The sequence below is a fragment of the Mercenaria mercenaria genome, chromosome 12 (assembly GCF_021730395.1).
Source record: "Mercenaria mercenaria strain notata chromosome 12, MADL_Memer_1, whole genome shotgun sequence".
NCBI lineage: Eukaryota > Metazoa > Mollusca > Bivalvia > Venerida > Veneridae > Mercenaria > Mercenaria mercenaria.
The window spans coordinates 52,683,111-52,827,289 of NC_069372.1; the positions used below are offsets into that span (position 1 = coordinate 52,683,111).

The window sequence follows — 144,179 nt, forward strand, 5'->3', positions numbered from 1 at the left end:
GCAAATACCTGTAATGGTTACAAAGTAATGCTCCGTACACAAATTATGATGGACAGATACACATGCCATCACAAAATACGTCCCGTTTTTCCAAGCGCTTGATGGATCTTCACCAAATTTGGTCCATCTCATGATTGCGAGATCATCTCTAAATTTTTTTAAATAGAGGCATGCCAAAATATTTTACTTTCAATGTTAACCTTCAGCGAACATGGAACATGGATTCTGTAAGTCATCTGACAAGATAAAAGTGCAATAAATACCCGGTATCCTTCATATAAGCAGAAGATGAGTGGACATAAATGGGATGGACAGACTAACAAAATGCGAGCTGTATCTTTTAACATGTTTAAGGGGTAAAATAACTTGTTTCAAATTAACCCACAAAAGCAAGGAGCAGTACCCTTAACCACTCAGTGGTGTAGGTCCCTTACAGGATTTGTAATGTTTACACTAGTGCATGAAAACAAAACAAAACAAATTCTAACATGAAAAAAGCTTTATTTGTAATTGCACTTAATAAATATTTAATTTACAAATAATCACATACAAATCAAGAAAATAATCTATATGCTGCACTGCAGAATTTTCATGAAACCGTTAAGTTTATCAATGACAAGTAAAGGCAGTATTACAAGGCATTACAATTTAAGTCCCCCTACTGGATATAAAAAATGTAAATGAAAAAGAAAATTATCATCTTTCCAACAGATGTGAAAATTCATGATGTTTATAAATAGTAACAAAGGTTTCATTCTCTATTTTTTGCTAGGTTAATTGAATATCAATCTATAAGTATACAAAAATAAGATGGGTAAAGAAATCACTACATATCGACCTTGATCACTGAACTAGGGGTCTGCAAGAGAAACATTTCCTTGTTACAGTAAATGTCCATCTATGTATTATAAAGTTAGTGACATAAAACTAAAAATCACTTAAATCAACTTTGACCTCAAAGTGTGACCTTGAATTATAGACTGGACAATAAAGATGATATAAAGTCTTTGATCACTCGGTGTGAACTTAATCTTTAAAGTAGAGTCATGTAATATATGTCGTAAATGTCAACTTGTTTTAGTGAATGCTGGTACCAAGTCACATGAAAATACATCTATGCATGACAAGATATTTTCCAACTACCTGTAGTTGGGGGTAAAAATGTCCTCCTCTAAATAATTCTTTTTAATAACTGACCTCCTGGATCAAATCAAACAAACAATATAAAAATATACATTCATAGCATTGAAAGAATACTTGTGAGTTATGGTATAAATATATTCGAACATAATACCTAATCTATTTCAATGTCACCTTTTAACCAACCCAAACCAATAGTGTAATATATCACTTATAGTAACATAAGGTTCAGGATATGAAAATGCTTACAGTTGGATATACTGTTAAATGTCTCCTTTTATAGAAGGCACTATTTGATCAGGCAGATGAAATTTGTATATCAAAATTTACAACATTATTTTACATTGTAAAATAGCAACAATATATGAAAATTGAAATAGATTTACAACAAAATAACAAATAATAGAATATCATTAATTTAACAGCTATAATATAATTATTATACTTACTGATAAAGGGCAAGTTGAATTAGGTAATATGGAACTTTGCCACAAAAGCTGTTGGTAATATACAAAGAAATAAAAAAAACAGAACTGTAAAATGATGTATGGATCATCTTGATCAGTATGTCAAACACAAAGAGGCTATTGATAGAGATCTCACAAGATTTGGTCCGATTGTTCCATGTTATGGGAGTTTCAATTCTTTTTTATTTCACAGGCCTTCATTATTATGTATCTTGGCTGCAAGAGCGTATTAATTACATATAGGTGCTATTCGAAGCGTCTCAATTCAGTTTTAGTTTTTGGAAGTTGTAAAGGTCCATGATGTAGCAGTTAATCACTACACTTTATTGGATACAGTTTTAAACTTGATACATGTCATTTACAATGTGTTATTTAATAAATGTTTATGTCTCAATTCTGATAAAAATTGCAATACCTTAGACACAGTGACATACTGAAGTGTATAAAATCCTACTCCATACACACACATACAGGCATGAAATCTCACTTCTAGCAAAAAGTTGAGTGTAATGGTCCACTTAATTTGTAACGAAAAAAAAGGTGAAATATAAAATTTGTAGAATTTTGTTCACTTTGTGTTTCAGCATCAAAGTTTTATACAGATAAACAAATAATTAATACGGGTATTTAAATACAGCACGACGTTGGTCCACAGTGAGTGTTACCTCCTTAAACAATAACAAGAGCTGTCTCCATAGGATGACACATGCCCCCGATGGCACTTTGAATGAATAGTTATGGCCGATGTTAGAGTTTAGGACCTTTGACCTACGGAGCTGGGTCTTGCGCGCGACACGTCGTCTTACTGTGTCACACATTCATGCGTAGTTATTTTAAAATCCATGCATGAATGACAAAGATATGGACCGGACACGCCCATCAATGCACTATCATGAAAAATGACCTTTAACATCTAAGTGTGACCTTGACCTTTGAGCTACGGACCTGGGTCTTGCGCATGACACGTCGTCTTACTGTGGTACACATTCATGCCAAGTTATTTGAAAATCCACCCATGGATGACAAAGATATGGACCGGACACGCCCATCAATGCACTATCCTTTAACGTCTAAGTGTGACCTTGACCTTTGAGCTACGGACCTGGGTCTTGCGCGCGACACGTCGTCTTACTGTGGTACACATTCATGCCAAGTTATTTGAAAATCCATCCATCGATGACAAAGATATGGACCGGACACGCCCATCAATGCACTATCCTTTAATGTCTAAGTGTGACCTTGACCTTTGAGCTACGGACCTGGGTCTTGCGCGCGACACGTCGTATTACTGTGGTACACATTCATGCCAAGTTATTTGAGAATCCATCCATCGATGACAAAGATATGGACCGGACACGAAAATTGCGGACAGACTGACAGACCGACGGACCGACAGACGGTTCAAAAACTATATGCCTCCCTTCGGGGGCATAAAAATGGATATAAATTGTTTACAACAAAGAATTAAGAAAATGTATATAATCATGAGAAAAAAATATTCAAGTCAAGATAATCCCACAGCTATATTTTCCCCATTAAAACATAATTAAATCAAAACTGCAAAACGTCTTATAGTACACAGTTCCACAGGTGTAAATTGGTCTACCATAGCCAACTACAAACTGACAACTTGAATGGAAAAAATGTTGAAGAGCATCCAACAGCCTAATTGTCATAAATCAAAGTTCAAGGTGATTTCAGTAATGCTTAAGTTTATAATATAGCATGATACCTATGGTTGAATAGTACAAAACAAAACAAGTTAAGTAATCCTGAAATTTACGCTTCCAATGTTACTTACATACTTTTGTTTAATAAATGTTAAACAAATATCAAAATGGTACGTAAACGTTACTGTATATGTATATGTCAAAATGATCTTATAACTAACATGGAACACAACTGTATCACCACAGATTTTATGGTCCCACATCTTACCCACAGGTCATCATAGTTACCATTTAATGTTTTTAAACCACACATGCATTTCCCTGTAAAAAAATTCCTCTATACTGCAGCGGTTGAAAAGTTTTAGTGTTACCCATATGACATCATAATGGCACATCACTAAAAAGAGCACAATCTAAATGTAAATATTAGGTTTTCCCAATACACTATGTTACCAACGTAACATGATGATGGCACACCATTAAAAATAGCACAACAGTGTAAACACATATAATTTCACAGTGACACATGATTTTGGGCCTGTTACAAGATATTAAGAACCTTTTGAAAACTACTATCAACAGAGGCAACAGAACAATTCCTGGGGTCACAATATCTGCCAACATACTCAAACCATATTTATATGAAGACATCAATTTTAAATTAAATATTTTAAATAGGTCAGACTAGCATTACATTTTGACTACGTATTTAAAAATATAACAAGTGGAGATTGAATGAACACATTTTGCCACAAACTACCTTTTATAAATGATAGTGTAGATGGACTGATATTTGCAACACATACATTTCAATAATATTCACCTACAGTAGGACACATCAAATCAGAATAGTCTAGAGAATCTTCTCTGGACATATGACCAGCCCAGCTTCCCCACCCCCATACCCCCTGCCGAGATGAATTCTTAATGAAAATGACAAAAAATACTAGATCTACAGTATGGCATGGTACACTCAGATAGAGCGACTCAGGAAACCACAAATCACTTCCTACATTACAATCATTTCCTGTGAAAAATTTAACTTGGTTCACCATTATCCTTCACCATCATTTGTTTTTCCCCATTGTTCTATGTGGGAAAGTTACCAATTACTTCAAGGGCACTGGATCGGAAATGTTAAGAACACTTGTTAGGTAAGTGACCACATAAACTACAGGTGAACCTGCCTTAGCTAACACCTGTAATAAACAACCACTTTCCTTAAACAGCCAGCCTGCTATTCCCTTTTGTTTTCACTTAAACTTGTCTGAGCCACCTACCTAAAGCAGCCAGACTGTGTAGCTTCCTTTGCCAACTGCTTAATACAGGTTTGACTGTATGTTGAACAAGATATATGTCCATAGGACGTTAGTACCCCGACTCTCTGTCACTGTACAGTCATATGATACTTGCTGACATTGCAAGACTAAGTCAACTTTATCTTCATTGTTTAGAAATCAAAACTAGAAAAAAATTGTCTTCGGGAAAAAATTACCAGAGAAAAAAAGAGTGCAAGTAACTGAAAGTAAAAATACCAAGAATAACATAACCATAAATTCCATGATTCCAGGTCAAATATTTTGACTAAGTCAGGGGTCATAACTCTAGTCTGGCTGTGTAAAATCTCAGACAAACCCAAGGTGTACAACTTCACATGCTGGATAACATTCCTATAATGTCTGATGACTCTAGGCCAAACAATTCTTCAGGTATGTGTGTCAAATTTCCAGACAAAGGTAAACATAAATGTCCTCCCCATTACACAGCCTTCAAATAAATGGTTATCTAAAAATGTCTTACCACTATGACATACATGTACAAGGCACAGAATTTGATACTACAGATGTTAATCTGTTATGGTAGAATTTATCCCACATAGTCTGATTACGGACATTACTTTTGCTTGACTGAGGTAGGAAGTTAATAAATTATCCACACTCTTTTTTTTTTTTTTTGTAAAACAGCGATGTGGCTGGCATCTTTTTACACATACAATTTGTACAATGTCACCAGTAGAATGTTAATCAATGCTGCAATAATACATGATTTTTTTTCAAATTACAGGCATCAAGTTTATACTCAATTCAAATATGTACTTTTACAGAACAATGTTTTATATGAGAATATAAGCTGGTTCTTGCAGCACCGTGGTCTGACAACTTTATACAGGACTAGCTGGTTCTAACAGCACCAATGTGAAGGTCAGAGCAATCTAGGCGAGACCTGGAACCGTCTGAAATAAAGTTAAAATGTTGTTGACAAAAATGACAACTTCTGAAGTTCCAGCAAAAACATCTCTGTATTTGCTACAAGTAAACAGAGGCCAGAATTCTAACATAAAATTGCTTTTCTTGTCCCTTTTTGGGAGTGTTTTAACAGGAGAAAATGTGTGTTAACAAAGAGATTCTCATGCTCATGTGCTGTTCAAACACATTTTATATATGCCTGATCCTTGGCAAAGCATAAACGCATTACGGTCCTGAAACGTATAATTCAAAAACACAATGTTAATGTGAAAAAAACAATGCAGACATTGCCGTGCGTTTCATTGAAATTTAATGACGTTGAGGGATAATTTATTTGTTTTTTTAGTGTTTTTTTTTTTTACGGATCTATGTTAGAACACTGTTCATTTTGTGTTATAACATCTTGAGAATCCCTGGGGAAACATTGGTACCCTCGCCCTACCGGGCTTGGGCACCAACCAATCCCTCGGGATTCTGCAGATGTTTTAACACCAAAAACATGTGTTATCCCTACAATAACACTATCACATATATTATTAAGACTGTCCAATCTCTAGGTAAAAAAATTAAAATAAGATGGTTGGCAAAGATAGGAGCTACACCAGTAAGGAATGTTTAAAGCTTCATTTGCATAATCATTTCTGGTGTACACAGTGCTGCACATTTTACTTGGGGACAGTCCGACTCTTTAAAGGGATGAAAGCACTGTCATTGATAAAGTTAGTTACACTATTAAGGATGAAGTACAATTATATAAATGTAATGGTATTGTACAACATGTAGTGTCTACCTGAAGGGGTTAGTAAATTTTAGTATCAAAACAATAATTTGGATAAAAACTGTGCTTTTAACTTCCTGTACAGAAAAAAAAGATTAATGCATGTGCACAGGGACAAAGATATTGAAGATAATAGAACTTCTGGATCAAATTTGATACAGTTTAAGACATTTCAAAACCATTATGTAAATGATGGTTTTAAAGAAAAAGGGACATCGCTGTCATTTAACTGGTTTTATCAAATCAATTAGTTTGGTTTTATCAATTCAAAATAACCAGTTCCAATGAAAACAATGGATCATTTCACACTATATATATTCTCTGTATAGCATAAAGGAAGAACTTAATAGTGAAAGTTAGTTGTATTAAGATGTGGCAATACTTGCTTGTGCATGTTAGGTGCAAAGTGCATCCATGCCTAGAACTAGGTGCAAATTATACCTACGACTATAAGTTGTCCCCCTTTTCCTTTCTTCACAGTGTAATTATCTCCCTTTGTAAATTCTATGCTGCCCTGTTTACCGCTGGCAAGATCATGGTTAATACTGTAATAAACAATCACAATAATTTAGAAATAATGAATTTCAAATAGTGACTTTATCTTTGAATAAAATCAATGTTTGGCATTAAGATGCATAGGGGCACAGCCTGAGTAAAATAATTATATGCATCTAAATAACATTAATTTTAGTAATTTTATTCAACAATAAAATCACTTGATTCTAACACAACAACTAGAAGAATTTGACTGTTTTACATCATGTTCCTTTTCTGCATTCCACTATGATGTATTTACTATGATGTACAAACAATGATTTTATTGCACAATAATTATAGATTATTAGTTTTGTATCCAGGAATATGCACAAGTTCTGCAGTGAAAATATTGCACGAGCACAATATCATTCCACTAAAGAACGAGAACGCTGCTATGCCGTTTTAGGCTATCAAGTAATAATAGTAACATCAGAAAAATATATTGTTGCATAATAACACTCAATTTTGAGCTTTCTTTGATTAATAGGATAACGAATAGAGAAGTGTTCGGATTTCCTTGGGATTCTGCAGATGTTACTACACAAAAAACATGTATTATCCCTACAGTCTATATGTGAATCTGAAATAATGTTGATCTTAGCTTTAATATTCATACAGCTACGTGGTGGTGAAAATATGAGGTATGGAATCTGAACATCTGCAGGAAACCAAGTGTTCAAACCCTAATCAGTCACCTCTTATGATCATACAAGAGTATGTCAGTGATTCCAATTCTTTTCATAATTATTCAAAACATCTCAAAACCAAATAGGACCTAATTTTACCTTTAATACATTTTACTACAACTTCCTTGCCTGCTGTGCTTATATGATGAAATTTTTGATGTCATACTTACACATTGTTGGTTGCAAATTTCAGGACATTTTCCTTATCAGAAATCATCACCAGTTTGGTCAATGTCTCTATAATATGGTCACTCTGTAATATCAGGTCACCCTACAAAATTTAATAATGTATTTACACATTATAAAACTAGAGCTCTCATTATAAATTTATTCATTTCCCTAACAAAAGGAAGACTTCTATTAAAAGATTTTTTATTTTACCTGCCACAAGGTCCTATAACTTTTAGTGGTGAAAAGTTGCTCACATGGTGTATTTCCATGAAAGGTCAGTAGACTTTCATATGGGGTAAGGCTGAAAACAAGTGCTTGATAAAACAAATCAATTACTGGGTTTGCTATTGACCCTCCATGGAAATATATGTGTGGCGAGTATGATAAATATGGGGTACTGGCTAATGTTCCCCTATCCCCCCAATTTATCATTATAACTGCAAATACTTCTGTGGAGGGTGACTAACATACCCAAGAATTAGTATAGGTTCTTATAGTTTTACATACACAAGTAGTTCATTTTCAGCTCTTTACCAAGTTATAGAGATTACTTAACAGTGTCATATAGTAAAACTTCCTACATACAACTGTGCAAGTGGTACAATATATCTTTGGTTACAGAAAATGTTCAGCCCAAAAGGAAATGAACATGTAACTTGTGAGCTTGTAGTCTGTGTTTTTTACAAATTGACTGATTTTAGCAATACAAGCTGAACTTTCATTAATTCTTGCAATTCTTAACATGAAACCATATATTTCTAAACAATGTGTAATACATGCAACAATATTAAAGAAATTTTATGATGAAAACTTTGAAGTATAGTCTACATAATATGAGGTACACTACAAATGAAGGATTTTGAGAAATCATGCATTTAGAAGGAGAAAATAAGGCTCTTCAAACTTAGTAGCATAACAAACTGAAAAGATAAACGATTTACAACTAGACCCTGATTTCATATTTATGCTATAAAAGTCTGATATTTCAGAACAGTATTTAGACAAGAAAATATTTGGATATTTAGTATATTAAATTGATGACTAAACTTTATCTTGACTGAATCCAGGTTCTGAAATTATAGATCTGAGTTTAGAGACCTGTCTCAAAATGCAATATTGTCATTGGTCTGTTTCAAAATTGTGCTCAGAAATAACTGATATTTTGAGACATGTTCCCAAACTCAAATTTTACACTTTGTACCCAGTCATAAGGGAACTAGAAGTCAGAGCCTGTAGCTTCTGTATAAAGAATATAACAGAAAAGTGATTTAAATATCAAATTATGTCCTATGGTAGATGATATATGAAAATATAACAGAAAGTTGTTTTATATGTTCTAGTGTTTACCCTCTCAAGCTGTTTCAGTTCTTCCTGAATATATAGTTTGAAGAAACACTTTAACATTGAGAAACCCATAGTCAGTAAAAGTCCACACAAATGTCCCCTGCTGCAGACAATATCCCACTTTCATTTTTTCAAGAAGTATTAATTTTCACATAATGATGTTTAAAAACAGATAATAATCACCTTAAAAATTGTTAATTTTCAACTCATGCTGAAACCACCGCTATTTAAAATTTTTTATTCAGCAAAATGAAAGCAGGGATTTTATCTGTCTTCATCAAACTGAGCAGTGCCATTTCTGTGCAAGAGATTGAGTTGGGAATTTTGTCTTGCATTAAAACAGAACTATATAAAAATGCACAACAGATTTACTACAGTATGCACCAGGTAAGTATTATCATAATCTGTTCTCTATTACACACACTTCTGTAAATCACACAACACAATCAATGTATAAAACATACCTTTTTATACTGTAAAACAAAATACAAGTAACATGTTACTCTATATCACTTTTAGTATCTCTCATACCTCACAAAATATATGCATTATATTATATTTATGGTCCAACTACTCAAACAGCCTAAACTCTATTATCTTTTTATTTTTCTTAGAAAAGTCAAATTATAGAGAACAATAAATTCCAAACAAGAAATAATAGACACATTTTCTCAACAAATTATCATACCAAGAATTATCCTTTTCTGTTAAACATAGTTGTACCAAGGACTACTATGTGAAATAAAGGAAGCACCTTTCTGACAAAGAAAGCCCTGGCAAACTAAATGAACACAAGTTTTAAATGAACATAACTTTAAATGACTATCAGACGAATACCCCTGGGGGCCTCTTTAATTAAGCATTATTCAAGACATTGGAAGCCACCTGATAGAGCTAAAAACCATCAGTTAATTGCTGGATGGCTTGTTAGATACAACAACAGAGTTTAGCAATCAAGGCATGGGCCCTATTCACAGTGCTGAGGCGTAACATTTCAATTCGGTAACCTTTAATATTAACTGAGATGAAATAGTGAATACTGTACATGTTTTGAATCTTAAACAATTACCTTCGATCCATTCTCTTCCACATTGCCTATCACAATAACAAATATACCATCCATCAAGGAACTTGTCTGTATTCCTGAAAAGAAAAATTTTTATGTTTCACAACTGTTCATTTCAAATTATCTTCCAGAGAGTTGAATACTTACACATAATGTCACATACATTTACAGAAGTAGCTTTTAACATAAGCTGAAAGCCTATGATATGAGGGCAATTTAATTTAAAGAATTATCTTACAAAGTTAGCTGAAAGCCCTAAAGGGAAATCATTAATCATTAATTACCATGGGGGACTAATTTTCATAGATTTCATGGTCGAGTCAGTCCCAATGAACAAGTAAATTCCCCATTCTTTTTATGTTCTAATTCTGAAATCCACAAATTCAAATCTCCACAAAATAGCCATTTTGGCCAAAACCTAGAAATAAAATGATTTCATACCGTATTTTGGTGTGTATAGGTCGCGGTAATGTATAGTCTGCATCTAATTTTTGCTCTGGAAATGGTCGGAAAATTTAAGTTCTAGCGTATTAGTCGCATTTAAGTTTCGGACTTTTCCCCCAGCAATATTTAACATTTACCGACAAAAAAGTTATGGCGGCGGCCATATTGATGCCACGGACTGAATTATTATCAGAACCTGATTGGTGGAAATCGGAGGCGGACAGTGTTATTTTCGATCCCAACCGTTTCGTACCAACAGTAGTATCGGTAACAGACTACATCAAAGAAAAGCGGCTTTTTGACACTAAATGGCAGCAGACGGTTTGCGTTTGCATTCTGTAATTATGCAAGTTTAAATGTGAATTGTTTGCACAGCAATTATAACACCTTTCCGCGTCATGTAATTAACCGCATTCTTTTGATTCTGAGATTAACAAAATATCTCTTTTTGGATTTTTTTTTCTTTTATTTAAAAATTAAAAGTAAAAAAATTTTCTTTTAAGTTTTTTAATACGCTAAGAATTAGTATAAACAATGTTTGGAATGGATGACGGATCTGTCCGGATTTTATCCAACCCGGAGTACATGTCAATGGCGTCCAGTAAAACGAAAGTAGAAACAAACGAAACTGAAATTGCAAACACATCTTTGAATTAAAGTAATTCGTAATTTTAATAGTCTGTATGGGTTATTTACGATATATTTTATTGAAAGTAACCGCTATTAGTTGAAAGGCCGCCGATATTGATATTTTTTATCCATTTTGTTCGTTCGTAACAGATGCACGTAATTTTGCGAGAGCTACGGTCAGAAAATTGGCCCGAAAAAAAAACTCTGCTGGCAATGTTCTGTCGTATAGGTCGCAGGAACTTTTTCAGGCAGCAAAATGGGTAGAAAAAGTGCGACCTATACACACCAAAATACGGTAGCTGCATTTCAAACTTCAAAAGCAATATCATACCATTTATCAAGGAGAATGGAACTCTATCTTTTATTTTGAAGTCTTTCTCTTCTACAACAAACAATGTAGAATCAGTCAGGAACAACACACGCTTTCTGCTCTTGTAACCATGGCGATCATACTTCGTCACATATGTACAGTACTGTAAAAAAAAAAACAACAGTATTTCATAAAATATAGGCTTAGCAGGAGTATGTTTAGACTCATAAAACATACTGTGAGTAAAATCACCAAATGGAGCATAATTCTATATCTTTTTCGAGTTTTCCTATGATGTTCTTTGTTTAGTTACAGTTGTTTTAGCCAAAGTCATAAACACCTACAGTAAAACATGACTGGACTGGCAAAATTTGTTCAAGTTATCAGTAGTTTGAGCCATTGACCAATTTACATTATACAGAGATTTTGCCGGGACCTGATGACGAGTTTGTGCAAAGGGTGGTGTTCGAATTATCCAAATTTGGGGGAATAAAGTTTGACTGTACTTGAAATAGGTTTAGAGTTACATCATCAAATCAAATATACCCTCATTTTTACTTTAGTTGACAAAATATCTCATTCATTTTATGACCAGTGTAAGATATAACACACTACAGTTGGGGAAGTGTAGTTTCCTAAACAGTTGTTTGTTGTTTTAACACTATCTTTTAACAGGGTATCAGTTAAGTTACGGTAGGCAGTTAACCTAGCCAGTGATCCTGGATTCTGTACCTGAAATCATCACAGAGATCAAACCCAGTCCCTGGGCATCCAACTTCCAACTATATGATTTACAGTCTTTTGTTCTACCTATAATTTTCTAAGTGATTAAACTTTCTGTTCACTTTATTCTAAGTACTTAATATACTGGTAGTACTATATACAGATACCTTTATGTTTTCATGTGACTGTTTCAGTGTAGCCAGCAGGGAATTTTTGTGACTCTCATGATGAGCAGCTGAAACATAATTTAGAAATAAATGAGCCGTGCCATGGGAAAACCAACATAGTGGGTGTGCGACCAGCATGGATCCAGACCAGCCTGCGCATCCGCGCAGTCTGGTCAGGCTCCATGCTGTTCGCTTTTAAAGCCTATTGGAATAGGAGAAACTGTTAGCGAACAGCATGGATCCTGACCAGACTGCGCGGATGCGCAGGCTGGTCTGGATCCATGCTGGTCGCACACCCACTATGTTGGTTTTCCCATGGCACGGCTCAAATTATGATTTTGTAGTTTGCATCTGAATATGAAACCATGTTACTAATCCAGTGTTGCATACTTTGGAAGTTATAGATCTCTTAGACAACAAAAGTTTCAACTAAAAGTTGCTGCTGGAAAAACATGTTTTAACGTCATTTTAAACAACACACATGGTAGTTAAAATGAAGTATATAAATAACTGTAGCCATCCAACATTGCAGCCTCTGAAATGTTCTGTTTTTATGTGACATCACAGATATACAAGTTTTTTTAGATATTGTGAACATATGGATCATATACATGTGTCGTCGCAAACGCAGAATCAATGTAAATATTAATTTAATGTAAAATCATTTATTCTCATAGGCATAAATTTTCTTAGTTTCATCAAGAAAGCAAAATGTATGACTAAATATCCTGTAAATGGCTTCCAATTAGTACATCAACTACTACAATTTCTTCTAAGTGTCAGTGTCATTCCGTAGTTATGAATTTTAGTCAATGTTTTCAGACTTACCTAACCTACTGTCCACAAAATGATCTTTGATACTGTGCATATAGGAATCTTTCTTCCCTTTAAACAATCTCTCTGCAACCACCTTCTGTTCCATCTAGGATTATAAAATTCAAAGCTATCACTAAAGGTCTTATACCTCCTCTCAAATATTTAGTTAATACAAAAACTTTAAACTTGGCTGACTTGGTTAAACATCTTCTGTGGCAATATCTATCCTCTGGTTACAGAAAAAATGGTGTTATTTTTTTTGTATCTCACTTACCGTCCTAGTTTTCCAACAAAATAACTTTGTATATGCAATACTGGCAAGGGTCACCACAAAAAGTCTTCTTGTACAGAATTGACTATTTCAAAAAGTAATAGATATAACATTTTAGTGCACAGATGTGACAAAGTTATTTCAAAATTATCACTAAAACTCCATTCATTAAAGAGTTAAAGAATTAAACAATTCCATCAGTTATAGGGTGGCCTAACAACTCTTACAGCATGATGAACCATTTTACTGCAATTTATTGGGCCCTTCATCTCTTATAATGCCCCATAACTCCATCAATTATGTGTCCAGATCTCTACCCATTAATGTAGTGCCCAATAACAATTATCAGGCCCCACAACACTTATTATGGGGCGACACCACAACTATTGTCATTACAGAAAGGCTGTTGCAAAACCCTATGTGGGTTAATTAGAAAATGCTCACGCAGTTGAAAAATTAAGTCATTGCAAAAATAAAATGTTGAATAGAAAAAAAAAACACACCTGTATTTTCATGGATGGTGAGATCTTCTTTACATAACTCAAGACTAGATTTCTCATACACACTGTTTTCAACAATTCTGATGTCTGCAATGAAAAATAAAACAATATCAGAGCATTCAATTAGTTGATAATATATACTTCCATTTCCATAGTCTTCAGCTAACACTCTGCAATGAAACATAAATACATTACACGGACACTTTTTACACTAAAACATACTGCAAGGACAACAAGCATTGATGTAAAACAGCTGTTGTCTCTTCTAAGTTCTCTACAGGGTAACAACCTCTGTACAACATACCTTTTAGTTTCCCTAGTGTTGTTTGCTCTTGAAAGGTTGCACTGTAAGGTGCAAAGAAAAAGTGCAATAATGGCCAACAGCTGCGGTCTTCCTTAAGAGACATTTGTATATATGCTTGAATTTTGCTTGTGCAGCCTTGATTCTAGCAAGTATCAGCATTAGAACTCATTGTGCTAGTCAATGTAGATAATCTTAACAAAATCAAAACTCTAACATGGCTAGATTCTTTTTTCAGTTAAACAACAAAGAAAATCAAGCATTGTATATTCTGCAATAAACAACAGGTTTGATTCATGGACCAATGAAATATCATTTTCAAGTCAAATTTGGCCCAATGACATTAGGTACATTACAATACAATGAATGCAGAACAGCCAATTTTTATCATAATATTTCTTTGAGTATACAATAAGGACTTCCTGTGCTTAATCAACTGATATACCATGGTTCATTGCGCAGATGCTTGGATATTTGACCACATGGGTTAACATCCTCATGACTGAATTCCTATGCATCTTAACTTGTAATAAATGCCAACATACCTTTTGTAACAATTTTGGTGCCGGTAACCAGGACTTATCAAGTACTGATTTAGGTGCACACTGCGCTAGTCTTTTAAGATAATTCATCTTCGTAAACTTTACAAAGTCTCTGTTCTCATCACATTCCGGCTCGTTACGATACTGGAATCCCTTTACAAACCTGCAATGTACAAATGACACCATGCGTTCATTTCAAAACTCAGAATAAAAAAAATCAAAACCTACTTCATAGTCTTCTTCCAATCTTTATATTGGCGGACTTTGTTAAAGAAAGTCCAATTACAGACACGAGCTCAGTTTAACAAAAGCTTGTTCAACTGTGCATATTGCAACTACAACCTTAAAATAGGGAATAACTTTTTTTACAATTATGTATCTTGGCTAACCTAGAATCTAGTCCAGTAGTAGCCTTGAGAGCTGCTTGCATGAAAAATGTTTGACATGCAAATGTAGACACTGACAAAAATTTGACAGTAACTAGAGCTATCACTAAAGGTGATGAATGTACCCCCCGCATGCACTGACACAGTACATTGCAATTTGACGCACACAAGATTACATAATTACATGGACTGTATGTATATAGACTGTATGTATACAGTAAAGTAACAAAAAACAAAGTCCCATAACTATGCAGAATATTTATCTAAAAGAATGTAACATGCACCATGCACAACTAGGGTTGGTACTGATCACTTGTGTGAAGTTTCATTAAATTGTGTGTAAGGGTTTGGTAGATTAGGCATGCACAAGATTGCATATGCAGACTGTATGTACATAGTATGTTAACAAGAAACAAAGTCCCATAACTCTGCAATTTTTGTCGCTGAAAGAACCTAACATTCCCCATGCACAACTACTTTTGATACTGATCACTTGTGTGAAGTTTCATTAAATTGTGTCAAGGGGATGAGGAGAGATGGTGTGCACAAGATTGTGTCTATGTATATAGTACAGTAACAAAAAAACAAAGTCCCATAACTCTGCAAATGTTTTTTCTGAAAGAACCTAACATGCCCCATGCACAACTACTGTTGTTACTGATCACTTGTGTGAAGTTTCATTAAATTGTTTCAAGGGGATCAGGAGAGATGGTGCGCACAAGATTGTGTCTATGTATATAGTATAGTAACAAAAAAACAAAGTCCCATAACTCTGCAAATTTTTTTTCTAAAAAAACCTAACATGCCCCATGCACAACTACTGTTGGTACTGATCACTTGTGTGAAGTTTCATCAAATTGTGTCAAGGGGATGAGGAGAGATGGTGCGCACAAGATTGTGTCTATGTATATAGTATAGTAACAAAAAAACAAAGTCCCATAACTCTGCAAATTTTTTTTCTAAAAGAACCTAACATGCCCCATACACAACTACTGTTGGTACTGATCACTTGTGTGAAGTTTCATTAAATTCTGTCAAGGGGATAAGGAGAGATGGAGCGCACAAGATTGCGTCTACGGACAGACAGACAGACAGACAGATGGACAGACAACCTGAAACCAGTATACCCCCCCTTACAACTTTGTTGTCGGGGGGTACAACTAGTTAAGTTAAAAATGAGGAGAGGAAAGTAACTTTTATTTTTTACCACATACAAAAATCTTTGGCACTTTTCAGATAAACAAAATTTTCTACAACAGGTGGTTCATGAGAATGAATATGTTTGCAAAAGATCCCAATGTTTAATTACTACATTTTTCTTACTTGCGAACAACCTGAGCGGCCCATCGTCTCCGTTCCAACAATCGTTTGGCAAGAAATCTTCTCCAGTGGCACTGAACAATAACAGCTGAAAAAGAGAAACAAATTCTCTCTCATTATGTGTAATATTGTTTTCTAAAACATTAAGAGTAAAGTCATCTATTTATATTAAGAATTGAAATACAATTCCTGTAACCTTTAGCCTGCTGGTGGCAAGTGGTTTTGCCTTTGCGACCAGTGTAGACCAAGATCAACCTGCACATCCATGGTTTGCACCGTTCGCTATTCAGTCAGTAAATTTTCAGTGAACACCCCTTTGAAAAATAAGTGATACTGCCCAAATTGAATGATGGACCAGTCCATTTTAGAAATTTAGCAGGGTAAAGGTTAAAAGGAAATGCATTTAGACTATGAATACAGCTTTTTATGAGAAAAGCTTTCACTTCACATTTGTAAGAATAAATCCGAGCAGTACCTAAATGATCAAATACCACAAACCTGAAACCCTCATTCTTAGGTAGACTTTTCTCTGACGATAGCATTTGTACTTGGCCTGAACCTGGGTTGCTGCAAGGTAAAAAGTGAAATTTCATTCTTCTACTGAACCATAACTGCTGTTATTTCATAATTTACTGTGGAGGAATTAAGTTTCTTAAGCAAGAAGTGTGAAATTTCGCTGTTTAGGCTAAAATTGCTACTTCTTGTAGATAAAAATTTGTAGATTTTAAGTTCTGAATATGAAATGGGAATTTTACGTTTTTGTTGGACATTACTTTCACAGACTGGATCAAACATGAAACACATGAATCTAAAATTAGTTACTCATAAATATTGATGATTTTAAAGGATGCACATGAATATTACATTTCTGATCATTCATAAAGGCAGAGCTGCTGTCAATCTACTTTCCACGAAACACTTTGAAAAAATAATTTTACATTAAGTAAGATATAGGAATTTTGATGCATGAAACTGTTGTTTTTATGGTTGTTGAAGGATAGAAATCAACTCTGATAAATTTCAAAGAATGTGAAAGGAGGTAACTCTAGCATTAAAGCCTCAATTCCAGTACCTGCTGGAATTTATAAGAAACTAAAATTTTACCCAGCTCATGTTTTCTGTGTTGAAATGCATCTTCAGTTGCAAACAAGACTCTTGGAAATCGAATGAACAGTTTTGTTCTAAAACAGAAAGTTTCACAGTATTACGAATTACTTGCTTGCACTAATCTTTAATGGAAAGGACAAATTATTTGAATTAAGAGAAAGTATTTTGTAGGCAGACCTGTTTAAGTTTTTTACAGGACCTTTTCTTTTGTTCTTCTGTAGTACTCCATTTATAAGACAGGGATGAAAATTTCTTAAAGATCATGCAGTTTCCTGCTAAAAATTATTTCACATCAGGATTTTTAATTCCATTTGCCCAAATATCAATCTATTTCACCCCAAATAACAGGCACAGACCATGTCCTTCTTTGTTAAAATAACTGCTGGAGAAGGAAAATTCGTTCAAAATTCAGTTTACAATTATATAATCACTACTTCTAGAATTCATCTTTCACTAGAGTTGTTTTCTCTTGGAAATTCACTGTCAGAACTAACTCTTTACCCAACATTTCCTCTTAACTTAGCTAACCTGCTTTCGAAAGGTACCGCTATTAATATACTGTAGTTTAGTTTAATCATATTTTACTGTATGTAATTATTTACATATTCTATTCACACACATACAACAAGCATACATAAATACATCAATGAATGTAAATATACAAAAGGGTTGGACCAGAAGTTATAACAACATTACGGGGGGGGGGGCCCTCCCCTGAATTAATATGCTGTAAATGACCAGGTAAAATATTTTCAGTTTAGGAAGGAGTATAGTAGTTACATACTTGCCCATCCTGTAATCATTCTCCTCGTACTGTAGGTAGGAGACAAGGGTTTGAACACCGACCTTTGCCTCACCTGGATAGTTTGGCCATGTTGCTGGGCATAGACTTTTGTATCTGAAATTAACATGGTGCATTTAAAGTACTGTCTAGTAAGGAATGGTAAAATCTACAGCAGTGTGTAATTATTATTATTCTTTATTCTGAGGGCTTTATCTCACTCTGTCCTCTGGTTGAATTGCTCTGTATCTGCACTGGCAGGGGATGAATCATTGGAGCACCTGACTAACTGTCGCTGTGTGTGTATTATGCATACATGAATGTAAAGCAGCTTTGAACATGTTTATCATGAAAAGGGTGCTATATAAATACTGCACAATAAAATATAATAATTATGCATACTCCAATGTGTGTCATTATGTATTAATTTAGATCAATTATAAATAGTTGTGCAAAAAATCTGGCTTGCAACATATTGTAAAGTTTTTCAAGGTGATGGTCAAAAAAGGACAACATTCTGAAAAAACAATACTTCAAAGCCAATTTTCACAACAATAGTAATAAAAACACCTGCCTTTTTAAGAACACCTCATAAGGTCTTCTGTAAGCGAAACCAGCTCGCCGCACCCTCAAATTCTCCATCAGACCAAGATATTTGACCTGATGGTGAACAATTCTCTCGTCAAACTGGCCTGCTCGTTTGTAATCATTGGGCTTGATACATCGCACATAAGATGGTTCCTTTGACATGAGGATCTCCATCAGCTGACTCAGACTGTTCTTAAACTGTGTTGCTGCCTATAATCAAATTATAATGCTTTGTTTTGATCGGTTTTAAATCATATCCATACAGCTCAGATCAACAGGCACTCTGAGAATTATTTCAAGCACAATGGCCACCCAACTAGAATCAAACACCTTCCGCAGGCCTGCCAGACAGCTTTCTCACATAAAAACTGAAGCAGGGCTCAAACTCACAGGTGAGGGGCAAGTGATTATATGTCAGGGACCTTAACCATACAGCCATGAAGGCCTCTTAAAATCATATTATAATGCATCTATATACTTATATCAGAGCTCTTTGGATATACTTGTGAAATTCAGGACATCAAAAACTGAATTCATCTGTTTACATTTTCCGAACTGTCCTTGCCACATCAGTTAGCAGACGAAAAACCTTGAACCTTTAAAATAATAACAATGTCCATAAACAGACACACAGAACAGCATGTGTTGTCATTTCAACACTGGTGCTCAGATAAATTAGTTGTACTTAGTAAAGTTAGGTCTTAAATCATTTGCACTACATGAACTTACAGTATCTGGTCTTTTCTTGCTGTTAAGTTCATCCTTGGGAAAACATTCTCTGGTAATCAGGTTGGTAGTCTCACTCATTGCCTGGAATATGCAATTTTATTTAGTAAACAGCATTTTTCTTGTGTCAAAACACAGTTTTCCAAGCCTATTAGGTTTCTAAGATAATCAGGTTTATATTTGGCTTTTGAAATAATTGTGAATTCAAGATAAAAACAAAAGCAGTGTGAATTAATAATTATGCAATCTAAGAAATCTTAAAAATATTACACCACCAACAAAAATATTATTTCAAGCAAGACTGTAACATAGGAATTTTTACCTCTTTCAGATCTCTAAAGAGAAGATCATTGTTTTTGTCTAGAAAACCTTTTACATTGTATGTAACATCACCGGCATAATGCAGCAAGCGGAATTCCTAAAGAACAAAAACAATACTTGTATTTTTAACCAGAATATAAACAAATCTCTGCTACCTACAGATTTACCAGTTGACACATAAATGCAATTTGGAAATTTAGAAAATTTATCAGAAAATTTTTAGGGCTATTACCCTATAAGTGAACACACAATCTTACTGTTGAAAATAAGAGATCACTGATTAAGAAGGATTGCTGATGTATTGGCGTGCCCTTGTCTTCCTTACTTAGCCGAAGTATGACATAAAAAGGGCAACAATGGGACTTCACTTTACATTTAAGTCTAGTTAAAGGTGAAAACTGTTACATCAGGAAAGGAATGTTTAAAGGAATGTTTAACAGTATGCTTGCTATCAATAACTGATGAAAACTCACGTCTCTTTGTATAGTTTTCCTTGTGGAATTGTCTGCCACACTGTGACTAATGAAGTGTGGATGTTTCCCTATCATCTCAGACAACTTATCCAAGAATGTTTGGTCTGTGGTGTCGCCTGGTCTCAAACATTCCTCATCCATCACACAAATCACACCCAGGGGTTTGGATTCAATCAGATCACAGATGATCTTGTTGTTGAAGTATTGGACTGGCTCCCACTGTGGCAGAAATACAATTAATATACAATATCAATATTCAGTCAGTGTGTAAACAAAACTGTAATGACTGTCTCTATCACAGATGAACAAAAAGTTCTCAATTACCTATCACTTTCTTTGGGAACTATATCCCTCCGCCTTCAATAGGGGGAAAACAAGCGATACATGAGGAACTTTAAATAAAGAAGCTTCATCATTTTGCTTTAAACTGATCCTTGCATTAGATGTTTACTAATGAAAACCTTTGGGTTTGTAAATATTTGTTCATAGTTCTTAGTACAAATATATACCTGGATTCCCTCCCTTTGGTACTCTTCTTGTTCTGATTTCAAAGTGAGTTCAATAAACAGCTGCTGTAGCTTCTCATTGCAGTAATTAATACAAAACTGTTCAAAACTGTAAATTACAAAATGGTGAGTTTGATATATTACAATCTGTAAAATATCAATTTAAACTGAAACACCTGTCTATTAAGCTTAGTCATAATTCTTTAATATTCATTACATACATACATACATGCCTTTTCAGACTCCTTAAATTGATATTAAATGGTATTATTGCAAACCTGTGCTTTGAAAGGCTAGAATAATGCATGCCATGGTGCTTGCTTGATAAATTAAGTATGAAAACTGTACACATTTCATATCCTCTATTAAGGTAGTTTACAGCTGAACCTGCCTTAGTGACCACCTGTAATAAGCAGCTACTTGCCATTAACAGCCAGTCTGCTAAAAAATACTTCTAAAATTGAATATTTGTTTTGATTTAAACTTGTCTTAAGCAGCCGCCTGTCTTAACCCTTACCATGCTGGAAACGATTGATTCTGCCTTTGCGACCACTGTAGATCATGATCAGCCTGCACATCTGTGCTGTCTGATCAAGATCTGCACTGTTTGCCATTCCATCAGTATCTTTTTGGTTAACACCCCTTTTAACAGTTAATGGTACTGTCCAAACTGGAAAATGGACAAGTTCATTACAGAAATTTAGCAGGGTTAGGGTTAAGCAGCCAGACTGTGTCACTCCCTTGACAAGAAGCTTACTAACAGTTTGCCTGTATACCATTAATTCTTCGCAAGGGAATTTATCTGGTATTGTTTCCGGGGAGTTCATCGGGCTACTGTTTGTGCATGTCGGGATGTGTTGATACATATCATTCGGAATTAACCAAACTGTTTTTATACAGTTGGACATGGCTGGTTGTGTTTGCATTGTCATGTGGAATATTTGAATGGCACTTTTCTGCATGCCAGTTCATTCATTTCATTTTTACAACTTGATGTTGCACGACTCATAGGTACAGTGGTGAAGAGCACATACTTTATGTGTCAAGCCGCCCTATACATGAACGTAGTAAGAAAACAAAGCATTATCATGGTTTAAACTTATGACCTCAAGGTCAGAGAATCTCAAAACTCCACTGGATAAGTTGTCCAGCAGCATTTCTACCGATTTAAGTTACCCATTTTTTTGTAGAAATTATTTAAAAAAAATTCCAGTGGACAACAGATAAAAGAATTCAAACAACTCACTCCAGATTGCTGAGTGAATGTTTTGTAGTTCCCCTTGTCAGTTTATGCTATTGAATAAGACAAATTCATTTTGATTTACTTTGTTAGTAAATAAATTAGCTGAAGTTGGCTGCTCAACCCAGAGGTTGTGGGTCTGAGCCCAACTGGGGTCATGACCATGTCATATGACACCAATTCTGGTTTTTCCAGTAAGCAGACTCAAGAGTGGCTTAAATAAGCTTCAAGCTGTCAACACAATCAAGCTAAAATACAGTAGTTTAAACTAAAACTAAATGACCTAATTAATTAAGGTACTGCAGTTGCAAGTTATTGCAACATATCATAAAATATATTTAGATAAAGGACATGCAAGCATTTCTTCACTTACCAATTAACTTCAAAGATTTCAAAACCATAAATATCCAGCAGGCCCATCAGGGAACACTTCATTTTTGCCTAAAATAGAATATAATCATATAATTTTTTCCTAACAAAATATTACAAGAATAAAATAGAATACCAGACATTGGCAACAACTGCAAGAAGCTCCCTCTCCTAATCATGATTAGAGGTTTCTTTCGAAAGTCTTTTCAAAACTGTACATTACAGACTACTTTTAAATGAGCCGCACCATGAGAAAACCAACATAGTGCATTTGCGACCAGCATGGATCCAGACCAGCCTGCACATCCACGAAGTCTGGTCAGGATCCATGCTGTTCGCTTTCAAAACCTACTGCAATTAGAGAAACTGTTGGCGAACAGCATGGATCCTAATCAGACTGCATGGATGTGCAGGCTGGTCTGGATCCATGCTGGTCGCAAATGAGCTATGTTGGTTTTCTCATGGTGCGGCTCAAATATTCTTCTATCTAGTCTGGTTTTATTTCTATATTTCTAACATTATGGTTAACTTATCTCCTAAAAATTTAGATTTTAATTGTTTATACTCTGTTGCTGTAATTAACACTTTTAAATGTGTTATATAAATGAAGAATGCTAAATACATGTGGTATATTAAAAACATTAACAATTTTGGCAAAGGACACAACTTTTATAGTACTTTAATACCAATAACTAATTCATTTTACTTCAATGTATTTTAATTCAATTTGGAATCAACATCAAAACAAATGTAAGTGCACATACTCTATTTGATAGTGAAGCATTAACTTTATGTACTATCCATGTGAACAGTCTGTCATAAATGCCTTTAGCCAGTGCATCCCGTGCATAGAGGGCTTGGTCCACTGTTAGTGGTGACTTCATCTGTGAAAAACAGTGAATTAAATACCTTCACTAAATGTAATATTAAAATTGAACAAGAAGCTGCGTTCAATAAACGCTTGATGCCCCCGGTGGCATCCTTGTCGATACAAAGCAACCCAAGTCCAAAACGAGGTCAAGTTCAAGGTCAAGGTCAAACTGAGGTCAGGTTACATCTGCATTAGTATCAATTCATTCTAGTAAGGTGTACTGATGCTAGACGAAACGGTCCCATTTGGTTAACCAAGAGATGGCCCATTTAAAGCAACCTAAGTTCAAAATGAGGTCAAGGTCAAACTGAGGTCAGGTGATGTCTGAAGATGAGGAATAGTCACAGGTTACATCTGCATTAGTATCAAGTCATTCTAGTAAGGGGTATTGATGCTAGATGAAACGGTCCCATTTGGTTAACCTCGTACGGACGGACGAATGGACGAACAGGATAATCACTATATGCCTCCCGCATCAGTAGATGCCGGGGGCATAAAAACATGATTTTTTGAAATATATCTGTAAGAATATGAGGAGCACTAAATTTAATTTCATATCATTGTGCCAGTGTTCAGAGATCTAGCATTACCTAGGGCCCATATTCCTTAATGTTTTAGCAATGGCTACAGTATTAGGGTTTGTATTCATCGACACTTAGAATTCGCTACAGTATCAGGGCATGTATTCATTAATATTCTAGCATTAGCTACAGTATCTGGGCCTGTATTCATTAATATTCTAGCATTAGCTACAGTATCTGGGCCTGTATTCATTAATATTCTAGCATAAGCTACAGTATCAGGGCCTGTATTCATTAATATTCTAGCATTAGCTACAGTATCTGGGCCTGTATTCATTAATATTCTAGCATTAGCTACAGTATCAGGGCATGTATTCATTAATATTCTAGCATTAGCTACAGTATCTGGGCCTGTATTCATTAATATTCTAGCATTAGCTACAGTATCTGGGCCTGTATTCATTAATATTCTAGCATTAGCTACAGTATCTGGGCCTGTATTCATTAATATTCTAGCATTAGCTACAGTATCTGGGCCATGTATTCATTAATATTCTAGCATTAGCTACAGTATCAGGGCCTGTATTCATTAATATTCTAGCATTAGCTCAGTATCTGGGCCTGCATTCAAATATTCAGCATTAGCTACATATCAGCCTGTATGATTAATATTTCTAGATTAGCTACATATCGGGCTTATTAAATTTAATATTCAGATTACTCTATCTGGGCCGTATTCATTAATATTCTAGCATTAGCTACAGTATCGGCCTGTATTCATTAATATTCTAGCATTAGCTACAGTATCTGGGCCTGTATTCATTAATATTCTAGCATTAGCTACAGTATCTGGCCTGTATTCATTAATATTCTAGCATTAGCTACAGTATCTGGGCCTGTATTCATTAATATTCTAGCATAAGCTACAGTATCAGGGCCTGTATTCATTAATATTCTAGCATTAGCTACAGTATCTGGGCCTGTATTCATTAATATTCTAGCATTAGCTACAGTATCTGGGCCTGTATTCATTAATATTCTAGCATTAGCTACAGTATCTGGGCCTGTATTCATTAATATTCTAGCATTAGCTACAGTATCTGGGCCTGTATTCATTAATATTCTAGCATTAGCTACAGTATCTGGGCCTGTATTCATTAATATTCTAGCATTAGCTACAGTATCTGGGCCTGTATTCATTAATATTCTAGCATTAGCTACAGTATCTGGGCCTGTATTCATTAATATTCTAGCATTAGCTACAGTATCAGGGCCTGTATTCATTAATATTTTAGCATTAGCTGTAGTATCTGGGCCTGCATTCACCAACATGCAGTATCAGTGCCTGTATTTATCAATATTTTAAGTCAGAAAATCTGACTTGGATTATAAAATGTTTTCTATTTTCTATCACTTTGAATTCGCTGAGACTTTACTGAAACTTTGCAGGAATGTGCATTCTACAACTACACTTAGTCCAAATCAATTTAGAGTGAATAAATTTTCTGTAAATAAAGTTAATACAAACTGAATATCAGTAAGATTAAATTTCAGATTTTCAAGGCTGATGAATATGGCCCCTACATATAACTGTTTTGGATACTTTGGTGAAGAACACATAGGATTTTCATACACTTATAAAGTTGTGAAAATTGGTCATCGATCCAGGATTTAACAAATTGTCTCAAAAGTTTTACTGAAATAAAAGGTTTTGCAGCTGCTGTTACTGTGTACATTGTTTGATTTTTGATTTGGTTGGGTTTAATGTCGCATCGACACAATAGGTCAGCTTTCTAGCTTTAATGATGGAGGAAGACCCAAGGTGTCCATCCATGCTTTACTTCATCACGGGCAGGCACCTGGGTAGAACAGCCGACCTTCCTTAAGCCAGCTGGATGGCTTCCTCACATGAAGAATTCAACGCCCCGAGTGAGGCTCTAAACCAACATCAGTTTTAAACCATAAACCCTAGCTGCAGAGGCCCTTGTACATTGTTTGAACATCCATGTCTTTTATGCATACAATCATCCTATTAATATTATCAGAGTCATAAACTTTACCACAAAGGTCACTTCAAATTCTGCTACACTATTAAGATTTAAGGAATTATAAATGACAAAACTAAACACCTACCTTTTCACCCTTTGCCTCTATGGTTCTGTTCTGTAAGGCTGCTAGAAGGGCATCTTCCTGGCACCCTAACAACTGAAACATACAAATATACTGATGGAATATACGAACCAAACATCATTATTACTTTCAAATCATTAATATACTCTGTACTGGCAATGTTCACATCATCTTAGTCCACTGTTCCCTATAACCTACATGAAACACATTAACTTCAGAGACAACATTACAGTGTTCTATGTTGGTAACTTAGCATCATCTTTAGATTCTTCTGTTCCAAACTCTACATTGCCAAAGTGTAATACACTTACCTCAGAGATAACATCGCAATGTTCTATATTGGTAACTTTAGCATCATCTTTAGATTCTTCTGTTCCAAACTCTATATTTCCAAAGTGTAATACACTTACCTCAGAGATAACATCACAATGTTCTATATTGGTAACTTTAGCATCATCTTTAGATTCTTCTGTTCAAAACTCTACATTGCCAAAGTGTAATACACTTACCTCAGAGATAACATCACAATGTTCTATATTGGTAACTTTAGCATCATCTTTAGATTCCTCTGTTCCAAACTCTACATTGCCAAAGTGTAATACACTTACCTCAGATATAACATCACAATGTTCTATGTTGGTAACTTTAGCATCATCTTTAGATTCCTCTGTTCCAAACTCTATATTTCCTAGATGTAACACAGTAGCTACTATGGCAAACAAGGCCTGAAATAAAAAAAAATATTTTTGATTATACATGGTGTATAGAAGAAAAAGAAATCAACACAACTTTCTGGGTTAAAAATAGTAAGACATGATATAATTTCTTTCCACATTGAAAACCCTAAACTTCTCAGCATGAAGTCAGTATGTCAATGTTATTGCAGCTTCACATGAGCCAGAAATCATCAGATTATTATTGAACACCTTACATCAATAACTGGTGTTACGATACAGCTGCTCTCAAACATTTTACCTTCAATCCATCCAACATTGTAAGAAATTTCTTCTACTCTTTTGACCATTTAACTGGAAATGTTTCTAATTATACTCTCAGCTACAAGTAGACCTACCTTTTGTTCTTCCTGTGTGAAGTCAAGTACATCTAGACTATGTTGTACATGTCTCCAGTTTGCTTGATCATCCATTGTCTGTAACACACTGCTGTCTCCCTGTAATACAAAGCACCACGTTTCATTTTTTCGAGTTTCATTTACCTACCTGTTCTTGATTTGGTGTTCTTGCTTACCATGCCAGGAAAGACAATGTTATCCAGATAGGAGATTACCTTATCCTAGGAAAAGATAAGCTACACATGTGAATACTGACATCTTAATCTGAAGTCAAATTATGACGTCATAGTATACTCGACATCACTAATCTCGCGTCATCACTAATTTCGCGGTATTTGAGTCGCGCCACCTATGTGGTGGTTACATGTCAAGTTCGTGAGCTATTTTATGCATGCTAGCAAAAAAATGTTTTTACCTGCAGTTATCTTGCTAAATATTCTGTCCGTATTTCATTAAAATCGTATTTTTCACATATCTATTGCAAAAAACCCAAAATAATCCATTAATAGTCAAATATTTGCAATGTTTACAAGTTTGTCTACCAGCTGATCAGCATTTGTCCTCATTAATTATGCAAATTAAGTCCCGCCTATAGGTTAGAGGACACCAAATTTTACGTAACATCCCCCAACTACACAAAAATTAATGAAATATCAGTATTAGGCGAAACATCAAAACGTCTAAACTCGACAGATTTTAAGGGGGATGATGGGATGGGGGCCCCGCGCCCATCTCCTCAAAATACACCCATGATACTGAGCAGTGAATTTGAACATGTTAGATAAGTATCAGATAGAAAACAAGAGTGCAAGAATGTCACAATATATGCCCGTCACAGCAAATTTCTTTACTCTAGCACCTGTATTTGCAAATGGAATTTTAATTTTGTGGTAATTTTTGTAATAACTAAGTGTTTTGTTTTTCTTAGTCCACAAAAAAACTCCTTACCAGGTAGAGATACCTTAAAATACACCTAAAATTGGAAAGTAACATCTATGTTGTACCACAGAAAAGTGGTCTTGGTTTTTCCCTACGCTCAATTATAAAAAAGTTACAATATAAGTTATTTATAGTAACAACTAAGGGAAGTTAATCTTAAAAAAAAAAAAAAAAAAAAAAAAAAAAAAAAAAAATCAAAAAAAAAAAAAAAATGTAAGTCCTCACAAAAATCTTTACCAGGTAGAGACTGGTCAAAATACACCTCAAAATTGGATGTAGCATGCATGTTGTACTACAGAAAAGTGGTCTCGATTTTTCCCTACGACTAGTAATGAAAAACTTACAATATAAGCTATTTATAGTAACAACAAAGGGAAGTAATTCTAAAGAAGGGAACTGCACATGACACTTCGTCTCATGATGATGTATAATTGTGTCAAGTTACATCAAAATCCCTCCATGCATGAAGAAGAAATGCTTCGGACAAAGTCATTCTTGTATCTGACCTTTGGCCTCTAAGTGTGACCTTGACCTTAGACCTAGGGACCTGGTTCTTGCGCATGACACTACGTCTCGTGGTGGTGAACATTTGTGCCAAGTTATATCAAAATCCCTCTATGCATGAAGAAGAAATGCTCCGGACAAGGTTTTCATTCTTGTATCCTTGACCTCTAAGTGTGACCTTGACCTTAGACCTAGAGACCTGGTTCTTGCGCATGACACTCCGCCTCATGGTGGTGAACATTTTTGCCAAGTTATATCAAAATCCCTCTATGCATGAAGAAGAAATGCTCCGGACAAAGTTTTCATTCTTGTATCCTTTGACCTCTAAGTGTGACCTTCACCTTAGACCTAGGGACCTGGTTCTTGCGCATGACACTCCTTCTCATGATGATGAACAATTGTGCCAACTTTCATCAAAATCCCTCTATGCATGAAGAAGATATGCTCCGGACAAAGTCATTCTTGAATTTGACCTTTGACCTCTAAGTGTGACCTTGACCTTAGACCTAGGGACCTGGTTCTTGCGCATGACACTCCGTCTCATGATGGTGAACAACTGTGCCAAGTTTCATCAAAATCCCTTCATGCATGTAGAAGATATGCTCCGGACAAGGTCTGTGGACGCCGCCCGCCCGCCCGCCCGCCAACCCGCCCGCCCGCCCGCCAGGGGCGTTCCCATAATACGTCCCGTTTTTCAAACGGGCGTATAATATTCAGTAATAGTACAACTCTTAGGCTCCAATACATTATGACCACGTCCGCAACCTTGCGGTTTACTTGCAAAATATCTGGTGTGTCCACTGTCCAGAGGAGAATATTTTTGAGCCCAGAGGAGAATATTTTCGATAGTGCCAATGTAAACAGATAATATAAAATGTTTGAATTGGCGTTTAATGATTTTTGAGTGTTCCTGTTAGTTTGACTTAGATAGCTTTTCAATGTTTGAATAATATTTAGAGTTTTTTAACCTATGATAGTTTGATTGCCACAACTGTTAACCTATATCACGAAATTAATGATTTGACGTCACATGATGACAATGGCTGACTATTGTTGTTAGAAGTATACATGAATGTTTCTTGAATGATATCTGATTCATTTTCACACAGTTATTGATACATATAGCATGAAATATTGTGGTAAAGACAAGAAATACTCTGTTGTGTTGTTTCTTGTTCAATGTCGTTACGTCGAATGTCAAGTGCCGCGACAATACAGATGGACGGTATATAGGAGTGATTTTTAATTTACAATATCTTTGAAAAGGATGCAATAATATTAACAGTAGGCAAAAAAACATATCTGCCTGAGTAATGATTTGGATAAACAAGAGCACCGCCTTGCGGGTGCTGACGCTCATCTGATTTTTTTTGTATAATAGAAATATTGTCCTACCCATGATTTTCTAAGTCTAAAAAGGGCCATCACTCTTGCAAAAAGCAGGATAGAGTTATGTTTCTTGATGTACAGTGTCCACTTATGATGGTGAAAAACTGTTGCAAGTTTTAAAGCAATAGCTTTGATAGTTTATGAGAAAAGTTGACTTAAACATAATATTCAACCAAGAAAATGATTTTTCTAAGTCCAAAAGGGGCAATAATTATTGCAAAAAGCAGGATGGAGTTATGTTGCTTGCTGTACAGGGTCAGCTTATGATGGTGAACAAGAGTTGCAAGTTTTAAAGCAATAGCTTTGATAGTTTAAGAGAAAAAGTTGACCTAAACATAAAACTTAACCAAGAAATCTGATATTTTCTAAGTCCAAAAGGGGCCATAAATCTTGCAAAAAGCAGGATGGAGTTATGTTTCTTGCTGTACAGGGTCAGCTTATGATGGTGAACAAGTGTTGCAAGTTTTAAAGGAATAGCTTTGATAGTTTAGGATAAAAGCTGACCTAAACATAAAACTTAACCAAGAAAACTGATTTTCTAAGTCCAAAAGGGGCAATAATTCTTGCAAAAAGCAAGATGGAGTTATGTTTCTTGATGTACAGGGTCTGCTTATGATGGTGAACAAGTATTCCAAGTTTCAAAGCAAAAGCTTTGATAGTTTAGGAGAAAAGTTGACCTAAACATAAAACTTAACCAAGAAATCTGATATTTTCTAAGTACAAAAGGGGCCATAAATCTTGCAAAAAGCAAGATGGAGTTATGTTTCTTGCTATACAGGGTCAGCTTATGATGGTGAACAAGTATTCCAAGTTTCAAAGCAATAGCTTTGATAGTTTAGGAGAAAAGCTGACCTAAACATAAAACTTAACCAGGCAACGCCGACGCAGACGCCGACGCCGACAACCGCTCAAGTGATGACAATAACTCATCATTTTTTTTCAAAAAATCAGATGAGCTAAAAACCTCACTAGTGCTCAGTTATCCATTAAACATTGTCCTCCTGTATGGGAAGACCCTGTCTTACACTGGCAGGCATGTTAGATCCATATAATCTTTAAAAGGAAATAACAATTTCTCATCATACTGTAGATTGGGTAATTTTCATGTAGGTTTTACAGTTTTTTTTTAGCAATACATGAAAGCGGGCTTTAGGACATGACGTAAATTAATATTCATGAATATTTTGAATAGGCGAGTGTATTGTTTATAGCAAAATTAAAACTTTCATTAATATTATCTACTGTAAAATTAATGTGCAAGATGAGAGGACTATTGAGACATTGTCTTTTGTCAACTGGTGAGGGACAGCATTGTGCCCCACTCAGACACATGCTTTTCTTGTCCTGTTTCTACTGGGTCAAAGACTCAAAGGGAAACATTTCTAAAATAAAATAACTATATCTGGTCATTTGTAAATTTGAAAGTGAAAGACACTTATGGGATAGAGGAGGAAACACAATTCTGGACACATGATCTTAGAACTAGAATCATATTATGTAACAAAGTAATGTTCCAAAAAGTTCAATTATACAAGAGGACCATGATGGTCCTGAATCGCTCACCTGGTCCCACATGACCAAGTTTTGAGTATGCTTCGTTTTTTCTATTATTTGACATAGTGACCTAGTTTTTGAGCTCATGTGACCTAGTTTTAAACTTGACCTAGATATTATCAAGATATAAATTCTGACCAATTTTCAAGAAGATCCATTGAAAAATATGGTCTCTAGAGAGGACACAAGGTTTTGATATTATCTGACCTATTGACCTAGTTTTCGAAGGTACGTGACCCTGTTTTGAATTTTACCTAGATATCATCAAGGTGAACATTCTCACTAATTTTCATGAAGATCTCGTGAAAAATATGGCCTCTAGAGAGGTCACAAGGTTTTTCTATTTTTATACCTACTGGCCTAGTTTTTGACCGCATGTGACCCAGTTTCTAAATTGACCTAGATATCATCAAGGTGAACATTCAGATCAATTTTCATGAAGATCCATTGAAAAATATGGCCTCTAGAGAGGTCAAAAGATTTTAATAATTTTAGACCTACTGACCTAGTTTTTGACCGCAGTTGACCCAGTTTCAAATCTGACCTAGATATCATCAGGATGAACATTCAGACCAACTTTCATACAGATCCCATGAAAAGTATGGCCTCTAGAGAGGTCACAAGGTTTTTTTATTATTTGACCTACTGACCTAGTTTTTTAAGGCACGTGACCCAGTTTCAAACTTAACCTAGATATCATCAAGGTGAACATTCTGACCAATTTTTATGGAGATCCATTCACAAGTATGGCCTCTAGAGAGGTCACAAGGTTTTTCTAATTTTAGACCTACTGACCTAGTTTTTGACCGTACATGACCCTGTTTCAAACACGACCTAGATATCATCAAGATGAACATTCAGACCAACTTTCATACAGATGATCCCATGAAAAATATGGCCTTTAGAGAGGTCACAAGGTTTTTCTATTATTTGACCTGCTGACCTAGTTTTTGAAGGCACGTGACCCACTTTCGAAACTGACCTAGATATCATCAAGATGAACATTCAGACCAACTTTCATACAGATCCCATGAAAAATATGGCCTCTAGAAAGGTCACAAGGTTTTTCTATTATTTGACCTACTGACCTAGTTTTTGAAGGCACGTGACCCACTTTCGAACTTGACCTAGATATCATCAAGGTGAACATTCTGACCAATTTTCATGAAGATCTCATGAAATATATGGCCTCTAGAGAGGTCACAAAGTTTTTCTATTTTTAGACCTACTGACCTAGTTTTTAACCGCACGTGACCCAGTTTCGAACTTGACCTAGATATCATCAAGATGAACATTCAGACCAACTTTCATACAGATCCCATAAAAAATGTGGCCTTTAGAGAGGTCACAAGGTTTTTCTATTTTTAGACCTACTGATCTAGTTTTTGATGTCACGTGACCCAGTTTCAAACTTGACCTAGATATCATCAAGGTGAACGTTCTGACCAATTTTCATGAAGATCTTGTGAAATATGTGGCCTCTAGAGAGGTCACAAGGTTTTTCAATTTTTAGACCTACTGACCTAGTTTTTGATGGCACCTGACCCAGTTTCGAACTTGACCTAGATATCATCAAGGTGAACATTCTGACCAAGTTTCATGAAGATCTTGTGAAATATATGGCCTCTAGAGAGGTCACAAGGTTTTTCTATTTTTAGACCTACTGACCTAGTTTTTGAAGGCACGTGACCCAGTTTCGAACTTGACCTAGATATCATCAAGATGAACATTCTGACCAACTTTCATAAAGATCCCATGAAAAATTTGTGAGCAAAAGTTTACGGACGCACGCACGGACGACGGACACCGCGTGATCACAAAAGCTCACCTTGTCACTTTGTGACAGGTGAGCTAAAAATCAATTTTGCCATGTTTGTATTAAAGAAGAAGCAGCTCTGTTTCTATGGTGACATGATAGAGGACAACCCCATGATCTTCTCAGGTATTATTTCAGGCATGGGCTAGCACCTGGGTAGAACCTCCAAACTTAAAACAAGGCAGTTTCATGGCTACCATACACAAATTTCAAGAATGGCTAAAACAGTACAGCTAAGTGATTAGTATAGAAAAGCAAGTGTAACCTTTTGGCTAGAGGCCCCATGGAGACACAAGACTTACCTGGTTCAGGTAGAAGTATTTATCTGGTTCAGAAGATAATTTCAAATGTTTCAGCATAATGGGTGAGGCTCCAACCAACATCTGATAGAAGATATGGAAATTTCTCTCTCCTCTAGCCTGATGTATTACCCGAGACTTCTCTAACAAGTAGTTCAAAATGTGACCACCAACAGGGGCACCCTGCAATATCAATTATCAATGTCCAGACAAGACCAAATCTTTTATGTAGTACTTTAAATGAAAAAACTACGGATGATGTTAAAATTTACAGAACTCTGTCAAAGGTATTGGGAGCAAATATAGAGAACATAAAACATAACATGACTTTGAACCAACAGTTCTAGGTAAGTAAGTTGGGTACATCTACATATACCTTTGTGAATATTACTGGGGTTACTGTCAAATATCATTGTTTACTTTGACTTTTGATGTAACTGCACTATCTCAACACATCTTATAGAACAAAGTTTGCAAACCATTAAAAACTGGTGTGAAGACAGCCCATACAATCTATCAGCAATGTCTTTTACTTTGTAACTTTTTGCTTACCTTATAATCAAACTGAATGTCCATGTACTTCCCAAATCTACTGGAATTATCATTTCTGGTGGTTTTGGCATTTCCAAAAGCCTAAAAGAAAATTGGACGTAATATCACTTGGAACTTGCATACTGAATTTTTTTTTAATCACAAAATATTACTGTATAAGTGGAAAAGTTCACAACTTTGAAATATTCACAAATTACACAGTCAAGAAATTCGTAAAAAATATTAGCCAGCGTAAATTTCCACATTCACCAGGGCTTGTCATTATAATCAAGCAAAGACAAACAAACTTCGCTTTGGAATTTCAGTTTTTGGCATTTTGCGAACATTTCTACTTGCAAAACATCTGGCATTGACAATTTGCCGACTTTTTGCCTGGCGAAAATATCCAATTATACAGTATACAGCAGAATCCTTACCAGTCATTTTCTTCTGAAATCAGGTATTACCATGAAAAACTTATCAGACACTTATGAATTTGCATTTTACTTCATAAAATCTCCTTTGGTTACCATGAGATTTAGCGAGACTTTACTGAGTGTTTCAAATCTAGTTTTTTCATTTTATACATCTTTGTTTTTATGGAGAAATACTTTTATTTCCCAGAGGATAATTTCTACCCTGACTGGTGGCCTTACCTCAAGGAGAGGGTTTGACTCAAGCAGTCTATCTTTCACACGTTCAACATCTTTGGTATCTTTATTGCTAGCTGCAATGTAGTGAAGGACTTTCTTTGATGCTTCTGTCTTTCCAGCACCACTCTCTCCGGAGATCAGGATACACTGGTCCCTATTCTCGCCTCGCATGGAACGGTAGGAGGCATCCGCAATGGCAAATCTGTAAAACAAAAGATAAAATGATATCTATAAATTGATAATCTTCAAAAAGACATTTTCACTCACAGATACAGAGAGTGTCTCCTGCCCTACTACAAAGCCTGTACTGGTTTTACCCAGGAAAGACAACTTTGCTTGCATCAGTGCTATACACTGAACATGCTTAAGAACAAGGCTCTCTATTTAGAAAGAGCTAGGTCAAGTTAGCAGGACATGCCTGTATCTAAAATATTTCTCTTTCTCTGTTCTGGGGACTTCCTCTTTCTACGTCCCTCTGGTCAGATCGCTCTGTGTCTGTACTGGTAGAGGATAAGTGACTGCCTCTGTATGTAAGGCACATTTGAATGTGTTTATCATGAAAAAGGTGCCATATAAATCTGCTATAATTACGTAATATATAATTTCTCCACACAAATTAGAAATATTGATTTTCAATGGAACTTGCTAAAACAGACAATGTAAGGCAAAAAATTCCAGCAGAAACTGCAGGGAATTTTCTGACCTTTTAACATCAATCAGAAAAACAGGTTTGCATTTGTTTGTTAATGGATTGGGTTTACAAATCTAATATACTGATGGAAATGAATATATTCCCAGATGAAAGCAGTGGACTGAGGTATAAATTAATTCTGCAATTACTGGTATTCAAACTACACTATCAATTTATAGTACCACAATGTCGCATTTATGAACAGGCATTAAAAATAGTACCTCACATTATCGATAAGTATAATGATGTAATGATTTTGATCTCTAATACTATCCCTAACACATACTGAAATCAAAAAAATTGAAGATAATGTAAAAGCTGTATTATCAATTAGTACTAATTAACTAAGCAATATCTAAAGCAATATGTTTTAAAAATACTAATTGCTGAAGTCATAAGAGGACAAAGCAATATTTTGCTTAATCTCGGCCAACACAGACTTTTCCAGGCTAATATCAGATGCCTTAAATTTGATTGGTTAATCAACTTGGCCAAAAGCAACACAACTTCTGATTGGTTCAGCCAGCTCAGTCAAAATCAGGACCTATTCTTGGAAGAAAAAGTAGATGCCTAATGGCCTTCAAGAATATGACAGTCCTCAGGCAAATTCTATTCTAATATCTAAAGGCATGATTCTTGAAATATTAAAGGCAAAGTTACAAAACTTGTCACACTACTGAACATTGTCACTGTGAGCAAGTACAGCAAGTGTCAACTGAATATCTTACATATTAATGAAGAAGATATAACGAACGAACGGACAGGACAATCACTATATGCCTCCCGCATCAGTAGATGCCGGAGGCATAAAAATTTAACCAGCACAGGGAGGATGCTTGAGCAAGTGAAACAGTCCTCCTTATTCTTCCAATGGTCAAGCTAAAAATTGGGCCCATCCTCCGATTTGCAGCACATAATTGTTTTACATATTTTTTTCTTTTCTTTTTGTTGGGTTTAGATCGACACAATTTAGGTCATAATGATTCTTCCAGATCGATTTTCAAGATGGAGATATTTTCAGACATGGGCAGTCACCTGGGCAGAACCATGACCTTCCATAAGCCTGCACGTGAATAATTCTACACCACAAGTGAGGTTCTGAACCCACATAGGTGAGGGGCAAGTGATTTGAAGCCAGTGACCTCAACCACTGAGACTGTCTTTGAGGCCCTTATATTACCTGTTTTCTTACTATATAAGGAAACAGTAAATATTGCAACTCTTTCCCTTGCTTTGTGAATGTGTGGGTTCAAGTAGCCTGGCTCCCTGGCTGCATGATTATTTTTGTATATAAATATTGCAAGCAAAATAAGAAAATCTTAAGCCTCTAAAATAGCTCATTTTATCTGATGGCTGAACCATACCTATGTTCGGAGCCAGGGGCAATAAAAAATGTCAATGTAGAAACAACCTGCTGGAGTTACTTCCCTCTTAATGAATAAACATATATATGTAAATAAGAACAAACATAGGGGCGGGAGCCAGTCTAGGGTTTAAGGTAATGTGGTTTAAGGTCATACTAAATATATTGACTTAGTTATTAAATTTTAATATAGAAAGTAAGATCCATCCCTGAACAAGAGTGCCAGACTGTCACAAAATACGCCCATCATCAAACTCAATTATGCCCACAAATAATGTCAGCAAGTTTGGTGAAGATCGGATGAAAACTGGGGCGATTTGGGTGGTTATCAAACTTGGCCAAGATATTATGCACACAAACATTGTCAGCAAGTTTGGTGAAGATCAGATGAAAACTTCGACTTTAAAGAGAGTTGACATGCTTTGGACGCCGACCTCACGCCCGCCCACCACGGGTGTTCACATAATACGCCCCGCTCTTTCAGAGACAAGCGTATAATAAGGTGAATTTACTATGCAAAACCCCCAGTAAACAAAGACCATTTCTTATCTCACAGACAGGTTATTTTATTTGTCTGCCTTAACCAAAAAGTCTGAAATCAAGTTGTCTTATTTTCCAGCAAGCACTTCAGTAAATGCACTCTGCTTCTTTGCGAAGATAAAGTGAGTTAACAATGAACAGGGTGGCAAACATTTTTGCTCATAATTTCCATATTACTTGACAGCTTTTAATAAAATAACAAGAGCTGTCCGTAAGACAGCTCGCTCGACTTTTCTCAGTGCTTGACTCTGAATTAGAGCTTCGCCAGTAAAAGGGGCATAACTCTTGTCAAAATTCAAATCAGAGTTATGGGGATTATTACTTCTGGTGATGCCTTCTGATAGTAAAAAACTATTTGAAGTTTCAAGTCAATAGCTTTGAAAGTAACAGAGATATTGGACATTATATAAAACTTTAACAAAAGAATCTAAATTAAAAAGGGGCATAACTCTGTCAAAATTCAAATCAGAGTTATGGGATTTTTTCTCCTGGTGTAGACTTTGATAGTAAATAACTATTTCAAGTTTCAAAAGCTTTGATAGTAACAGAGAAATTTGACTTTATCAAAAACTTTAGGCGATTGCCAATAGCTCTACTTTTTCTTCGAAAAGTTGAGCTAAAAAGCGTCAGAGAAAGTTGAGCTAAAAAGCGTCAAAGACATAAAAATAGGTGCTTTCCTCAAACTGGCTGATTTTGAGGAATTTTTTCTGTTTTACATATTTTATTGTGTACCATACTAATAATGCATGATAAAGTGGATGAACTTGAAATATTAGTTAATAGTAAGCATGAGTATGCAAAATGCGCAAGTAATACAATTCAAACAAATGACTCAAATGTAACAAAATAATAAAAATAACTAACAAAGTGAGCATTTATAAACTCTCCCTTTTATGTTGTTTAATTTAGAGGAAATGCACTTTTTAACCTTTCATAACAAAGACTGCTTGATTGAACATAAATAGTATTTATTTTCCCTTATTTCATGTTTTCTGGTACAGTATATCTCATACATTTGTATCTAGTGTGAGTAATACAAATTTTGTTTAGGAACACAACAGGAACTATAAATAAATGCTTTGACAGTTATTATCTCCCTTTACAGCCTTGGTTGTTTTAGTTCATGTAGAACATTAAAACTACAGCTTTTTGATCCATGTAAGCTTGCATTACCACTCTTTTAGCCTGCTAAATTTCGGAAATCGACTGGTCCATCATTCAATTTGGACAGTACCACTTATTTTTCCAAGGGGTGTTCACTAAAAAATTTACTGACTGAATAGCATCAGCAGTGACTGGGAAACCCATGCGCCATAGTCACATAAAAATGAAAAATGTCTCACGAGTTTAAGCGCTGGTGCGCCCTGCGTCGCATAAAAACGCGAAAGGATGAAATTTCGAATATTTTTGAGTACGAATCTAAGGTAAAGGGATGTAACTTGTGCGCGAAGTGAAAGCGCTTCCGGTATTGAAAAACGTTTGTTTTGGTAGAATATCTTTCTTTCTAGTCTTCGTTTTATGCCAGTTTTCAAGTATGACCTCCAGAAAGAGAAAATTGTTGCCCATTAAAGGTCAACAGAAGTTACCATTTTTGCAAAAGGATGTCAACAATAACGAGGTACCAAAAAATGACACTTCGTTTGACAGTCAATCAGAGACCGAGGTTGATCACAAAAAGTATAGTCAGTCAGAGCCTGAAGCAACTGCCTCTACTTCAAAAAACAATAGAAAAATTCAATCTAATTGGTTCAAACTCTGGCCTTGGCTATATGAATCTGATGGTGTATTATACTGTGAGCCATGTGTTGATAACAAGAAGAAAAACAATTTTGTAACTGGTTGCGCTGTGTATAAAACCACATCAATGACAAGACATGAAGCACTTTCTGACCATATTAACGCAACTGAGGCCCCAAAACTTGCTACTGAATTTCAGCAGGCAGTCCAGCAATCACACTCTTTAGAAGATAAAGCTGTTTTGAAGTGTATAAAAACAGTATTATGGTTAGCACAGGAAAACATTCCATTAAATAAGTTTGAGAGCATATTTGAGCTTTTTCGAGAACTGGATGTGCCTGACCTGGAACCACTGAGGTTAAATAAACATGTAAATTATGAAAATTATTATACAAGTACAGAAATACTTGGAGCTATCAGTTGTGTTATAGACAATGAAATAAATGTGAAATTAGCCCAATCACCATACATAACAGTCCTAGCTGATGAGAGCACTGACCTTGCTAATAAAAAAAGAATTACTTCGAATGCTCGTATTGTGAATGGTACAACATCAGAACCAGAAACTGTATTTTTAAGTGACCACGAGTATGAAGATGGTACTGGAATAGGTCTAGCAACTGTGATCTTGCAAGAAATGCAAAGACGTGATATTAGTGTTGACAGACTAATACGGTTTGGATCAGATGGTGCGAGTGTGATGTCTGGAGGAAATAAAGGTGTCAAGGGTATATTACTTCAGAAACAGCCCCACCTTATCCACATCCACTGTATGGCCCACCATTTGGCTTTATGTACAAGCCAGGCAGCTGATCTAGTACCAGCTATCAAATGCTACCAGCAATGGCTCACATCATTGTACTATTACTTCAGTCAGTCTAGCTGAAAGGAGCAAGAGCTACATAAACTACAAGAGATCCTTGAGAGTCCTACACTTAAGTATAAGGTACTGTATTTAAGTTATTTTAATAAATAAACTTTGTAGAACTTATAATGTAGTTTATTATGTATTATCAGTAATGTTATTGTTTTAAAAAAATAGTCAAGAAGTACATAATAATTATTAGCATTTAAGAGTAAGTTAACCTAATTTTCAGTAAATAAATTATCATTGTGTACTAATTTCTGAAATGTTTAATCACAGTATATCAAATTTCATACATAAATACAGTTACAAGAAATCTCCTAGCCTGTCAGTAACTTTCAGATAATCATTATCATTTTAATGATATTGATTATCTGAAAGTTACTTACAGGCTTAGTGATTTCTTGTAACTGTATTTATGTATGATTAAACCTGTTTACATGACCGATGATCTTTCATTTTCAAGGAAATACATGCTGTAAGGTGGCTCTCAGTTTATCAGGCTGTGGAAGCAATATACAGAACAATAGATCCTTTGATGTCATACCTCCACCAACGTGAGGCTGCAAAAGATTCAAAATCAAAAGGGCTCCTGAAGAAAATGGCCACGGTAGATTTTATATACATCACATACTTACTGATGGACATACCATAGAGATGGTACCTAAAAAATTCAAATTCATCTTTATAGGTTTTTTTCAGAGTGAAATGATAGCTAAGTGCACCAATTTTCTAAATATATTTATGGGTTTCCTCTTCTCCATGTCAAAAATAGAAATATTTGATATCTAAAAAATGACTTTCTCAAAATATCTGAAGCAAAATGGACAACTCTTCTATTGACCGTTTTTCAAAGATTTTAGGACTTCCCCAATTATAGTCTATATCAAAAGCTCCCACAGCTAAATAAATTCAATAGAGTATAAGGTAAGTTTACTCTACTTTCAACATTTTGAAAGAGCCTATACTGAACTTCCTTTTGTCTTTTAATAAAGTCAAATTCCAAGACTAGCCAAGAGTCTAAAACGCTAAAACTTCCTGGAAAGTGAGACACAATTTTGAGACTACTGCTAGTATGTAGAGATGGTACCTACCCAAATAAATCAAAGGGGGACAACTCTAAATTGATCAATGAACTGAAGCCAACATTAAACATTGATCAAAAGTGAAAGAAAAATCAGATAGGTCCTTTTTCAAACAACTTATCAGGCAGACAAAATATGACCTACATTTGTTTAAATCCCTTTGTATTAAATATACAATACGCACCCTTTTCTCATGACTTGCACTGACAGTTATTTTGTAAGTTGTAGTGAGGCCCTGATAGAAAGTTTAGTAATGCATGAAAATTATATAGAAGAATGCATATATTCCTTTGAAGAAAATTAACGACATTAAGAAACGTTATTAAGTTTTGATCTTTTAGCCAAAGTTCTTTATTTATTGTTCTCAGTGGTGATACATTGGTTTACACAACATTTATATATCAAAATGTAAAATGTATATATATCCAACAATGAGAAATAACAAAACAAGTTAAATTGGTAACACAAAAATTCATTGTCGTCAAATATAATTACATTGTTTTAAGGTAGTGGTTGTAATTACTACATGTTAAGGTAGCTGACAGGTAATGACTCTATGTAATGTATTTTAAGCAACTCTCAATTTAAACATTCTCTGGGGGGAGCTAGCAGATCATTTGCTTTCCTTGCAAAAACGAATAAATGCTGAAAAAGCATATGGAGATTACTCTATTTGATGATTTTCGTTACAGGTCAACTACCGTAAACAAACTAAAAGGTGTTTTATTTATTGTTGAAAACAAAGTATTCGGATAATTTCAGATATCAACATTAATTTAAAACTTATACTGTTTACTACTTGAAAAACGGTTTTTGTTGGGACCTCTCATTTACAAATATATCAACAGTTATCACCTGAATTGAGTGCATTCATGAGTGGAAAATATTGATGGTAAAATGGTTTAGGGGTTTGTTTACATATATAAAATCTTTAATAACTTCTTTAAGGTACATTTTTGGTGTGGTTTTGGTAAGCTTATAATAAAGAGCATGTCATTCTCTTTCACTCAGAATTTTTTCAAGCGTTTTAGACTCTTGGCTAGTCTTGGAATTTGACTTTATTAAAAGACAAAAGGAAGTTCAGTATAGGCTCTTTCAAAATGTTGAAAGTAGAGTAAACTTACCTTATACTCTATTGAATTTATTTAGCTGTGGGAGCTTTTGATATAGACTATAATTGGGGAAGTCCTAAAATCTTTGAAAAACAGTCAATAGAAGAGTTGTCCATTTTGCTTCAGATATTTTAAGAAAGTCATTTTTTAGATATCAAATATTTCTATTTTTGACATGGAGAAGAGGAAACCCATAAATATATTTAGAAAATTGGTGCACTTAGCTATCATTTCACTCTGAAAAAAACCTATAAAGATGAATTTGAATTTTTTAGGTACCATCTCTAGAAAAGGTATTCATTGTACATTACTAATTATTTCATGATAGTTGACTGGCAAAAAAGCACCAACAGAACAAATACTGTTGTACAATTTATTTTATTTCCGACAAGTGATCCTGATATTACTGAATCTTTAGTGGTTGCTGCTTGCAAAAGCAGCTCAACTAAATAAAAAAAAGAGTTTTGCACAGAGTAGCTTATATATATTGTTCTATAGCTGAGGTGTATGTGGGTAATAATTGTAAACTATGTCTATGTTTTTTTAAAACTAAGTTTTTTTCTATTAACAGCAAACAGTATCCACACAAGTTTTGAAATGCCAAAGTAGCCCAATTGTAAATGTAGAAACATTCAAAATAATGGCAGTCTCCCTTCACTGAGTTTAGTAAAGCTCCTTTTTTCTGCAACCAATGTTTGTTTGTGTTTTAATCAGATCTCCAAGGAAGAAAACTATTTATATTGGCCCATCATGAACTGCATGGATCCAAATAACAGTTTCTGTGGACTGGAAATCAAATGTTCAGTTGTAGATCATTTCTTACAACATGACTTATTTTTATTTTCAGACATACAAAGATATAGTCTCACTTCCAGTTGTTGAAAAGAAAGTTGTTAGAGCTCAGTGGGACAAGGCTAAGGACATAGTTAGATCCATGAAATACCCAGTGGACAGATTTGTAGAGTTATGGCAGCTCTTGACTGTCTATCATAAAGAGGACCTGTATGAACTCATCAAGCTGGCCCAGATTGCCATGATCTTGCCCCTTCATACTGCAGATTGTGAAAGAACATTCAGTCAACAGAACAAAACTCTGACAAAATCCAGGGCAAATCTGACATCGGAACACCTTGATCATCTTATCAGAGTACGCTTATATTACAAGAGTGGTAGTACAGTTGATCAAGAGAAAGTGTTGACAAGTTGGAAAAGTTTCAAGGCTAGAAAATTGTATGCAGTTAAAGTGAAGTAAAGAGAAAAATCTTCAACAAAAATAATTTTACTTAATAAACAAGCAGAATGTACTCTGAATTTGTATGGATATTTACTGTAAACTGTTTAGGTGAAAAATTCTTTGGTGTTGATTTTTTAAATGATGGACACTGGACACTCAAGTCTGAAAAGTATTAAATGTTAATTTGCCATTGTTTTGAAATTCATAAATGATTGAAAATAAAGCTGTTAAGCTGTCACAGTGTTAAGTTACTATCACGTGTAAGAGGTACTTTAATCTGCAAAGATACTGTTTCCTAGAACACAAGTCACAACTGTCTCATAGAAATTTCCGAATGTCACATAAAATTTTCAAATGTCTCATAACTTTTTATGTATGACGAGACATTGTCCCATAGACAAAAATTCTTTCCCAGTCACTGATCAGTGCAGAACAAGACCAGACTGAAAGGATGTGCAGGCTGATCTTGGTCTGCACTGGATGCAAAGGCAGAATCTCTTGCCACCAACAGGCTAAAGGTTAACATAAAATGTTATGCATAATGAAGCTTAGGCCTCACCAAATTAAAAAGTTGTTCATCGGATTTGCCGCTCGTATATTTTCAGAAACACAAAAAAAATATTTTTTTTTGTTTTTGGCTTGCGCTCGCCCCATTGAAAAAAATCAATCCAAAATTTTTTGGTGCGCATCTTTTTACGGACGTAAAAGTGTATAAATGCTTATACTTCCAGTCCCAGATTGTTCTCAAATGGATTTTAATCAAAATAAATACATACTACGCATACATCGTCTATAATAAATCATAATACTTATATTTAGTTGCATTAAAGTTATTTCCCCTTTATGCAGTTACGCCATTTTCTTCAAATGTTTACCAAATTACGTACTACAAAAATCGATTTATTTTATTGAAAACTGGATGAAGAAAAACATACTAATGTGTTTGATAACATCAATCTACATTATTTTGGTAAGGGTAAATACTTATTGATGCATGTCACTTATCTGTTTTCTGTTTTTTCCTGTCCAAATGATCAGCATTTGCATACGAAAGTTGGTGGGGTAAGGAATTTACATTACGAGTTGTTTTCAGGACAGTTTTGATTTTCAAATTTTCCAATCATTTAGTAGACTAATGTTAATGCACGTTAATCTCCATTTCAGACTTTAATTGAGACTTTGTTTCAACAAATTTAATATGTTATGAAAGTTTAAAGTTAGAAAAAAAGAGCTGTACATAAGACATCATGCTCGACTTTTCTAAATCAGAGCTTTGCCAGTGAAAGGGGCATAATAGTCAGAAGCTATTTAAAGTACAGAGCTATTGGTCATTATATAAAACTTAATTGAAAATATTCTATGTTAAAAAGGGGCATAACTCTGTCTAGATTCAGACTTAAGAGTATTGTTTCTCCTGGTGTAGACTTTGACAGTAAATAACTGTTCTAAGTTTCAAATCAGAAGCTTTAATAGATCTAGCAACACTCACAGATATTTGATGTATCAAAAACTTTGTAAAGTCAGCTAAGAATGCTACATTTTCATAGCAGTAAATATTCGATTCGATATTTGATTACAGTGTACTGTATGACAATGTTATTACCTTTTTTCACGAGTTCGCTTCGTTGTGCGTCTGCGGGTTAGATTTTCTCAATCCCTGGGGACTTACTTTTTAATTTAAAAGGGCTATACATTCTATTTTAAGGTTTTTATTAGTCAGTCGAGAGCCAAATAAAGACAAATATATTTCTTCGCTCTTCGCTCGCTCCTGATTTTCTCAAAAACCAAAAAAAATATTTAAATTATTTTTTCGCTCGCCGCCTCAAATTTTTCAGAAAAAAATCCGATGAACAACTTATCAATTTGGTGTGGCCTTAAAATAGATTTTTTTGTATCACAAGTTCTTATTTTATGTACCTTCTAAAAAAAATCATATCAACCATCCTGAAGTATTATGGAGTCATTGTTGCATGTTGATTTAATTAAACAATCTGTATTATGACACAGACATGATTCAGAGACATTTTGCATTAATTACGGTACTTAAACACACATACAGGGGAGAAATTTGAGAAGTGACTACTTGACTTTTAGTATCTATACCAAGTGAAGTGATACTGTTGTATTCTGGTATGTGACATCATTTATTTCAGTAAAGTAACAACCAAACTCTATTTATTCACATGATATTTTATTACGACCATTTTGTGGTTTGAGTAGGTTAGTTTTTTTACCACACAAAGAACTGTTACAAATCATGTTTGATTTCTCATGCAAATTAATTTTTCAAACCCTACTTTATTTTCAGAAGCATTTCTTTTGTAACATTTGCAACATCCTGACAGATAGAATATGGATAAAAAACAAACTAAAACTCTTGAATGCTCTGCTAGCAATAAAAGTTCTGTACCAGAAAGGGTATTTGTTGTATTTGCTGCCATAGGAAACACATTAATTTTATAGTGTTGATATTTAACTGAAAACCCTGCATATATTCTCCAAATAATGTACCATCTATATTAAAGTCAAGTTTTGTGAATTTTTTTGTATACATATAGCAGGATCCTACTTTATGTGTTCCACAAGTGAAACACCAATTATAGTTGATTAAAAAGCCTAAAAACATTTTAATACTCATAACTGGTTATCTAGTAGTTCTTTATAACCTCTTTAAAACTGTTTGATAGGGGGATGGGAAGGTGTGTGTGTGCGCGTGCATGTTTATTTTAATGACTGACTTAACCATGAAATTATGCCCCACCCCCATAAACATTAATGATTTAACAGTATGGTGGGATCACGTTTAATTAATTAAATAAACAGGTGTTAAATACCAATGGACTGCACAAGAAAATAAGATGTGACATTTTTAATTTACTTTTAATATCAATTTATTACAGTACAGTGTCAGTGTATTATCTTTAGAAAGCCTAGAGCTCTGTTTTACTAAGAAGATTATGGAAATGCAAATCAGGGACACTGAGCCTGCTACATTGGAGAGATTACAGGATTAACAGACTTGTTCTGTCTCTCATGTCTGATACTGTAATAATAACAGCATAAATAATCTTCTTTCTCCCTGCAACAGATGTTGTTTTTCATAACTATTTTTTTATGAAATCATAAATCCTACGCCTTTGGTTTTTCATTGGTTCTTAAATTCTGTATTTATCACAATTTCTCTTCATAAATTGCAACTTTGTAGATAAACTTCCAAAGTTTTTATGCCATGATTATGTTACCTGTGCATGCTGGATTCCAGATGTAGTTTTGTTTAAAACTAAAGGCTGCAGGTATTTAAAAATAATTCCAACAATTTAATTCGTGTTCAAATATTTTAAAAATGTTTCCAGTAAGGGTGCATATGTTTTCGAACAATTTGTTTCTTGTCCAATTCTGATTTACCTGTATGATTTTTGTGCATTTTTAAAAAAAGGAATTAGACATCCAACTACTAAAACAAGTTATAGAGGATATTACAGGGGTGTCTTTTCATACTGAATTTATTAAAAATAATAAAATGCAAGACTCTGCTGAGCATTTTATCAATTTTGTTCAACGAGTTTAATAAATTCAATATGGCAAGTCACAAATGTAACATTCTTTTTATCACATTAGCTTTTCCTGCCGAAACATAAAACATTCTACTTTCTTTAACAATTATAAACAAGTCAATTTGACCAACGTCTCCTGTACTTTAAATGACTTTGACGTCAAAGCTTAATTACACTAGTGTATTATCAATTTTATGTAATGGCTTTATTTCAATCCCACCAGTCAATCACGTAATAAGTAGATATACTAACTTTCAATTTTAGATTGTACCAAAATTCCTGCAGATGTTTTTACTAGACAAGCCCTCCCTCTCATTTTTCCTCTCAAAGCGACACTATAGCGGCTGTGTCTGGACCAGAATTCTCCAAGGAAGTGGAGTCGAATGTGATAACAATAGCTGTCACACGAGACTGCATACTCGACTATTTCAATGCTGGATAGTGAAACTGGGCACATCTGAGGAAGCTGGAGCTGTCATTGGAGTGTTTAATGACTCAAATGTAGATGAAGATATTGGACAATAACTTGAGTCTGTGTCAAAAGTATTTTCAGTAATAAGAGAGATAAAGATAAAGTGTACCAAAACATTAAATGAGTATAATTCTAGGCAAAAATGGGGCATAATTCATGAAATATTGGTGCAAGAGTGATGCACCTTGTGTCATATGATGTCAGTGATGATGTGGAACATTTATCAAATCCATTTAGTTATCACTAAGAAAGAGTGAAAGTGCACCAAAACTTTAACCTAAACATTCTAAGTAACAAGAGCTGTCTCCATAGGATGACACATGCCCCCGATGGCACTTTAAATGAATAGTTATGGCCGATGTTAGAGTTTAGGACCTTTGACCTACAGAGCTGGGTCTTGCGCTTGACATGTCGTCTTACTGTGTCACACATTCATGCATAGTTATTTTAAAATCCATGCATGAATGACAAAAATATGGACCGGACACGCCCATCAATGCACTATCATGAAAAATGACCTTTAACGTCTAAGTGTGACCTTGACCTTTGAGCTACGGACCTGGGTCTTGCGCGCAACACGTCGTCTTACTGTGGTACACATTCATGCCAAGTTATTTGAAAATCCATCCATCGATGACAAAGATATGGACCGGACACGCCCATCAATGCACTATCCTTTAATGTCTAAGTGTGACCTTGACCTTTGAGCTACGGACCTGGGTCTTGCACACGACACGTCGTCTTACTGTGGTACATATTCATGCCAAGTTATTTGAAAATCCATCCATCGATGAAAAAGATATGGACCGGACACGCCCATCAATGCACTATCCTTTAATGTCTAAGTGTGACCTTGACCTTTGAGCTACGGACCTGGGTCTTGTGCATGACACGTCGTCTTATTGTGGTACACATTCATGCCAAGTTATTTGAAAATCCATCCATTGATGACAAAGATATGGACCGGACACGAAAAATGTGGACAGACCGACAGACGACAGACTGACAGACCGACAGATGGTTCAAAAACTATATGCCTCCCTTCGGGGGCATAAAAAGGGGAGATTATTCATGAAATACTGGTGCTGCTAGAGTTATGGTCCTTTTATCATATGATTTGAGTGATGATGTTGAACAACTATTTCAATTTTGAATGAAATCCTCTCTGTAATAACAGAGATATAGCGAAAATGCATCAAAATTAACTAAGTAAAAGTGGGGCACAATTCATGAAAAATCGATGCAAGAGTTATGGACCTTTTGTCATATGATGGTGGTGGTAAGGTGGAACAACTATTTTAAGTTTGAATCAAATCCAGAGATAAAGTGAAAGTACATCAAAACTTTAACCTGAAATTCTAAGTAAAAGGGGGAGATAATTCATGAAATATTGGTGTGAGAGTTATGACACTGGTGCCATATGATGTGGGTGATGATGAGGAATAACTATTTTAAGTTTGAAACAAATCCATCAAGCAATTACAGAGATAACAAGAGTGCCAGAATGTCACAATATACGCCCGTCACAGCAAATTTCTTTACATTAGCACCTGTATTTGCAAATGGAATTTTAATTTTCTAGTTGTTTACAATGTTGTTTTTTTTAGAAATTATTGTAATTCTTTTATTTTTCTAAGTCTACAAAAAAAAAAAATCATTACCAGGTTAAGATACCTTAAAATACACCCAAAATTTGAAAGTAACATCAATGTTGTACCACAGAAAAGTGGTCTTGGTTTTTCCCTACGGTCAATTATAAAAAAATTACAATGTAAGTTATTTATAGTAACAACTAAGGGAAGTTAATCTTTAAAGAGAAAAAAAAAAAAAAAAAAAAAAAAATCCCCTCCCCCCCAACCAAAAAATTACAAGTCCACACAAAAATCCTTACCAGGTAGAGATACTCAGAATTGGATGTAACATGCATGTTGTACTACAGAAAAGTGGTCTCGATTTTTCCCTACGACTTGTAACGAAAAAGTTAGAATATAAGCTATTTATAGTAACAGCAAAGGGAATTAATTCAAAAGAAGGGACCAGTGCATTACACTTCGTCTCAAGATGGTGTACAATTGTGCCAAGTTACATCAAAATCCCTCCATGCATGAAGTAGAATTGCACCGGACAAGTCATTCTTGTATCTGACCTTTGGCCTGTAAGTGTGACCTTGACCTTAGACCTAGGGACCTGGTTCCTGCGCACGACACTCCGTCTCATGATGGTGAACAACTGTGCCAAGTTGTATCAAAATCCCTCAATGCATGAAGAAGAAATGCTCCGGACAAAGTTTTCATTCTTGTATCTTTGACCTCTAAGTGTGACCTTACCCCTAGGGACCTGGTTCTTGCGCATGACACTCCGTCTTATGATGGTGAACAATTGTGCCAAGCTACATCAAAGTCCTTTCATGCATGAAGAAGATATGCTCCGGACAAAGTTTTCATTATTGTATCCTTTGACCTCTAAGTGTGACCTTGACCTTAGATCTAGGGACCTGGTTCTTGCGCATGACACTCCCTCTCATTATGGTGAACAACTGTGCCAAGCTACATCAAAATCCTTCCATGCATGAAGAAGATATGTTCCGGACAAAGTCATTCTTGAATTTTTCATTCTTGTATTCTTTGGCCTCTAAGTGTGACCTTGACCTTAAGATCTAGGGACCTGGTTTTTGCGCATGACACTCCGTCTCATGATGATGAACAATTGTGCCAACTTTCATCAAAATCCTTCCATGCATGAAGAAGATATGCTCCGGACAAAGTCATTCTTGAATTTGACCTTTGACCTCTAAGTGTGACCTTGACTTTAGACCTGGGACCTGGTTCTTGCGCATGACACTCCGTCTCATGATGGTGAACAACTGTGCCAAGTTTCATCAAAATCCCTCCATGCATGTAGAAGATATGCTCCGAACAAGGTCTGTGGACGCCGCCCGCACGCCCGCCAGGGGCGTTCCCATAATACGTCCCATTTTTCAAACGGGCGTATAAAAAAAAGTGCATCAAAACTTTAACCAAGGTGCGGACGTGGAAGGACCCCGATGCAGATGCCGGTTAGAGTAGGACAGCTTTCCATACTTCGTATAGTTGAGCGAAAAATGAAGTTCATAAAGCTTTCTTCAAAGTGAAGGACAAAGATAAATTTGAACCCAACTAAACTTAAGGATGTATCAGACATGTAAGACCACTTCAACAACCTGGAACAACCTAACTTATGCTGTAGTCATAGCCTTAACAGTGTTTTAAGGGTATGGTAACAGTGGCACCTTTACCTTTCTAAAATGGACTGGTCCATCATTCAACTTTGGCACTATCATTTATTTTTCGAAGGTGTGTTCTCTGAAACTTTACTGACTGAATAGCGAACAGTGCAGATCATGATCAGCCTGCACAGACATGCAGGTCACAAAGTTAGAATCACTTGCTGGCAGGTAGCTAAAGGTTAAGGAGACAAAAAGGCTGTAATACTCACACATGGGGAGGTAACTCATAGAAGTTCACATTCTTGTAGCTTTTAATGACCTCAGCATTATAGATGTCAAGTTCATGGTAGGGGTTTACAGAAACTAACACTGGTCCGATATAGGTCTGAAACAAACAATTTTAGATTGAATACTCTGAAATCACTAATATTCGTGGGAGACTAATTTTCGTGGATTTCGTGGTTGAGTCAAACCACGAAATTTAGTCCCAATGAACAAGTTAATTTCCCATTGATTTCATGTTCAAAAGTTGAAATCCACGAATTCATATCCCCACAAAATTGCCATTTTGACCAAAACCATGAAATTTCATGCTGACGAAATTAAATGATTTTACAGTATGTGTACCATTTAGATGTGTACCATTTAGAAGGGTTATTTACAATAAAACAAACTTATTCTGCAATGAGACAATTGTTAAGCACTTCCAGGTAAGAAGGGTTTAAAACCAAATTAATCCTAACTTTTAAATTCAACTGAAATGTCTTATTTGAATAGTGCAGCTTGATTTCATGTTCAGTACAAACTTTCTTATGTTAATCAAACATACTGACATGTACCAGAAATGACAAACTTCCTTCTTAAAAGTGAACTGCAATAAGTTTGGCACCGATGGCAGATTTCTTAAAATAACCAAGTGCTCTACCACTTTAAAAATGCACTTGTATTATTTATCTAAAACAATTAAGCCCGAGAGGTAAAAACTTTCTCATTTTAATGTCTTAATTTATCTCATTTCTAAACAAAACAGGTTCTTGATTAAAGTTATTTGAAGTAAAATAACATGAATTCTGAAAATAAAGTGGGCCATTAAATTGGTGCCAACATCAGATCTCTGCTATGCATGCAGCTGCATTTTACAGACATTATTTTTTGCCTGTGTATCTTTTCTTTTTTCTCACAATGGCTGTCAAAATAAATTCAATAAAATGGGTGTTTCATCTAAAAACTATGTTTGGCAACTTCAGAGTTCAAATACTAGCATAAAACAGTTGATGCACGAAAGCCATTTACGTCAGAAACTTACATAGATAAGATCTTCTTGGAATCGTTTCCTGAGATTTTCAATGAAAGCATTGGGGTTAGTGTAATCCTCAAGCAGCACAAAATCCTGGACCCCCGTGTGGTCACGTTTATTTAGATGATCTTCCATTCTGTTCTATTATTCGCAGTATTCAGTTCAAGCCTTGCTTATAAATTCATCATGTCCTGAAAAGAGAATGGTTATCAACACATTTATTCAGCAAATATTTACGGTCCCATATAGTATCAATGACAAGACTTTATTGTGGCATTAACAGTTACTGCTAAACCTTAAATAAAAATTGCTTTTTTCTTGAGCTAGACATGTCAACAGGACATGAATGACCCCACAGTCTAATATAAGGACAAAGAAGTTTGTCTCCTGTGACACTTCAACCGACTGAACCTTGAGCAAAGCTCCAAGTCTTGCAAAGGCCATGCCACCTTGCTATTCAGCCTGTGCCAAGATATTTGAATGTGTTAACTAAAGAAGAAATGAAATTCATCTTGAAATTACTCTTGATATTAAAGTGCAGAAAATAAAGAAAACACAAATTTGAATAAAATGTACAATCTTTAGCACGAAACAAGAGTAATCCATTGCTCTAAAATAATGTTTTAGATGTACACAAATACACCCTATAATGTTATTGACAATGGCTGTGGAACTTTTTGTATCCAGCTACATCCACATGATGCAAGATAAATATAAAACAAGGAGCTGCGTTCAATAAACGCTTGATGCCCCCGGTGGCATCCTTGTCGATACAAAGCAACCTTAAAGTCCAAAACGAGGTCAAGGTCAAACTGAGGTCAGGTGACGTTTGAAGATGAGGAATGGTCATAGGTTACATCTGTATTAGTATTAATTCATTCTTGTAAGCGGTATTGATGCTAGACGAAACGGTCCCATTTGGTTAACCAAAAGATGGCCCATATAAAGCAACCTAAGTCCAAAATGAGGTCAAGGTCAAGGTCAAACTGAGGTCAGGTGAGGTCTGAAGATGAAGAATGGTCACAGGTTACATCTGCATTAGTATCAAGTCATTCTAGTAAGGGGTATTGATGCTAGACGAAACGGTCCCATTTGGTTAACCTCGTATGACAGACGAACGGACGGACAGGACAATCACTATATGCCTCCCGCATCAGTAGATGCCAGGGGCATAAAAATTATTTACAGTTTAGTTTTCTCATAATTTTTATATTATCTATATTGAATTTTATGCAGCAATGCACGATTTTGGATTGCATCCTGCTTCCTTCACACCAAAATAAACAAATAAATCAATAAAAACATTTTTAAACAAAAGCCAATGACTATATTGTACTTATGTGTAAATGAAATGCTAATGCAACAATTCATTATTTATGTGAACTAAATGCTACAAAGTTTTTAACATTGATTACTTTATAATGACTTAATTAGTCTTGTACAATGATTATTCTCCATGACAATTTGTCAAAGGACAAGAAGGAAACTTAATGAAAAAAAAAAAAAAATTAATTTCCTTACATCTCGTATAAAACTTTTGCGACTTATATAGCTGACAAAAAAAAATTGCACAGTTTTATCTTTTTATATATTTTTTATTATCTCCCTTTAATAGAACTTTTAACATAAAAAAATATTAGATATCATGTGTTCACTATTAATAAAACAGGGTATCATAAAATAGTATTCAAATATTATGTTTTTATATTACACAGAACTCTATTTTTGCCAAAACGATAATCAACCATGAAAAACTAACATACATTAAGTTTCAGCTTTTTATCATTTCTCCTATTTCCCTATTTCCGCTGATAACCCACCCAACAACATATCCGGCTTTCTGCTGATAACCCACCCAACAACATATCCGGCTTTCTGCTGATAACCCACCCAACAACATATCCGGCTGTATTTAAATTCATACCTTGTTACCTTTACTTTGTACTAACATCATAAATCCTATAGTTTCACCTATATTAACTTTATTAGGCCATTATAAATCTATTGCTGGATTTTCATTTGTCCCCAAATTACTCCTAGCATTACCAATATCCATCCTGAAGAAAATGTATAGTGGACGCAACTTGACCCCGATGGTTGACCTTTGTATTATTATACGTAATGAGGCACAACCTATTATTGAAAAGGTATGTACATAGAACACTGTATACAAATTCATTCCATTTAAATATACACGGCCACCCTAAGCACCCCTTATTTCTACAATGAAATACTCGATATGAATAATCAGCCTAAGGTCAACCATCGCGGTCAAGTTGCGACTACTATAACTTGCTGAGTCCATTACTCCATACATTAATTTATAGTGGCCTTATATATAAAAATGTGCCCTTATGATTATAATCATGTCAACATTTCTATCACAGGTCATATAATATACTTATGTTAAATATTTATACTGAAAGTATGTGATATTTCAGATATTTTGCATTGTCAGCATTTCTGAAATAAAATGCAAATAATTTTGCAAAACATTTCCAGATTGCATTAGATTAACATCATTATCTTGTCCCATTCCGACACCATAATTTCAATACCATAATTTCTATGGAATTTACTTTTCAGTTTTTATTTTTTGCTTATTTCTCTAAATTTTGTAAAATTCTACGTAAAAATTCAGTATTGATATACAAGGACGCACTACAGTGGCAAACACAAACTTCAAAAATGTATGTGCATGGCTCTCCAAATATTTAAACAAACTATTGAAATTTAGTTTAACTGAAATTCAAGAAAAATCTATTAGTATTAGGCAATTACAGATTTTATAACATAATAAATGTAATTTACACGAGGATTTACCTTTTAAATGACAAGTATCCAAACATTTAATCTAACAACATGAGAACTGGTTACTAAGCAATGAAGAATTCATCCACTTGAGAATAAAAGATATGTTAAGGTCAAATTATCACACTTGGTAAGACTTAAAATTATTTGGTTCTTGTGATGAATAAAAATATGAAATTTTGATGCAAATAGACAGGCAAGTCTGGGGAAAAAAACACAAAGGTCAAAGGTTGAAGACCAGTCCCAAAACTGAAGCATCTGACCTCATGCGGTTGCTTCAGAGAACAATAATGAAACTAGCTGTAACCGAAGATTCTTAGTTCGAGCACACTGAATGCAAAAAGTTTTATGCATCAAAATCACCTCAATATATAAAATACTTTGTATAAAAAGAAAATTGTGCACAGATATTTGAAATGAATATCATCGGGTTCAAAAACATAAAAAAATGGTTTTGTAAAAACTGTCATCATTTAGAAACTGATTTATTTTTTTCATATATTTCAGTGTATTAGGCAAGTGCTGCTGGCTGCCCCAACAACCAGACCAGTTTCCATGATAATGTCCTTCACTTTGGTGCAAATATGGTTTTTTTTTTTTTTGATTTAATGTCACACCTACACATGATAGGTTTTCCATAGGACCTCAATATTTTACTTTCCTTTAATTAGCACTTGTTGTTATACCTTTCATATATAAGAAAATTTGAAACAGCCATTGCTTATAAAAATATGCTTATGATAAAGTTTTTTTTTTAAACATGCAGTTCCCTCCACAAACTTTCTGCAACTGACTGACCCTTTGTGTGAAAGTAGTTTCTTCCAAAAAGTTTATGCAACTGACTGACTGTCTACATTAGGCCATACCAAATTGATTAATAGTTCTTCGGAAAATTTTCAAAAAAATTAGGAGCGAGCGAGCGAAATTTTCATTTTATTTTTTTTTTCTCAATTTTGATTTTTTCAGAGGCGGGTAGATTTTACATGAAGCGAGCGGGCTTTTTTTTATTTTTTTCCCAGCTTGGACCCTTGAGCAGGCAGTTATAATTATACATGAAGTTAACATTTCTTTAGAAATAACACAGAAATCAAACATTTACAGTGTGGGTAACACAGTATATAGCTTTTCTATATGTTTTAGAGACTACATGAATGATTTTGCAAATAAATTCTTGCCAAAACTCACTGAATCACTTTGTTTTTTTAATTTGTAATTATAATTACCGAGGGATGAGTGCCTTATTTTTAATTTTTCTACATTAATCTGAAGACATGTCTATCTAACGGCACAGGATGAGGAATATTTAAGACAAAACAGGCACATGTGTGGAATAACATTTCTTCTGAAACACAGTTAGATGGCTTCGATACATGAACAACTTTGTGCCTCTAGTGGAACTCCAACCCATACAGGTGAGGGGAAGTAATAAACCACTTGACCAGTGAGACCAAACAGAGTTGGGCATACAGATGCTTCGACATTGCTTTAATCTCTTTGGAATAATTTCTTAACAGATCAGGCTAGCTTATGTTTTTGTGTTAGGTCTGTTTTTTTCCAGTTTCTTCCGTTTAATCAATTCACAGCCAATTAATATACAAACAGGCAAAATTGGGGTTACAAAAGGACATATTTTGTTAGAAATATTTTTCATATCTACACTACTTATTTGAAAAGCTAAACAATTTTTGAATTGACTAAATGCATTTTGATAGAATATCTGACTGCTGTACTAAAAATGTTACGTTCAAAAAGATTTAGGCCAAGACAGGATCTGTGAACAAACATTTTTTTTTAAGATAGGAGTCGGCCTCGGCGTTGGGGTTTAGATCTAACATACTGAACTAAACAACTGATAACAAATGGTTTGAAAACTTTATATCTGAACAGTATTTTCTATGTTTAATCCAATATATTCCAAATATTTTAACTGCATCCCCGTGCACGTCTTACAAGTCGGGCTTCGTTCTTTTTAGTGTACCGAACGAAAGTAGAACGTGGCTACTCCATTACCTACCGGCACATCGATGGCCATGCGTGGCCAGAGCACAGACACTACAGATTAAAAACAAATGTTGAACAACACCATAATTCCTGACTTTTTGAGTTTGGGTCATCAGCTACATGTATTACGGACGCATGAAATCCGATCAATATCACTTTGACGCATTAAAACCGCGAGAAAACATGTTTTGCCGTTATTATTCCGGACTGCGTAATCGGAAAAAAAAAATTTTTTTCGGAGATTTTTATGTACGTGCGGGCGGGTGATTTTTATTTTTTTTTCTTGGGAAAGAAATTATTGATGCCGTAGTTCCGACGAACGACATATCAATTTGGTATGGCCTTACAGACATAACTACTCATATACTCCAAAAACAAACATGAACAAAATATCTATTATAAAATGAGCTGCGCCATGAGAAAACCAACATAGTGGCTTTGCGACTAGCATGGATCCAGACCAGCCTGCACATCCATGCAGTCTGGTCAGGATCCATGCTGTTCGCTTTCAAAGCCTATTGCAATTAGAGAAACAATTAGCGAACAGCATGGATCCTGACCAGACTGCACGGATGCGCAGGCTGCGGGTCTGGATCCATGCTGGTCGCAAACACACTATGTTAGTTTTCTCATAGCGCGGCTCAAACAATCTAAAGTTATGAACGCAGCTTAGCTGTATCAATATCAATACAATGTACCTGAATTAATATTTCATCATTATTTGCACTGCAATTTTCTATTGAGCTGCAAAATAAAGAGCTCCAACAATGAAGTTTCAATGAAAAGTCCTTTGGCAAGCAAATGTACTTGACTTATGGCACTTTTATTGAGCTGTCTAGGATAACTTACTGAGTTAGCAACAACTGAACTGAAACTATCGAAACTTGTACTGATCTTCTCTTGTATTAACTAGGGCTGGGACGAATCAAAATTTTGAAACCGGATGATCACTTATCTAAAATCGAATCCAATCGGTTAATCGGCCGCCATTATGAAAACACTGCATTCTTCTCTGATGACCGTATCTAGGAACTTCCGGCAACTGACTTCATTAAAAACTTGCAGACATTATTGTTTGTTAGCTTTCATAAGTCATATTTTACCGAATTTTATCACTCAACTTCGTTAAAATATCATGACTCGCAAATCTGGCATTACTCATGTAAAAATTAAAGACATTGATTATACATTGTTCAATGCTTATTGTTTGAGAGCAATTTTTGGTTTTGCAAAATTGAAACCGGTTTTACCCTGTAATCGAACTGGATCCGATTAACCGAGTAATCATCCCCAGTCCTAGTATTAAACTACTGCTGACTCACACCAATACCAGTCATCTGATGAGCTTATATTAACTGCTTTTCATACAAAACAATACAATTGTTTATTATTAACTACTCACTACAATGACTTGAACAGGAAACACCCGCCCTATGAACAATGAATACGGTGATGAGCATCACTATTAAAAGGAACATGTTTTCTATTGAAGTGACTTGCGTCACTACCAAAAGGAACATATTTGCTATTAAAATGACTTGTTTATAGAAAAAGTAAAACTGAAATAAACTATTGATGATATTTTCCGCAGCACAACTCCTTAAAGTGACCGCCGCAGGGAAGACTGGAAGGTGTTTGTTGTAAAAAGGTTGTTGCTCAACTGAAAAATTTTTATTAATCCTTATGCTTGACACAACTGATCTGCCTTTGCAACCACTGTAGGTCATGATCAGCCTGCACATCAGTACAGTTTCATCAAGATCTGCACTGTTCACCATTCAGTCTGTATCTTTTTGGTAAGCACCCCTTTTAACAGTTAATGGTACTGTAAAAGCTGAAATTTTTGCGATGGTTCAATTTTTGCTATATTCATGAGGTTCTACCTCTCGCGAAAATTAATCCTTGCATATATAATTATTTATCATTTAGTATACTTAAAATTCAAGAAGGATACCATTTTCACAATTACGCGAATATTGATCCTTGCGAACATTATCAAAATTACAAATCTGAGAAATTTTGACCAATCGAAAATATGTGCTTTTACTTACTGTCCAAATTGAAAGATGGACAAGTTCAACATAGAAATTTAGCAGGGTAAGGGTTAAGAATTTTATACACTGGGAAAGAAAGTAATCCCCCTCTATAGAGAGGTGTTTGCTCTTCAGAGTTGTCATTTAACAGAGATTATACTGTATTGATTAAACGTCCTTCGGTATATAACTTCCTGACAGTATTTACAATCATGAGTGCTTTACAGTACAAATATCCATATGCCGAAACCTTCAGAAGTGTAGAAATGCTTCTTTACATAATATTTAATTTCTTTTTACTTCCTTTAATTCTCTGTTTTAGTTGGTAAACATAATCACTGTTCCTTTGCTCTTAACCAGTACTGATCTGTAACCTCAGTATGTAACGACTTCTCCACAAGAGGCGGCAGACAAATGACCAGACACTGTGAGTGTTCTGTCAAATTAACAAAGAGAACATAATTATGCCTCAGTTGGAAGATCTGACCCAAAATTTAATGAAATAATGAAACAAGAGGGCCATGATGGCCCTATATCGCTCACCTGTTATCATTGCACTTGAGGACAAGAAGGTCCTCAGAAAAAATATCTAAGTCCAAAGGACAGGAACAACAAAGGAAAGAAATTTAACCAAAAAGAAAAAAAAATTCTCACAAGGTATAGATATGTCAAAATACACCTAAAAATTGGAGGTTCATCCATGTTTTACCACAGAAAAGTTGTCTCAGTTTTTCCCTACGGCCAATAATAAAAAAGTTACTAAAATAAGCTATTTATAGTAACGTAAAAGGGAAGTAATTAAAAAAAAAATATTGTAAGTGGACAAAAGAAGGATCTGCCAAATAAATCTGTTGACATAAATGAAATTTCAGATCAGTATCTTCATTAGTTATGGAGATATAACAATTTTAATTTGAAATAAAGGGAGGTAATTTGACATAAAATCAGTCCATAGTTATCTACCCTGATTGTCTCAGTCCAACTAATAACAATAATGAAATTTCAAATAAGTCCTGTAAGTACTAACAGATATAAATCCATTTTGATTACAATCAGGGGAGGTAATCAGATATAAAATAACTCTGGAACATATGATTGGATCTGATTTGTCATGGAATCCAAGATTTATTGTTGCTGAAGATATTTTGGAAGTTTGTATCAAATAAAACCATAAATGAAGTCTCTATATGGCTGCAAAAGCCAGAATAGCCAATTTTGGACCTTTAAGGGGCCATAACTCTGGAACCCAAGATGGAATCTGGCCAGTTGAAGAAAGGAAGCAAGATCTTGTAGTGATACAAGTTGTGTGCAAGTTTGGTTAAATTCAAATCATAAACAAGAGCACCGCCTTGCGGGTGCTGACGCTCATCTGATTTTTTTTGTATAATAGAAATATTGTCCTACCCATGATTTTCTAAGTCTAAAAAGGGCCATCACTCTTGCAAAAAGCAGGACAGAGTTATGTTTCTTGATGTACAGTGTCCACTTATGATGGTGAAAAACTGTTGCAAGTTTAAAAGCAATAGCTTTGATAGTTTATGAGAAAAGTTGACTTAAACATAATATTCAACCAAGAAAATGATTTTTCTAAGTCCAAAAGGGGCAATAATTATTGCAAAAAGCGGGATGGAGTTATGTTGCTTGCTGTACAGGGTCAGCTTATGATGGTGAACAAGAGCTGCAAGTTTTAAAGCAATAGCTTTGATAGTTTAAGAGAAAAAGTTGACCTAAACATAAAACTTAACCAAGAAATCTGATATTTTCTAAGTCCAAAAGGGGCCATAAATCTTGCAAAAAGCAGGATGGAGTTATGTTTCTTGCTGTACAGGGTCAGCTTATGATGGTGAACAAGTGTTGCAAGTTTTAAAGGAATAGCTTTGATAGTTTAGGATAAAAGCTGACCTAAACATAAAACTTAACCAAGAAAACTGATTTTCTAAGTCCAAAAGGGGCAATAATTCTTGCAAAAAGCAAGATGGAGTTACGTTTCTTGATGTACAGGGTCTGCTTATGATGGTGAACAAGTATTCCAAGTTTCAAAGCAATAGCTTTGATAGTTTAGGAGAAAAGTTGACCTAAACATAAAACTTAACCAAGAAATCTGATATTTTCTAAGTACAAAAGGGGTCATCAATCTTGCAAAAAGCAAGATGGAGTTATGTTTCTTGCTATACAGGGTCAGCTTATGATGGTGAACAAGTATTCCAAGTTTCAAAGCAACAGCTTTGATAGTTTAGGAGAAAAGCTGACCTAAACATAAAACTTAACCAGGCAACGCCGACGCAGACGCCGACGCCGACAACCGCTCAAGTGATTTCCAAAAATCAGATGAGCTAATGAAGCTGCTATTGTGCAGACAAGGTCAAAATAGCTAATTTGGGCCCTTTCAGGGGCCATAACTCTGGAACCCATAATGGGATCTGGCCAGTTCAAGAAAGGAACCGAGATCTTATGGTGATACAAGTTGTGTGCAAGTTTGGTTAAAATAAAATCATAAACGAAGCTGCTATTGTGCAGACAAGGTCAAAATAGCTAATTCTGGCCCTTTCAGGGGCCATAACTCTGGAATCCATAAGGGAATCTGGCCAGTTCAAGAAAGGAACCAAGATCTTATGGTGATACAAGTTGTGTGCCAGTTTGGTAAAATTCAAATAATAAATAAAGCTGCTATTGTGCAGACAAGGTCAAAAAAGCTAATTTTGGCCCTTTCAGGGGCCATAACTCTGGAACACATAATGGGATCTGGCTAGTTCAAGAAAGGAACCGTGATCTTATGGTGATACAAGTTGTGTGCAAGTTTGGTTAAAATAAAATCATAAATGAAACCACTATCGTGCAGACAAGAAATTGTTGACGGACGGACGCACGGACTGACGATGGGTGATCACAAAAGCTCACCTTGTCACTATGTGACAGGTAAGCTAATAAATAAAAGTAAAATATTAAAATCAGTAAAGTTTAATATATTTTTTAAAATAACAACAATCTATTTAAGTTTGTATGCAAGTGTGTACCTTATGTTAAGGTGATGTCACTTTTTGAATTTCCGGTGAATAACAAAAAACCAAAGAATATTCAGTTCTTTCCAAAAACCGTTATATCATGATTCAACCAAATAGTTTCCTTTGTCTACCAGAAAGGAACAATTCTTATATCTTAATATTGAGATTTGATACCTTTATAACAGACAATAAACTAAAACAATAGACATTCATATGTGACGTCGGTGAGCTCAACAAAGCAATTTCAAGCACAAATATTAATGTGGAATATAAAGTAAGTTGCGCATTACAATATCCATCCAAGATACTTTCAAAAACAATGCATTTGCAGAATAGAGAGATAAAAATAAGTTTGACAGCTCGCGAAAACTAATGACAAATTTTGACAGGTATATGACTCATGACCTAATTAATTGTTTTCTGTTATTTCTAACTTCCAGTTTGATTTTCATAAAATGGGTATTCTTTATTGTAGCTTACAACTCATACATTTAAACAATAAAAGAATATATTGTTACCTCACTGTTGTTTTGTCTATCCATCTCTCCTACGAATTCCTATTGTTTCAGTCGTTTGTCAGTAATTAGAGCAACTCACAGTGTTGCAATCATACAAAACACATCCCTTATTTTCACATTAGATATTGAGGATTTATCTAATTAGCACATGTATTGGAAACAATTTCAATACCGACTGTGTATTGTAATAATGCTAAACTATCTCAGTCGTGACGTCTCCTTAAGTAATTTATTATATTATGTTTTTGGCTTTATATACGTATTTTGAGAAGTAATGTTGTTCAATATAATTCTCAAAACATTTTTAAAGAAATCTAGAAATAATTGATATTTTACAGATTCTTAGATTTTTTAATACATAAACATACCTGGCACCCAGGAGGACCAAACACCTGACCTCTGTTCATAGCATACTTGCACAAGAAACTAGTTTTTTTAATACATTTGGTCTGAATATACCTAATAGATAATAGAACAATGCTCTCTACTTTCATTCCCTTGCAGCTTCCTTTTTTAATGGAATGTTAAACAATCTTATCGCATAGTGCGGCAATTTTCCTTTGATCTTTGCAGCATGTTATACATAGTAACACACATTATTACTACAAAACTGTGCTGATATCTTACAAAACTGTTGCGATATATATCAACACGGAAATCTCTATGGAGTTTCATAAGAAAAAAAGTGTTCCGATATATATCGGCACAGTAAAACTGTTCCGATATATATCAGAACACTTTTTCTCTATTGAGGTCCTATCAAGGGAGTATAATTTTTTCCTTTCAAAGAAAAGATGATTTTAGCTCCAGTTTACAGTTCACAGAGAAAGAATTGTCACAAACACCTACATTTATAAAGTAAAAGAATAAATAAACTAGAATATTTAAAAAACTTGATAGTTATTGCCAAATTCAGAAATATATGAAATTCTGAGATTTCTCAAATGTTTCTTTTTCTTTGATTTTTTTTACAAACAAAACAACAAATTTTACAATATGTCTGGCCAATGAAATGCAAAGATTTAAAACCAATGCAGAAATTTGTTGGGTACTTTTATCTGGGGAACACATTTTCTAAAACAGAAGTTTTAGTGTTTCAGTCAGCGAGGCGCAGAAAGGGAATCAAAATAGTAAAAATGATAATAAACAAATTTAAATGAAAATAATATATAAATTTTAATGATAAACTATGCGATAAAACAGTTATAATATGTAGTGCTCGTGTGTTACCAGGATATATCAGAGCTAGGGGTACATCTCGGTATTTTTCTCTTCACATATCTGTCTCGGCCTACCGGCCTCGACGATATGTGCAGAGAAAAATACCCTCGATGTACCCCTAGCTCTGATATATCCTGGTAACACACTCTCACACATACTATAACTATTACAAATTCCTGGAGATTTTGTGGCTGATAGCTGCAAACCAGGGAAAAACTGAAACTCCAAAAATCTCAGGTGAAATATACAAAAGATAAAGTTGGTTTCTCCCCATCTACATTATTGTGTTACCAAGATACCTAGGACTGAAATGTACCTAAATATTTACATATGATGTAATCTGAGACACCCTTCCGACTTCGAAACAAATTTCCTGATTACAGAGCATGTATAAACATTTTAAACCATTTTAAACATACTTTGTGATCAATCAAATATAAGCGCCTTCAATAACTTTAAACCACTTTTTAAGGCTTTAATACAATTTAATTAAAAATAAACTACAACAAAAAATCGCCTTCAGATGTGAAACAAACTTGTTACATTATCAAATTTTAATATTAATATGAAAAATGTAAGCAAAAAAAATATTATAAATCAAAATTACCTGTACATTTAAAAATTCCTTAAATTCTTTCAAAGTTGAATTGCTATTTTATCAAATAAATCCCCCAGTTCGCTTTCTAGTGACTTTTAATATCACTACGTCATACAACTAAAATTAATTTCCAAGTATTAATCATTTTCCACTATAAAGAAATTCCATTAACTAAAATCACTTCCTGTACAAAAAGGAGTGTACTCGTAATAACAAACATGTATTTTAACAGTTGTTCAACATTGCACTGCAAGGCAAAATGCAATTATAACACATACAGTTCAAGTGCAGAAATTAATGTGATCGCTATAAACCTGAAGCTTCAAAGTATCATAAGGCAAAAGCTAAATAAGTGAACTTTATGGCCCTGCAGTGACACCTACACATTTCTGTATTAGTAGGTGCCTACAAGCAATAAATTCATTGAATATCAGTTACAACATAAATTACGTAAAATGAGTACGTTTTACAGTTTCACTTTTCAAAGTTTATAAGGAAAATTTCCTCGCATGAATGAACCAGTTCTGGGTGTCAGGTTGTTGAAAAATTACTTATTTATATACTCAGTTGTATGTTATGTCATTGTTACATAGTACAAAAATGTGCATGTATATAGGAAATCATTAATGATATATGATCCGATATGCAGCAAAATCCGGTATGATTTATATATTATAAAACAATAATGTAAAACTGTGAAAAATACAAGTAGCAAATAATTATTTAACCACAAAACCTACAGCAATTCTACATACAGTATTTCTCCAAATAAGTGTATAAATGCAAAGTTCAATGCATTTTTCAAAACTGGGGTCCTTATAACTATCTACATTCGAGCCGCACCACGAGAAAACCAACATAGTACGTGCATTTGCAACCGCGCAGTCTGGGCAGGATCCAAGAGAAACCATTAGCGAACAGCATGGATCCTGACCAGACTGCGCGGATGCGCAGGCTGGTCTAGATCCATGCTGGTCGCAAATGCACTATGTTGGTTTTCTCATGGTGCAGCTCATTAATGAAATTTTCTCCCCTTCAAATATAAAGGTTGCAGATTTAGTATTGCATATTTAAGACTGGGGATTTTATCTTACGGTAAATGGTATTACTCATTTGCAGCCCATATGAAACTATTTCATATATTTTATAAAAAAAACTCACTAATTTTTTCCCCCATCAACAATTATTAATCCCTTTTAATGATTCATTCACTAATCATCTTATGGCATTGACCCTGTCATTACATGTCAAAATGCGCACTTGTTTAAAATTCTCTCTAAAAAAAATGAAGTGTAGCAAACATTTTTTTAATCATTTTTCTTATAAAGTAAATAAAATAACATGATAATCAGATCTCAGGTGACCTGAAAAACCTTCCCTGAGGTGCCTGCCTGTGATGAAATAATGCACGGAGGTCCACCACGAAAAGCTTGAAAGTCGACATATGACCTATAATTGTGTCAGTGTGACATTATTAAAACCCATCAAAAAAAAAAAAAGAGATTAATAAGGTAAGTTTAAGAAAATTTAGAGATTTTCTCAGAAAACTAATTGTAAGAATATCACTGGACGTAGGCTACAGACTGAAAACATCCGCAGATGAAAATACAGTCAAACTTCATTTGCTCAAACTTGACAGGACCAGTAAAATTTGTCAGTTCGAGTCTGGTGTTCAATATAACAAAGTTCTACTGTACCATAGCCTAGGAGCTAGTCTAAGACCAATTATCCATAGACAAAAAGCTGAAAAAAAGCAAGTACAACATGACTGAGAGATAAGATAGAAAATGGAAGCAGGTGTACACTATCATGGATTCATTAACAAGACCAAAAAACCTGCCAACATTGATGTCAATCAGCACCTATCAAACATAAACTTTCTGGTAATTGAAGAATACTTAAATGCTATCACTACACCAATTTACCAAAGATTTCTGATTTCTGGGAGGTATTAATAAGAAAAAAGAAGGAAATCTATTATTTTGCACTCTCATATTAATGAAAAGCAAACCAGAAGTGTAAGATGACAGACTATGAAACAAGGGATCACAAGTTTGATCCCCAATTGCTCAAACTAACTATGCATAGCTCAACCTCAATGCATGCTTAACCTTCACCCTGCTAAATTTCTAAAATGGACTGGTCCATCATTCAGTTTGGGCAGTACCAAATATTATTCAAAGGGGTATTCACTGAAAATTTACTGACTTAATGGCGAACAGTGCAGACCATGATCAGACTGCTTGGATATGCAGGCTGATCTTATCTGCATTGGTCGCAAATGCAGAATCATTTGCCACCAGCAGGCTAAAGGTAAGTTTCTGGAATTGGGAAATCTACTATATCCTGCACTATCCTCCGTACTGAAATCAGTACTAACATTCTTTAGGAGGACCACTGGATCAACTTAGTATATCAGACAAGAATTAAAGGCACTGGCCTCCAGATCCTGCAACAACAAAAAAAAAAGCAGAAAATTTTAAGTATCAAGAAATTGATGCTATACTTGTTAAGAAAGCTTTGAAACTTAATTACTGACAGAGTATATGTTATGGAAACACCTGAGAATACTAATTTTTACACTGAAAACTGAAAAGCATTTGTAACCCTTTACTCGAAGTAATCTGCCTTAATTATAAATATCTATATTTCACAGATGTTTAACACATATTCCATCATGGCGGTATTGGTAGAGACAGCGAGAATGATTTATATTTCCGCTGCAGTCCGGGTTCAATTCCCAACATGGGCATCTTTTTTCTTTCTTGATTTAGCATTTTTAAGATAGTTTAGAAACAAAAGCTCATATTCTGATGTTCATAATATGACCAAACTTCAATTTTAAAGAAAGATCATTTTTAGCCAAAATCCGGAGGACAGTGCCTTTGAACTTCCAGACAAAGTTTTATTAATTTTCCCTGCCACCACTTATTCTTAATTAATATGCTAAAGTTACATTTAATCCAGCTTTGCCTTATGTTAGGATTGGAACAACCTTCAGGCTTTAGCTAAAATATTAATCAACAGTAAAATTATGTATTGATAAAATAACTAAAATATTAATTAATACCCATGAAGAGTTTGACAAGTAACATTGAATACTATATTAATTATTATCGATTATGTATAGATTCTATAGATGAAACACAATGATTTGATTCTATCAGATTATGTTTAGATATATTTCAATATCCATGACTGCATATTAATTACATTTATTTGTTACATGTATAAAGTTACGAATGACCTTTTTTTTATTATTACAATACCTGTCAATAAAACCAAATTATTGAGCGAAAAAAGTTTTCATTAGTCTCCACAATGTGCTTATTATATAACCACTTAAAAATCATTTTAGCATATACATGTAAAATAGATAATTAAAAAAACTTACTACACCATCCATTTTATCCAACTTCACTATAATAATAATAATAATTATTTTCATTATGAGTCATCATTTATCAGAATTTACATTTTTTATGGCTACAAAGGTGAACTGTTTTTGACCAATGTGTGTGACTTTTTATCATAAACAACAATTAATTGTTCTTCTCACCCGATAAAAGGTAAATCAGGATAGGCCAGAAAATTCAAATGTTTGGTGTAAGTTATTTCAAATTTTGGAAACTAAGATTTTGAAAATCAGCTCGAAAAATTTGAAATCAATTAATCCCTGAAAATCTATTATCAAAATCATACACATCAGTTGCGACAACAATGGGTGGAAACTGCTGAAAATTTTGTTTTTTGAAAATGAATTATAGTTTTGCTCATATATGCTCATGTTAATAACTATGAGTTAGGATATTTAGATTATTTACCAATAAGGCCTAACAAAAAAAATTGTTTGTTTCCAGTGACATGGCCAAAAAAAATAGGGTAGGTAGGTAGGCATTTTTTTTTTTTTTTTTTTTTTTTAAAACCTAACACCATCCTAGTTTCAAACAGGGAGATTATAAACCTTATAAACATGCATCCTACTGTTATGTTTGATTTACACCTGAATGTACAATGACTTTGATGATGTTTTAGCAATATAAAATGCCATTTGATTGTGTATTTAAATATTATGAAATAAATATATGCTTTATGTTTGTGTTTTGTCGTTGTTGTTTTTTCATTTCCAGAGTAGTCCATCCGATTAGCTCAATAGGTAGAGCAGTCGATCTACGGATCAAGTGGTCATAGGATCGTTGTGTCCTATATCATTCATTCTCCGCCGCTAATTCATGTGGAGAAGTTGGCAATTACTTGCGGAGAACATGGTTTATATTTAATTAAACATGAACCTTGAATGAAATCTTGCTGTGGATTCTCTCTTTAAATAATAATTTTAATATTGAATATTATTCAACAACCAACATTTATATTTCAAACTAAAACCAAGTAAAAGCACACTGGCCAGGAATATGATTTGCATCTTTGATCTGCATTGAGATTAATACCATCACCCCCTACCCCAGTCTAAAATTCTGGATTAACTGGAAATGCTAGACAATGGAGTTTTGACTGGTATGCCCAAATTGTGAATTAATAAAGCTGCAAGTGGTTGTTCAACGTCTTACTACTATAAATCCTGGGTTTTCCCTAGGAAATTTATTTTGAGGGACATCATGTCCCCCCAAATTTATTTTTCTGGAAAAAGGAGACTATTTTGGGGGACATGTAAGGATTTGCTTGAATACTTTGATACTCTTTTGGGCTTTTAATAGTTTAAATTGATTGAAATTAACTTTTAATTAATTTGAAAAATTGTTTTTTTTTTGGGAAAACTCATGCCCCCCTTTGCTAAGAAAAGGGGGACATGGACCTCGAAAAGTGGTAAATTTACCACCTTTTTTGGGGCTAGGGAAAACCCTGTAAATCCCATCTAAAACCTGACTTTTCAAGACTCTGCAGGCCTCGACCTTAACTTTTTTCAGCAGGTCCACCAACTGCTGAAATCTAGGAGAGCTGCTCAGACTTTAGTGGACCTCCAATTCTATCACATAAATTGTGATGTTGTAGACGTCATAACTTCATATGACTCAAAGAAACAGGACTTATTTCTAAAATAATTAAAAATGGAAGACTGTAGCAATCTGTTATCCCGAAAAATAATTATTTTGAAAAGTGTCCCAAAATATGGACACAATAATCATCCACCCGACGTCGACCCGTGTTGAAAGTGAAAAAAAAACATTAATAATTATCGGTAATTATTCTGATGATAAACTAAGTAATAAGCCTTGTTTTCATCATCAATTAACACCCCCTCAAAGAGCTAAAAGAAGTGTGTCGGTTATTATGGCATCTGAAGTGGAGATCAAAGCGGTATAGTTGCCCGAGATTGTCATGGCATTACGTCATGTTTTCGCGCCATGTGACACATCACTGTCTGATCGTACTTTCTCGATTCCTTAAATTGTTGAGAAGAAATCAAGAAAAAAGTTTTTTCTTTATCTTTTTTAAAAGCGAATGTGCAATATCCCGAATAAACTGACATGTAAATGTGTCGTGAACGATGATAGTGGACAGCCTACCTCTGTGACCTATTTGCCCTCAAGGAATTTACATTATTGTTTGAAAAGAATATCTAACAAAGTGTTGTGTCAAAAAATACATGTACTATGAATAATTTAAAACTTATTAAAATCCGCAACAACATCATACTGCTTTATTTTAAAACCACATTTCTATTTACGTTCAAGAGGTCACGTAACCTATTCTGCCGTGCTAACAGAAATCTGTTTGCCAAAAATCGTTTTACTCCATGTATTTAAATTGCTGCCGCTTTTTCATTATTTAAGATTTTTTAATTGTGTTTTTTGTACATTCTGGTCAAGAGTCTGAATTTTATTACCATAGTATGTACCGTTTATTTACTTTAAGAAAGAAGTAAATAATCAAGATCGCGCTGTTTGAAATTTTACAAAACATTATATGAAAATCTGATCGTTTTTAAAGAATTTTGCCTATATTCCTGTCGATATCATTCTTATTAAAATTGTTATAGAACTCAAACTGTATTAGTTCTCAAGCGGTGTTGAAAATTTGAAGCGATTACATTGAAAAATGAATGCACCACGCGCGTTTATTGTGTCAGAAGTAACCGCGATGTTTAAGATATTACGATAGGGCGCACGTGTTTGTGGAATGGAAAATTACCAGCGTTTTGATATTTTTACGATTCGCAGGTAAATTCCAGTCAATCCAGGTAATTTTGCCTGATGTATTAATTTCTCAATTTGGTAAAGTTACCACGTAAAAACCACTCGCCCGATCGGTGGAGTAGTCCATTCGTGCAAAGGGCTATAAAAATAATAATATACTTATTTGCAAAAATATGCGGCCCGATTTTACCGCTAAAAAAGTTTAGGGTCGGCGGTAAAAAAATAGGGTAGGTCGGGCCACCGGAAACAAACAATTTTTTTTTTTACGCCTAAAAGAAATTGTCTTTCTTTCATATAAAATTCAGCTACTTCGTGTCCATTTTGATACATTTTCTAGATTTTCACACTGTCAGACCTGTTTATGAAATACATTTGTATAATGCCCATTTGGTCCCAGGTTTACGCACAAATGTGATAAAAATGAAAAAATTGGTATCTATTTATTAGGGACTTATTTTCGACTATACCACGGAAGCAGTTTTGAGCGTATTACTACTCTAAAACCTTGTTACAGTTCTTTTTTTTTTAAATAAAGTTATCTCCCTTTGACTACAAACGCACATTTCTTCAATGTCTTACTGGACAAGGATGATTAAAGATCTATTTACTTTAAAGTCTTTATTATAACCCTTAATACCTCTAATGATAATATATTACCTCAAGATAAACATGGCATGTTATTTAAGTCTTTCATTAAGTGCATAACAAATAATTTAGATAAATCCTGCACAATTTAGAGAACGAGTTATTGTATATTCTAGAATATGAATTGATTCTGGCACCAGTGCTAGATTCTTGCCATTAAACTATTCTTTCATATCTAAATATGTCTGATCCAACAGTTGTTCAACAATGGAATGTTATCTTAGACATGCAGTAAGATATGGCAGAAAATATTGCTAACATTTATTACTTTGGGAAATAAGACTTTTTCTCTCTATTCAGTAGCTGCACATGTACAGTAAAACAAAAAAAACAACAAGAGGGCCATGATGGCCCTATATCGCTCACCTGTTATCATTGCACTCGAGGACAAGAAGGTCCTCAGAAAAAATATCTAAGTCCAAAGGACAGGAACAACAAACGGAAGAAATTTAAACAAAAAGAAAATAAAATTCTTACAAGGTACACATATGTCAAAATACACCTAAAAATTGGAGGTATCATCCATGTTGTACCACAGAAAAGTGGTCTCGGTTTTTCCCTACGGCCAATAATAAAAAAGTTACTAAAAATAAGCTATTTATAGTAACATAAAAGGGAAGTAATTAAAAAAAAAAATTATTGTAAGTGAACAAAAGAAGGATCTGCCAAATAAATCTGTTGACATAAATGAAATTTAAGATCAGTATCTTCATTAGTTAGGGAGATATACCCATTTTAATTTGAAGTAAAGGGAGGTAATCTGACATAAAATCAGTCCATAGTTATCTACCCTGATTGACTCAGTCCAACTAATGACAATAATGAAATTTCAAATAAGTCCTATAAGTACTTACTGATATAAATCCATTTTGATTACAATCAGGGGAGGTAATCAGATATAATATATCTCTTGAACCTACGATTGGATCTGATTTGTCATGGAATCCAAGATTTATTGTTTTGAAGATATTTTGGAAATTTGTATCAAATAAAACCATAAATGAAGTATCTATATGGCTGCAAAAGCCAAAATAGCCAATTTTGGACCTTTAAGGGGCCATAACTCTGGAACCCATGATGGAATCTGGCCAGTTCAAGAAAGGAACCAAGATCTTGTGGTAATACAAGTTGTGTGCAAGTTTGGTTAAAATCAAATCATAAATGAAGCTGCTATTGTGCAGACAAGGTCAAAATAGCTAATTTTGGCCCTTTCAGGGGCCATAACTCTGGAACCCATTAAGGGATCTGGCCGGTTTAAAAAAGGAATCGAGATCTTATGGTGACACAAGTTTTGTGTAAGCTTGATTAATTTCAAATCATAAATGAAGCTGCTATTGTGCAGACAAGGTCAAAATAGCTAATTCTGGCCCTTTCAGGGGCCATAACTCTGGAACCCATAATGGAATTTCGCCAGTTGAAGAAAGGAACCAAGATCTTATGGTGATACAAGTTGTGTGCAAGTTTGGTTAAAATAAAATCATAAATGAAGCTGCTATTGTGCAGACAAGGTCAAAATAGCTAATTCTGGCCCTTTCAAGGGCCATAACTCTGGAACCCATATTGGAATCTGGCCAGTTCAAGAAAGGAACCAAGATCTTATGGTGATACAAGTTGTGTGCTAGTTTGGTAAAAATCAAGTTATAAATAAAGCTGCTATTGTGCAGACAAGGTCAAAATAGCTAATTTTGGCCCTTTCAGGGGCCATAACTCTGGAACCCATAATGGGATCTGGCCAGTTAAAGAAAGAAACCGAGATCTTACAGTGATACAAGTTGTATGCAAGTTTGGTTAAAATAAAATCATAAATGAAACCACTATCGTGCAGACAAGAAATTGTTGACGCACGCACGCATGCGTGGACCAACGCCGGACGAAGGGTGATCACAAAAGCTCACCTTGTCACTATGTGACAGGTGAGCTAAAATTGTTTGAGAAAGTCAAGGGCTAGTTTCAATTTACAGGATGTCCTTTTTTTCATAGGTTATCGTTTTAATTTAAAGAATAATATTTCATAAACATATTTTGCCTTGGGAATGATATGAATGAAAGACTTATTGTATTACAGATGTTGAAGATTTGCATTTAGCTGATGCAAGTTTAGACAATATTACCTCCCTTTGCATATCTTAGTTGCAGTGCTATAGTTCCACTATTTTTCCAATAGTCTACCTAAAAAAGAACAAAAAACTTCTTTCATGAAACTTTGTTCATAGAAATAGAAGACAATAAAGAGAATATTTGTCTGCTCTTTTGCCAATCTGTGCAGCCTTCAGAATTATTGTCACACAAAAATGTTAGATCCTGACATATTCAATCTTGTAAGGGACTTAAAGTTTATTGTTGGAGTGCACGTTAATCCAAGGAAGAAACTGGCCGTTTTCCTTGGCCTAACATTTCTATGAGTTTTTAATGTAATGTTTTGTACATACCTACATTCAATTTAAGTAATTATCCTTCTTTATCACCAGGTGTTTCTTTCTCACCTAAAAACATATAAAAATTTGCATCATACTGTTACAACTGTACTAAAATGAGTGAAACTCAGCTTGAAACAGAATAGGTGACATTTACAAAGACATTTTTCATTATCAAGTAAGTGATTTTTGTGTCAGACAGAATAACTACAAAGTTTCAGTGTCAGACACTTACTGTTTTTTAATAAAATTCAAGCAAATATACTAGAAATACTATAAAATCAAACATTTGTGTGAGAGATTCATTTTCACAAACTTTTCATATACATGTGAAAGTGCAATCATTGTTGTTATAAACAGTTCTATGTGTTAACATTTTAGCCATATATCCTGATGTTCACCAATGAGCAAACACTTCCAATTCTTTAAAAACACGAAATTTTAAGCTCGCAAAAATATCTCTTCTTAAAGAAAACAATTCCAAAAACAAATGCGACTCCCTCAAGTATAAATTGCCTGGCTATGAAAGTTAAACTGCACTGAAAAAAAAAAATCTTTTGCCAGAGCTAAGGTTGTAGTTAGAACATCTTTTTAATAAATGAAAATATAAACAAAATTGAAATCTTAAATAAATGAAAATATAAACAAAATTGAAATCTTAAATAAATGAATGAAAAAAGTACTACCGCTTTTCCTTTGAAAACTTACAAAATAATATCCATTTTTCTGCTTCTATTCAGTATCACAATGAAATTTTTACTAAAATCAGCAAAATATTAGCTTCATTTAAAACAGCCTGATTAGCCAACGCCCATTATTTCATATTACAAACAGCATCATTTTAGAATTATTCTCTGGAGATCGTTTCCTAGCAAAATTCACCAGAACCAATTTTGAGCTGATACAGGAAGGAAAAATCAATGTAGGTAAATGGTGGATCACCTGACTACCTCAGATATCTGATATGTTACCAGGTGTGATGTGAACTCAACTTCCCTCTAGGACACTTTCTAATATATATATTGTGTATACTTCTCACTTAAACACTGTAAAGGTTGGACTCTTTTGTAATCCAATCAATTAATTGTTATGTACATATATGCATTAATGAAACAGCTGTGTTACACCACATCTGTCATCCTGTAATGATGTATAAGAATTACTTCAAAGTCAGAAATAATAAGCGGTAGCAGTGGTTCCAATGACAAAGCAATTTTTTGTTAAAGATTACCATTTCCCCGTTTTATAGATCAGTATTTCTGTGCCCTCGTTTTCAGTCCAGGCAGCATGAATGCAATTAAATGCATTGCTTAATTAAACAAAAAAAAAAAAAGAGAGAAAAAACAAGGAGCTGCATTCAATAAAAGCTTGATGCCCCCGATGGCATCCTTGTCGATACAAAGCAACCTAAGTCCAAAACGAGGTCAAGTTCAAAGTCAAGGTCAAACTGAGGTCAGGTGATGTCTGAAGAAGAGGAATGGTCACAGGTTACATCTGCATTAGTATCAAGTCATTCTAGTTAGTGGTATTGATGCTAGACGAAACGGTCCCATTTAGTTAACCTCGTACGGACGGACGCACGGATGGACAGGACAATCACTATATGCCTCCTGCATCAGTAGATGCCGGGGGCATAAAAAACGAATTAGCGTTAAAAACATACCTGCTAAACATAATATCCTCTATATATAAATATATAATAAACCTTTAACAACTGATTACCCAACCTTAAGGTGAAGAATAAAAGCCCATTGAACATAAACCCCACCAGAAACTATAAATCAGGCGCTAGCTGTCAGGATTTTATTTATCTCCAGAATTAGATACATGTTTGCTTTTATCAGGCACTTGCTATGTATATGTCTACTTCAAAGTAGTAAAGTGAAATTAAGTCAATATCACACCTTTATAAGTTGCCACATAAAACATGGCCAGGCTGAATTGATAATGAGTTGAACAAGGGGCACTAAGTGTCATTGTAAATTTAAAGAAAATTGTTTCTTGATTGCGAACGGGTAGGGGGCGGGGGAGGAGGGAGACAGCTGATTTAAAGCAAAATGAAATAACTCATAAAGTTTTACATCAAATGCTGAAAATATTATGCATCAGATTCACTTCAAATACTTAAATCCTTCTATCAATTTTTTGTTTATTTTCCACTTGAAGCAGTCTGATTTGTGTGGATTGTATTGGGTGTAAGAGAGTTATTGTCCTAGGTTAAGTACTATGAGAGTTACCTTAACAAAATTCAAGTCTTTTTAACTTTGGGACGATTTTGCCACACCCATGCAGTGAAGGTTTACCCGATGACCCATTTTGCCACAATTGCAATTGAGATTGCGACACATACATGATTGTGCAGTGATACCTGACCTAGTCCAAATAAATTGACATCAGAACTGATTCTGAGATATTTTCGTGATAGAGTAGAATCTCTCTCTTTACTACATCTTGAGATATTGACCTATGCAAAAATTATCACAATATCGCGACTCGTGTACAATTACTAATTAGTTGGACTAATACCTGACCCAGTTCACAACACAAATGCATTGAAGGCATAGACGAATTCATAACACATGTGCATTGAAGTTATACTCGACGAGTTTCCACATGCGTGTGTTCCAATGTATTGTAAAGACCACAGGCACGGGTCCAATGTATATTTTTAGTTTAATATAAAGAAATCCCTTTTTTCACACAAATATTCTTTTTATATGTTAGTCAAATGAAAAAAAAATCGATGACCAAAAATCCGGTCACAGTATCATAAACGTTGAAAAGGTGAACTATGCGAGCGTAATGCTATGGGAAGTTACTCGGCAAACTTGTAGAACATTGCAAAATCGGAGTTTATACACTTGCAGCCGCTACCTGCATGATCGCACCTTCGAAACATTTAAAGCCTTCCATAAATACTAAACTGATGCCATAAATTGCTTTGAAATACACAGTACAAGTCTCTACAAGCGAATTATTTCAGTTATCCCCGGCGATTTCAGCTGCCAAACTAAGTGATAAAAACCAGGAACACGTCGGCTATCCGGAATGAAATCGCCATGGATAACTGAAATATTTCGCTCGTAGAGACTTGTACTGTGTATTTCAAAGCAATTTAAATTATGGCGTCAGTTTAGTATTTATGGAAGGCTTTAAATGTTTCGAAGGTGCGATCATGCAGGTAGCGGCTGCAAGTGTATAAACTCCGATTTTGGAATGTTCTACAAGTTTGCTGAGTAGCTTCCCATAGCGTTATGCTTGCATAGTTCACCTTTTCAATGTGTATGATACTGTGACCTGATTTTTGTTCATCGATGTTTTTTTTCATTTGACTAACATATAAAAAGTATATTTGTGTGAAAAAAAGAAAAAAAAGGGATTTTTTTTTTATATTAAACAAAAAAATATACACTGGACCCGTGTCTGTGGTAAAGACCAGTAGTGTTATTATTTTACTAGTTGTAAAAATTATCTGAATATGCACCAGTTATTTAAGAAAAAGACAGCCTATTGAACTGAATATGGGATACAATTCTTAACTCTAAAATAAATGTGCGTAACAACAGTAACATCCCCTCTGCCATAAAGTCAAAAATGAATATATTAGCTAACGCTGCTACTTAGTACTTACTAGTTTGACAGTTTGGCGGGAAAAGGCACACTTGAGTGTCAATGACCGAAATCGTGTGTATCGAACATGTTCAAAATTACGCACCAAGAAAAGTTTTATCGATTCTCTTTGCAGTGGACCTTATCACTGAGCAGAGGAGTCTGACATTCTATCAATAAGACTCCAGAAGTGTTTATTTCATATATAGGGGGTACATTTTTTAAAGAACAGGAACTCTTAAAGAGGCTCTAGACAACTTCTGTGAATGAGTAGCAGAGACAAGGCACCCGCACCATTAACAAGAAGCATCTTACTACATCCAAAGAGCTATTTTATAGTTCTTTGCTACATCCACTGCAAGGCCATGGCAGAAGTTCACATAGTGCTTGGTGCCTTTGTGCCACCCTTAATGCAGTGGCGTAATAGCGGGACTGACCAGCTAAACCTACCCAGATTTTCCCTGAAAATTTTCGTACAATAAAGAAAAACAACAACAACACAAAAAAACGTTCTTCCCCCTTTCCCCCTTAGTGACAACAGACATCACATCAAATCCATATCAAGAACATCTATATGCTCTCCAAAATTGGCCTATTTTTTCTATATCTACTGTTTATTTTTTTAAAGAAAAATCAGCTTTTGGGGATGGGGGACCCAGCCCATATGATGCCCACCTCTCAAAATTGTGCCCCATCCCTCACCCCTGTTCCTAGCCCTATGTAAAGGTGGTTAATCAGATTTTGATAACGTTATGGCTTTGGCTGAAAATTGAACAAATGTTCATTTATACTTATAGATTTGTGTTCACTGACTGCTTAATAAATGTTAGATTTTCACTGGATGCATTTTTAGCTCGACTATACCTGGAACAACTGATACGTATTAGACCTTCCTGACTATACGAAGTATATGGAGAGCTATATCCCATCCAGTCCAATCGTTACTTTGAAAAACCGGATCAGTAACGCATGATCTTGGATCAAATACACCGGATTTGGTGATTTTTGGTAAGTAAATTAATTTTTCCTGTTATTTATAAATTAATAATTTAGTAACAAGGACGATAGATAGCAAAAGATGTGCTCCGACATTGCGGAAAACTCGTTGCTACTCAAATTCCAGCAAATCTAAGCACTTTTTTCAATTACCCTGGAAAACCATGCGAAAATAGTAGGTAAACAATGACGTGACTCAGAAAAAAAACAACATTATTTCTAGTACGCTCTCGGGAAAAATACAATACTACCACTTCCTTGATACCACTGATACATTCCTGTAACATGTTTGTGTCATAAATGATGGATTAAATTTCTTGGACGAACGACATAGGTAATTATGCCGCATTCTGACAGTTTTTTCTTCTTCTTATAAATGCGTCTACCCATAAATTGCGAATGTATCCGGTTTTATCAAATAACAGTCTTTCTCAGACGAAAGTACATTGTAAACTGTTCCTAGAAAATGTAATTAAACCACATCTAATTTTTGCAAACGAAAATTCAAACTGCGTAAATTGCTTTAGTATTTCGGTATCCTGATTTAGATTAAATTGCACATCGATATTGACTTTAATATATACTTTCTTGTTCTCCCTTTGCATGCTTGAATACCAATGTTTTACCCGGGGCCTCTATGGCCGAGTGGTTAAGGTCGCTAACTTTGAATCACTTGCACCTCACAGATGTGGGTTCGAGCCTCGGGGCGTTGAATTCTTCATATGAAGAAACCATTCAGCTGGTTCTACCCGGGTGTCCGCCCGTGATAAAATAATGCAAGGAGGAGCACCTGGGGGAAAAACTAGGACAAGCTTTCATCAATAAAATTGTTTCTTTATATAATTTAGAATGAAGAAAAATAGCGAAGTTGTTACCACTGCCCGTTCCTATGCGGTGCCAAGAGGTGCTTGCGTGCATGTGTGCGTCTGTGTTTCTATTTAAGGCGGACCTATTTGGCGATGTATGGCTCTGGCTGTATTTGCTGTGCCTTATGCTTGCAAAGAATAAACCCTTACCTTTTCCAAAGAGAATTACAGGAACAAATAAATCTATTTCAAAAACAAATTTGATAAATCTCATGCAGATGATACTGTTAAACGAAGAACTTGAAATAGCCACCTAACTCTCTTTAGGGTTTACATTTTATTGCATTTTTTTCTAACTTTTTCATTTCCCCGGTGTCGAATTTAATTGTACGCACAGGCGTATCGGCGCATGCCCAGGTACGCCCCTGAGTTTCACCATCCAGCATCGAAATAGTCGAACGCGCTGTCTCCTGTGATAGCTCTTGTTAAAATTTGACTTTCCTGCCCAACCAAGATAGAGTTATTTCAGTATATGTATGAAAATGATAAACATACTATATATAAATATAAGAGATTTTGTGTATAGTTGTCGAGTATTTATTTTGACAAATATATATTCAGCCGAAATTCATTATAAATGCAGGTCTGTAGGAATGTTATTTACCATTTTACCCATCTTGGTTGCGCAACCAGGATATATTTGAAATATATGAATTCCGAACCTGCGCACTTTTTTAAAACAGATTGTTGAAATATACCAAGATTTATCAAATGCAAATGTAAAATTAGAAACTGTAGTCTACTTTTTAAATACTTTCGTATTAAATGGGAATAATAACAAAATTTCATAAAATATAATAAAACGTATCTTTCTACTATGAAATGTGTCCTTTTCTTCCTAAAAATGAAAAATTCCATTAAACGTTGCTCAAAGGTGATAGACCCTCTTTCACACTAAACCTGATCTTCAACAATCATATCAACAGTATTACAAGGAAGGCAAAAAGTACGACATCACGTCAACAGAGAAATCTGTCTTTGTCTAAGGGGCATCAAGTGAACGTGATACATCCGCCAACAGCTAGAGGGTCTTTCGAATAGTGTCATCCCAGCACCACACAGTCCTGCATTCAAGGCCTGAATCAGCGCTGTTTTCACCCTCCAGTAACCACAGTCGCGCTTGTTATTTTACCAATCTTAATAGAATGATCATCGAAACTTTTCTTCATCCATGTAAATAGTTCACCACAATGCGATTACCAGGTCACCCGATCTTTGCACTTACTGGAAGAAAAAGAAGAAGATTATTTTAAAAGTAATTAAGAGTTTGATAAGAAAGTAAGTACATGTACACACTTATGGAATCTCTATTTTCGAGGAATCAAAATTCCAGGGAACAGCATTTTAAAACAGTGTCTGAAAACCCCTTCTTGCACACTCGATTTGGGGCTAAGCTCTTATAGATCGAGCTTTGGTCAGTTCACTCACGCCGAACTGACTCTGTGGTTTTATGTCTAGTTTCAACAATCACCATCATGATTTCGACTTTCACGATCGTTGTTTCGCTTCCAAGTTGCATATGTGCAATGCGTAAGAGTGAGGCCAGATGCACGATAAACCGGTTTAAGCTCCGCAGTGGTGGTCTTTCCGCTGACCTTCCAAGGTGCTGTCTCACTGTGTTCCTTTATTTGTTCGTTTTGTCCTAGTGTGTTTGTTTAGTGTGAATGTGTGTATTGGTTGTGTGCACGTCCACGTGCTGGGTTAAGGTTTGGGGTGGCTACGTTTTTGGAACTTAGATATTTAACCTTGTTTTTTGGTATTTTATTAACGCTACAGAGTGACTGTCAATAATTTCTAGCGCGACACCAGACTGTCCTTATTACAACTTCAGCAGTCATCAAATGGGACAAAATTTATTTCACTGACGTCAATCAAAATATTTTTAGATAATTTTATATAGCAATGATCAACAGCTTTGTCATTCGTTGTTTTTGCTATTCTTTAAACTATGTTTACCACAAATATTACAAAAATGGTTCAAACTTGACGATTCTGATTTCAAACTTTTGTATTCTTTTAATATGGGTGTATATCTTCTCTAAGATATTCATTTCAACGTGACTACAAAGAAAATTTTACACTTTAAAATTGTAAAAACTGTTTAGAAAGATGAATAATTTAAATTTATAACATTAAGGTGATAATTCATTACAAATAATGTAGTTTCACATACTAAAAATAATTATCTAAATAGCTGTAAAGCAGTTAATTTTGACACCTAGTGCTTATGGAAGAATAAATTTACCAAGAAATACAAAGAATCTTGTCAAAACTGCGTAGGATTCCAACGTTTTTAAAAGCAACACGCCTATTTACGTTAACATATCAAAATACTTAAAACAGACAGAAACATGGGAACATCATAAAATCATAATCTACCGAATAGATTAGAATAAGATAGGACAGAATACATTAGAATACCTTTATTACCAATCGTGCATTATGTGCATAGCACATATCAGAATAAAATAACATCAACAGGAAACACTTTTTTTTTTTCAGAAATGAATTTTAAAATGTTTTTAACCTGGGTTTACATTAAGATAAGAGACTGTCCATCACGGTTTTCATTCTGCGATCATGACTTTATTTGAGAAGGTGTCACTTTTGTATATAAATACACGAGATTTACTGAGTAAATATAAAACATTTTAAATATGACATTGAACTTGGAAACAGTTGATAATGATAATTTCTTGTTCTACGAGGTATGGAGTCCAATATTCATTCATGATAAAGTTCCGCAGAAGTCGGTCAATACCTACAATACCTATTTATAGCTAATGTTGTAATGTTGACACCCGACTATAAATAAAAAATATGTATCTTGTATCTTGTATCTAGTGAGTGTGAGAGACGTTGCATTTTCCATTGCTTCTCATGATCACACTCAATCAAACAGAGTTCTTTTTCGGGATGTTATCATAACATGTCGAGACCATAACATATTTGAATATATGTAATTGTGACGCAGGTCAATCAATCCACGTACATTTTTATTGTCTTTAAAAAGATTTTTTTCGAATCATATGATTTTCCCCCAAAATGATACAAGCTCGGATGCTGCTTCCTGTTTGTTTGATAATTGTTTCAATCATGGATGAGAAAGTACCAAGGTTCCTATCGGGGATCGAAGTCCCGATCTGTTGATCCGTATGCGGACACTCAACCACGTCGCTAAAGGGTAACCAAACAACAAGACTGTTTAACCTACTTTCACAACAGAAGCTTCGCACACTAGTTAGTAACTATTGATCAATGTTATAATCTTGTCGGTGTGCTTTAATTACGGAATTTTTACAATTAACATAATTGTAATAGTCATTTCCTCAATGAATAAAGTTAATATGACAAATAAAGTAATAGACAAACATAATATAACATTTTTCAATAGAAAGTAACGTTAATACGTTAATGTATTTAACTATCAAAACGTTATAAGAATATGATCTTAAGTATGACCCAGTGAACGACATAATATAATATTGAGCCGCACCATGAGAAAACCAACATCGTGCGTTTGCGACCAGCATGGATCCAGACCAACCTGCGCATCCGCGCAGTCTGGTCAGGATTCATGCTGTTCGCTAATGGTTTCTCTAATTGCAATAGACTTTGAGAGCGAACAGCATGGATCCTGACAAGACTGCGCGGATGCGCAGGCTGGTCTGGATCCATGTTGGTCCCAAATACACTATGTTGGTTTTCTCATGGTGCAGCTCATTTAATGTTAACTGTCACAAACGTCACATTTGAACATACTAGATCGCACGCAAACTTTTGATTAACTATCATCTTTCCGTTAAACATATTTATTCAGATGAGATACCATCGATCTCATAGTGACATACTAGACCAGTTACTTAATTAAATAAAAATGATAATGTTCCGTTTCTACAAGTGTTATAAAAGAATAGACGTCGTGTGTGGTTATATCAAGACAGAAAAATACAGAAAATTCAAGCATTTGTATTCTTTAAATATGAATGTAAGTATTTTAATGTGTCAACAGTAGAAACTCAAATATTAAGCTTATACAAACTACTCTGTATAGAGAGAAATAATTTAAATCTGTAACCTTTTGGTTTTTAAGCAATAATTATTAATTTATTATAGTATTTTACTTTTATTCCTTAGTGCATTCAGAATAATATACAAAGAGAAAATACATTTTTTTTTTGTATCTAAACAGCATATAAAATGTCATAAATAATCAGAAGTATCATTTACATATTCATAAAAGTATAAAGTAAAATAATTTAAGATGACACTTGATACAGTCCTACTATTTTACATCACGCAACCTCGTAAGTGATAGGGAAAATTTTGCATAGACCAAATTGAAATATGTCGCTCACAAGATCCTGACCAGTAGCTGTAATTTCAGAGTCATATTATAACGTCAAAGTCACATTTTAAGTTCAAAGTCACATTTTAAGTTCAAATTTACATTTGAGTTCAAATTTACACTTTATGTTTGAAGTCACACTGTGTGCTGAAAGTCATTTTTAAGTTCAAAAACTATCTCTCCTATCCATATCAAAGCCATTCAACGCAATCACTTACATTTGATGCACTGTTATAAAAATCTTTAAAGGCCTAGATCTTGGCAGTGGGCTAAGGGATTTCTGTCTTCATTAGCACAGTTGGGGGCTAATGGCTTTCACATTATGGTTCCAGTAAACAGGGGTCATTGTTTATTGGAAAGTCAGTCTACTTTACATTTATATCAATAAATTAGAAGAGGGAAGAGTGTATTTTATTTGATAAATATGTGATAACTTAAAAATATCTATTTTTGGCATTTCTTTATTAAAAATAAAATAATAAGATTTTATTTATTTTGTTGACTTTAACGTTGCACCGACACAATTATACGACATATGGCGACTTTCCAGCTTTGATGGTGCAGGAAGACCCCAGGTGCCCCTCCGTGCATTATTTCATCACGAGTGGGCACCTGGGTAGAACCACCGACCTTCCGTGAGCCAGCTGGATGGAAAATAATAAGAAACTGATAGAGGAATATATTACATATTTCACCATGGTTTTAGGAAGAAAAGAAAAAATCTTTTTTTTTCAAGTTCTATCACATTCAAATTTGATATTTAACAGAAAGTGACAGTCACTCATCTAAAGTTTTATTTTACTGCTGTCTGAATATTGTAAAGGATATTTGTCAAAGAATGAAAACCCAAATCGCATTTCAGTGTTACAAAAATAAAGCATGAAAAAGGTACAATTTATGCAATTTATTACCGAAATTGAAAATCCAGTATAGATGAAACACAATAATTAGATTTTATCCTGTCATATAATAAGAGAAAATCATTTTCCCATTCTTTTTGTAAGTATTGTATATAAATAGGTAAGAACATTCAGCTATATGACCTTTTTCACTATTATGTTATTGGCAGATATTGGAAATTATTGAGTTTTTACTATAGCTGTATTTTATCATCATTATTATTATATCTTATTACTACTATGATTAATGATAAAAATAATAATAATAATAATAATATTATTATTATTATATCTTTTTACTATTATTATGATTAATAATAATGATAATAATATTACTATTATTATTCTACATTCAATGACTGGAAAATCATTTTCTTCAATAGCACACTCCCATATGTAAGGATCTGTGACGTCACCGATAAGGTCTGCTATCTAAAAATAGCGCAGGACTCAGTTTGCGGACAAACAATCAGTGATTCATTGTACAATAGCATAAGTAAACCATAGATTTTGCATTTTATTCGTTATTTTTGATCAGGTTTCTAGCCTACATATCGCAAACAAATGATTTTTTCCACTTTTAATTTCAATAAACTAGCCGAGAAACTATTTTTTATATTCATGTTAGAAAAAACATACCGCTTTTTCTTCAATGTATGAAAGGACGATGTTAATGAATGGATGATGTTATTATGTTAATCTGTTCATTTTGTGACACTTTCAGTTTTAAAAAAGAATATTCAGATATTTAGAATAAAATAAAACAACTCGAGAAAAAATGTATTAATGCCAAATAGAAAGCGTTAATATTTAAAACAAAAATGTATTTACAAAACAGAAAAAATCAAAGTTGTTGTTCTTGGTTACCGTCATACATTAAAAGTATATTTTTGTAAAAAAAAATCTTCCGTAAGTGTTTATAAATTTAAAAGATCCACATGTGAAAGTAAAAGGATATCTTATGATCGCATAATTTAAATGTATTGAAATTTCGAAATATGATGAACAACATGTATATTTTAAAGTAAACTGTCATACACATTGTTATTTTCTGCCACATATAGTTGAAACAATTAACACCTCTGTGATATACATATGTTGTGTTTTATTACAAATGACCACTTAGTGTGACATGTAGATATCTGACTTTTGGTAGTAATATTTAGATGTTATATAATAAAACATGTTGCTAATCTAATGCAACCCCATTATTTTCTACCAAACCATGCATATATGTATTTTAATAAGGAAATATTTGACGGACACTGACCACAGCTGACATCCGGGATCATCATCAAGTTTGTGTCTTGTGTTGTGTGAATCAGTTGTTTAAAAATGAAATACATGTAGTTATTGTAGTTATGATTTTAATTCTGCTGATACATTCTTTGAACGTCATGAATCAAAATGATTTAGCATTAAGAGTTTTAACCACAAGTGCCCTTCGGTGTGTCGCATTCGAAAATATCTATGAGTATTTTTTTATTAAGACTGTAGACCGTTCTTCTGATGCAAAATTTTAACAGTATTATTGCAGAATATGGGGTAATGTGCATGCAACATGCTTTTAAACAGTGCTCTTTTTTTTTTTTTTTTTTTTTTTTTTTTTTTGCTTAGTCGGCCCGTTTTGAATCGCCTTGTTAAAATTATGTGTCTGTATATTTGATATAGTCCTTACATTTCCAATATATTTCTTTAATTAGTTATTTTTTCATCTCTTTTATTTATTCTGTTAACACGTGCGACAATTTTATACTGGTGGCATGTTACTTTTTTAATTCCCTTCGAAGTTTACTGAGATAGTTAATTATTCGTTATATATAGAAAAGCGGCTCCCTTGTCCGCAATGCGCGCATTGCATTATGGTATAACTACAGTATGTTCTATTTATAGAACACGGGAGTGTGCTATTTTACTGCACACATCTTCATGGTCTAGTGGGGACCCCTGTTGTGCTAATTGCTCTCTTATTTGCTACTGTTATATAATTGCTGATACGCAGTAGATAAGACGGAAGTTGTTTACTGGATTTATGGGGGGACACTTATATTGTAGCGGCTCTAGAAGAACTTTTGGAAGGATAGAACGCACCTACACAAACTAATGATAGACCAGGTTTTATTGAATCTGTTCAACGTGCAAATTAACAATAGACAAGGTTCATGACAGACAGTGAAACGTGCAACCACTCTCGCCTCCTATATTGTAAAAGAGCATAAATTGAATGATCCGAAAGGACTAGCAGATGAAATAAAACTGCTGGGTCCAAGTACGAGGAGACATTCTACGGCCACCACACACACACACACCCAAGCTCTGTAGTCAATGTCTACTCGGGTCCAATTTACAGCCGTCACTGACATGCTTGTATTAGAGTTGCCTTGTATAAACAGTTTTAACTAAAAAATGATCAATTTAGGTGTTTGTACACTAGCAGTCTTTCTAATAGAAAGTCTTAAATGCATCGTGTGCAGTATCAATAAAGTCTAAAAAGATTCTTTGGAAGCATTCAGTACAACAGCTGAAATAAAAACATAAGCAAATTCGGTTTGATTGCATCTGTTCGTGAGAAGAAAGGAAATGCGCTATTAAAAAGCAAATAAAGTCCTGATATTAGCCAATTTCTGTGTTTCCCATGTTCGTTTTAATCGATTAAATATGCCTTATATGAAAGCTTTACTTTTACTTCTGTCATAATTTCTGAGAAAATACGTTATAAAGTTTCTCAATATTTTGTTTGCTGGAGTTTAGTGCCATTTAACATGTTTGCTATATATACATTAGGCGTAAAATTGTTTGTTTCCGGTATCCCGACCTACCCTAATTTTTGGCCCGACCCTATATGTTTTTATGGCCTTGGAGAATTTTGTCTTCATCTTTTTAACAAAAAGTTGCAAAACTGCACCTTTTATTCTTTTAAACATGGTCAGAGATGTTAAAAAGCAATTTACTGAAGCTCTAAAGACATAACCCCCTTATTTGTATTCATTTCTTGACACAAAAGTAATTTCCGAAAAGTCCTTTTCAATAATAATAAAAAAAATAATGAAAAAATTATCTTTTTAGCATGTTTTCGGAAACGAACACTTTTTTTACGCCTTAATATGTATTCATAACAGTTCCGAAATTCGCTTATCACCAATATATATAATAATTATATTATATTGCACATACCCTAAATGTATTCATAACACTTTCAAAATTCGCTAATCACCAAGTTCCTAGTGTCTTATTTGAAAATTGAATGTTTTATCATTAAAATAACGAACTATAATGACTTAAAACCTAAAAAAGATGTTATCGTTCTCAATACCTAGTTCATCGATTAGAAATTGGATAAATACTAATGCTGTTCTTGTTTATCAACATTTAAACTGGCCTGTAGTAGGAAAACAAAAATAAATTTTCTCAATTTAATATGTGAATGTTAAGAAAACACATGTCATTTAACATACTAGTACTGCATCTCTTTTCGCTTTGTTTTCTGATCAATATTACTAAATTTGTCATTCTTCTACTGCCGCTTCAGAAATCATGAGTTTGAGTCTAAGTTACGGCAACTCTGTGTCTGTTTTTGACAGGTGTGCCTATTTTTGGTTGTTTGTTTTTGGGTCAAAAAAGCTCATTTTCATCTCTGTAATATGCTGAAATGTCAAAAATTAACAGAATTTGTTTTATGTTTTTACGGAATGAATTATATTACAGCGTCCTTGCAAAACGCAATGCAAATAATTTATACTTACAAAAAATTGCAATAAAATGACGATAGGGTCTAAATCTAGGCATGTAAATTGACAGAGGGCTACCTTAGAAAAATGTTTATATCTTTGTAAAATCTAATAATTTCTTTATGACACTCCATAAAATGTTTAGTATTAGGTCATGTTTGACAATAAAACTATAAAAATGAAGAGATATGATAAGAAACATTCCTTTATTGAACAGAGACCACCAATTAAAAAAGTACACAGAACTCACTGGGAATAAGGTAATCGCATACCAGGAAATAATGCAATAATTAGTCCGTTCTGATTGGTTAGTAATGCAAAAAATAACAACAAAAAAACAAAAAAAACAAAAAAAAAAAAAAAAAAAAAAAAAAACTCCACACACAGGAAGTGATTTTTACGAAATTCGTTTAGAGTATTATATTATGCTTATTGACAGTATTCACTGTATCTGATATGTATTGAAGAATGTCTCGTGAAATGGCTTTCCCCCGATGTAAATAGACATTTACGGATTAAGTCTACGTGGACTGTGAACACCTAGGACGATCGATTTTTCAAGGGGACCGTCTCAACATGATAATTTTAATTTATGTTTGGTAGGAAAACATTCCTATAATGATGGTAAGGTCTGGCTTAATATGTCACTGCACAGGATAATATTTGGATTTGTCTGTCCGTCCGTCTGCTCGCCAGAGAAATGTTTTGTTATACATATCGCAAAAAGTATTTGATCTAGCGTCATAACACTTTCCTGAAATGTTCTTCAATATTATAAGTTGCGCATCTGCGACAAAGTTGAAAAGATGAGCTAGTCTGATCGCAATGTATCCGTATTCCATCGTCGGCGTCGTCCAACATGAAAAAATCTAAACTGGGTCAGTTGGGATCAAAATGTAGGTCAGCAGGTAAAACATTGTGAAAACTGTAGAAAACGTAATATCTTGCGTCTCCATTCCTTTGTTGTTATCATACGCCTGAAGGGACGTATTTTGGGATACCACAGGTGTTCATCTGTCTGTCTGTCTGTTTGTCTGTCTGTCCGTCTGTCCGTTTACAATTTCGTGTCGACTCCGCTCCTTGAAGGATTTTAAACAAACTTGAAACAAACGTTATCCACGTCAAGAGGACGTGCAGAGCGCCTGTATCAGGTGGCTTGCTTTAAGATCAAGGTCACACTTAGGGGTCAAGGTCATATGACTTTGTTTCGTGTCCGCTCTGTAACTCTTGATCTGTATGAGGGATTTTAAAGGAACATTGCACAAATGTCCACCACATCGAGTCGACGTGCAGAGCGCATGTTTTGGATGGCTATATACAAGGTCAAGGTCACACTACGGGGTCAAAAGTCATATAACTTTGTTTCGAGTGCGATGTGTAACTTTTGAACTGCTTGAAGGATTTTAAAGAAACTTGGCACAAATGTTCACCACATTGAGACGACGTGCAGAGCGCATGGCTCGCTTGAAGGTCAAGGTCACACTTAGGGGTCAATGGTCACATGACTTTGTTTTGTGTTTATGTTGCTTTGCATTGCGGTGCTCTTGGTTTTATTTGGCATACCCATTTTTTGTTCACTTACAATAATTTTTTATTGAATTACTTCCCTTTTATGTTACTATAAATAGGTTATTTGGTAACATTTTTATTATTGGCCGTAGTGAAAAAACCGATACCACTTTTCTGTGGTACAACATGGATGGTACCTGCAAAGTTAAGGTGTATTTTGACATATCTGTACCTGGTAATGATTTTAGTGGACTTAGAGTTTTTCGGGGAATTTCTTCCCTTTGTTGTCCTTTTCGTTTGGGCTTCAACAGTAAAGTTCTTTAAATTTTGCTCCCATCCCCTGAAATAATCCTTCGGGCGTATATTGCTCCGCTTGGCGGAGCACTTGTTATGTCTGTATTAGCCGCGTTAAAGACTTTGTATTCGTATAACTTTATTGTTTTAATTTATCAGTAGTGGATGGACGAAGAGATGGACAGCTTTTTTACTAGATAAATGAACGGAAGATAGGAAAATAATCAAAATAATAAAATCTTCCCATTTATACTGTATTATGGCATAAACATGAATTAAATGAAATTCATTTCTTGTTGACAGTTTTCAGTTAATACACTCAATCCGTTATGTTTTCTTCTACACACAAGGGATGCACAGACATGTACGTAGAAACTAGGCCTTCAGACTGTTGAAAAGGTATTTCTATGATATGACCTATCGACTGACTTTTATATCCCAGTTAACTGTATTTTAATTTTTTATACATTTAAAAAGAGAAATGTTCTGTCTTTGGACTAAATTTCATAAAGAAAATGTGGCATCTAGAAAAAGTATAAAGTTTTCAAAAAAGGTAGATAATTAAAAAATGGGACGACCTAGATTATGGTTCCTTGTCCCTACACTCCTTCTCACTGACTTCTATCAGTTTGTAAAGTATGAAATCTATCTTGCATAGTATTCGAGTTATGCACCAGAGAGGTTTAAAAATGGAGATTATTAAAAATGGGACCAACTACAGTTATGGTTCCTTGTCACTGCACTTCCTTTCAATGATGTCTAACATTGTATAAAGTTACGACTTGGTATCTTCAATACTTATTTAGTTTATCATCCGGTCAAGAAGTGTCAAAAGGGAGGTAATTCAAAGGTGTGACCACATAGAGTTATAATTTCTTGTCAAATCAGAGTTATGGGGATTGATTTTCCTTGTGTAGACTTCGATAGTAAATAACTATTTTAAGTTTCAAGTCAAAAGCTTTAATAGTAACAGAGATATTTGAAATTATCAAAAAAATTAACAAAATGATCTAAGTTAAAAATGGGCATAATTCTGTCAAAATCCAAAACAGAGTTATGGGGTTGCTTTCCTTGGTGTAGATTTCGATAGTAAATAAGTATTTTAAGTTTCAAGGCAATAGCTTTGATAGTAACAGAGATATTTGACTTTATCAAAAACTTCAATCAAAAATTCTAAGTTAAAAAGGGGCATAATTCTATCAAAATTCAATCAGAGTTATGCGGATAGTTTCTCCTGGTGAAGCCTTTGATGGTAAATAACTATTTTGAGTTTCAAGTCAATAGCTTCGATAGTAACAGAGATATTTGCCTTTATCAAAATATTTAACCAAAAAATCTAAGTTAAAAAGGGGCATAATACTAACAAAATTCAAATCAGAGTTATGGGGATTGTTTCTACGCATGTAGACTTAAATAGTAAATTAGTTTTTTAAGATTCAAGTCAATAGCTTTGATAGTAACAAAGATATTTGACTTGATCAAAACAATTAACAGAAAATTCTTAATTAAAAAGGGGCATAATTCTGTAAAAATATTCAATCAGAGTTATGGGGATTGATTTTCCTTGTGTAGACTTCGATAGTAAATAGGTATTTTAAGTTTCAAGTCAATTGCTTTGATAGTAACAGAGATATTTGACTTTATCAAATATTTTAACCAAAAATTCTTAGTTAAAAAGGGACATAATTCTATCAAAATTCAAATCAGAGTAACGCAGAATGTTTTTCCTGGTGTAGACTTCGATAGTAAATCATTATTTTAAGTTTCAAGTCAGTAGCTTTGATAGTAACAGAGACATTTGACTTTATAATAAAATTTGACAGAAAGTTCTTAATTAAAAAGGGGCATAATTTTGTAAAAATTCAAATCAGAGTTATGGGGATTGTTCTTCCTTGTGTAGACTTCGATAGTAAATAACTATTTTAAGTTTCCAGTCAATAGCTTTGATAGTAACAGAGATATTTGACTTTATCACAAACTTTAACCAAAAATTCTAAGTTAAAAGGGGCATAATTCTATCATAATTCAATCAGAGTTATAGGGATTATTTCTCCTGGTGTAGACTTCGATAGTAAATAAATATTATAAGTTTCAAGTCAATAGCTTTGATAGTAACAGAGATATTTGACTTTATCAAAAACTATAACCAAAAATGCTAAATTAAAAAGGGGCATAATTCTGTAAATATTCAATCAGAGTTATGGGGATTGTTCTTCCTTGTATAGACTTTGATAGTAAATAAGTATTTTAAGTTTCAAGTCAATAGCTTTGACAGTAACAGAGATTTTTGACTTTATCAAAAATTTTAACCCAACGGAGACGCCGACGCCGACGCCGGAGAGAGTGCAATAGCTCTACTTTTTCTTCGAAAAGTCGAGCTAAAAACAGGCACATCCAAATTTATATCACCTACCGCATAGTGATGATATAATAACTCAAACCCTATTACCGTTATAAACACTTTTTCATATCGCGCATAATATAATTAAACTATGTAGAGACGGTCCCCTTGAAAAATCTGTCGCCTTAGGTGTCCACAGTCCACGTAGACGTAATCCGTAAATGTCTACTAGGAAGTCGTAACATACACTAGAAAAATTCTCAAATAAAGTATCAGTATTCATATGTTTTTGGTTCGTTATTTTAGTACAACTACGACCGTTTCTTTTAAAGAGTTTGAAATGTATGGAAGGCCTAACACGCTATCATGTTATAATTGAAGTCTGTGGGAAAACAATCGGCGTTCTCTAACTTGGATTCGAATATTTACTCACGACAATAATGCTTAAAGATCGTTCCTAGACTGAGGCGTATGTTGTCCGTAACGATTCTCCACCTCTAATTCATGTGGAGTGGTCGGCAGTTACTTGCGGAGAATAGGCTGATACTGGATCAAAGTCACTGCTTAGGTTAACTGCACACAGTTATAATGTTGAAAAACGGCGCTAAACCCAAAACAAACATAACGAATACGCTAAAAAGTGAAACTTATAGTTGGAGTTTATAGAATATTTAGATTTTACATAATTATATGAATGATATTCTAACAGAAGATATATTGAAAATGCCACATTAAGTGAATTTATGAATCCCACTTTCACGGGGCCGAGAGTTTATTGTTAAATAGGGTGAAACGCAGATATCCATACTTTGAAATTAACGTCCGTAAACAGAAGTGACGTCATGACATTTGAATGACGCAAAACAACAAAGTTCCGATTTAGTTTTGTCATTTGTAGCGTAACGTTATGTTTTTTTTGCCGTAAAATAATTTATTTTTTGAAATATGGAATGAAGAGCAATTATCAAGGTATTTGATTTTTGTCGCATTTTACATAAAAATGTATAATCAGTGCATGAATCGGTAGTTGTCATTAACAGTACTGGAGTCATCTGGCGTGTTGCCGTCATGTGTAAACACCGGAAATGCCAATCCGGTGTGCAAGAAACAGTTTATCAGAATGCCATCATCTGTTAAAAGGGAAAGTTTATATGTACTGATTAATATTTTGTGGGATTCGAGTACCACCGAAGATTGTGTTTCATTTATCTTTTTCATTTCTATACTTTATTCATTGTAAATATGAAACAAGTCCATTTGTAAAGGTAAATTTTATTTACCGTCGCTTTGTGAAATAATGAGCATAAACTTTCTAGAGCTTTTGAGCGACAATATTTTAAAAACAATAAAAACAGATATACCTTACCCCCTCATCTGATGTAATAGAGATAAAGTGCCCTGTCCAAGGACACACCGCAATGAGAGTAGCCAGCAATCCAGCAATCGAACTCGGGCCCTTCCCCTCAAAACGAAAGCGTCTTAAGGAATCATATCTTGCAGAGGTACAAAAAGTACATTGTATTATTATGTAATCGTTTGACAGTTTTATTTCTATGACTCACGAAAAGCAAATATCCGATTGCTAAAAATAACAAACTCAATGGACTCAAGTATAGAAATGTTCATACTAAAGAAATACTTCATGCTTCCTTATTCGACACTTGAGATAAAATGTTTAATAGACGGAATAGTTAGTTTCAGTTTATTAGTCATTCTATATATTATCTATTTGCATTTCATCCAGCTGATATAGGAGAATCACAAACAGTATATTGTATTTTCGCCAAATAAAACAGAAAATAGGGAAAATAACTGCTGTAATTAAAGAATGCATTGACTGCAATTTTCACACTACAAAGTATTTTGGTAATTGTACATACATCACATTTATTAACATAGGTACTAGAATTAAGCGTTCAAAACAAAGAATTTTATTATATAGATATTAGCTTAAATGTAAGATGTGTTCGTGCACGTTGTTTCGTGCATAAAACTATGTCTGTGATGTCTGCGACTCGATACAAATAGCATACCATTCAATTAATTTTTGATATAACAGATACCTTTTTTAAATTTATTTCATTAATGTCCATTAATATGAAAAGGCGAAACCGTAATGAATAGACGGTGGTTAGTTCGTCGAAAAACTGATATCATATTTTACTTGAAATGATACCATTTCAAAGAATAACATACACGCTTTGATAAATAACTGACTTTATTAATAACTGGTAAGACTGAACACCCACACGATATACTGAAATGATTTACGAAGATAAAGGAAGAATATAAAACATTATATTTTCGTTAGGACTGTTTACACTAAATAGGAAGTGATTTCTCAGTCTTACATTGACGTAGTTCAAAATGTAGTTCCACTTTGTTTATGAAATATGGTGTAATGATCATATAAGACGTGCCAATTATATTTTTGGCTTAGTTTTTATTGCTTTATTATCCCCCGCCGATGAAATCGGGAGAGGGGTATTGAAATGGCGTTGTCCGTCCGTCCGTCAGTCCGTCCGTCCGCAGCCATTTCACAGTAACTACCTGGTAGAATTTCGTGAAACTTGAAATAAACATGAATCAACATACTGCGATGATGCCCGTCAAGTGTTTTTGGATTTGTCAATTTCCCTTTGAGTTATTGCCCTTGATTTAATGAAAAATGTCCGTCCGCAGCAATTTCTCAGTAACTACCTGGTAGAATTTCACCAAAATTGAAATAGTCACGAACCAAGATACTGCGATGATGCCCTTCAAGTTTTTTTTTATTGGTCAATTTCCCTTAGAGTTATTGCCCTTGATTTAATGAAAAATGCACAAAAATATCCGTCCGCAGCCATTTCTCAGTAACTAGCAGGTAGCATTTCATCAGACTTGAAATAAACATGAGCCAACATACTGCAATGATGCCCATCAGGATTTTTTATTTGGATTGGTCAATTTCCTTTAGAGTTATTGCCCTTGATTTAATGAAAAATCCACGTCTGTGGCCATTTCTCAGTAACAAATTTGTAGAATTTCATGAAACTTGAAATAAATATGAACCAACATACTTTGATGATGCCCGTCATTTTCTTTTTTTATTGGTCAATTTTCCATAGAGTTATTCCCTTTAATTGTTTAAAAATCCACAGATTTGTACATAACAAACCAACCAATCGGAAGAATTTCATTTAACTTCTTTCATTCTTTTCCATGAACATTTATTATAAACATGTGAAGTTGTGTACCCACACCTGGTCGCCATCTTGTCTTTGTCACACCCCTCCCCCTCCCCCCCACTCCCCCTAATTTTTTTATTCCTTTTTTTCAAACCTTCCATGAATATTTATCAACATGCAAAGTTGTACCATTCTCTCACCTCACTCCTCCACACAGTCATGCTCACCACCCCGATCATGCATTCCACACCCACCCCATTTTTTTTTCATTTTTAATTTTCCATCAATATTTATAATCAACATGTAAAGTTTTGTACCCCCCCCCCACCAACCACCCCCACCCCCCCCCCCCCCCAAAAAAAAAAACCTTAATTTTCTGTTAATTTGATTTTGACTAATGAAATTATTTGCTTCTTTGTAACATTCTTAACTTTTTGCCAGATGTATTTTTTGCCGTTCCTCACCACAGACCCTTTCGGCGGGGATACCAATTCATCGAATTTGCTTGTTGTATTAAGAAAAGATCTAGACCCCCTTCATTTGGGAATTTCCAGGGTTTAGTTCTATCCATCGCGTAATTGCTAAACGGCAAATTTCATGGGAGCATTTTCAGGGTTTATCAGAACAGATTATTTTTCTCATCTCAATATGTTTCTTCATTTTTAGTAAGGAGATATGTTATACTAACTGTCTGGTTTTCATATAACTGAAATGCTCTATATAACTGAAAATGAAAATTTGATAGTTTAATATATGAAATAACGAAGGAAATTAATTGGTATACGAGGGTCCTGCAAACTGTTCTGTCATTGGGTTCGGATTTCTTAAGTGCTATGTTTTATAAAAAATATTTTTATTATTCCCCCTTTACCGAAACAACTTTGGTAACCCTTTTTACCCAGTCGCGAAAAGCAGATGAATAGTCTCAGGTGAATAAGTCGGATGGTTTACAACTTCCGCCTTTTCAGAAGCTAGAAAAGATTGGATACAATGTTGTTATATTTTCTGGTCTTTTGGGATCATGGAGTCTATTCAACATATGTGTAATAGAGTGCCGCTTAGGCCGGTGCTAGGGGGCATGAGAGGTGTTGCATATTTCATTACCTCTCAAGAACAGACACAATCAAACCGAGTCTGCTATTATTCTTCTTGGTTGCATTCTATACTTCCAAAGGATCTTTTTACAGATTTTATTAACAACCTCGCACTTGTGAGAGGAGGCGTTATCGTGTATAAGATGGACTCCTGACCATCCTTTACTTGGACGTTTCTTATTGTAAAACGTTTTTACTTTTCTTCAGTACAGAGTTCTTGTAGAATCGTCCAGTGACTGTATGACCAGATGGACAAGGCACTTGAACGACTGGCCCATTCGAGTTGAAGAAAATTGCGTACAAAATCTTTTTCGAACGTATGGTTCTCTTGGCAATACAGGGGCGTTTTTGATCTTTTCGCTTCCATTGCTTATTATCAGCCCTTCTCTGTAGCTCAAACATGTACACCCAGGTTTTGTCACCTATTAGCAAGTTAGAAATAACCCGACTAGCACAGCCTATGTGTTTTCAAACGTTCCCGGGCACATTTAAGGCGTGGTTTCTTTTGCTCCTCAGTGAGCAAATGAGGTATCCACCTAGCACAAACATTTCTCAGATCCAACCGCTTTTTCAGAATTGTTTGCACAGACATGTGTAAGTTTTCAAAGAGATGCATGGCGTCCACAGTTTTTTCCTGTACAGTATGGTTTTATTGTAATTGTGTACTCAGTTAAATAACAATGCTATTTACTAATATTGCACCCGCTATTCTAAGTCGTCATGTGCCGCCTTATAACTTTCTTATTATTTACTTTCAACTTAGTTCCCTTTAGTATATGCGATATATTTTTTCTAACTGTATACGCATTTCCTTATGCTGTGCCTTATGTGCTATTTGTGTGCTCACATCTATGTTAAATATCGTGTTTTCGATTTACATGTATTTTCCTAATTACTTTACTAATTACTGATTGTACACTCACCTCTGTGTATGTGAGTTTAAATATTATGTGTATTTACCTTTCCATGTTGCGTCATACACAGGATGTAGTGATTAGTATTTGTAATGCAGCTGTATCTGAAAATGTCGTCACTGAAATAAAATGTACGTCTAAGAAAATATCATACTTTTAATGGTCATTCAAACAGCTTTGTTACTTCTTTCGTTAAGATATCTCCTCAAATAATCAGTTTTAATAGTTATCAGTGTTATGCCTTTGTACTCATTCCACATTTTGCATGGCAAGGAAATAAAAGAACTGATTTAACAGTACAAAGATATTTAAAGGAACGAATAAACTTTTTAATTAGAAAAAATATCACAAAAACAAATTTCAGACATTAAACTTCTCTTAAATTTTGCATTTTACAATAAAAATGAAATACGAAATTAACAAAACGAAATAAAACATTATCGTTTTGTCTGTAATAAATGTACGCAATTAATTCTGATATCAAACAACAATATTTGTGCCTCAGAGCTGTTCTCAAATATGTTTCTGGCTTCACTGTATTAAGTTTTAGCCTGTTTTTTGTTTTAATTCGAACATTTAATTATATAATTATCTTTAAGCCTTGTTTGATGTAAACCAATATAATTTAATTGGAACTAATAACTGCATTATCTTCAACTGCAATATTACCAATAAATGTGCTTTAATGTTATGCCTATCTTTTGGCTGCTTAACAAGGTCACATTCTTACTGTATTAATGTACTTAAAATACTGCGTCGTTATTTTATTCTCAATACTTTTATGTCCATAATGCGCAGATTAAGGAAGTTTGAAAATGTGTTTTTATAATGAAACCTTGAAAAAGCGAAAATCGGTTAATTATCATAATAGTATGATTAATATGTTTTACTGCTTTCCGTTTTTTTTTGCAAACTTTGAGATTATACATCTATATATCATATTCCGTGTAAAGGAAATAACGCTTGTTTTGGTGACACATGATACAGCTATTCGTATAAACATAGCAAGTTTTCAGACAATTTTTCAAACACAAGAGAAGTAAAACAGCTAGAAGTGCTTTGCCATTTAAGGGACTGATTTTTTAAAAATGGTAAAGTATTTACACTAACCTTGGCACGATGAGGTGTCAGAAACAAAACCACTTTTCATACCTATGTAGCGAAGTTTACAGTTAGGAAGAAAATCAGTGGCATGCATTAACTTTAGACTTTCAACCAGGAAGAGAGATAACAGGATCTTTTCACTTTTAAAAATGTATCAGTATGTTTTATCGTATGACAGAGATTTTGATTATACTTTAGTCACAAAAAATAAACATATTCAAATGACTGTATGCTTGAAAAAATATTTTTCTGGATTTTCTTTCAGTATACAGTCAGAGGAGAAGCAACCGTCTGAAGTTCATTTTTATTACTTAATCAATTAACGTAATAAATATTTAAATATCTTTCTACACGTGGGCTTTTCATTCTTACATGTCCACTGAAATATTATGGCGTCGTAATGTTTTCTTACCGGTCCGCGTATCGACCGTATTTTTGTTGCAGAATATACGTGTTCCAAAAAGCAAAGCTGTGAGGTACGGTGATCAGCTGCCCCGAAGTTATGGAATACTCTTCCGGCTACCATTAGAGAGGCTAAACTAAATAATAGGTCTATGGAAACTAACTTTGCACTGGAAAACAAGCTGTTGTTTGACTATGCAATGGAAGTTATTTACTGTTGTTTATTGTTTTTAAAATATCTAGAATGATTAATATGTAGAGTCGAACCTGATTCTAGCTAACTACCTCTGGTAATTTCAATATTGATATTTTTTAGAATATATAATTATATATTTTTGAGTTGTGTTGTGTGTCCATATCATTTTGTGATATGTAGTTTGTACTACGCGTTTGAACGTTTAAACGGTCAAATATTTAGAACTTCTAGTTACTAGTAATTTCATCTGCAATATTACCGACAAAGGTGCTTTAATTTTATTCATATTGTTTTTCTGATTAACAAAGCTATTCTTACAGTGTTAATATTGTTAAAAACTATTTGCATGTGTTTTTTGTTTGTAAAAAATGAGGATTTATGACATTTGAACAAGTGTTTTATAACGAAAATCGGTAATAAGATATCATAATCCTATGCAAAACATATGTTTTGTTGCTTTATGACCTAGAAAATGATGTAAAACTCCTATCTCACTTGTGCAATGAAAAAGAAGAAACGCATATGGATTTAGTAAGACATTTTCTACTTCTGTCGATATACTTTGCATTGGAGTGCCTTCATTCCGACAAATTATTACATTGAACATATCTGAGACTATGATGCCACTAATAGGAGAAAATCCTAACAGACAGTTTCCTTAGATTTTCTTCACATTGATCTGTAAACAGTTTCATGAAGCAAATAAATTGTATCCGTCGACTTTTTATGATGCATTTTAAGAATTAGGTATAAACTGAGGCAGGATGCAGCATTACAATTGGTAAATGGAAACATCGAACCAAAAACACCAGGATATTGATCTCCAAACTCACATCACATTTTAACACGAAACGATAATGTACGGCATCAAAGTATAATAGAACCACTTTGTGCCCATAAGGAAGACGTGATTTTAAAAACTACAAAAGCGTTACGGTAACTGGACAACAAAATCTTCTACACAATAAATCTTCTAACGTTCTAGTATCTATGTCTTCTTAAGTTAGTTCTGCGCGTTTCGATCATATTTTTTTCTACAATGTAGAATTTGCTTAAAGAATATACTAAGAAAATTCTGTAGATAGGAAGATGAGGTCTTGTGCCTGATTGTTTTGCTAGATTTACTTGAAGAAAAAATACAAAAAACAGATTTTAATGAAACCTTTCACCGTTGAAAATAATCATAATAATTATTGTCTACTTTACATGTTATATGAATAGTTTCATGTGGAAATTTGCCCATGATAAACGAGATCCACAAGTTCCAAGTGGATTTGAAGGCGTTTCTTGGCAATATTTCAAGTGCCCACATTTTTGTTATTATTTTATCTATCTTTAACAATGCTGTCGTTTCCACAACTGCACACTTTAACGTTTTTTTTTCTATATTCCGTGTTCAGTATTATCCAGATTTACATTGACATTGACATTACGTCATAACTCTCGGTATACCAAACATACAGAATTACCTTCAAACGGCTAAGCATATCATTATATTACATTTGTTTCCCTCTGTGTGGGTTTTGCTGCTTAATATTTATGTGGCAAAATAATCACTAATCTTATCATAGATGATAAAGTTATTTTTATGAACACAGTTTACCAATAATTACCATGTATACATATTCACACATGCAACATATTTGTGGTTGTGAATTCCACTTACTTATAACTGATACCAAATGTTAAGTATAATTTACTGCTGGGTAGAAGTGGAACATTTGATGTAATAAAAATATTTAAAACTGAAAAACGTGTATGATAAAGAACTAAACGCAGCGGATATCTCTCAGAATGTCGTTAAATGTCAAAGATAGCTTCCGATTAACACATTCTTATAGACGACGTTTAATATTGATGTATATTGCTATTTTTATTGTAAACGGAATGCTACTTCCAAAATGTGGCTATACAGCTAACGTGGTGAACGAGGTTGACATGTGCAATATGACGGTCACATGGCAGAAAATATGTGTTTGATCAGCTGAGAACAAATTCCAATATTGCTCAATTACTCTGGCCAACGCATTCGGTCACTTTACATTACAACTTCTCTAAATCGTTTAAACTTTATATATGTATGTATCTCTAGTATAAGTAAATTATCTTTAATATCTTTACAGAACAAATGAGAATAGAGGCTTTGATAATTATACCTTGACAATTTTCAAGGTCACTTCTGCAATAATTTTATCTAATGCATCAAATCTTAACTAAAGACGCATTGTTTCCCGACACCTGTGATTATTTGTAATTCTTCATCATCAAGGTTGTTCCAAACTTCAATGGCAATTTTCTTGATCTCGGCCTTTGTAGATTTATTTGCAGTATACTAAGAGATAATAAAATAAATGAGATGATAGTCGAGGGTTTATGAAAGGAACCTTGGAAGTAAATGAAATACTATTAAGTTGATAAAACAAATTTTGTAGCTCTCTATTACTAAAAGTGTCCTTTTCGACGAAAATACTTAACCATAAAGTAGTCAAACTAAAAAAAAATAGAAACAGTCTTTGTGCTCTGGAATAATGTAAGCGAACGCTTTATAATTTTTTTTTTCATATTTCAGAATTAAAACATCCGATGGTGCGCAGACAACATTTCATAAAAACGCGAAAAAGTACAGTATAACCTTACTACGGGAGCGAATGTCGTCCTGGTTAGGATTACGGAAGGCACAATGGAAACTCGAAAATATCAACGATTAAAGGAAAAAAAAAGAATGAACTAATTTGTAACTCGAAATATTATACTATCAGAATGCCGTTTAGTCTGGAAAAGAATACTATTTTGTGGGATTTGTGGGCTAACGAATATTTTGAGATATCTGATATTTAATTTGTTTACGTTTTTATAAAACCTGAGCATAAAATGCTTAAGGTGTGTTTATGTGATCATCCTGTGTCTGTCGTCATGTGTCGTCTCGTCTATTGCCCTCAATACGATATCGGAGGACTTTGTTAATGGGTCATCTGGGGTAAAATACTAGGGCACTAGGTTATCAAATAGAAAAACCTTGTTAACACACTATAGGCTACATTGACCATCTCACTTTGATGAAATTTATGTCACAGAAAAAACTTGTTAACACTCTAGAGGTCACATATTTTGTTTGATCTTCTTTGTCAGAATATTTGTTCCTAAAATATAAGTCAAGTTCAAAACTGGATTACCTGTGGTCAAAATTTGTTTACACTCTGTTTGTTTGTTTTAAATCTAGGATAATTTTTTAACCTGGTAACTTGGGAAAAATCTGGGCCATTATGTCAACCCATAGAACGCAGCCATTAGGTCAACTCATAGAACGCAGCAATAAGGTCAACTCATAGAACGCAGGAACTATAGAAGCCAATTTTTCAACTTCATCATCATAAATCGTTGTTTGAATATGTGTCTGCATGAAATCTAGGTCAACTTCAAAAGTGGGGCACGTGAGGTCAACAACAATGTCACTAGGTGAAATCATTGAAAAACTTGGTTAATGATCTACGTGCATTACCAATGGAAAAAGTGGAAAACCAGAGGTAGCCCAACATAAACATGGTCAAAATGTTTGTCTCCATGATACCTGGGTTAAGAACTGGGTCAGGTGAGCAATACAGGACCTTCATGACTCTCTTGTTGTATAAAGAATACCATAGTATGAAATAATATCTTGGAGAAATAAATATAAATGTTTGAACATAAATAATAATTGTTCGTGTAATAGTTTGACAATTTAATTTCTATGACTCACAGAAGGTAAATTTTCTCATGCTTGAAATAACTACATGTAGTTTAAAGGTGGTCAATCACATTTAATCAACATTTAATGACATTTTTTACTTTTTGTATATTCTGGTAGAGAATTATTTAAGGAACAAAAAGACCAATTACATAGAGTTAGATTCCTATTTGAAATGTATATTTTATTATTTTTATAAAAAGTTTGTAATTACTCCCCTTTAATATGAAAGTATATAAAAAGCTGGGTATTTCTTTTTATTTCGATACAATGTCTAGTTTTACATTTGCATTTGATAGAAATATCAACTATTGAACAATCTGAACCAAAATGTAAGTTTTAAAGCTGTGTGTAGCTTTTGAATTCATTTATTTCCATTCTATCTTGGTTGCGCAACCAAGATAGGCAAAGGGAGGTAATAATAATTTTTCAAACTTGCGTTTCTAATGAATTCCATCTAAATACATAATTTTTAATGCAAATATTTTACAAATATATTACAATATGTTTAATATTTATACATTTCCCTAGGCAAAGTATGTTTATCAAATTTATACTTATGATAAAATAACTCTATCTTGGTTGGGCAACCAGGATAGGAAAATGAAATTTCAGAAATACCTCCAGTGAAAATCTAATTTGTATTAAGTGTTAAGTGAACATAAACGAGTGTAAATGATCAGATGCTAAAGTTTTGAACAAATCCGTTACATGGCCAAAATCTGATTATCCACCTTTAATTGACCCACGTTTGGAAATATCCATGCTATAATAAAGACCTCATCTTTCCTTATTTATCTCTTTTGAAACCTGAACTTTATTGTCTCATCAGAGAACCTGTTTTATAGATGGACTGTATAATTTCAGTTTATTAGTCATACAATATATTCAATTGCATTCTTTCCAGCTGTGAATGAATGTGCATCATCTATTACATTGCAATTTTGCCAAATGAAACATAAAAACTTTAACAATAGACTACTGTACTTAATGCATCAGCTACAACTGCACCAACCCAAGTGCGCTTTGATAATAATTTGAAATTTTATTCCTGTGTTTTTTAAGAACTATTCTTGTATTGCACATTCCAAACAAAGAATATAATTACATTGTAAATATTAGCTTGAAGGTAAGATTTGTTCGTACAAACATAACAATTAATTATACCTTGAAATACAACAATTTATTCGGTTAAGCCCTATTAACTATAAACAGTCCCAACTCGATGCACCGCAATGATAAGATAGTAGTAAGTACTTTCGTCGTTTTTATCTTGCATGCACGCCTCGTTATGCGACAGGATATCATTTTTGAACGAGATATTGTTACATCAAAGAAAAGTATGCATGCTTTGATAAGGAAACTTTATTTATGTAAGATTGATTTAATTACTAGAAATATCATACGCCTATAGAATGTACATAATGATTTAACACGCTAAGGAAAAAACATATAATTCTACTTTTTTCGGATTTATGACATTAAAATAATGCTGTACTTTCACATAACTTGAACTTATTTGTGTTAGTGCTTTGCACGTTATCTACTAACCTTCACGTAAAACAAAACATTCATTTGGAATATAGTATTTTACTTTATTGTCTGGAGCCCGCATACTAAGCTAAAAATGGAAAAGTTCAATGCAATTCTACTTATCGCGGAATTGTGAGTTCGAGGCGTTTGTTTTCCGTGACGATTCGATAAAATATATTGTATGTGAAATCATTCCGTCATCCATCTCTGAATTATGTTTACAGTTTCTTGCGGAGAACAAGTTAGCACTCGTGCAGAATCCAGGAACACTGGGTAGATACACTGTCCGCTGTTATGTAACTGAAATACTGTTGAAAAACAGTGCTAATCCAAATGTGCTTGGTGCTTTTTTGAAAGATAATCATTATAAGGACTAAACGTTTCCTTTTTATGTAGTTATTTCTACTGTGTCATATTTACTTATTTGCTGGTAATGTATATTGCTATATACAAATTGTACATTCGTTTAATATATTCTAAATAGCATTTATCTTATCATTCACCCTCAGTATTGTTTTGGTTTAATTTGTGACAATAATGACTAATTGTGTACATATTTCTGAACGCTGCGTCGTATGTGTGCAGTCTTATGTACTTGTTGTGTGCTCGCCTCTTACTGTTTATATGTAAGCCATTTTAAACTGCTCACTCTATTCATCGCATTTCATCATACAGTGATGTGTTGGTGGTTGGAGACTTTTTTGTGACAACTCATATGTTGAGGTATTAGTGGTTGGTGACCTGTTTGTGCTGCGTCTTGTGACCTCCTTATGATGGGTCAAACAGTAAGGTAGTGGTTGTTTGTGACCTCTTCTTGCTGGGTACACAGTAAGGTAGTGGTGATTTGTGACCTCTTCTTACTTGGTCAAACAGTAAGGTAGTTATGGTTTATGACCTCCTTATGCTGGGTTAAATAGTGAAGTAGTGGTGTTTGCGACCTCTTTATGCCGGGTCAAACAGTAAGGTAGTGGTTGTTTGCGACCTCTTCTTGCTGGGTCAAACAGTCAGATAGTGGTGGTTTGTAATATTTTCTTGCTGGGTCGTACAGTAAGGTTGTGGCTGTTGGCGCGCTCGTCGTTTTGCGCCAGACAGTATGGGATCTCTTCATGTTGCTACATGCAATGAGGTAGTGATAATTTGGGACCTCTACAGTGAGGTGGAAGTGAATAGTGACCTCATCTCTTCTTGCTGCATCACACAGTAAGGTGATAGTAATTGGTGACCTCTATATGCTGCGTCATACAATGCCATATAAGTGGTTGATAATCATCGCTTCATGCTACGTCATGACCTCTTCGTGCCATGTCATGCAGTGAGGTAGAAATGGCTGATGACCCCTTCATGCCGCGTCATACAGCATAAAACTCTTTGATTTGTCAGACGTCATCACGAAATATAATGCGTGCGCATCTAAGATAAGATGTCATTTATTATAGTGACATGTGTATCGTATGTACATTTAAAAGCACTGTTAATTATAACACCTTTAACGCCCGGTCCAATGGGCCTATATGTTACCTTATACAAAGTCTGAAACATAAGGCATAAGCAAGTATATAATGAAATTGGGCATACTATACAATATGAGAATGGTAGTTATGTACATGAATGTAACAGGCTAAAACATTGTGGACTTAACATGAGATCATACTGATATTAAGACATAAGCGGTATACATAAAATTATTCTTATATACATATAAACATAAGTTCCATTTTGTTCTCTTCATTCAAAACCGTAACGTTAGCATTGTTCAGAATATTAACAAATATTTAACTACGAATATCATTATAGTGCGAACAATTTAAAAGAAAGTGCATCTCATTCCTTACACAGTTTCCAGTACAAACTTTACACAGTCTATCATCGGGAGCTTCTCCCAAATACCTGCAAGTCTCAATACGTACTGGCAAAATAACGTATCTAAATTGTGACAATATAGAGCGTTCTCTTCTTTTCATATTCAAACGCACGAATTCTTCAGTCCCAAACTCCATTTTGAAAATTCGATATGTCCTCAATTTTGCGACATTCTTTACTTGCTGTGACCATAACTGTCTATAATACAGAGAAATACTTGATTCGGCTACTTTTACATCCACTGGCAATTTATTGTTAACATAGTTTATTAATCCGGTATCAGTCATAACCGATTTAATGTCGGAGCACCAGTTATTTTTGTCCCAGTGTTGCTCAAAGTATTTTATTATCCAGAGACACGAGTTTATTCCAAAGACGACTCATGTGGAGCCACCTTCTATATGCACTTGGAACATACCCAATGTCACCAATCACACCTAAGGTTGGTGCAAATATGTGGACCCCTAAGTAATATCTCATGGCCCTATTTTGGACGTTATCAATGTGTCAGAATAATTTGTATATCTGATATATTGATAACATAATATATAAGCACAGATAGTGTTTGACTCCCTTTTCATGCTATCTTTGCTATAATTATTGTTGAATTGCTGTTAATAATAGGATTTGGGTCATTTGTGGCTGATTTGGGTTCATTATGTCGATAGCTGGATCCCAGTATCACACATGTCATATACAATAGTTAAAGGGAACCAGATATTTGGTAGAGCAAGTACTCGTTGTAAAATACTATGTATAAATTTGGACCAATCAGAACACGTTCTATAAATAGCACAAATCAAAGCTCACGTCTGCTAAGATATAAATATGTAGATGGATGACAGAGAGTTCATTCTGTATCCAGCGATAGAAGAAGACACATCGAGGATTCAACTAATACTTATCCTAGTACCTTGATAAGGAAGTTATTGCAACTACCCTGTCAGGGTAGATAAATAATTAAAAAGAAGACGTTTGAAGTTCATAGACTAAAGAAGAGTTGCAGAATTTCAAGAAGGTTTCGAGCTATAGGGCCAGCGGTAGTTGAATGCTATAGACGATAGCAAATATAGACTGAGCATCGGAAAGCTGAGACAGAGACCCAGAGTTTGGTAATCTACTGAGGTAGTAGGAGGGTTCCAGCTTAAAGACGGTTCAGATTTATTGGCGAAGTACAGCCAAGGCATCGGGGATATACCTATATGGTAGCTGAATGCTACATGTGATAGCATATAGGCGCTGAGCATCCAGGAGTCAGGGCAATCATATAGAGTTGCAACTTCAATTAAGAGGACAGAGGCCGAGCATCTATTCGATAGGCCTCGTATGTTGATGATTCAAAGGCATTGTCTGACGGGAACTTCAACAATCAACAAAAAGACCAGTCAAGCATAGAGTCTCCAGCCTATAGGAGTTTGAGCTAACCATTATGTTTTAAGATTGTTAGTTTGAAACATTTAGTGATTTGCCTGATCCCTGAAATTATCTAGCTCATAATTGAAATCATTTACGAATCATTGGTACACGAATCATTTAGGCAAGGTAGCCAGAGGAAAATTTTATATACGAGATATTTGGTCTAGCCAGCTATACGTTTTAACAAAGGACATTCTATTTCGTTTGTCAGCTAGTCTAAGACATAGTCACCTTAGCGATTGGACCCATTTCATTGTTCAAGATATTAAACGCGTAGGCACTTCCCTGGGTCATGTAACTCGTATCCTGACACAATGGCTTGGTAGTTTTTAAATCCCCATACTGAAGCGTAGTGATCTAGAATAGGTGTAACACAGCTAAAGTCAAGTTTATTAAAGGTTTTAAATCCCAACTCTTTTAACTGGTGAATTTTTTATATTTTGCTACCAAGAGCTCTACCAGCACCTCTGGATAAGGCATCCCAATTGGAATTGTAGTTGTGTTTTTCTTGGAAGTTTACGCCCAGATATTTGTACTGTTCGACTACTTCAAGAATGTTATCTCCAATTTTGGTCTGAGATGCAGAATTTGCCGCGCGCCCTTGACTGAAATGCATACATTTTGACTTTTGTATATTAATTAAAACTCGCCATTTCTTACACCATGCATGGGGAACATTTAACATTGCCTGTAGCTTATTCTCAGTATCACTGATCATCACAATATCATCCTCGTATAGCAACAATGAAAATATTCTATCATCCATAGTTACGCGAAGGTCAAGTTCATTGACCTCGGCTACAAGGTCATTTATGAATACAAATAAAATGGTCGTTAATAAACAATCCCCCTGTTTTACGCCGGAATAACAGTCAAACCACTGTGTTGTTTTATCATTTATGCGTATGCATGCAATAGAACTAACACCTGAGGCAGAAATCGTGTAAATCGACTTAACTGAGTTGTAAATTTTACCATCTACACCATTCAACAACAGCTTGTAGAGTAACATGTCCCTGTCCACAAAATCAAATGCTTTTTTTAAAATCAGTGTATGCTGCAAAAAATGTTATTGTTATTTCTAACTACACTATCTAATGTGAAAATATGGTCTTTACAAGAAGGCCCTCTTCTCAACCCATTTTGCTCATCCACAAGAACATCACTTGTTTCGAGGTATGTCATATGATTATTACGTATCAGACATGCGGCCGGCTTTTGTTACTTTTTGGGTTGAATATCTCCTTAAATGACAGTTTTAAAATTTCATTTGATACGACCACGTTTGTTTGATTAAGTACAGATGTTGCTGTGTAATGGTAATAAAACATTCTTTATACTTACATTAAACATGTACATATATAATTTATCCATTAATATGTTTTGTTTTGAAATAATGCAAAGGGGTTTTACTACCGTATTGCTTGGAAGTTATTCTACATAAACTGCATAACAAATATAGAATCGATTTTGATTAAAAAGCATAAAAGAAAAGAAAAAGCTTAACTTCAACAAACATCCTGCTTAAAATGAAAAATGGAAAGGTAATGTAAAACACGACTTTAAAATGATGTCCTATTTGGTAATATTATGGTTTCATCTCTATCCTAGAATTAAATCTGATTTCAAATTAGAATGCTTTTGCTTAGAATCTAATTAATTAGTGCTTTTCTTGGTTTTAAAAGATCCTTACTTACTTCTTGTATATTAATTTCACTCCTAATTATAGTGTTATCATTTTCTGAACTGAACGAGTTCAAACAATAATTGCACTATTGATTGCACAACAAATCTTTATCTGAAATATTATCGACATAGATGCTTTAATTTTATGCATACCGTTTGGCTGATCTTACTATATTACTAAAACTATATGCGATACGCCGGTTTTATTGCAATTGCAAGTATTTTTATTTCTAAAAACATGCACATATTTTTATTTAAACACGTGTTATTTATGAAGACCACCTATACTTTAAACTATGTTTGCTGCAGTGTGAGTTTGACACTGTGTTTAAAGATATATAGATCATATCTTGTGTTCAAGCAATAAACTCCCAATTAGGTTACACATAGCATAGATATTCAAGACAAGACAAGGTATAGTACGTGTAGATCCGAGGTCAACGTCTCTAAATCACATCTCTGTCGTTGACAAGTTGGCAAAACAATTACCTTACCACGATCAAGTGCTACCAACAAAACACTGTTCCATACCTCTCTGACAAAATTTCAGCGGCTGGCGGCAGGCATGTACTATAGACCTGCGTACGCCACCTTTTCTACAGGTCAAGTGTCCTTTCAGTTAGCAGTGTTGCCAAAACTTATACTGCATTTTCTAAAATATCATGTGATATGAAATTTGTCTCTCAGTTAAATCAAGCTCTTCCGTAATAAGTTTTTTATTTCATTTATCGAGCTTTCATTATTGATATAATTCATAATTTTAAAGAACCATTAGTTTGACAATAGGGCATTCTAAATCCTTGTTACTAATGAGTTTCATTTACTTTTGAGTGTATCGAAAAACTTGCATTTTTCCTTGTACATTTCAGCAATTTTAGGTTATACAACTGCAATATTGATCAATTGATCTTTAGTTTTAGAATATTTCTATTAACAACAACAACAGCAGCAGCAGCAACAACAACAACAACAACAAAAAACTACATAAAACAAACGTATTTATGTGATATAGTCTGATAAATGTTTGATAAACACTCTGTCTAAATTTTCATTGCCCAAACAATGTAACAGATTATTCTTATTTCTATCAAAGAGACTAATGTAGACTAATTTAGAGGTTGTATCTAGTTGCCGCAGTAAAAGGTAAAAATAGAATAAATACTTGATTCATGCTGAATGGATTTCATGAATCAGACTGTTTATGTATTGGTCATTTTCCTTTGGAGTCACTTAAACTGTCTTCTCTCAACGCTTTGATTCCGATGAAGCCAAAGGGTACGATGTAAAGGAGGAGCAATTGTGATAGACAATATGCACAGAATGTGAGCATTTCAGGAGTATCAGTCACTTTGCTCCAAGAATTAAATGTTAATATCATGGTTGACGATCTATCTCAAAATCCAGACAAAACTGCATAAAAATTTATATTGTGTGACTGACAATTATTTTTTTCCTGAGTAAATTGTTGTGGCTTCTGTCCAAGTGAGCGACTATGGATCATTCTTGTTTCGAAGCCTTTATATCAAAAAGATATAAATATATTTTATATCCAAGTGTCGGAAACCTGGGAGGCGTATAGTATTTGGACTTCATAATTCTATAACGCATTTTCAGGGGTAGAGATGGTGCGGGAGCGGGGGCGTGAGCAGGGACGGAAGCGGGGGCGAGGAAGTTTCTTCTTTGCTTCGTAGCTTTATTCATTTATTCATGAAAAATGATGTTTTACAATTAACATATTATGGCTATTACATCTCTTTACATAAATAATCCGAAAAAAATAAATATTAGATAAACATCGTTGTCAATACGAAATACCATTACCATATCATCAAACGATTCAAAGATATGACATACAATTGTTATGTAAATGTAATATAATTAATATGATGAAGTGAACACATATTTCAAGTATATAGAGTCCTAAAGCAAAACTTTGAATGAGAGACATCGCAAATTATCTTCCCTATTTTACTTCAACTTTGACTCTAATCTTTTTGTTGATACTGTATTTATTCAAAGAAGAGACCGTCAATCTTATAACAACATAGTATCGAAGCATTCTACATTTTATTTTACAAGACAATCAATCACATATCAAATAACAAATTAAGAACGGCATATTTCAACAAAGCGGCAGGTTTTAGAATAATAAAAAGTCATAAACTGTATATGAATATATAGACTCACTAAAGTCTGTTACATCTTCACCACACAACAGTACCACTTCAGTGTCGTAACATTATTGGAAGGTATAGATTGTATTTGTTTATTTCAGTGTAAGATTGATATATATTTCTCGAGTGGACACCAGATGCAATATTTTCACGAGTGGCATATCCACGAGTGAAAATGTAAGATAAAGTCTTGATCTTAATGAAAAATAACAAATTTTCTTTTTATTTCACGTTGTGACTAAATTTGCCCGTTTCTTACCAAAAAACATATATGATATTTTTTACTGTAAAAACGAGATATATTTCACTCTAATATTTCGATAATTCACTGAAAAACATATAATAAAATAAGTACATTTCACCTTGACATGCCACATATTCACTTACTTTACTGACATAAAAAGTATTTAACTGTATTGAAACTGAATTAAACTCATGTCATTCCAACTGATACCATCAAAATTTATGCAGATAATGTGAAAACCTACGTTCATCCATTTATTGATGTTTTAAAAACTTACCAACTGAAAATTTGCTTGTCATCTTATTAAATATTCATATAGATAATAAATACTTATTAATTCTTTTTCGAAGCTCTGGACTATATCAAGCATTTCAACTTCATAAAAGTACAGTGAATATTTTTAATAATTTAAAAATGAATTAAATGTATTCCGACATATCGTCAACTATGCCATATAATAGGAAACTCTGATCTGTCGATTTGATTTATGATAGAACCGTTTGGTGCCGAGGTGTATACTGAGGTAATATGCATTCATCTTTAGAAACCTTTTTCAAACAAGAAACGACTGTAAACGAAAGTACTTTCTAATTTCAATTTATCTCTTCACAAGGTGATATAGTTTGATAAAAGAGTTAGATAAAACCGTTCAAGGAGCTAAATGGACAAAAATATTAAGAACATATTTGGTAGAACCGTTATTGCAGGTAGATATTTTCCAGTCAGAGACGGACACAGACTTTTTAGAAACTGGTACTTTAATATCATTATGAGCCGTATGATAAACAAGTAATATTCTGTAAAGCAGTATTCCTTAACCTACCAATGTCTTAAGCCCTGCTCCTCGTCAGTAACTTGTGTTTTAAAATTATTGCATTAAACATAAATCGTAGTAGGAACAGTAGACGCGCGAATCTCGGGAAATAGCTACACATATATGCTATAAAACAAGTACACATGCTGGTATAGAAACCAGGAACACTGGTTAGGTTAACTGCCCGCCGTTACATAACTGAACTACTGTTGAGAAACCCAAAACAAGCAAACAAACAAACAAATATTAAAACAAACAAACTGTTTTTGAAAGCTGATAATAATCGTTTTATAAGCATTTATTTAATTTACCTTGGTCTCACAGTTCGTCATTGTTTATGAAAAAGAAAAGCGGCACGCTATATAAAAGATATAAATTATGAAATAACCAGAGCGGTTCTTCTAAGCTCCCAATTATTATCAGTATTTGAATTTTCTTCGCATATTTTATTACAACATTAGAACTTCTGAAAGACCTTCTTCAAATTGTATGAATGATTTTATGGATGTTTTCGACTTTCATGCTTTTAATACTTTTTTCACACTCACGCTGCTGGAATGTATCCATAATCGAAGAGGACATTATGTTTCCGATGTGGGGACTATGATTCATTAATTTGATACTTGATGAACCATAAAGCCGTCCTTGTGCTGCGTTTATCAACATTCATACTATCTACCAAAACAATTATGTCGGCTGCCTGCTTTACTGTCACAAGATGTAAAAAAACTTGATCAAGGTTAGGAATATTACAGTACGCGCTGCCGTTTCTCTCGGTTCAAAAAGAAAACTTTATTACACGACTATTGTTACATATCATATGGCCATTATCTTCCGATTATCTCATATGCATCATAGGCCCCATCTAACGGTATCCTTATGGTATAGCATTATATAGTAAGAAAAGAAAAGGTAGGACACTTCCGAAACACCAAATCTGATTCGAAGCTAATATAGAACGTACGGTTCAAACGATACACTTAATTAATTGATATTATTGTAATAAACCTACGGCATAAATTTAACCTTTATCACTACAGTATTTTTAAAGAAATCAGCGATTTTCCACGAACTTCAGATTTCTACATCTTCCCTGCTTGTATACATCCGGTTTGCAACGGAGTGAATTTGTAGTCCTTATTGCGGTGGTCAAAAATAAACCTTCGGTATCGAAGGTATAAAATTTCGTGAAAATAAATCGAAAAATTTATATTCTGTACCGGCTTGGCCCGATGTAATAATGTTGTGGTCACGCTTAGCAGCGCTCCTTAGTTGTTCTAACTGAATTGACATTTTTGTTTATTATTGTTTGTCGCTATTTTTTCATTCAGTTCTATTGAAGTAATGATGATGAAGGTATATAGCCGAGGTATATCGATTTTCCCGGTATCTGTCAAACTATACCTATTAACCAATGAAATCGCAGAGGATATTCGCACCGTAGATCCGGAAACAGCGGAGCAAAGCAAATGTTGGACTCGATTCAAAATGTAAAACATCGATTTTATAGCTATAATAGGACTTATTTGAACATTTTTTGTGGTAAATTTGTTAAAATTAATATTTCCAACTAACGTTTAAATTTTATTCTATTGAAATCGATCATATATTAATGAACAAGAGAATATGGGTATTCGGAAGTGTCCTACCTTTTCTTTTTTCTTACTATATAAATGCTATACCATAAGGATGCGTTAGATGGGGCCTGTGATATGCATAATACTTTTATCAGTTTCTGACTTTTCGGGAACACTCAGAAACCTTGAATCCATGTGTCGTTTCCACAATGGTGGGATACACGGATCAGAGGTAATATCTAGTTTTTTTTTCTTTCAAAGTTTTATGTGTATTTTTAACAAAAGGAAGATTGTAGATATTAAAAGGCGGTTTGGATCACTCGGTTATCGCTTGCAAAATTCGAGAAGTGATCGTTGTGGTAGTGAACACATATATTGCTGCACGCTAGCTTACACAGACTTGTTAATACACATCTGAGATCTTAAAATACCCAGCATGACGTAAATGAGTCGTCACCTGTTATAAATCTCTCACGCTCTTGCAAGTATTACGGGCAGGTGCACGTCGACTGCTACTGTGGGGGTATTCAAATATCAAAAATATAAGTAAAAGTAACAACAGAATAAAATCATTTTCCATCATTTCTCAAGGTCAAGCAATGTTGCAATAATACATGTGTATTCGTATGTATTTGTGTGTGGGGGGAGGGATGGGGGTGGGGGAGAGGGGTTGTAATCTCTTCTATAAAATTGTAGTGTGAACAGAAATAAATACTTGACTTGGCAGAGACTAAGGGTATGCATATGTCTATTAACCTGGCCGGAGCTTCTAAAGAATCATGGAGGAAAAGGAACATGGCAATTTTTGAATTCAAACGTCTGTTCCAAAAGGTACGCCAAATTAAGAGTGTTTTGCAATTGCGTTACACTTGTGTTACGGGAATTATTTTAACCGCCTGATGGTACGCCAGTGGAATATTTCCAGCTTGTGTATGTTGACTCGTGTGTGTTGGCATACAACTGAGGTATATTCTAGTTGTTTTGTGAGCCAGTGATCTGACCTTTTTTGCAATGGTTTGAGCTGTTTTGATTGCAATTGTTGTCATTCTTTATATATGCGTATTTCAGCTAAGGTCATGACTGATGTCGACACAAAGGTATTTTGCATCTTTAACTGGGGTTAATGTTTGGCCATGAAGTTTGTGTGGGAATTCCATGGGGTTCATAATGCTGTAGATGTGAAGGACCAGGCTTTGGCTTGGATTAAGTTCCATGTTCCACAACTTTTATGGTATTTATTGTCTTAAGTTAGGACTGCTTACGTTTCTCAGATAGTTTGGTAGTTACTGCCGAGTTTCTTTCTCAGGTAGTGCTGAATTTATTGTTCAGTTTCTCAGAAGGTATGTATTACCCAGTTTGCCAGACGGTATGTTAACATATGTATTTGCCTTTAGTTCATCGGACAGTATGCACTTATTGCGTAAGTTTCTCTGGTACTTGTTGTCCAATTTCTCAGATAGCATGGAATTTATTACTTTGTTTCTAAGGGATTAATCAGAGGCGATACCATCACCTACTGCTGGCTGGGGATTGATCGTGTCCAAGACAACATTTGGCCAGAAGCACCTGTATATTAGTTTTTGATGATTGTTTAATATGATCACATTTTTGTTTGACAGTTTTGGACTTGTTTTTGTAATTTTGGTATGATATATCCAGGGAATTTGTTTGCAATTAAGTTTAATATAGGTATACATTTAGTGGGCTGTATGAAAAAGGCACTTTCTTACAAATGTAAAGGTTTGTAAAAGACATTTTTTTGAAAAAGTACAGTTGTAAAAGCTCTGAAAATTGAAAATGAGCAGAAATATATTTGCAATATACAGTTGTAAAACGCTCAGGTCTCAGAAATACAGATGTGCAGTTTTAGAAAACTGTCATGTCTTTAATGCCAGTTGTTAATATATTTTTTTGAGAGAAACATGCATATTGTCAGTCATCTTTAATATGCATTTTGGCGCGGGATATAACTGAAAATCAGAGAGAAACTATTTCTTCTAAACCACTGGAAATTTATACGTAAGGGCGTACGTGTAATTGTTTAAATATCAGATCTAGTCGTAAAAGTCCACGTAGCACAAACATTTATCATTTACAATATATATTTGAAGCTGGCAAATTTAAAAGCAAAAAAGTACAACAGTGTAATAAAATTTCATGAACATGAGATTTTTATAAGGAAAATCTGATGCAAAGTTTCTACTTTGTAAGTCTTAAACTTTGCAATGGCCATTCCGAAACCATATTCCATATTGTTCTTTACGTATTAGGTCGTTTTGTTCCTTCTTTGTAGTAACTGCTACTAATACAATTCATCCTAAAGCCTCTGTTTTTGACCTCGGAAATAATCCCCCATTTTCAACATTTGTAACATTTCTACAGACAGAAAAAAGCTCTGGTACCATCCCCACCCCCACAAGACGTTGGAAATATGTATGCATGTGGATGTTTTTATGATTTACTATCTTTGCGGTGAAAATGTACTTTTATTATAAAAGGTAAGGTTCCATTTTTAAAGACAAAATATGCTGATAATAAGCATGTATTCCAATCACGAAGGCCGAATATCTGTGGCTTTGGAATGGATTTTCGAGTTCCACTTATTCTATATTAAAACCATATGTCCAAACCATTTACTGCTGTGTAATAATGTTGTTTTCATTGCATATTTGTCGTTTTGTTTAATATGATAAAAGTACAGTCGGAAATTTTATATAAAAATATTAAGAACTTATGTTGGTCCTGAGCAGTAGGTGGTGGAAAACAACTGCAAAGAAAGACATTTCTTGAAAAATCGTGCATTATAAAAAAGTTAAATCAAGTGCGCATACCTATGGAAGTCGTAAATAATATAGATTGCTGCGGAGAAGATTTTTGTAAGTAAAACATTTTACAGATGTTAAATGCCGCTTGTTTTATTACGAGAAAAAAAAACCAACAGAAAACGTATTCAGTCTTAGAAACGATAAACGATTTTTGTTTGCAGTGTCATGGAGGTACCTGAAGCTTATCCCAGAGTTCAATTACTGAATCATTATCTCTAGTACGAGTTAATTCTACATAAAACTATTTTCAATAAACCGAAATGGATGTTGTATTATTCCTTGACGCGTTTGCAAAGCAACATCTGTAAACATTTTATCTAGTTAATCACAGCTATCAAATTTGTAGGTATGAAGGTTTGTCGGAACCTGCTGTATTTTTTAATTCTTCATAATCAACCATCTCCTCTACTCCAATGCCAATGCATTTGACCCCAGCTTTGACGGACTTCTTTGTAATATGCTTAGAACCTTGCAGAAATAAGTATACATGTATAGATACATATGTATCATTATTCATGTACATGTTCAATAATTTATTTTCTATGACTGATGGAAACGATTTTTTGACATTTAATATGCTAAACTTGCTATTTAATGTACCTTGTAAAGGCAGTAAGGTTTTATATTCTTTGAGACCTCATATAAGAAGGTGTTTAAAAAGTGGAATGTTTAATTTCAATTTATTAGTTTAATTTAATTCTATTTGCATTTTGGCCAGCAGCGATTAAAGGGGGATTTTATCTGTATTGCAATTTTGCCAAAATATGACATTAACAATAAACTACTGTACGCTTATTCATCAACAGTTACAGTAATTTGCACCTTGGTAAAAGCGTGTTGTTAATTATATCACATTTGAGCCGTGCCATGGGAAAACCAACATAGTGGCTGTGCGACCAGCATGGATCCAGACCAGCCTGCGCATCCGCGCAGTCTGGTCAGGATCCATGCTTTTCGCTAACAGTTTCTCCAATTCCAATAGGCTTTAAAAGCGAACAGCATGGAGCCTGACCAGACTGCGCGGATGCGCAGGCTGGTCTGGATCCATGCTGGTCGCAAACCCACTATGTTGGTTTTCCCATGGCACGGCTCATTTATTCCTCGGGGTATTCAACATTTATTTGCTAACAAAAATAGAATATTATTACATAGCAAGACTTAGCTTAAAGGTGCACTTTTGTTTAGTGCTTACAATATTCTCTGTGATCTCTTCATTAAAGAGCATTATATTAAATTTTACATTGAAATGAAGGATATAGTTTAGCTGTTTGAAAGTACAATACTGTTTAATTTCATTCAGTCCCTTTAAAGAAGTGTACTGAAACATGATTCTTCAAGCGAGAAATTGGCTTGCGGAAGGTCGGTGGTTCTATCTAGGTGCATGCTCATGTCTGAAACAACGCCTGGAGGGTTACCTTGAATTTTCCTCCATCGTCAAAAAAGATGTGACTTATAAAAGGATCGGTGCAACATAAAATCTTGAAAATAAATGAATACATCCATTCCGCTAATGTCTATAACATTCATAACAGAAGGAACTAGATGCACCGTCATGAAAGTGATATCTAATTAGTCGTTTTAACTTTGTATACAAAGCAATCTTTGTATACAAAGCAATCTTTGTATTTTATGTAATTCTTGAATGAGACTTTATGCTACTTCAATGAATATCATGCATGCTTCGATCATAATTATGCAAGACTGAATTAATTAATAGTCAGATCAAATGCCAAAGGGTTGCACTTAAATTACGTAACATGATAAAGAAATATAAATCCCTATCTTTTCTTCAGAATGATGACAGTAAAATAATGCTTTGCTTTCACATGCTCTAAATTCCACTTTAGCACATGCATGTAATTGCTTGCCCGTAGGTGAGGAAGCAGTATTTTTAGAAGATAAAGCATTTTACTTGAGCAATAAAAATAACAAGGGTTTATCTTTTATCTTTTATGTCTTCATGCATATACTACATGTGAACAGAAGGCGTCGTCATTGAAATAAAATGCACATATATTCAAAATGAAATTATGCAATATAATTTTAATGGAGTATCTGCAAATCTTAAGTTAAGGTTTGTTTTAAAATTTCGTTTGATATGAATACATTCATGTGCTGTATAATTAGAAATACTAATACATTTGTAATTTGTCCCCGATAGTGTATTGCGTACACCTATTGTACAGATGATTATTACTTACTTACTTACTTACTTACATACATTCATCTCTAACATCCTTTCGTAGCAGTTGCTAGTTTCCAGCGCTAAATGCTAAAGCCAAATCTTTAAGATGATGGTAAGTGTCAAAGCTTAAGGATTTTGCTTTGGTTCTCATTAATGGAATTTTAAAACCTTCTGACAGCTGGCGTGAATTTAGATCATAAATAGAAATTAAAATTTTCAAAAAGGTCAAATTTCGAGCCTTGATTGAATCTCGATGAACTCGAAGATCGACATTCAGATTTTCAAAATGTCCAAATTCGAACTAGGATTAAATTCCGAAGCAGTTCAAAGATCGAACTTCATTCTTTCAGAATTTCGAGCTTGCCGGGTCAAAGATCAAAATTTACTATTCAAAGAAGGTCAAATTCGAACTTGGGATATATTTCAAGCCGGCTTAGAAAATCGAAATCAAAAGCCTCCAAAACCCTTGATTGAGTGACATATAGTTTAGAAATGTTATGCTAAATGCATAGGGGCGAGGCATGTGTGCACGGTATTTTACGTAGAATTTTTCTGCTTTTCCCCTAACTGTTTGCCACAAGGCCGAAAATGATAATGTTTTGGAAAATTGGCTCATATTTTTTTTACAGAAGTAGGTTTCACTATTAGCTATGTCAAGACTACAGGTTTGTCATTGTCATTCATTGTCTTTATTTCATTTTAGAAAACATATATACAATAGTATATGCTTTATTTCTTTCAGATCTCTGTGTTTCGGTGATTTCTGCTGAATTTAAATATGACCGTCTCTGAAAGAAAGATAAAAATAAACACGCACGCACGCACACACGCACACACACTAATGTCATCTGCTATTATCTAAAATGTTTTACCAACATATGCCAAGAAAGTTATTCTACATAGAAGAGGACCATGATAGCCCCGTATCGCTCACCTGAGTTAAGTTGCTTGCTTGAACAAATTTCTTTGTAAAAGCTTCATATCAAACAAACTAGGTGAGTAAGGCACGGTACAGATTATTCAAGACAAATACTGAAATATGTTACAAAATTATACAAGTGGTCCAAATCTCTTTGCTGTAGCTTCATAAACAAGAAAGCAGTCAGTAGGTCAGGGCTAAGAATATCAAAGACGAGTATTGAAATCTATATCAAAAGTTATACATGTGGTTCAAATTTATATCATGTACATTCAAAAACAAAAATGTAGGTCAGTAGGTCAAGATGAAGACATTCAATATAAGAATTTAAAACTGTAATCAAAATTATACAGATGGTCCAAATTTCTATGCAGTATCTTCAAAAACAAGAAAGTAGGTCAGTAGGTCACGATTAAGAATATTCAAGAGGGGTATTGAAATCTGTATCCAACATTAAACATGTGGTCTAAATTTTTTTGCTGTAACTTCTAAAACAAGAATATAGGTCAGTAGGACACGATTGAGACTATTTAAAACAAGGAAGAATATCCAACAGGGAAAGCCACTTTCCAAAAACGCAGCCTCCCCAAAGGCACACACGAATAACACTCGCACGCACACGCACACGCACACGCACACGCACTCACACACACACACACACACAAGGGCAAAACAAACAAATACAGGAACACAGTGGGGCTTCGCCTTGGAACGGTCAGTGGCAAAATCACCACTGGGGAGTTTAAGATGAGTGTTGAAATCTGTATCAAACATTATACAGGTGGTCCAAACCACCACTGGGGAGTTTAAGACGAGTGTTGAAATCTGTATCAAACATTATACAGGTGGTCCAGACCTCTTTGCTGTAATTTCAAAAACAACAAAATAGGTCAGTAGGTCATGATTAAGAATATTGAAATCTGTATCAAACATTATATTGGTGGTCCAAATTTCTTTGCCATTACTTAAAGAACAAATAAGTCTACGTAAAACAAGCTTTTCCTTTGATTTGTGTGGTTACCTAGTTTTTGAATCGACATGACCCACTTTCGAACATGACCAAGGAATCATCACGATAAACAGTCTTACCAAGTTTCAAGAAGGCAGGATCAAAAAAGTTGCCTCCACAGTGTTAACAATCTTTTCCTTTGATTTGAGTGGTGACCTGGTTTTGACCCCACATGACCCAGTTTCAAACTTGACCTAGGCATCATCAAGAGAAACAGTCTTACCAAGTTCCTAAAGATGGGGTCATAAATGTGGCGTAAAGTGTGTTAACAAGCTTTTCTTATGATTTGACCGGGTGACCTAGTTTTTGACCCCATATGAGCAAGTTTCGAACTTGGAGATCATCAAGATAAATATTCTGTGCATGTTTGTATCAAATAAAAGCATAAATGAAACCACTGTATGGCTGAAAGGGCCAAAATAGAAAAGTTTGCCTCTTTTAGGGGCAGTAACTCTAGAGCCTATGATGAAATCTAGCCGGTTTTCGAAAGGAACCGAGACCTTATTGCGACTTTAGTTGTGTGTAAGTGTGGTTAAAATCGAATGTAAAATGTCACTTTTATCGTGTTCACAAGGTAAAAATTTAGAAATTTTGGCTCTATCAGGGATCAGTCAGGGGCCATAACTCCGAAACCTATGATTGAACATAAAAAGGTTTAATAATCTGTTCGATAATACTTTTATACCTACGACTTTAATTCTGGTTTCTGATCAGATGTTTTCTCCTAGAAGCTAATCATTGTTATTCTTATTTGACTTTAAAGCAGTGAGGTTCCGGTATTATTTTTATTGGTATCTGCAATTGTAATGTTAGCTTTGTGCTTTGTCGAAAGCATCATTTCTAAAGTTTAATGTTTTGAATGATTCAGACAATAATTGCACTATTTATCGCAGCATCAACCCTTTCCTGCAAAATTACAGACATAGTTGTGCTTAAATTTTATGGATATTTTTTGCAGATCTTACTGTAATAATATATTTTAAATACTGCAGTTTTATTTCCATTGCAAGTGCTTTAACATATGCTTGCATTTATTGGTTTGGCTGTTCAACAAAATTTTCTTACTATATTTATGAATGATATCTAAATGGTGTTTTTATTTCTAAATTTCTAAATGTAATCAGATTTAATTACAGGAACACGTGTTGATGAAAAATTAATAAAAAAATTAGGCTGTTAAATATCACAATCCAATGCTTAAACACTTTTTGTTGCACTATCATTTTGCATAATTTGAGTTCAAAGGCATTCAGGTTCTAGTTTGTGTTTAGGCAATAAACTCTAAATTTATATAGATAAAGTATAGATATTCACCATGACATGACAGTATTTCTCACACACAAAAAAACGAAGCATAATACAAAGGTCAATGTTCATCTGAGATACCAAATGCGTAGGAGTGTCCAGACCATACCTCATCCATTTTAAAGACTGGCAAAACTCTTGCTTGTACATGACAGAGCTAAAAACAAGGGTCAACTTCATACTTAAGTGATGCAAGTCAAAATAACAACACGAACTATAGACCTGGGCCCAGTTGTTCGAAACTTTAACAGGCGATTAAGCTAACGGTTGGTTAAATCTTAGAGTTATATTTCGACATTTTAGAAGACTCAGAAAAACAAATGTATGAGTTGGGGATAATGAACACTAAAATGTCTTTGCAGTAAAAGCAAAAATTCATGCAAATGTTTCCCACCAAGACAAATATTTTTAATCAAAATTTAACAAACGGTTAGTTTAACAGCCGGTTAAAGTTTCAAACAACTGGACCATGGCCACGCAATCTTGGGTGTTTCAATTAGCCGTTTTGAAAAATCATACACTTCATAGTCGTATATCAGAAAAATGAAACAGACTTATCTGATTTTCCTATTCCATAATAAAGTTTTACATTTATTTTTTTTCTATTTTGACCTTGTACATTATTCTAAAACGCCTCAATGGCTATGATATGGAATTTTAATCCCTTTAAATATCTCTGTTAAAAGGTTTTGATTTCATTGAAAAAAAAGGTACGTGCACTTTCCTTTGTAAATTTCAACAAGTTAGACCATAAAATTGCAATCTTGATCAATTTGACTCTGGATTATATAAGCCTTGGGTATATTTTATCAGCTTACAAATGACACACTCATGCAAGATCTGATAAATATTTAAAAATAATCTTAATTTTACACGGGCGAATAGAATAATGAGGGATTTTCCTATAAATTTGAACAAAATAATGTTAAAACAATATTTGGTCCCCACAATGAAATGAAATTTATTTTGTGGACTGGTCTGCAAGCTTGCCACTGAAAATGTCGCCCTCTGCGCTTTCTATTGATGAATTGAACGTTCCTAAGTCTTTGATCTTTGATGCCTGGCTCAAAGAATCAAATAGTAAAACTGTTGTTGACGACACATTGCAAAATTGTCAGAAAACTTTGTATTAAGTGAGACAAAATGCTTTCTGACACGTTAAGGATCCTTACAATCAGGTATGGAACAATTTATTTTCAAACGGTCATCTGGACAGAAAGGGATGTACCACATGTAATTAAGCCTTGATTTACTTTACAGGTTTATTAATAAAATTTATTAAAACTGATTTTTCACAATCAACATGTTAATGATTATAACATAAATGTACACAAAATATCTGAAAAAATAAATAATAGGTAAACATCATTTCAAAACGGAATACCATCAATGTAAGCACATTTCCATATTATGTTTTAGATATGATCTCAAATGATTACATTAATGCAATATCATAAAGATGATCAAGTGAATATACATGTGAAATATATAGTTTTTCTTAATACAGTGTTCATTCTAATGAGAGAGGTCCTTAATTTTATGAAAATATATTTTAGTACAAGATAATTGAAAGAAATTCAGCAAATTAAAAAAACTGTATGGTCCAATTTTGAAAATAAAAGGCATGTGTCTTGTAATAAATAACAAGGTCATAAAAAAGCGGATGTATGTCTAGACTTCCCATTGTCTTCAAGGAATAATAATAACAAGGACTAATTTATTTTCATAATATGAATTAACAACAACCAATGTGTATACTATAATTTACTGCGACGTGTCCCATATTTCCATACTTGTTGCTACCGTTTGAAGCGTAGAGCATTTTGAATTAACTTTCTTCAGCCTGACTATTAAAATCATGTCATGTGTACTGATACCATCAACATTTTTGCATATATTTAAAAGCCTAATTTCACCCATTTATTGATGTACTAAAAAGCATACTAGCTGAAAATATGTTTGTCAGATCATAAAACAAATTATATCGAGGACAAATTTCGAAGCTCTCGGCTTTATCAAATACTTTATACAACTTCACAAAAATACATTGGATATGTTAATAAAATGAATGACATATGATTCGACATGTCATCAACTATTCCTCCCTGTAGAATATCCCATCTTCAAGAATTGCGTTTATGATAGAACGTTTGGTTTCGAACTGACCATAATACGTATACATCTTTAGAAAAATTCTTACTTTAATATTAAATGATCGTAAATAAATGTTAAAGAAATCACTTTTTAACACATTATCTAACAGACTACACAAAATAATAAAGTGTTACAAGAGAAAAAAATAAGTTAATTGATGATAACATATAGACAAAAATATAATGACATAAATATAGAATCGCATTGCAGTTAGTGTTTAATATATACTTTATAGATAATGGCTACCTTTAACTCATTATGAGCTGTAAAATCAATCTTAGTTATTTTCTATAAATTACATATCAAGCTTTAACCACTGTCTTTCAGGCTGAAAGTAGCATGACGCAATGCAGGCTAGGCTAGGGTCAGAGCGCTGTTATCACAGATGTAGGCAGAGCCGAGTTATCCCGGATACAGCCAGTGGTGATACCAGTTTATCACGGATATAGCCGAAGGCAGAGCCGAGTTTATAACACTGGACTGAACAAACAACATCGAAAGCACCCCAATGACTATCACAAATAAGATATAACAAGCAAATATTTGAATGTTATTTACAATTATACAGAAATAACTACGTTAAACTGGATCGCGTATTCAACCTTGTATCGGATCATTTTTATAAATAAGAACTACATTACTACAACGATCTTATACCATATATTTGATTGTATACTTCATATTGCACATACCCACAATGTCCTTATAGCAACTCCAAAAGTTTCGCATATTCTTTTAGAAATTGTTCATGAAACTAGCTTAATTAAAGCTGCAAAGTACATTGGTGAATAACTTATATATTTGGACAATGTATTTTGTGGCCAATTTACAAGGTTTAAGAGGATTGTCATATACCCTTTATATTTAGCACATGCATCACAGCGCAAACATAAAAGTGCCAGCTCTTGTCTTTTCAAGATAGATAAATATGACCTCATAACACAACTTAGCCACATTTTCTCGCATTCTGTTCCTATTTCAAAACTTTGCATTTCACTCAGTATCTCAAATTCATAATATGTTTCAAGCATTATGCAAAAGTATGTAGGAGACTTTTGTTTCCATTCAGTCCCTGCTGATTAATGTAAACCTCGTTCCAACGTTGTAACAGCGGCTGTCCTTGCTAATGGCATTTGTTTGGTCCATTTCAACGTTAATAATATGTACATCACCCACTTCAACACTTTATATATGGAACAGCCAGGCCGTAACCACTCCTCAATCGAACAGGCCATACCATCTACCCTGAGTCGTCGAAATGTTGGAATTTGGAATCACAGATAAGCTTAACACACATACCACGTCCACATGTAACTTAAAGTTCTGAAAAACAAGAACAGATCATTTGTCTTGGATTTAAAATAATATATATTACGAACAGTTTTCGAGTTCTTATGTCATATGATATACGTTGGCAAAGACCTCAGAAATTATATGGAGAAAAACCGGTTGATTAAAGGATTCACCACTTTCTTGATTCTACACACAACTGAAGACAAAAGGCGTAGTAGCCTTTATTCAATATTACATGGACATTGACAACGTACTGATTCTACACATAAAAGAAGGTCCAGGTCTAGGAACATTATTCAATATTACACAGACATAGACGGCGTACTAATTCTACACAGAAAGGAAGGCCTAAGACGTTGTAACCTGGTCCTTTATTTAATATTACATGGACATAGTCAACGTACTAATTCTACAAACACAAAAAAGGCCCAGGTCCATTATTCAATATTACACAGACATAGCGTACACATTTTACACACAATAGAAGGTTCAAGACATAGTAGCCTGGTCCATTATTCATTATTACGCGGACATAGATAAAAAAAATTGAACATACCATCACATAATGACTGTAATAATCTGTCTTTCAGTTTTTCAAGTTCTTTGTATGATTTTACATTGAAGAAATGTTGGTTTGAAGACTCATCGCACATCATCAATAATTCCTCCTGTGGTTCATCATCGCCAACCTATGCATTAGAAAATAACTATATTAAGGCACAATTCATCATGGTAATCATACAATAGTCATTTGATATATACAAAGAGATAAACTTTGGTTAGGATATTAAAAACGTCATCAGTATGTTTGACGTGGCTATCTGAAAATACTACATTGTTTCTCTGGTACTCATATGCTCTAATTTTGCTTTGTTAAGTTTTAACTGAAACTGATAGTTATAGTTCTTACTTGCTTAACATGATATTAACTTGAATTACACCATTTCAGTACCACAAGAATAAGTCATGGATCATTACGTATATGTAAGGAAGGCGGGACCCTAAATAGTTACCTGGACAACATAAACTTCAACACCATGTATCTTCGCTCTTTGAGCTTCCGTCAGAGTCTTAAGCGGCTCTTCCAAGCTTCCATCTATAATCAGTATTGCAATTTTCTTCGCATGTTTTCTTGCACCGTTAGTACTTCTGAAAGATCTTCTTCTCATCGTATGAATGATTTTAGTAAAGTCTGTGCCTTTCATGTTGTTAAAAGTTTGCTCAAACTCATGCTTGCTGGAGTGTGCTCCTAAACCGAAACCGATTTTGTCGTCCTCACATTCAGCTGACATCAGACCAACGTGGATGTTGTCGTTTTCAATGTCTAATTCATTAATCAGTGACTTGATGAATCCCAAAGCCGTCCTTGTATTGCGTTTACCAGCATTCAAACTGTCCATCAAGAACATTATGTCGGCTTCTTGTTTACTGCCACATTCTGTTATAAAAAATAAAAAGAATCCCATATATATCATTAAATAGTGTGTACTTCTTTTCTCTTTAGTGTTTTCCGGTCAATATTACTTACATTGTTGTAGTTTTTCAACTTCCTCTTTAGAAGAATTCATGAATTGAATGTAAGTAATGATAAATCTGTTTAAGACTTTTGTTTTGGGCATCTTTTTCTACCAAATGGTGTACAGACAAATGAGTTTTCCTATATTTGTATGCCTGTATGTACATGTTGTGATTCAATATTTCTACATCAAATTCAACATTTATCATTTTCAATAGAAGTATTAGTGCCGAAAATTACAGGAATACATTCCACAAACGCAGAATATGCGTGGCTATGAATTCCAATTCTTCATAACTGGTACCAAATGTTTAGAATTAAAACTGACAAATGTGTCACATGTTGTTAAATATAATTAAAGCACAGTTGGGAAAAGGTTTGAATTAATATCTTTTAGTGTTCAGGAGAAGAAAATATCAAAACTTACGTTGGTCCTGAACAGTTGGCGGTGGAATAGCAACTGCAAAGAAACAAAAATTCTGGTCATAAAAACTTGAATCATAAAAAGGTCATAGATGGCTTTCACTAAGATGTCCGTAGTGCCATATTGTCACAGACGGTGAATATTGCTGTTTAAGTCATCATATATTGAAAACGGAAGATACTTCTTATATGACAAACACGCATTTTCAGAAGAAAGGGTGCTGTGACACACACCTTAAAGATCGAATTGTACTATTTTCAGGCATATCCTATACTCATGGCAAAAGAATTTCGACCATTGACCATTTTAATTTGTTTTAAATTTGTATACTCTCCATATCACTGTCTCTAGTATAAGTTAAATTTACGCACAATTATCTTCACTACCTACTTAGTACATAAAACTAATTATCAATAACCAAAATAAAGATTTTATTATACCTTGACATGTCTGCAAAGCAATTTCTGCAACAATTTTATCTAGTTCATCAAAGCTGTCTAATCTGTAAATACGCTGTTCGTCGGAACCTGCGATAATACGTAATTCTTCATCATCAACCGTGTCCCCAACTCCGATGGCAATGTACTTGACCCCAGCTTTGGTCGATTTCTTTGCAATATGCTTAGAGACTTCCAAGTACTTCGATGGACTTCCGGTGATTATGATACCAACTTGCGAAGCCTCGGGTCGAGTAAATGACCTCCTGTAACGACAAGTACCAACATTGTAATAGACATACATGTATCTCCGCTTTTTTAAAGAAGCATTGTGCTCACTTTGTTTTTTTTTTAGTTTAACGTTACACCGGCACAACCAAGTCATACGTTTGGTGGTGGATGACACTAACGGCACCTTGATAGAACCAAGCCAGCTGGATGTAAGCATTCTCCAACCCCAGTGAGGTTTTGTACCCTCAGCAGTAGGGGCAATGGCTTTACCACTCTGCCACGAAGCCACTTCACGTTGACTCTACGACCGAGCCTACAACATTTTCATTTTTTGTGTGTTTGGCGACGTGTGGAATTTGTGAAATCAGTAATATTAAAAAGTTTCCAAGATTTGCAAAAAATTAAATTTTTCTCGCTGTTTTTATTTCAAGAAAATTTATATTTTCAGTTTTGAATAATATCCTGATTAAAAGACATTTTGAATATGCCACCAAACATGACTAGATAAAACCTCTTACCTAAAACTTTTCGTCAGCATTTGGCTAAGTGCCAGGTCAACGCGGTTTCCACCTGCAGTCATTCCAAGTTTACTCATGCCTTTCTGTACACCAGCAAGACTTTCGTATTCAACAAGGTTAAACATTTCCTGAATCTGGTCACTATACAAGAAAGAACCAATTCTCGTCGATTCCGGGGAGATATCAAAGTTTTCTGATAGTTTGTTGAAGAATTCAGCCTGTTTGATATAGTCTTCGTCGTTGATGTTATCAGAGGAGTCAATTGCGAATACAACGTCCGTTCTTCTACCGGCACATACTGAAATGAAAGACATCCATTCTAAATATTGTGTAAGTAATTAATTCACGGTACTGTTTACATATATTTTGACTAAAACACTACTTCTTTATTTCTGCCTGTATAGGCGGTCAGGTAGTATTTTATGTTATTACGCTCTGCAGTGTATTTATCAGTTTAAAGGTACTGGAAAGACTTGTATATGATTTATTTTGTATGTACTACTTGAAACTAACGTTTTCATGTGAAATATTTGCATAGTATTAAACGTTTGCAAAACTACAATAAAATTTAAAGAGATTTTTTTTACTATAATGTTTACGGAAAACAAAAAGCACATTATTTTCAGAAAAGAACTAGTTTACTATTTAAGTCTATTGAAATAAGAAGTGGAAAACAAGCTATTTGAGACTCCTCAAGATTTCTTAAGATGTTATTATTGGTTTTCAATTGAATGCAAACCATGTTTTCCTGTCATTTCTCAAAGACAACTGTTTGTTTTCTGCCTAAACAACAAAAGGAAAACAAAATATTTACTAGATATTGTTTACTTCTCGCTCTATGTTTGATGCATATTTGTGCCAAATATAGTCTGCATGAACATAGTCAGTAATCAGATAATTTCCGACCGTAGAGGGTTGATAAGTCGGTTGTGTTGTTATTTATACTTAACATAAATTTATCATCTCATCTGTGAATTTGTAAAAGGATGAACTGTTTGAGTTTAATTTACTAGTCATATATTTTATATTCAGTTGCATTTTATCAAGCTGTGATTGAAGGGGAATCATACCTGTTACATTGCAATATCGTACAATGTCATAGACATTAAACTACTTTCTATGTATGTTAATGGAATGCATGTTAATTTATCAACTGCAGTTCGCACTAGACGAATTTATTCTTCGGGTAATCAAGTTTTATTCTAATATTGCAGAAAAATATCATTCCGTAATATTAAGAGCTTGCATCTCTGTGATCTGATTGAGTCTTCAAAGAATAGCGTAATATTTAACTATACAATAAAATAAATGATATAGCTATTTGTAAAGTACAAAACTGCTTTAATTTATTCAGTTAATGTCTATTAATATGCACCGTGGTGATTAGGTAGTAATCAGTAACGGCTCGTTTTTGCTTGCATGCAAACAGATATCATCTTTATGCAACAAGATCATTTTGTTACTTCAAAGAATAACATGCATACTTTGATAAATAGCCATAATTATATAAGACTGAATTAATTACTTGTAAGATCGTACGCCCACGGGATATACTGAAAATATTTGACACGAAAAAGGAAGAATATAAAACTGTATGTTCTAGGAATATAATGCTTTTCTTTCACACCAGTATTAGTGAACTCACGTAATCTGCTCGCCCGCGGGTTAGGCAAAAACATTCTCAGGGAATACAGGAATTTACTATGCAATTAATTAAAACAGGTGTCATGTCTGAATACAGATATACATATGAACGTGAAGCTGCAAGAGGGGTGCAATTTTTATTACGTTTTTGCACCATTAACCCCTTCTTTCTATTTTGCTATTACACGAGGCAAGCTATATCACAAGATGTATTCTAGCTAGCACGTCAACCTCTGGATGGACAAGAAGTGTTTGGTGTTAACTTTGAAAAAGACGCATTATTATGTCCACGGTGTTCCGTCCGTTGTGTGAGATTATGAACTACTTTTGAGTTGTCCTCTTTTCTCTGTCGTATGTGCGATGCATAAACAACAATGCGCTCATCCCATTGCCCTATATAGCACGTGTGTTATTATTTACTAATTGCACATGCATCTTTTTGTGTTCTGTGCCTGTGCTTACATCTGTGTTTAATGTCATATTTTTTAAATCGTTTTACTAATTACGTGCTCACCTCTTTTTACTGCAATGTATGTAATTTATTCTGAAAATATATGTACTAACCTCTTCTTGCTGTGTCATACAGTGAGGTAGTAGTGGTTGGTGTGGTCGTTGTTGTTGTTGTAGTGGTAGTGGTAGTCGTCGTTGTTGTTGTTGTAGTGGTAGGTGTCGTCACTGAAATAAAATGCACACACATGAAAAATCTAGATAATTCAGGTCATACTTTTGTTTGTTCTATAATTAAATATTGACCTTTCTATTTAAAGAAGAGCTTTCTTAATAATGATATTAGACATGCATCTTTTTTGTATTCTTATTTGGCTACAAGGCGTTGTGTTAAGCTCCATCTGGTTAAGTAGTTTGTTCTTTTATTTATATCATTATCTTCTTATGATGTTTTATACAAATCAATATTGTTGCCAAATTTTGAGGTTTATAAGAGTGCAAACTGTAACCGCCCTGCATTATTGCAAGTACAGATGTCTGAATTATATCTTTTAGCTGATTAACAAGTTTCTTCTAACTGTATTAATATATTTGTAACATTGCGGTTTTATTTCATTTGCAAGTGTATCATGCCTAAAATATGCAGATTTATGTAATCTCAACATGTGTTCTTTATAATGAAACCTTTAAAATGAAATTAGGTTATAAAATATCATAATCCTCTACTTAATTGTTTTGGGCTGCATTATGATGCCATAATTTTTAAAGTTAAAAGGTTGATAAAGGTTAAAGGCTTTATTAAGAGAATTTACAGCCTACTGTCTGTTTTCTTGCCGAGATGATGAATTCAAATTTCTACTTAATACCAACATATGCAAAATTAATTTGTCTCAAAGCAAAAGCGCAATATCTAAGCTGCGACAAGAATCACTTGTTTACTGCAAGTATCTTATCCACCAATTTTGTATTTTTTATTTCTTTACCTTGAGTCAGCTATTTATCTTTATTTCGCCTTGGCAGATAACCACCAAGGTTTAAATTCAGGTCAACATTCCATTGTTCACATATCTTAAGTAATCGTGAAGGTCAGATTTTTTTTAACGTAAGATTTCAATTAACAATTTAGATGTGTTTTAAATTTAGGTTTAACGCTGACTGAAAATGGCGCATTCACACGCCTTGCCATTCTTTGATATCGTTAGTCTGTATGGTTAACCAAGCGTCTGCCTCGTTAAAACTTCATTTGTTTTAATGTATTGTAATGAATACTAGCTTTATCTGGGTGTATAATAGTTAAGAAAAACAGCAAGATGGATTATATCTTTAAAAATATTTCTAAAATGATAGCAGATTTTATTTTACGATAATGAGCCATCTGAAGCGTGAAAAAATGTTATCGTGTCTAAGTTGAGACGTCTGTCCTAACATTACCTCACGTCTAAATATTATTACGGCCTGATAAAACCACTGAAATTTTATTTTAAGATCTTGTAAGTATCGAGCCATAGAATTCTATCGACGATAAATACCAACTAACCTCTGCAAGTACGAACTGCCAATGTGCTTTTGATGGCGTCTAAAGCCGAATACCCGTCCACTTTAAACATATACTGTGAAGATGGTTGACTTGCAATGCCTGTCAGTTCCTTTTCGTTAATCCGGTTACCGATACCAATAGCAAACATCGTAATTTTCTGTGCCTTGGATTTAAATGATTCGTATACTGTGCGGGCGATGTTTTGGGACTGACCATCCGTGAGAACAATTGCAATCTATAAATAAATTGGAAATCGTGTTCATTTTATTTTCCTTCAGAGCAACAAGATCAATCTATTATAACTCAATGGAAGGGCTTGAAAGTTTAAATTTACTCAGCAGAATTGATTTATTTTGGAGAAAAGAACTTTTCGTTACCTTTGCAACATTTTTTCTCGCGCCACGCCTTTCTCTGAACATGCGTTTGCGCATGTGCCAGATAGCTAGTCCTGTATTTGTTGAGTAGCCTTGATTTTGACGTATGCGGGAGACAGCATTCCTCATGTCGTCTCTATCGTAGTAGTCATTCAGGTAGAACTGACGGTACACATGGGAGCTAAATAGAAAAAAAGGCAAAAATACATTATTAGCTTTATTTTAGGAACAAATATTAATCGCAAAGGTTTAGCTTTGAATTAAATTCCATATTCAGCAATACAAAGACACAGACTACAGCATGTCTTATAGAAATGCCAATTTTTCTTTAAGTTTCATTACAGAAGACCTTAATACGGCTTCCAATAACAGTGTCTGACTGTTTAGCGGACGTACCACTTACGAGAATGTACCTTATTTTTCCGTATTACTACCGCCGTAAAGATTTGTAAACTTACATCCTATGCGACATTCGTGTAAGCACACTTTACACCTGTGCTGGCATGATAAAGTACAGGGAAGAGCTCCATCTTGGTATCCAAAATGTTACTTTTACCTGAAAGTTGTCACTCCAACACGCGTGACGTTTTCAGCAATTTTGAACATTCCAATGACGTCTTTAACGAAGTCCAGTTGTTTGAGGAAATCGGGTCTCCAGATGCTGTTAGAAACGTCCAGAACAAACATGACATCGGCTGGTTTGTTACCACAGTAATACTCAACATCTGCAACGACACAAACATTTGAAAATATAATACGTGTACATATATTATATGATAAACTGTCTCGTCGTGACGTCTTCACAAACCTAATGTTCGTTGTATCGACAGAATCACGCTCATTCGTAGTATGAAAATTACCAAAATACACGGATTATACAATACTTTACTGTAGACTGAAACTGAATAACACTTGCAAAGTATTCAGGCATACAACAGTATTGTGTATGGCAATTTGCAACAAATAATAAAGGATCACTGTGCATTTCCTTCGAGATATTGCAAAATGATAATGCTTTGTACTGAACCTTGATACATATTGGACCAGGATGTGTTGTGTTATTAATCAAAATAATCCATAACCGTAATTCAATGCAAAACAAGATTCTATCAAAAGATACAGTGTTATCAAATGATTTTGCAAAAACTTATCGTATCATTAATTGAGCCGTGCCATGGGAAAACCAACATAGTGGGTGTGCGACCAGCATGGATCCAGACCAGCCTGCGCATCCGCGCAGTCTGGTCAGGATCCATGCTGTTCGCTAACAGTTTCTTTAATTCCAATAGGCTTTAAAAGCGAACAGCATGGATCCTGACCAGACTGCGCGGATGCGCAGGCTGGTCTGGATCCATGCTGGTCGCACACCCACTATGTTGGTTTTCCCATGGCACGGCTCAATTATATCTCTGAAAATCTTATACCGCTTGACTTGACTGATGGGTTTTAAAATTCAATGTTTTGAATATGTGATGAGAACAGACATGGAAATATCAGAAAAAAAAACGTCAAAGTTAAACAGTACATTAGTTATAAGGATGTGTGCTTTGTTCTCAAAACACCATTATAAAATGCAGGGGGTTATTTATAATTTTGTATTTTTTTGGTTTACAAAGACCTTCACTCACATAATCTTAAATCAATATTAGTTTAACCAATTTATTTTGCATCGATTTAAATACTTCTTCATTCAGGACATATCAGTAATGTTTGTTCATAAAGTCAAGGTTAATACTACATCAAAGTGTATAAAACTTCCCTTCCTAGTAAAGTGATAGACAACACTTAAGAGCTTAAACGTTTTATTTGTTATATAATGTAAGCCATTAAGTTAATTTACGCAGTAGCCACAATGAAGTGAAGGCTATTGTCAAGCTACAAGGCTTTATCGTGATAAATGTTATTATACAGCCATCAATTTTCATGAAACTTAATGTTTATGCAAATATAATGGACTTTTCTTTAATTCGGCGACGGTATTTCAAATATTTACTTTTGTAAATTTTCGCGTTGATCCTCAGCGAGCAGATATTTGATAATAAGCATGCGACGAATGCATGCCAAGAAATGCATACTACTGCGCATTATGATTTAACGGGGATAAAAGTATTTGTGATGCTGCTGTTGGCTTTTTGTCAACTCAGAAGTGATACAGTTGTCCGATCTGTGGCTTTATAATTTTTCTTGTCTGTATGTCACAATGTCATTGCTTTACTTTGCTTGTGTGATTTTGTTTAGATGCATACACATACTGCTTAGGGGAGACTGGGTCCTTGCAGTGTGGTTATTCCTAAAGAATTTTTGTCAACGTGTTTTGTTTCATGGCTATGTATTCAAAACATCAAGACATTTGCGTGGCTCATTGTCTGATATACCACGGTTAACAAGTTCAGATGCGAAGAAATTTAATAGCCAAGCATGTATGCGATGAACTGTGGTAAAGCAGATGATAAACCACATGAAGACATTGTTTATTTTAATTTTTACAAAACTTTAGCCATGTTAGAATTTTTCTTTCAATAATTGCACCAATAGTTTACAAGTACCATCTAGCTGCCGTAAATTTAGTTACTCCGTACTCGGACTGACTGTATATTTCCTGTCTGGGCATATCCCTGTTTCTATTTACTTTTCTTTTGCGTTCATTTCGTCAAAACAGTTAATTTCAGTTAAGACTGTCACCCAGTAACAGATGAAGGGAGGGATTAATTGCACAGGAGCATTGCCTTTAATAGTCAATGAGTACTGCAGCAGACAGGCACATTTTCCTTCGGGCAAAGTTACTTGTTTCGGTACGGAACGGCACAGTCATTATTCAACATTAAATGCCGGGTTGAATTTGAATTTTGATCCAGTTTTATAAATTCATTACCGAGTTTTCATTACCGCTTTCATCACTGTGCACCGCTATGGAGTGTAGACAGTTTACAAATAAATGCGCAAAATCCGATAATCTTACAGGTGAGTTAAAGATAGATATAGTGGGAGGTAATATAATCATTCACAGCCTATTTATTTACCTATATATCTGTCTGACTAACGATCTTGCGTCACTCAAAATAAATGTTGCGAGTCTTAATAATCTTGGAAACATCTAATCTATTTCAATAGATAACAGCTTAAAAAACTTTCTCATAGAAATGTACGTCGATCCACTTCAGAAAGGTATATAAAAAACATGATTATTACAATTTGATATCTTTATTTAGCTTAACCCGCCTCTATTGCATTCCAATGTTTGGAAGGATTTTCAAGTAATATAGTTTACTGTTTATTTCCTTCAATTTACACTTTAATACCCCAAGATTGCCCATTATTTCAAATGTAGTAGTGTGGCGGAAATCGGGAGATCCGTTCATTTCAATGATCCAACGATTGAATGCGACCTGCTCAAATCTTTTCAATGTTTTAGCTTTCGTATCAACTTTCTTTACTTGAACGTTTGCCAGTAGCGTATAAATAAAACATTTTCAAATGGAGTAAATACGCTTTTGATATAATGAATAATATCAGTTTTTCTTCGTTTTTTCAATTTTTGCTGCTCGTTCATATAAACATTAAAATAATGTGCAAATACAGTTCCTATAACTGATGGGGGGAAAAAACGAACACAGTAGATACGCAAATTTTGCCGTTGTGTGCAATTTAACTCATACTTGTCTACGACATCCGTTGCCTTTTATTCACATCATTGTCATAAAGTTTTAAGTTCGTCCCCTCTCGAACTACTATATCTTCCGTATTGTTCATACACCGGGAAACCAGAGTCGCACTGAGAAAACCTACATGTATGATATAATGATACTTAAGTTAGTTTGAACGACGATAAGCTATTCAAGTGCTTAAACGACCGATTTCGGAAGTGTTTTTTCTTTGCTAAAATTAGAAGTATTTAAAAGTAGAAGTTTGTGCGTTTCCAAAAAGTATTACCCATTTCCTTCCTTGAATTACTATTAAAACAAAGATATAATAAGAACTATATTTTTCCTAACAACTGTTGTTAAAAAAAAATTCTGATCTTAAACATGATAAAGCAAATTGCGTGAAAATGTTAATATGTCTGTTTCAATTGATTGTTATCATTTTTATCTTAACGCCTACATTGAATAATAAAAACATATATTTCGAGATGAATTGCTATTAAGCATCATTTGCATAACTACGAAGTGTGAGATTTGAGGGGTTTTCTGTGTGAAATTTTAAATAAAATTAGAATGAGCTGAGCTTGTAATGTAACAATGCTTCTGAGAAAAGTTCTGAACGAGGATGGGACTGGAGTCATACCTAAAACATATTCCTAGTAGACCTCATAAATAAAATAAGTGTAAAATGTTCGGAAACTTAAAGAAGAAGAAGAAAACCCCACAAAGATTAAGATCCGACAGGAAAAAGCCTTTTTTCAAAGACGCATTCTTCTGTAGCAGTGTATGTATGAGATTGTTCATATTTACTAACACACAAATTAATTAAAACATAGATAACGCGTACAAAACAAGCAAATAAAGGAACACTGTTCAGAACTACCTCGGAAAGGTCAGGGGGCGGGAGCTGAATAAAATATATGCGAAGATTCTTTGGAAGCATTGGACTCAATCAAGCAAATAGCACCAGCTTACGCAGAACTCTTTTATACGGAATTTTGAAAGGATTCATGATCCTGAAAGACCAGAAAATAACACTAGTGCAAGTATACGGGTACACTTCGACGGCCTTCACAAGGTACTTCAAGACTGCTATTAAACCGGTTGATTGTACACAAATCCTCACTCGATATCCACGCAATGTTACAGGGAAGCGCTGCTAAAAGTTATAACCGCCAGGTGAAGGAGTCTTACTCTATTAAAGAAAGTTGGTCAACAATTTGCAAAGATCGAACTATCTGAGAAAAAAAGAGTTAAAATATATTTAGCCGTTTGACCGTTCATTCATTTACGCAACACTATCCATAAGTAGATCTTTGTTAATCTGACTGATAAAGTGCATCCAAACTCTAACAATAATGTCATATTCATACGCCAACGTCATGATAAGGACGAGACATTTGTTTATGAAATCCAAAAGAAAACTACCCCTGGCTTGTATTATCTAAATCTGTATCAATGGTTATCTCACTGATTGTCAATAAGTGTGTCAAGTTGTTCTTCATTGTACAGTCCTTTCAAATGCACTTATTGTTCGTATTAAGAAAAAACGCTGTGTTTAATCTTGATTAGATTATTAAATGTTTACAAACAACGCCGCTTGTGGAATAGGTGAAACAATTAGAGGCATCCTATTATATGACAAATGACACATTGGCCACGATAATATTGACAAGTGTTTGCATACTGTACGACTTTACCAGTTAAAACGATAAATACCTGTAGCAGCATAATGACCGGAATTCCATTAACAAAAGATAATTCGATTAACCAACTTTAAAAACACAGCAGAAGTTAAGCTGAACTTAGGCATATGTAGTTTAAAATGGTTAGATTTTATTACCAACAGTTAGGTTGTAAAGTTATAATACATAATTATGATTAATTGTTTACGAATAATAGAATCGACATTTAAGGTGCTCGTCTTCAGTAAAGCCCATACTGAACTCTTTTAGTTTTGCTGATAAATCTATAACTCATGTCCGAACTATTTTGAAAATAATAATTTATATTATATGAACTAAGTCATAACCGATATAGGACTGGAATGCATTCGCCTCTTCTTAATAGCTTAAAATTAGTGTCTTGTTAACAATTATTTTGTCAGTGTTAAATTAGAAATGTTTAATTACTGCAGTGTGCGCTAATGTTGCACGTGATCGCATGAAATACGAGATGTGTGCATTGTTCTCGCATGTTGATCGTTTGCCTCTTGATTAAATGGTTTGTGATACAAACTAGACTGATAATGTCTACATTTGCGTAAGCAAATCTATTGATAGAAATTTAAGTAACTTACCACTTAACGTACGCCTTTGTGCTACCTGAAACAAAAGAAGAGAAAAAGGTTGATATAGGCTTTTTTCACACCAATTTGATACAAATCTGATACAATGAAACAAAATTTGCATACCAAATGGCGACAACCTGTCATTAACTGATAGTCTGGAAATTATGCCCGAATAAATCTCAAAGGCTACTGTCGAAAGTTGTATTTCACATGGGTAATATTATACTGTTGATCTTGTTTCCTTTAGCTTATCGGTGTTTTGTCAGATTTTGGGTTAGAAATTTGGTAATTTAATTATAAGTTACCGTTTGGAATATAAATCATCTTATTGCTAAAGCTATTAGTAACCAATTTTATTGTTTGGTTTGGTGATTATCATTAACAAAAAATGCAAAAAGTAAACAAAAGTTAATTTGAAATGCAAAACGAGGTGTTATGTGTTGCTTTTGGCGGTTGCACCACTTCATTTAAATACTGTTTTTCTATTTCCTATATGTTAATAACAGAAGAAAGAATAAATTAAATACCGAGGCGTTGCATATCTGCACATGCCGCTACCGTGAGTAATAATTTTAATGAACACGAAAATAAATTTTCTTTCAATAGATTTAATTAATTCTGTGGCGTAGTACCGGTATTTTCTAACGTGTGGGCGCCAAATGATATTTCCTTCATGGTTAAATGACTGAGGGAATTTCAAACGAAAGCAAAAATTGAGTTGTATCAACGGAAAGTAAATTGTGCACGTCGTTTTTTCCAGTGGGTCAAGTATGGTTTGTGGATGATTACATAATAAGTACTACAAATGTAATTACAAGATGGTAAGGGGAATAGAAATAACACGGTATCACGTGAGAAAAGTTTGCATCATAATCAACAAACACACTGAGTAGGAAGATAGAGATGTTTTTATCACAGTAACAAAAATAGATAAGAGTTTTTTCCCCATTTTATGGTTGAAAGCTGTGGGCACATCAATCTTAAATACTAAACATATATGGTTCACACGAGAAGTACAAGATATGCAAGGGAACATGCTATCGTCACATCAGAAATACTAGATATGTATAGTGAAACAGGTGGCTTCTGGGATGCAACCGCTCAAATGATAACAATGTCTGTACAAAACACTGATACTGAACATCGCAGAAACAAACTGCAACTTAGCATTAACAAAACGACGACATGAAATGTTTGCTATGAAATCAATCTTGCATTTGTTACATAATAATTGACCCCATCTGGAGCTAATGAAAATGAAACAGTGTTATGCGTGTTTCTACAAGTATGCGTGCAAAAGCATTATGCGGACCTGTTTCCAATTATTATACGTCTTGTGTAAGAAAACCACTTGTTTTACGCTTCAATCAAATTAGCTGTTATAATGATTACAAAGCACATTGTAAATCTTTACGAAGAAAGTGTAACATTTAAGATGACAGTTTACATCAGATAGATTAGGTAACTATGTTGATACGGTATCACTATCATTGCACTTTTCTAATTATTCATCCTAACTATGTAAATTCCGTGTCATTCTTCACTATAAACTGTTCGCCCTACTTTGAGAAAAAAATCGACGTAAGCTTTGCATTAATAAATTTTAAAGCCTGTGACGCTTTTACGATGAAAATATGTGTATGAAATTTTTCCCAGAGCACAATTTTTAAATGGATATGTATCACAAGAGTTATCAAAGTTGAAATTACTCAAGCTGCTTATTCGTGCCCCTGAAAAGTTCCGGTCTGTTCCAGCCGAACTGTATGTTATGCAATACTCAAAATAACTATAATTGAGCCGTGCCATGGGAAAACCAACATAGTGGCTTTGCGACCAGCATGGATCCAGATCAGCCTGCGCTTCCGCGCAGTCTGGTCAGGATCCATGCTGTTCACTAACAGTTTCTCCAATTCCAATAGGATTTAAAAGCGAACAGCATGGAGCCTGACCAGACTGCGCGGATGCGCAGGCTGGTCTGGATCCATGCTGGTCGCACACCCACTATGTTGGTTTTGTCATGGCACGGCTCATATTATTGTTAAATACCCCACTTTGATCGGTCTGCTGTGAATCTATTCATGAAGAATCTTATGAATAATCATCTGTCATGAGTGATGTTTGAAATCTTTCGGGGGTGAGATAAATTACGAGAATTGTATCCTTACTACAGGTGGATAACTGATATAATCGGAAATCTTTGTAGTTGTTAAATTGGATACATTAGAAACTAACAACAATGGAAAGATAATATGACAGACAAACCACGAGGGGTATCCTGACTTTTTATTTATTACCAGTTTTTTATAATAATTACAATGTGATCGTTTTTAATTGTTTAATTTTTTTGTGATATATTGAGACTTCGCATTTCAAGCCAACTTAAAGTTGTTAAAGTCGTCTTCATAACGTATCATTTATAAGCATATCGGATAGCTATTACAAATTAATTAGATTAGAAATCCTTCTGCATGAATAATTATATAGAAATGATAATACCTGACAAAGCAAAGCTAATTTACGAGACATAACATATTAATTATAGAACATAATATCGTGACAGTATACAGTTGTTATTTTAGTTCATCTGAACATTTATTGAAATGTTGTTGTACAGGCCGTAAAGTCTCAACCAAACCAAAACAGTGTTCATAAAAATGAAATATAGATCATAAACTAAAACAAAACATCTGATAATCATAATAGAGTTTGACAACAAAATGTCATAATAGTTAATATTTGCTACATCAATTGCATATATTTGTATATTTGTTGAAATATTGCTTTAAATACCAAATATTCAATCTAATCCAACAATAGCAAATTTAGATAGAGATAGTGTTTTTTTCACAGACAAATCTTTTTATATATTTTTAAAATTATTAACTAAAGTAAGTTCAGTCCTAAAAATCACGAAGTATTTTTCAAAATCACTTACCGTTAAAGAGCACATTAAAGCAAATAGATATCCAATGAAGTACATTTTCAATTCAAGTTTAAATTGCACTGAATAGAGTTTGAATTACTGATAAGATTGAAAAATACTTAAAACGTTCTCAATCTATATTTCAGTGTACTGCGACTTTTACTGTCTTTGCAACATGCAGATTATATAATACTGTGAGGAATTTGTCCTTTATATACCGTGAGATATGTGGGTACCTTGATATAGTATGTTTACTACGTATCGGTAGTAAAACATACAAGTGGGCGTGATTGTTATCATGTTTGACACGCGTTTAAATTATCCAGCCAATCGAACCGTTTCAACTGAAAACAGAGGCGGACTCTCTATGCCGTATTTAGGCATATTGTACGTTTCATGTATAGTGCAGTGTCGAAATCACGTTCCACTCATTAAGATTCTTTCAAAAACAATACTTTTGGATGACGATATATTAAGCGTATGTTATAACCAAGGGTTGACAAGGTGTAATTAGCCGGTATAATTAGATTTTGTCAACTTTTTGTTTTTCTGGTGAACGAGTGCATAAATTGTTCATAGTAATTTGAAACAAATATTTCCATGTCACGTTCGGATATGTGCAGTTTAATATAATAATTTATTATGCTTCCTGTTAAAAAAACACTTGAAATCCTTCAGTTGACATGTTTGCTACTAGGGTGTGTCAGAATACATGAGACGTGCCGGATGTACGAATTCTAAGTATATGTAGAACATAAGTATTCATATATCCTGAGAAACATGTCATAGTATTATTAGTGTCATATAGGTACATTTTGGTATGTTTGGGATCAATCATTTGCAGTAGTACTCGGATGTTGATTTTATACTTTTGGTCATTTTGACTTATTGATTTGATAATGTAAAGTAAACAGGCGTTAACACATGTTGACAGAAAGTAGTACTTGAGGTGTCGATATCATCTACTAAGTGTAAATCACTTAAGGGAACAGCAATAAAGTCTATCAAGCTAGCTATCGGGATATGCAACCAATATTAAGGATAAGATGCGGAAAAGAAATAAATTTATTCGACTGGGTGTGGCTTAAGATAAAGTCAGTAGTGAAAGGTTTCCAAATTGCGGTTATAAAGGAATGTTTAATTGGTTGTATCGGGATGTTTATTTAAATGATAAAATAAAACCCTTTAAGCACTGATCACATCAAACGTAAACACAAGCCAAACACGAACAGACGGCGTGGTTGAAAGATTTAATGGCCGAAGTACCTTTTATGCCCACTGGCAAGATACATTATAAATAAAACAAGGGTATTACGTTAATGAATTAAATATATTCCACCTTCTGCTGCGTGTAAATGGTACAAACCTATTTTAGAACAAAGTTGTGAGTTCTACTACTTATTCAAATAATTTAACAAAAACGCTGTATATATATAACATTATGACATTAGAGAAGTTATTATTATTATTAGTAGTATTATACCACATTCATATGGCACACCTATCTTGCAAACATGAACGTTAAAGAGAAGTAGCCGCAAACACCTGCAATTATATGTTTATACATTTCACGACACGACCTAGATTGACACATGCACTAGCTCTAAGTAAATTGCTGGCGTTTAGTACTTGCGTTTAACTTAACGTCGTGAATTAATTCCTGAAGACCGCTTCCGTTATGCCATTTTGAAGCATAGAACGCAACAAAACAAAATGATAGCAGAATCGGTTCGACTTAGACTATTCTTGCACAAACTTTCTGTCCTTAGCAAGTCCTGATATAATTGCAGAATCGGTTCGACTTAGTCTATTCTTGCACAAACTTTCTGTCCTTAGCAAGTCCAGATATAATTGCAGAATCGGTTCGACTTAGTCTATTCTTGCACAAACTTTCTGTCCTTAGCAAGTCCAGATATAATTGCAGAATCGGTTCGACTTAGTCTGTTCTTGCACAAACTTTCCGTCCTTAGCAAGACCAGATATAATTGCAAAATCGGTTTGACTTTGTCTATTCTTGCACAAACTATCCGTCCTTAGCAAGTCCTGATATCAAAGCATATAACATAATAACTGCTTTACATATCTGAATCTCACACGAATGGCGTTCAGTGTCTGAGTCTACCTGTAATAGAGATTCTCAATGAAGCGGACTGGAGAGTAAACAAAACATATCTAATCAGTCTGTATGATACAGACATGCAGAAATGTTAACTATTCGATGTATGTATATAATTATTCCTTCTGAAAAACTAAGTGAACAACATTGCAGGGGGGCTTTTAAAATATTCAGGTTAATTTAAAAGTTATCTATCGGGGATAGCCAGGGTGAAATACCTCACTGGGATGCGATGGCTGAATGTATATTAAAGTTATAAATAGAATAAAAAATGAATGAAATAACTGGAGTAATGCCGCAGTTATTTAGGAAAGATGATTCTAGAATATTGTTGAAATTGCGTAGAATGACTACATTCCTAAAAATTCTCCTTTTTTTTCAAAAATAAATGCCACATTAGTACTGCATTTTTTGTGATTTATTAATTGTTATTGTTCA

General features: G+C 34.2%; 3 protein-coding genes across 11 annotated transcripts; 1 reads left to right on the forward strand and 2 right to left on the reverse strand.

Annotated features, from left to right (window-relative positions):
* Positions 1 to 481: 481 nt before the first annotated feature.
* LOC123533360 (unconventional myosin-Ic-like) lies at positions 482 to 74,368 on the reverse strand. 9 transcript variants are annotated; one of them, XM_053520077.1, is made up of 31 exons: positions 74,167 to 74,368; positions 73,478 to 73,527; positions 52,070 to 52,251; positions 51,033 to 51,148; positions 34,909 to 35,107; positions 34,274 to 34,354; positions 33,725 to 33,904; positions 27,221 to 27,319; positions 26,757 to 26,873; positions 26,152 to 26,223; positions 23,391 to 23,510; positions 22,631 to 22,698; positions 21,021 to 21,126; positions 20,512 to 20,730; positions 20,040 to 20,135; positions 19,721 to 19,801; positions 18,978 to 19,201; positions 18,407 to 18,520; positions 17,620 to 17,696; positions 17,014 to 17,082; positions 16,519 to 16,603; positions 14,813 to 14,972; positions 13,970 to 14,053; positions 13,208 to 13,301; positions 12,380 to 12,447; positions 11,511 to 11,652; positions 10,109 to 10,182; positions 9,043 to 9,066; positions 7,695 to 7,795; positions 6,743 to 6,846; positions 482 to 5,510 (listed from the first exon to the last, which is right to left on the reverse strand). In XM_053520077.1, exons 3-31 carry the CDS (start codon positions 52,193 to 52,195, stop codon positions 5,449 to 5,451), a joined length of 3,162 nt encoding a protein of 1,053 aa, XP_053376052.1. In that variant the 5' UTR covers positions 52,196 to 52,251; positions 73,478 to 73,527; positions 74,167 to 74,368; the 3' UTR covers positions 482 to 5,448. The 9 variants fall into 9 exon arrangements, with proteins under 9 accessions (XP_053376052.1, XP_053376048.1, XP_053376050.1 ...); XM_053520073.1 differs by having other exon boundaries at positions 73,474 to 73,527; XM_053520075.1 differs by lacking the exons at positions 73,478 to 73,527; positions 74,167 to 74,368 and adding an exon at positions 73,156 to 73,189.
* On the forward strand, positions 38,394 to 40,734 carry LOC123542462 (E3 SUMO-protein ligase KIAA1586-like). The gene is made up of 2 exons (XM_045328351.2): positions 38,394 to 40,182; positions 40,568 to 40,734. The coding sequence occupies exon 1, from the start codon at positions 39,034 to 39,036 to the stop codon at positions 40,120 to 40,122; it is 1,089 nt and encodes a 362-aa protein (XP_045184286.2). The 5' UTR covers positions 38,394 to 39,033; the 3' UTR covers positions 40,123 to 40,182; positions 40,568 to 40,734.
* A 49,076-nt stretch (positions 74,369 to 123,444) lies between the features above and the next one.
* Positions 123,445 to 141,841, reverse strand: LOC123535297 (cartilage matrix protein-like). The gene is made up of 12 exons (XM_053520081.1): positions 141,638 to 141,841; positions 138,712 to 138,736; positions 133,328 to 133,496; positions 132,775 to 132,952; positions 132,398 to 132,632; positions 130,978 to 131,088; positions 128,770 to 129,067; positions 128,024 to 128,286; positions 127,587 to 127,619; positions 126,657 to 127,081; positions 126,200 to 126,332; positions 123,445 to 125,673 (listed from the first exon to the last, which is right to left on the reverse strand). Exons 1-12 carry the CDS (start codon positions 141,680 to 141,682, stop codon positions 125,666 to 125,668), a joined length of 1,923 nt encoding a protein of 640 aa, XP_053376056.1. The 5' UTR covers positions 141,683 to 141,841; the 3' UTR covers positions 123,445 to 125,665.
* Positions 141,842 to 144,179: the final 2,338 nt, after the last annotated feature.

What these genes read in the sequence shown, in the direction of transcription:
- LOC123533360 (XM_053520077.1), bottom strand. Translation starts at nt 52,195, where the DNA reads ATGGAAGATCATCTAAATAAACGTGACCACACGGGGGTCCAGGATTTT. An exon ending in TTTTGTGGACAGTAGGTTAG is followed by an intron (nt 12,448 to 13,207) that starts GTAAGTCTGAAA and finishes ATTATGTTTCAG; the next exon opens with CTGCTCATCATGAGAGTCAC. An exon ending in AGTCACATGAAAACATAAAG is followed by an intron (nt 11,653 to 12,379) that starts GTATCTGTATAT and finishes TTTTTTTTACAG; the next exon opens with TACTGTACATATGTGACGAA.
- LOC123535297 (XM_053520081.1), bottom strand. Translation starts at nt 141,682, where the DNA reads ATGTACTTCATTGGATATCTATTTGCTTTAATGTGCTCTTTAACG. An exon ending in GTTGGAGTGACAACTTTCAG is followed by an intron (nt 132,953 to 133,327) that starts GTAAAAGTAACA and finishes TTTTCTATTTAG; the next exon opens with CTCCCATGTGTACCGTCAGT. An exon ending in GTATGACACAGCAAGAAGAG is followed by an intron (nt 129,068 to 130,977) that starts GTTAGTACATAT and finishes CTTTCATTTCAG; the next exon opens with TATGTGCCGGTAGAAGAACG.
- LOC123542462 (XM_045328351.2), top strand. Translation starts at nt 39,034, where the DNA reads ATGACCTCCAGAAAGAGAAAATTGTTGCCCATTAAAGGTCAACAGAAG.